This window comes from Podarcis melisellensis, assembly GCF_964234715.1.
Source record: "Podarcis melisellensis genome assembly, chromosome: 1".
In the NCBI taxonomy this organism is placed as follows: domain Eukaryota; kingdom Metazoa; phylum Chordata; class Lepidosauria; order Squamata; family Lacertidae; genus Podarcis; species Podarcis melisellensis.
Genome location: NC_138528.1, coordinates 118,487,222 through 118,631,400, shown reverse-complemented (window position 1 = coordinate 118,631,400; position 144,179 = coordinate 118,487,222). Strand labels below are relative to the sequence as shown.

Sequence of the window (144,179 nt, the reverse complement as noted above, 5' to 3'; positions counted from 1 at the left end):
GAGATCACAGCTCAGAGGCAGACGAGAGGAAAAGTTGGGAAATAATGGGAGAGGAGGAGGAAGAAGAAGAAGCACCAGGGGAGCGACAGCTGATGGGCACAGTGTCTTTGGAAAGCATTCCAGACCCCCACCCTCTCCCAGACCCCGGCGAGCCTTGAAAGTAGGAGAGCAAAGAACTCAAAGACAGAGGACTCTAAGCAGCACCCATAGAGGAGGTGATGATGACAATGAATGGGGAAGTAGGAGAGATGGGGTGGTGGTGGAAATTCCCTTGGGACAACGCCATTATCCAAGAGGCTGTGTTCCAAAGTCTCTCTCTCTCTGTAAATACTGAATGTAAAGTGGACGGTAAGACACTTTCCTTGTCTTTGTACATTCCCGGGCAAACGACCTTGGGAGTTGCTTGCAGCTGTCTCACTCTCGCTCACACACACACGCACACAAAGATCTTAAGATCTATCATATTCTTCTGATTGTAAATTGTTTCAACTGATACCTGAAAGATACCTGAAAGATATCAAACAACTGGTACCTGAAAGATAATAATGAAGATGCCAGGCAGAGGGAATTATATCATTTGGGGGTGCCACTACTGGAACAAAACCCTTTGTGTTACTTATGGCCCCCTAACTTCAGAAGCCAGGGATGTTGCTTAGAATGATGTGGGTGCTTTGTAGCATTGTTTGTTGTTGTTATTTATTATTTTTTATGTCTCAGGGCGGTTCACAGGATAAAATCATGATATAAAAACACAGAATACATAATCAAAACAAAAACACCCCCCCAAATACATTTTAATAGGGCTGTCAGTGATAGTAGTCAAGGGAATATAAGAGTCAGCCACAAGGCATCTTCTAGGACTTAATTTTGGCACCTGGACTACCCTGCCCAATAAGCTGGCCAGCCCTAGCCTCCCCATAAGCAGAGAGACAGTAGCAGTACTTGCTATGTAGAAATTTAGCCTTCCGCCTTTTGTTAATAAAGGAGGTGCTTTTTTATGGAGATACATTTTTTTTATTAATACTAAAGTCCCTGAGCAATTAATTAGCATTCAAAGTAGAACATTGACTTTTTAAACAGATAAGAATGGAGAACAGCCTCCTGGTTCTTACAGTGTATGTTCAGATAGAAGTTCCTTTCAAAATGAAGCTATTTCCATCACTTGAGAGAAGCATTCATCACATAAAAGGCCTTTAAAACACTGGGACTTTAAAACACTGTGTTGCTCAGGGCTATGATTCAGTTATGCCCTTTAGGCAACATATTGCAGCAAGTTTTATTCAGGAGGAAAGAACAAAGAACAAAACGGAAAAGCATTGCACCTGGATTCCTGTTGGTATTCATACGCTTTTGTGGCTCTCCAAAGAAATTGTGTACTCCTTTGTGTTACTGTTTTGAGGCTGCATTGAGAGAAAGATCCATAGAATCATAGAGTTGGAAGAGACCACAAGGGCCATCGAGTCCAACCCCCTGCCAGGCAGGAAACACCATCAGACCACTCCTGACATATGGTGGTCAAGCATCTGCTTAAAGACCTCCAAAGAAGGAGACTCCACCACACTCCTTGGCAGCAAATTCCACTGTCAAACAGCTCTTACTGTCAGGAAGTTCTTCCTAATGTTTAGGTGGAATCTTCTTTCTTGTAGTTTGGAACCATTGCTCCGTGTCCGCTTCTCTGGAGCAGCAGAAAACAACCTTTCTCCCTCCTCTATGTGACATCCTTTTATATATTTGAACATGGCTATCATATCACCCCTTAACCTCCTCTTCTCCAGGCTAAACATGCCCAGCTCCCTTAGCCGTTCCTCATAAGGCATCATTTCCAGGCCTTTGACCATTTTGGTTGCCCTCCTCTGGACACGTTCCAGTTTGTCAGTGCCCTTCTTGAACTGTGGTGCCCAGAACTGGACACAGTACTCCAGGTGAGGTCTGACCAGAGCAGAATACAGTGGCAGTATTACTTCCCTTGATCTAGATGCTATACTCCTATTGATGCAGCCCAGAATTGCATTGGCTTTTTTAGCTGCCGCGTCACACTGTTGGCTCATGTCAAGTTTGTGTTCAACCAAGACTCCTAGATCCTTTTCGCATGTACTGCTCTCAAGCCAGGTGTCACCCATCTTGTATTTGTGCCTCTTATTTTTTTTGCCCAAGTGCAATACTTTACATTTCTCCCTGTTAAAATTCATCTTGTTTGTTTTGGCCCAGTTCTCTAATCTGTCAAGGTCGTTTAGAAGTGTGATCCTGTCCTCAATTCATAACAAATCCACTTTCAGAACTACCATTACCATCTGAGACCAGATTCCTATTGGCAATGTGGGATGCCTTTTTAAGAGTCAGGCATGGCCCTACCATAAGGCAGAGTGAGGGAGCTGCCTCAGGTGGCAGATGCTGTGTGGTAAGGTGTTGGAGGACAGAACTGTGTGTACCACACGGTGCCTTCAAAGGAAACCTGTTGCCTTCAGCTGTGGCGGCGGACATTGTCTCATTGCCAACGCTGAAGTAAGATTCAAACTGCCACTCTAGTACTTTTATGTATGTGGAATTGAAAATGTTCTTTTGTTTTACCTCTGGGAGCAAAATGTTTCAGGCCAGCCTTGTTGACTTAGGGCCCCTCCAGAATATGACGTCATGCGCCCTGCGGCCTTGGAACGTAACTTTTGGTGTTTCTGGAAGCATTGGAAGTTGCATCGAAGGCTCTGTGGTGTGGGTGCTGAGCACCCACAACAAATTTTTTGTACCCAGGGCCCCTATAGTTAGCGTCCCTGCAACTTTCTTTGTTGTTCTGCAAGGCTTCCTTAATATGATTGCATAATTGCTGTCTGATAGCTCACTCTTGTGCTACAGCTTGATAAAAGTGGAACCCAGTTCCCTAACAGAACATTCGTAGCATAAAAAGTTGCAGGATTTCAGCAAGAAGTTATGGGACATGGACTAATTGGAAACAAAGCAGTATGCCTGCAGGCACAAACAGTATTAAAAGCAGCTTTGCATATAACTGCCCTGATACCATCATGTACACAATTCATAACAAATACAAAATAAAAAGGACTTCTGGGAAGACATTTGGCAGTAGAATCACCAACTGTTCCTGAATAAAAGGTGATGGCTTTTTGTCTTTTAGAAGTGGCTGTTCATAGAGTGTCTGTACCACTAACACTTTGCTTTTTGGTAATACAGTGGTACGTACCTCGGGTTAAGAACTTAATTCATTCTGGAGGTCCATTCTTAACCTGAAACTGTTCTTCACCTGAGGTACCACTTTAGCTAATGGGGCCTCCCACTGCTGCCACCGTGCAATTTCTGTTCTCATCCTGAAGCAATGTTCTTAACCTGAGGCACTATTTCTGAGTTAGCGGAGTCTGTAACCTGAAGCGTCTGTAACCCGAAGTATCTGTAACCCGAGGTACCACTGTAACCCTCAAAAGGTACTCACATATTGATCTGGCATTTAAAAGAGAAGTTTTGAAACCCAGGTTCAATGAAATGCCAGCCAGGCTTTACATATCCCAAGAGATGTGAAAAGATAGTACAGTGGTACTTCGGGTTACAGGCACTTTGGGTTACAGATGCTTCAGGTTACAGACTCTGCTAACCCAGAAATAGTACCTCAGGTTAAGAACTTTGCTTCAGGATGAGAACAGAAATCATGTGGCGGTGGCAGCGGGAGGCCCCATTAGCTAAAGTGGTACCTCAGGTTAAGAACAGTTTCAGGTTAAGAATGGACCTCCAGAACGAATTAAGTTCTTAACCTGAGGTACCACTGTATCCTAAAAATGTTCCTCGTTGGTTCATCGCCCCCCCCTCAAAAGAGCTTAAAAAACCCCCACAACTATTCAAATTTATTTATTTTTTGCTAAAATAAATTCCAAAATTCAATGTGCAGTAAGGGCGGGGGGGGGGGGACCCGCATCCTATGGGGACAATATTACAGAATATAAATAGTCAGATCCGACAAAAATCGTCTGAATACCCTGAATGCAGATCTAGGGTGGTACTGGTAAGCGGAACTTGTGCAATACACAGGAACTGCATTGCTTCTCTGTTTTGCATGCTGCTGGGCCTCAAATGCAACAAAGAGATGATAATTCCAACCCATCGCTTGCTGACTGGAGGTTTTGCACATGGCATGGAGTCCTAATCTACTCTGGGAACACCATTGTGCTGCGCTACGACTCAGCATATCTTGCTTGAGGTGTTTAGCGTGGAATGCTCCAGATAAGGCATTTATTGAATGACCATGTCGTGTTTACTCGCATCCGATGGGAGGGTTGAGATGGTGCGGCCGTCCTGTTTTCCTCCCACAGAAAACCTGACTTTTAAAAAAGAGAAAAGAATGTAACAGGTGTGGGCGTCCCTTGTGGCTATTTCCCCCTTCTTCTTTTTTCAAGGCTCTTCCTGCTGGTTTCCATCTATAATTAATTCCACATTCCACCACTGCTAACCTGATCTGCAGCAGAACAATAGAATCCCAGGGTGTTTCCAGGTTGTTACCATTTTCAGGTGGGATTTAAATGCAGGCTGTGCAATTAAGGCTGATTTGAAGTTCTTGTGAAACCATTGTTTGTGGTGGACCTGTAAAGTAGCCAAGGGATACTGGGAGATGATATACAATTACTGTATTTTTTGCTCTATAAGACTCACTTTTTCCCTCCTAAAAAGTAAGGGAAAATGTGTGTGTATCTTAGGGAGCGAATGCAGGCTGCGCAGCTATCCCAGAAGCCAGAACAGCAAGAGGGATTGCTGCTTTCACTTCGCAGCGATCCCTCTTGCTGTTCTGGCTTCTGAGATTCAATTTTTTTCCCCTTGTTTTCCTCCTCCAAAAACTAGGTGCGTCTTGTGGTCTGGTGCGTCTTATAGAGCGAAAAATACGGTATTTAAAATATATATACCGTACTTTTCCGTGTATAAGACAAGGGTATTTTTACTCTAAAATAAAGTTATAAATTAATATCTTTAATACGGTCAATGACCAGAAAGGCTAAAATAAAGCTAAAAAACTGGGGTCGTCTTATACACAGATAGTGCATGGGGGGGGGGACGGGTGATTGGTTGCATCTGTGAGCTGCAGCTTGTCAGTGGAGATTTGGTGGGTGATTGGTTGCTGCGGCAAGGGCTGATTAGGATTGGCTGCCGCTGCGGCAATTGGGCCAGCAATTGCCGGCTGCTGTTGGCGAGTGGGCAGGCGCTTGTTGGCTTCTGCAGCATAAACAATTGTCAGCATTTATCAGTTGGGTTAGTGATTTTCTGCATCCCCCCCCCCAAAAAAGCTCAAAAACTCTGGGCCATCTCCCTCCATTTTCTTAAATTTGAGTCCCCCAAAATAGGGGGCGTCTTATACAGAGGGGCGTGTTATACATGGGAAAATATGGTATTTAAGATATCTCCCCCCAAAAGATCAGAATCCTTTCTTTTAGGGATAACTGGATCAAATGTACCAAAAAACCCCAAAGGAATTTGTTTATGTATGCGACTACTGCAGCGAAAGTATTATATGCCCCAAAATGGTGTAAGGAGGCAATACCCATGAAAGAAAAGTGGCAGTTGAAATTGATGGAATATGCAGAATTAGAAAGTTTTAACTAGTAAAATCAGAGAACAAAATAAACAGTTTTCAAGGAGGAATGGGATGTCTTTGTAGATTACTGTAAAAATTATTGTAAACATGTTAGCACACTAGCAGGTTTGGATTAAGTTCAGCAGTGAAAGCTATTTTGAGAATAAAGCTGAGGGGGAAAAGGTATAGATTAGTTACAATATGCAGCAGCAAATCACGAGAAAACAATGGAAAGGTAGGAGGGAAGTTGGATTTAACCTGAAGCACTATTTCTGCTTCTTAACCTGAAGCACTATTTCTGGGTTAGCGGAGTCTGTAACCTGAAGCGTATGTAACTTGAAGCGTATGTAACCTGAGGTACCACTGTATTGCCCCCTTTGGGGAAACCCACACATTGGAAAAGGCTTTGTTCGTGCCCTTCCTTCCTTCCTTCCTTCCTTCCTTCCTTCCTTCCTTCCTTTCGTCTACCTATCTAAATATAGATATACATATTCATGCTGAAGACACGTGAGTTCCTTGTCTAGACCACAATACATAAATGGATTATGTTAAGTAAAAAGGGTGTGCAACCGCCATTGCTTTAGCGGACACAACAGCTTTATCTTTGTGTACGATATTAGCTTGGTCATAGATGGAGTGGACTGTTACAGAACAGCATCTAGGGCCCCTTGTGCCCTTGGCATGGAGCTGTATAGGCACCCCAACATGAGAAATCACTCTGCCGCAATAGCCACATTAGAAATGACACCTGACCCAGGTACTCGAATCGTTGGGTGTGAGGGCAAGGTGAGGAGGAAAGGCAAAACAACAACAGACACCTTTGTGCTGCGATGCAAAAAGGAAAGGAAGCCTCCCCCACATTTTGACCACACCACAGCAGTGGTGTTGCATCCCCGCACCAATGTACGTCATACACTCCATATTCTGATAGGTGATTTTTGTGTGTGCCCCTGGGCCTGCACACCAGTTTCACCAACCCCTAGTGTCTGGAATGAGCCAGCTCCTAATGGAACTTTACAGCCGGCTGCAGAACAGAGAGGTGTAGATCTGATGCAGGATGAGCAGAGGCCAGTGGTAACTCCCCATTGCCAAGGGAACAACTGAGAGCGGGCTGGAAGGAAGCTCTCAGGAAGCTCAAACAGGCGCGAACAGACACAGAGACAGTCTTTCGGAACAGGAGGAGGCTGGAGCTGATGCAATAAGTCCGAAGAGTCGGCGAATGGGAGGGCTGATAGACAGGAAGAAAAACAAGAGATGTAAGGGGCGACGGTTCAATATATTCTGTAGGAACCGGAAGGAGTCTTCAGAAGGGTCATTTTGAGTGATAATGCTGGTGGCTTGGTTAGAGCTTTCTGGAGCTATATGTGTCTCTTTTTTTTGCAATAAATCCTCCTTTTTAATTACCTACATTTACTGTGTTATCAAGCCAGGATCCTGGACTCCTGACACCTAGGTACGCCTCTGACCTGTTAAGGGTTACTAATGTGCCATCCAGATGGTGATGGACTCCAGCTCCCATTATCCTTGACCAATGACTGGGGCTGATGGGAGTTGGAGTCCAACAATGTGCAGAGGGCAGTAGGTTAGCTCCCACCTTCTACTAATCTAGAGATAAGTCCCATTGAACTCAACGGAGCTAACTTCTGAGGAGACGCTATTTGTCTTCACATGGACACTGTTAGATTTTTCTTCTTGTTTCTTTGACAGCCTTTTTTATAATAAATAAACAAATACCAGAATATATCAGAATATAAATAAATACCAGAATATATCACATGGGAGCGACACACGTGAGCATCCTTAGGGAGAAAGGATGTGGTTTTGCAACATGGAGTGCAGTTTAAGGGAGTGACCGAGTTGTGCTAAGCAAATTATGGACAGTAATGAAAACAAGATCCCTGATGATAAGCCAGGATATTAACATTCCTGTCCTGAAACCGAATCCTTGAGCAATAGATTGGGGGGAAAACAAACAACTAAGGATGAATAAAGCCCGAGGTCACGTGACTTCCAGAAAATCAGTCAATTTAAGCAGACAGCAGTTCAGCAGCAATTCCCATGTGTGCTTGCTGTGAACTTGCAACTTTAACAAATTCAGAGAACTGGAGGGGATTTGTTTTAAAGACCCAACCTTACCAGTGCAGGTGCAAGGATTAAAAAGGGATTCAGAAAGATTTTGCATGATATTAGGAACTCTGCTTTTCAGTGTGGTGTGCCAGCACTGGTGCTACAAAAACAAAGAATTTTATGGGCGTAAAAGACATGGAAACTTCCAAGTATTTAGTTAGCGTAAAGAGGCTTGCTTTTCTAGAGAGCTAAGCCATGCTCACAAAACATGCCAGTGCTTGATATTACGCGGTACACATGTTTTGTATCTATGTGTTTGTGTCATAAAACAAGTGCATATGGTTTAATCAGATTAAGGCTAGCTCTTTGAAAAAACAACACACCGAAATCTTGAATATTAAAGGCACTGCCTAAATAACAAAAACAAAACTGTGAATCTGAATGTTATGTGAGAATTAATGTAATGTGGTGACTTAAGTGTTACAGCTGAACCTGAGTTTGGAACATTTATTCAGTCGCAAAGCTTAAGGGACCCCCTTGGGCTAATCGTTCTCTCTCAGCCTAGATAAAATGGAGGGGAAACACCCATCTATGCCACCTCAAGTTTCTTGGAGAAAGGGGAGGATGCTAATGTAATAAATATCTAATATTAATTTATTTATTAAATGTACACACTTCCCTTCAGCTGAAGGTCTTATTGTGATCTTATATACCACCTCGGCCTGAAACCACATGACAACATTTACCTCCTAACATGTCAGTGTGTCAGAATTATTAATGTTATTTGCATTTGTATTTGCTAGGTGCTGTATGCAAAAAAAGAGAGAAATGTCTCAAAGCAACTAAGCAAAATACAAACAGATAAAATAAATTTTAAAGCCAATTTTTAAAAAGAAGATGATGTACACTATAGTTTTCTTTTATGGGAAGGCTGCCTTATGGGGCAGAGGGCCTTCTCGGTAGTGGTGCCCGCCCTGTGGAACGCCCTTCAATCAGATATCAATGAAATAAACAACTATCTGACTGCTAGAAGACATCTGAAGACAGCCCTGTTTAGGGAAGTTTTTAATGTTTGATGTTTTATTGTGTTTTTAGTATTCTGTTGGGAGCCACCCAGAGTGGCTGGGGAAACCCAGCCAGATGTGGGTGGGGTATAAATAATGAATTATTATTATTATTATTATTATTATTATTATTATTATTATGCTTTACCTAAGATCACCAAGTGTATGTCCTTGGTCAGAGTTAGCAATCTGTCTCCCAGGTCCACAACTACTTTCTTTAGTCGCATCCACACCATTATTTTAAAACACATTTAACACACATTTAAAGCCCATGGTTTCCTCCCAATAATCCTGGGAACTGTAATTTACTCCTCGCAGAATTATAATTCCCAGTACTCTTAACAAACTACAGCTCCCAAGTTTCTTTTTTCTTTTCTTTTCTTTTCTTTTCTTTCTTTCTTTTGAAGGGGATGTAACCTTGGTTAAACTTCCCTTCTTGGAAATGGTGCAAATTGTCTTCCCATGAACAAAAACAACAGCGCTCACATGACAGCAGTCCATAAATTAAAGTGTGTGGCTTTTTTGTTACTAATGTGTTATCCTGCACCCACAAACAAGGGATGGACCTTCCTTCCCAAGGAGGCTGGAATTCTCCTTTGGTTTCCTTTGAATTATTGAGGTTGATATAAATCGAAAGCCTTGCGGGTGTCTCATCCAAAGACCCACCCTGCTGCACTCACATGCCATTGCGGTGTACCAACGTTGTGCAAATAATGGTTGTCGCAAGATTCCTTACTGTACCTTGCCTGCGCTAAGCAAAACAGGAAGTTCACCTCGTCCAACTTCCAGCAATTGTCTCCTCCTTGGATGAAATCGAAATTGCAAATTGGAGGTTGCGAAGAGCGCATTGAACTCATGACCCAGCAGTGAGATGAGATAGGCATCTGTACGACTCTCGGTGGTTCGAAAGACAAGAAACATGCTCAAGTGCTGAGATGGCAGATCTGTGGGAGGACTGGATCTGTACTGACCTAACAAGAATGTTTGCTGGATTTGCTAGGCTTCATAATGTATGAAACGAAACTGAGATATATCTACTGGGATGGAAGCCTCCTTTCCTGTGAAAATAATATCAAGATACCAGTACTGAGTGATTATACCGTAATGTACTTCTGATGTGGGCACTGAGGCATGGGGACTAAAATGAATGATATAACCTTTCCTCACAGGGGAGATGCTTCAACCCCTTAATGATTTTTGTTTGCCCTTTTTTTATAATGATTATTTATTAATTTTCTTCTTTTTTATAACGAATTGACTTCAAATTCAAATTTAAACATATTATTTTTAACAAATGACCTTCCCAATTCACTACATCGTTACCTTATATATTAAATTCCAATCCTTCCTCCATGGTCTTTTTGTTCCCGTCCTTTTCTACTGCCTCATATATCAGACTGTTACCTGTCCAAAAATCCCTCTCATAACATTATTTTTTATTTACGTCCACTGTTGATAACCCAACTCCTGCTCACGATTTCCTTAAATTAAAATACTTTTGCAGATCATCCAGAAAAGGCCTGCTTGCCTTCTTCTGAACCTTTTCAAGCTCTATATAATATCCTTTCTGAGGTGAGCTGGCCAGAACGGTACACTGTATTCCAAGCGTGCTCACAATGACAATTAAATGGCAGCTTTAGAGTCCTCAAAATGGAAAGAAAGCTCATGAATGGGACAATGACTCCCAGCACAGGATGATGTGATTTAGGGTAGCATAATACGCAAGCCATTTGAATGTGTGAGTTGCCTTAATGTGCAGCTTGAGAATGTATAGCTCACACAGGAAGCAAACGCATTACGCCCCACAAAAATGCTGTGAGGAAAGTTTGACCCCATTCAGTCATCCCAAAACTTGGTTGTGGATTACAATGCAGCTCCAGATTGGATCAGACACTTCTCCAGATTTAGCAGGACATATTTTCCATCAAAATGTGTGTAAAATGCTTATTTTATGGAGGAAAGCACTGAGGAAAAAATGCACACAATAATGAGTATAACAAAGTGAATTTCTCGTACATTTTTTTTAAATGCACAAAATGGGGCTGAACAGACCAAAATGAAACAGGACTGACCTGTCTCTTTACAGTGGCACAAAATGTACATAACTTTTTGAAATTGTTAATATGATCCCAGTCCCAGAGAAAAGGGTTGCGAACATGTGTGTGTTTGCTTTATTTAAATATGATACTGAATTCACGTCACAATATTTAGCGTTGTTCAGTATCGATAGAGATGCTTTCCTACCAATGCTAAAGTTCTTTAGCAGGGAAGGTTCTTCTCATGGCAGATAACATTTGTGTGATTCATCAATACTAAATGTAGGCGCCAGCTTAATGGCAGAAATGTTTTAAACAAGAGCTTCCCTAAGCAGAGCAAATTAGTGGTCCATACGCTTTTGTAGCTGTGCCTCTAGCAATGACCTATAAACCTAATTTGGCAGAAGATGCCCTTCTACAAACGATGCCAGCTTAGCAATATCATGCTGGAGAAATACAATATAACACCTGCCCCTCCTTATTAAAAGTTACTTTGGCAGAACACTAAAAAGTGGAACTCGTTGGAATATGGCCCTGATCACATTGTGTTTACATGCTTTCAGTGTAGTACTGGAATTACCACCAGATTTCTAGAACCTTTTAATGAGGGTGAAAGAGGAGAGTGCAAAACATCAACATCAAAAAAACGAAGATCATGGCCACTGGTCTCATCACCTCCTAGCAAATAGAAGGGGAAGAACTGGAGACAGTGAGAGATTTTACTTTCTTGGGTTCCATGATCACTGCAGATGGTGACAGCAGTCACAAAATTAAAAGACGCCTGCTTCTTGGGAGAAAAGCAATGACAAACCTAGACAGCATCTTAAAAAGCAGAGACATCACCTTGCCGACAAAGGTTCGTATAGTTAAAGCTATGGTTTTCCCAGTAGTGATGTATGGAAGTGAGAGCTGGACCATAAAGAAGGCTGATCGCTGAAGAATTGATGCTTTTGAATTCTGGTGCTGGAGGAGACTCTTGAGAGTCCCATGGACTGCAAAAATATCAAACCTATCCATTCTTAAGGAAATCAGCCCTGAGTGCTCACTGGAAGGACAGATCCTGAAGCTGAGGCTCCAATACTTTGGCCACTTCATGAGAAGAGAAGTCTCCCTGGAAAAGACCCTGATGCTGGGAAAGATTGAGGGCACAAGGAGAAGGGGACGACGGAGGACGAGATGGTTGGACAGTGGTCTCGAAGCGAGCAACATGAGTTTGACCAAACTGCAGGAGGCAGTGGAAGACAGGAGAGCCTGGCGTGCTCTGGTCCACGAGGTCACGAAGAGTCGGACATGACTAAACGACTAAACAACAACAATTTTTCTAGAAAAAGAGGTGCCAGAACTCACTATGAACACTTCCCTTGTTCTCTTATAATGGCAACGGCGCCCACCTGAGAGGTGCCTGAGAGGTCCAGTGAGTTCCGGCTTTTTTAAAAAAGCCCTGCATCTAGTCTAATCTCTTGCTCCGGGAAGGAGGCAACTACAGGTTCCCTGACTGCTAGCCATCCAACCTCTGCTTGAATTACCTCTCAAGGCAGTCTGTGTCCCACTGTCAGGCAGCTTTTACTATTAGGAAGTACCTCCCAAAAAACTGCTTCCTTGCAGAGTGCACATGCTCCAAGTTTTGTGCTCTAGAGCAACTGACAACAAGTCTGCTCCATCTCCTGGAGGTCTTCGGACGTATGAAGACACCTTAATCATCTCTTGTTGAGCCTCAGTTTCCCCAGCTATTTCGATCATTCTTTATAGGTCATCTCTGACGCATGAAAAATGATGCCCCAATAAATGTCCTACACTATTAGGCGCCACCTCCAGATTATTTGCTATTTTGAAACATTGACATACAGTTTATGACCTTATTAAAAACTGTAGACTTCATTTTCTTTCATAAGTACCAGTTTCCCCTTATTTTATTCTCATGATGGATGCTAAAATTGTGACCTGCATGTTCAAACATGAATATACCACCATCCCAAGAACATTAACTTGGTACAAGAAGACACTGATTTCAGTGGTAGGTAAGGTAAAGGGACCCCTGACCATTAGGTCCAGTCGTGACCGACTCTGGGGTTGCGGCGCTCATCTCGCTTTATTGGCTGAAGGAGCAGGCGTACAGCTTCCGGGTCATGTGGCCAGCATGACTAAGCCGCTTCTGGCGAACCAGAGCAGTGCACGGAAATGCTGTTTACCTTCCCGCCGGAGTGGTACCTATTTATCTACTTGCACTTTGACGTGCTTTTGAACTGCTAGGTTGGCAGGAGCAGGGACCGAGCAGTGGGAGCTCACCCCGTTGCGGTGATTCGAACTGCCAACCTTCTGATCGGCAAGTCCTAGGCTCTCTCTGTGGGCTTCTCTAATGGGCCCATGCAGGATCTTCCTTGCTAGAATGGATTGACACATTTCAAGGTGTGGCATCCATGGAGAATCCATCACTTCCCATGACCAAAGTGAAAGTCTAGAACTCTGTTGCCAAACCAAAGAATCTGTGTGGTTTAAGATTGATGAATTACAAGAATCAGAAAGGTGCATGTGAGTGGCCTGATCAGAGATGGGACAATTCCAAGACCCAGGCCTGATCTGCATGCATCTTATCATTGGCAGGGCTCAAAAGGTCATCCAAGGAAACCAAAACTTAAGTAAAAATCATTTTGTGCATGCGTGTGCTTTGACTCTGCAGCTGACTTTTCTTTCTGTGCCTTGCTTCTTTTCTGTTATTCTATCTGTCTAGGGAAAGGGCTTTGCTAAGTCCTTTTTCTTGTGAGCATCTGTTGATGCACCCATTGCACCAGGACTAAATTTCAGAAGGGGGAAAGACAGCAGAGACGGCATTGCCTTAACTTTGTTCTTTCCCATTTTATTAAATTGAACTGTGTTGCACAAGAAATGATCTCTCATGAACTCTCAAACTGAGGTCAGAGGACAAGGATCCAGAGTTCATGCTAAGGGTGGCCAAATTCTGTGCGACTGCCGCAAAACCTAGGGAACAAGCTGTGCTACCATAATGACTAAGGCCTTAAATGACAATTTTAGGTTATATTTTAACCCTAATCCTGTTATACCTAATTGCAAATTCAAATGTATCCCTACTGAGTTTTATGACTTCCCTGATATTGTATGTGAGCTGGAACTGGTCAGTGACCGAAATTCATTCATTCTCAAAATGAGGAATTATACTGCATCTTGAGCAGCCAGAACTTCGGCCTGGGAAAGACTGTTGTTACCAATGCTTTTCTTATAGAAAAAGAAGTGGTACTCACCATGAAGTTGTTACAGTAAGTGCCACATTTTTAACCAGTGCTCTCCTTCTAGAAAAAACGAACAGGCGATGGTACTGCGTTCCCTTGAGTACCCCCCAGAAAAAAAGGCACTGGTTGTTAGTGATTACAGAAATCACATGCATTTTTCTATACTGTCTCTTCCCATTTTGCAGAACTAGGGTTATCTCTTGGGCATTTACTCTTTTGTGTGTGCCCATTATTTGGGGAAAACTAGGACCCCTTTCAACAGAATAGTCGCTCATCACAAAGTGCCACTGAACTGCTTAGAAAAGGCAGTTAGAAAATGGTCCTTGACGAGAAACATTTACACTGTGCACTTACTGTATTTTCCCATGAATAAGACAATATTTTTTCCTTAGAAATAATAGGCAAAAAATTCAGGTTGTCTTATACACAGGGGGGATGGGTGATTGGTGTCAGCAGCCAGCAGGAGATTGGCAGCGGCGATTGGGCATGTGATTGGTTGCTGTGGCAAGACCTGTTGACGATTGACCTGGGGCTGCAGCAATTGGGCGGGCTATTTACGGCAGCAGCGAGGCGTGTGTGCAATCGGCTGTGGTTGCATCTAGCATGCAGGTGGGCCTTTGGCAGCAAGCGTGCAGACGATTGTTGGCAGCGGTGATGCATGCGAGTTGCATTGTCGTGCAGGCTGTAGTTTGGCGGCAGTGACCCCCCCAAAAAAAAACAACCCTCAGCAACTTTGGGCAATTTCCCTCCACAATTTTTTTTGTTGTGGTCCAAAAAAAATAGGGGTTGTCTTATACATGGAGGCATGTTATACACGGGAAAATACAGTATTTATCTGTTTGTATCCACCAGTGCTTCTCAATCACAGGGATTCTCAAAATGGCTAGCACTGGGATATATATATATTATATATACATATACACACACATACACACACAGGGGACAGGAGCAACCAATCACTATAGCAGCATGCAGAAAGTTCCCTTTTCACATCCCAAAGGACAAACCAGAGCAAATTACATAAAACACAAGATACGAATTTAAAGAAATGGGTGGACCTGAACAGGGTGCATGCTAATGTGAGTGACAGAAGAACAAAAAACTTCAGGGTGCTTCCTATAAGCTGCTAGTGGCTTAAGCATCCTCTCCCACAGGCACATCAACATTCTGCATGTTTTAAACTGTTTTTAATATGGTATTTTAAATGGTTTCAACCCGCCCTGGGACTTAGAGTGAAGGGCAGGTAATAGGTTGTAATGGCGATGACAACTACATCCTGGAAGGCCACAAGTCATTTATCAGGCTTTGGTTTGTTTTTAATTTTTAATTTTTGCTTTAATTTACAAACTTACGGACTTCCGCTTACTTAGGAAGTCCCTCAAGTATATAGAAAACACTAGTTTATTTCTGAGTGCTTTTCAAGCCAACAGGACATTCAACCACCTGAGTTTGTTTCTATTGTATTCAAGTGGGTCCTGCAACAAAATGGTGTGGTGTATCCCAAGGAATGCCTGAGAGGACATTGATATTTAAAGTATTCAGGGGCACAGGGCCATATACAGATTCAAATAAAAATTGCATGTGGATGTGCATAGATGTCTCTGTGCAAAAACAGATGGTGGTTGGCTGGAATCTTACCTGCACTTTGCTGTGCAGTACAGCCAAGAACCCTATCAGCAAAAAAAATATTATTTTGTAGGGACGTGTGGTTTTTGTAGGGACGTGTAGTTTTTGTTTTTGTTTTAAATCTTTTAAATTTACAAAGTGATACGCCTCTTTATACCTACAATTTCTCTCACTTCTTAAATACCGTAGATTTTATTAGTGCTTATAGAAAAATACAAAGTTAGTATCAAATGTCTTTTCCCCTTTTTTTGTCCCAGCTAAGACTTCAATCTGAATACAATAAATAGAAAAGGGGAATAAAGAAAAAGAGGGAAACAAAGAAAAAGAAATAGAAAAGATGCTAAGAGAGCTTCTTTTAGATTTTTATATATACTTTCTGTTTTAACTCCTTTTAGTTTTTTAAAATGTTTTTTAGATTTTAAATGATTGTACCCCTCCGTCCTTATGATGGTCTACGACCGTAATAAAGATTTGTTGTTGATGATGATGTTAAGAGAGAGAGAGAGAGAGAGAGATAAATAAAACTCAGAAGGGACTTCCAATTCTTCGTCTGTCCATGATATACACACACAAACACAAACACACAAACACACACAATATTCACTTCATCCACTCCCATATAACACCCAACAAAGCCACTTTCTGTAAACAAACATTGTCTTCCGTCCTCAAATCCAATCTTTAACAAGGATGTCTCTTGAGCTTATAGAAAGCACTCAGTTTTAGTGTGTGTAAAGGACCGTATTTTGCTTCCAAATGCATTGGCACTCAACCACTATTAGAAGAGGAATGGTGATATCGGTATCCTTGGTGGCATGCAGGGTCCTGATCAGAAAAAAATTATGAAATGGCACATGGCAAAGGAGAGATGGCAGCCTTCCAGAAGGGAGAGCTGAACGTTGAAGTTTCCAGACCAGGAAAGAAGGGCATGAATGAAACCCAGAGGGGGACTTGAGTAAATTTTTGGGAAACCTGTCCCTACCAGAGAAGAATGGCAAATGAAACTATTGGATTATGTCGAAATAGCAAAACTGATCGGAAAGCTCAGGAACCAAGAAGACCAAAACTTTAACAAAGAATGGGGGGAAACTGATCTGTAAAAATGTAACTTGGGGGGAAAAAAAGAGAGAGATTGCTCGTACTTTTGTAAACCAAGAAAATCTTTAATTAAAACAAAACAAAACAAAGAATGGGGAAGAATTATAATTTATTTTGGAGACCACTGTAAGCAGATGAAAACATTAGCAGGACTGCAATAACAGTTGCAATGTAGCAAGTACTACGGAGAGAATGGAGTGATATAAAATGTGGATCACTGAAAAAGATGCCGTAGAAAAGGTTAATAATAGGACTCATGGAGGGGGAAGGTGGGAAGTCCAGAGATTCGGAAGAATCTTTAAATGTGGATGTGTATGGTTGTATTGTTATAATTTTATATTTATAAAAGCAAATAAAAATTATATTAAAAACAATTATGGGAAACCAGCAGGAATGATGGTACTTTTGAGCGAGAAAGACCTAAGGTGCCATCTTTTCAGTGGTGGCCGTTTGCTGTAGAGGAGTAGTTCCCAACCTTTGGGGGGGGGCATGCCCCACCTAAGCATCTCTAAAATTCAAAAAGTGAAGTCCTATTCACGTGGAGGAAGAAATGCAAAAAATAAAAAAATCACTGTTGATATCTCATTCTCGAATTGCCCCCCACCTTTAAAAAATCAAATTGCCCCACGTCGGAAACTATGGCTTTAGAGGGTCCCCGGATCCCCTCCCCTCCCTTAGGAAGCCGTTCCTAATGTGGTCCTTGAGTTTTGTTTTGAGGCGCAGCGCTGGAGGAGACTCAGGAGGATGCTATGCGTCGCAGGGTGTCATTTGCCGAGCCCTGCGGGGAGCAGATAATGTACCTCTTCCAGGGTGGAGATTCCGGCCAGCCTTCCTAGCCTTATAAAAGGCCCCCCCTCCTCTCAGTCCCGGCTTCCCCAAAAGAAGCACCAGCCCTCTCTCTCTCCTCTTTCTCTCTCTCTTCTTCCCAGCCATCCCTTCTTCCCTTGCAGAAGGCGCAGCTCGCACAGTCAGGACGGGCGGGAGGGGATATGCAGATCTGCCGGCCGCTGATAGGCGACTCCAGGGAACTCCTCCACCTTCGCGCGGCCCCTCGCTTCTATATAAAGGGTCGGCTCTCCACAGCGCCAGGACAGAGCCCAAGGGGTCAGCTCGGGCAGGAGGAGCCGCGGCCTGAGGAACTTGGTGGGCGCCTTGCGGGGTCCCCATTCCCAGCGGAGCGGTCGCGTCGCGGCCACCTGCCCATAAGGCCATTTCTTTCCAACTTCAGCTACAGTGATAGCTAAGTTTGGAAAGAGCAACACGGGGGTTAGGCCGTTTCGTCCGCTGCTGCTTCTTGGCGCTGCGCTCTGCCCCGCTCTCCTCTCCAGGGTACCCCCGAGCTCGCCGCTGCGCTCGTCGCGTGTGTGTGCGTGCGCGCGTGTCTGCCGGCCCGCCTCTGTCGCGCTCTCTCACGAGAGCAACAAGCCGCCGAGAGGAAAGGACCCCCCTCCCCTCGGGAGAGATTCTTAAAAACAACAACAACTCAAAGGTGCCAAGCTGATATATATAAGCCATGGCAGAACAGCAAAGCAAGCAAGGATGCTGTGGTGAGTCGCAGAGCGCGGAGAGGGACGCGGGCTCAGCGCACGGGCGCAGGTGGCGAGGCTGGCTCGGTCGCCCGCCCAGCGCAGGCTGCCTTGTTGACGCGGGGAAGCGGGTCATGGAGAGGTCTTGCGCGCACGGGGGAAGGAGGGAGTTTGCGCAAAGGCGCGCGCGCGCGAGCTGCGCTGGATTCTCTTTTGCGCGCACAGCGCCAGGCGCTTGCCCGCAGTGTCTCGTTGCCACTCAGGCAGAGAGGAGGCACCGGCCCCTATGGACCTTTGAGGGGGTCCTGCGACAAGGGATCGAAATAATACTGATTTGATCTTGAAGGAAAAATGGCAACCAATTTTTTGTTAGTTCGGTGTTACCCGCTCCAGAAACGAAGCTTTCTGTGAGTTGGTGTGTTGCCAGTTCATAAAACTTGCTGGGAGGTAATTGGTGATATTTCGACTGCCCAGGGGCCTCCATAGGATTTAATCCGGCACTGGGTGCCGAGTTTGGTAGTGGGTGCACATGCACCCAGCCCGCAACAAAAGTCGCTGCACTGATGGGTGCACTGTAAGCGCTCTTGCAAAGTACAGTCATACCTTGGTGGCCAAACATCTTGGAACTCACACGTTTTGGCTCCCAAACGATCGAAAACCGGAAGTGAGTGTTCTGGTTTTTGAACCATTTCCAGAAGCTGAACGTCTGCCGCGGCTTCCAGTTGGCTGCAGGATGCAGCCAATTGGAAGCCGCGAATGGTTTCAGGAATTGAACGGACTCTTGAAACGCATTCTGCTCGAGAACTAAGGTACGACTGTACCTTGCTTTTGCTGGACAGTTCAGCAGTTTGACGAAGGGCCCCCGTAGCCCATTGGTAGAGAGCGGCTGCCTTGCATGCAGAAGACCCCAACTTCAGTCCAGTTACGGCAGCAGGTGTCCTATGTCTGAAGACCTGGAGAATCGCTGTCCGTCAGGAAAGATGGTGCCGAACTAGATGGATCAGTGGTCTAAGGCAGCTTCCTATGTTTGGCAGCCAGCTCCTATTTAGGAGAAGGAATTCTTTAGCAGAAGAAATCCAAGATGCGTTGGAATCCTGGCTATGTCTGGGAGAAGAAGTGTTATGCTTTGTGGGGCTATATTCCCTTACATGGGAAGAGGGCACACAGGTAATGCTGGATTGCAACCATGAGGTATAAAATGAGGTTGCTGGAGAAGAGGAGAAACTTCGTGGTGTTTTTCGCACTGAAGAGAGAAACATCTGCATACTTCTGCTTTCGTTAGCTTGGCTGAAAGGGTCATATCCTTGTAACCTAGAAAAGTGCATGTGTGGCATTAGTTGTGATGGCTTGTATGTTGAAAAAAGGTAGGACCACTGCTGGAATTTAGTTCATAACTTTCTGCCATTGGAATTTCATAGCAGCGCTTCCGAGTAGCACATGAAATAATTCTGGCGGACGATGCATGGACGTTAAATTGGGACTAAGGCAGCAGGTCTCAAGATAGAGGGGAAAAATGTGGCAGACTAGATAGATGGAAAAACTAAGTGCCTCGTGACAGTTAATAAAACTTGGTGTTAACAGAGGTGGATATTTCTTTAAGCAAAGACTGAAACCTATGGGTAGTTGTCAAGCTGTCTTGGTGCTTTACTCAAATTTATTAAGCTAAATAACGATACTAAACAATGGCAGAGATGATGGTAGAAGCTTGGCCACTGTCTAGCTCATGGGTAGGGAAACTAAGGCCCCGGGGCTGGATCCTGCCCAATCACCTTCTAAATCCGGCCCGTGAATGGTCCAGGAATCAGTGTGTTTTTACATGAGTAGAATGTGTCCTTTTATTTAAAATGCATCTCTGGGTTATTTGTGGGGCCTGCCTGGTGTTTTTACATGAGTAGAACATGTGCTTTTATTTAAAATGCATAGGATTTTGTGGGGCAAAGGAATTTGTTCATTTTCTCTCTCCAAATTATAGTCTGCCCCCCCCCCACAAGGTTTGAGGGACAGGGGACTGGCCCCCTGCTGAAAAATTTGCCTACCCCTGGTCTAGCTGCACAAGAAAAGTAAATTTGCAGGACACACTTAAGTGACAACTCTTCTGTTTCCATCTTAGGATCCTGTGCCAGTTATTTCACCTCTGCAAAATTCCTACTGTACCTTGGCCATTCCCTGTCCACTTGGGTAAGTAATGTATAACCGTAGATAATATACATTTGGCTGGTCTGTATAGCAGGATGACTTGTGGACAACTGTTGCATATATCAACAAGAGGGGGTTGTGCTGTGTGATATCATGCCACAATTCAGGGGAAATGTGCAACATTACTGTCAGGGTTTCTGGGAGAGAGGAGGAGATGACAGAGGAGACGGAGAGCGAGTGGGAGGAGGGGCAGAAGGATGAGGAAGAAGATGACGGAATTCTGAGGGAATCCACGAGTCTGAGCAGCGAGTCAGAGGATTCTCAAAAGGGGGTTACCTTAATCAAGCAAAAGGGAGGAGAAGGGAGAAGCGGAGAGGAGCCCAGTGGAAGACAGACGCAGCAAGAGGCGTCTCAGCCGGAACGGAGTAAAGGGGGTGGAGTCGTCAGCCTCTCGGAGGGAGCAGGATTAGGAGAGAACAGAGAAAGGGGGTTGGAGCAAGGTGTTCAGCCGGAAAGGGTGGAGAGCAGAACAAGGGGTGGTGTAGCGGTCGAAAGAAAGGTCAGCAGCAACGTACGCGCGCCAAGTTCAAACGTAGAGGCGCGCGGAAGTGGAGAGAGCTCAGGGGAGGAGCCCGGCCCTAAAGCCAGAAGGAGGGGGGAAGAGGCGGCAGAGGATTCAGCCTCAGGCGAGTCACGGAGAGAGGGAACCCAGGGGGGCAGGAAGACCCTGCGGAAAAGAAAGGAGAGGAAGAGGTGGTCTAGAGCCAGGCTATTAAGTTGGTGTGGAAGAGGGGAGGAGTCAGAGGGGACTTCAGCGGTCTAACGTGACAGACGTACGGCCACGATGCTGAACTGTACGAGAAGCAGAAATCTTCAATAAACTTTTCCTGTAAATAAACTGCAACGGAGTGAGGTCTCTTGTGAGCTGGGACCCGTCCTGGGTGGCCGTGACAATTACATTTAATAAAATATGCTCTGACACATTGGTCCTGAATTCTTTAGCAAGCCCCATCACAGGTTTCAGCTCTGTTAGGACCAGAGCCTATGCTTTTCGATGAAGAATAATGTAGATTTCTGCTTTGTTAAAGAGCTTTGATATCAATATTCTGACTTATTTTCAGCAGTATCCAAAGGCCTGGTTGGCTAAAGTTTTTTTTTAAAAATGTTTGAATTTTTATTCTGTTTTTATATGTGTTGGAAGTCGCCCAGAGTGGCTGGGGAAGCACAGCTAGATGGGCGGGGTATAGATAATGATAATGATAATAATAATTGTTGTTGCTGGAATTTTTCTCCTTTCCTGTACCAAGAGATATTTATTTTGTTTGCATAGGGAACTCTAAATGTGTGTAGAATTGGGGCAAATGTGCTTAAAATATTGATAAAATTATCAGTCATTTATTAGGAAGAATGTTTGTTAGCAAAAGGAGATGGTTAAGACACAGCATTTCCAAGGAATAATAATAATAATAATAATAATAAAAACAACCCATACGTGCACTGAGAAGCTTCTGTCCTGATTCAAATAAAAGGCTAGCTTTTTTCTTTCTCTGTACAAGGCAAGTTACATTAATTTTTATATGCTGTTCCCAGTGACGGTCATGCAGGAACACAGAGCTTGTGGCAGAATATAGTACATCTGTATCACTGCACAGTGCCACCAAACATGGCATTAAACTGACACAGCAAAACCACTAAGGTTGATATTGCAAGAAGGTGAAAAGACACACATGATTAGGACTGGGGTTTCAGCAAAGCCTCTCTTTAGTTTGGCCATGGTTCGCTCAGGGCCAGCTCTGCCATTAGTCAGAGCAAGGCAGCAAATGCTGGGAATTGGGCAGGTACTGAGGAACAGAGCTGTGGGTACCACTCGGTCAGCCCCAAACCCTAAACCCAGGCTGCTGCCCTTGGGTGCAATGGAAGACACTGTCCACTAACCAGTGCTGAAGTAAGGTTGAACTTTTTATGTGGAATGGGGCGCCATCTTGTCCTTTGAAGCAGAAAAACCTATTGGGCCATTCCTGGTTGGAAGTGAGTATCTCCCTATTCAGTGCAATAAAGAATTTCCCTAAACTCACCATAAAAAACTTGGGGCACGATCTAGCTAGAGTTAAGTTTTGCAACTCCCGTGGATTTCAGGAGGTGCACTAAATGTGCATTTTTTATGTGTCAGGTTGAAATTGTAATTCTTGGGTGTCATATCATGGGCAAAGCACATGCATAAAGCACAAAGGTTATTTGACTGGCTCCACTGTAGCTGTTCACCTTGGAACCTGCTTTTTCCATTTAAAACGGGCTTTCTTGTTCAGCTGGGTGACCAGCTGTAATGAGCAGCTCTTTAAACCTCTGGCAGTGCACACCTTTCTTGCAGGTGGGAGAGGTTGAAATGTTCTGTTCAAGATGCGATAGAGAGATAGATTCCATAGTTCAGTTCAGAGTTGAGCGCACATAAGCCAGTTGGTTTTCCCAGGGAAAAAGACCTCCCCCTTCCCCCCTTTTTTTTGAGGAGAAAAATCAGTCATTGAAAGATGGTGGCAATTCAGGCATGTGTGGAGTGGTGCTATAGTACAGAAAGATCTTCTTGGCTGTTGTTGTGGAGGCAGCAGGTATGCTCTTTTGAGCCCTAAACGGCCTCGGTCCAGTATACCTGAAGGAGCGTCTCCACCCCCATTGTTCTGCCCGGACACTGAGATCCAGCTCCGAGGGTCTTCTGGTGTTTCCCTCCCTGCGAGAAGTGAGGTTACAGGGAACCAGGCAGAGGCCTTCTCGGTAGTGGTGCCCGCCCTGTGGATCGCCCTCCCACCAGATGTCAAAGAGAAAAATAACTACCAAATTTTTAGAAGACATCTGAAGGCAGCCCTGTTTGGGGAAGCTTTTAATGTTTAATAGGCTATTGTATTTTAGTGTTCTGTTGGAAGCCGCCCAGAGTGGCTGGGGAAACCCAGATAGATGGGCAGGGTATAAATAATAAATTATTATTATTATTATTACTACTACTACTATTTTCTGTGGTTATAACCGGAGGTGTCTTAGGTGCAAAACAGCAAAACGAAACATGTTCAGTTCAGTAAGTGTTTAACCTAACCATGCCCCAGTTTTGCTACATAGCACCCTAATGCCTCTGTCTAACAAAGGCAAGTTCTGAAGCACAACAGATTGTCCTGTATGTGTGTATGCAGAGGGTGGAATCCTTGTAGTTTCATTTGTTTTTACTGGGAATTGCTTCTGAGGCACGGGGTTTGTATGAAGGCATAAGAAGCTAATTAACTTCCCCAGTTTAATTTGCTAACAATTGGTTTGTGCCACCCATGACAGCCTTAGTGTCTGACTCACTGCTTTCCCCTCTTAATAAGAAAATAAACAGGCAAAGAAACACTTTCTTAAGTAGCTAACTTTGCAGAAGCAATGCACACACACAGACACACACTTTGTGGAACCAAGGCTTTAAATATTTGAATTAAAGGATGCTTAAATATTGCAGGCAATTGTATCCATGCTTGCTTTTGGTTGTTAGTTTTGAGGCAAGGAACTCCTCCTTTGTCTCCAAGAGAATGTTGTGCTCAGTCTGACAGCTGTCACAAGCAATAAGTAAGCATTTAATCTCAGGTTACACCTGTGGCTTCAGCTAGGACCTTTATGGAACAGCCAAAACCACTTACATTTTTAGAGACGAAAATTCTGCTTCTAGTAACTATATCAAGTTAGGGGAATTTCATATTTTCAATCCCAGGATGATCAGTAAGGGCACTTACGTCAAACGTGGCTCCTCAGTGAGTGTATTTACTCATACGCATTGCTTTATTACATTTACAACTTAAGAACAGCTTTACATGCACACCCAAAAATGCTTAGCTAAAGTCTTCCATAGGTCCTTTGGTTTAGTTGTTACCAGATTGTTGGTTTTCTTGCTCCCTTGGCTATTTTCAGGCATTAAACAACCATTCCCACTGTTTCCAGTGTTTTTAGAAATGAGTGTTGTTGCTTTTGTAGCCAAAAAAGGCACAACCCACACACAAGGAGGAGGCACCGGCATGTTCAGGGGAGTCTCAAGGTTTTCAGAAATACCAAAGAATATTTCTGGTGGAGGTGGTGGGGGCTTAGATAAAGGGACCACAAAACAACCCAGTGAAGACTGAGCATGCTTAGAGGCTACAGAATGTGGGCTGAATATTGGAGGTGGCCAAACTGGTTGGTAGGACCAATAAAATGGAGAATTGTGGAGGCTGGCTTGGCTAGAACACTGAAGAGAAGCACACATTCATTGCAACATTTCAATGCTGGCCGCACTTGTGCGTTCCATGTTTGTTATCGGCAATTGCCCCCTTTCTGCTGCTTATCAAAGTGAGAAACTTATCTGCTGAACACACATTTAGGACTTTTCAGAGGACAGTAGATTGCTGAAATGTGGACATCACAAAATAAATGAACGTCAGCGACACCCCTTAGCTAGCTTGTCTGACAGATGGCCTTTAAAGGGTCATTAGACGACATGACCCTTCCACTCAGATAATGAGGGTCACAGGCAATAATTGACTTACTGTGTAACAGTCCCATTGCCTGCAATGTAACCTGTCCAGTGCAAATTAAGGATTACTGTACAGCTATTGCTTTGTGACAGATGAGGAAACTACTGGGTTTCTGGTTTTTTCAACAGCAGATTTATTATGCCACCCAAGCTACTGTTCTGTATATTTATTTGAGGCATAGTAAAACAGTTACGGGCATTTCATCAGAGTTCATCTGCTATCGCAGTTGCTAGGATAATGGGGAAGTTTCCATTGCAGCGCTTGCAGGATTTATTGGGTTCTACATATATAGAAGTTGAAATCTAGTCAACTTCAAGCAGAGTTGGAACAGTTTCAAGGGCTCCAGCTTCCAAGAAACCAACATTGGAGTTAAAGTGCTGTGAAGGAGGAGGATGCTAGGTTATTACAGGGCTGAACAGTTCAGGTAACCAATGAGAAGGATGCAAGGAACTTCAGTGTGGGAGATAATAAAGGAGGGTAGTTGCCTGGTGCCTTCATTTATTCGTTTTGTGTTTAGGTTGTCTTTTTAGTCTCCTTGCCAGGGAAAGGGCAGTGGTGTTAACGGCAAGAAGGTGGACCCCTCAAGGAAGGAGGTTCACTGGGAGCGTCTTACCCAAGGGCTCTCCCAAAATATGGAGAAGGCGCTCTTGGTCGTAGATACTTTATAGACACCCTAAAGCAGAGCTTTCCAAAATGTGTGTCGCGACACATTAGTGTGTCGGCTACAGTGCGTAGGTGTGTCCCGTGAACGCTCCCTGCGCTCCTTCCAGGGCTGCAAAGGGAGCAGGTAGCTCACTGGCTTGCTAGTAAAACTGAATTAGTGTGTCGCGAAATGATGCATGTCTGAAAAGTGTGTCGCCAGCATGAAAGGTTTGGAAAGCTCTGCCCTAAATTGTTATGTGCAGCTCATGATTTAGAACTATTTAGTATTAAACTAAATCTCTCTTTTTCCCCCCCCTCTAGGGAGATCGTATGTGGCACTTTGCAGTGTCGGTCTTCCTGGTTGAACTGTATGGAAACAGTCTGCTCTTGACTGCTGTTTATGGGCTGGTTGTGGCAGGTTCAGTTCTTCTTCTGGGAGCCATTATTGGAGACTGGGTAGACAAGAACCCAAGGCTCAAAGGTTAGTCATGTTTTAGTGGTTTTGTTGAAGAATGTTGAGGGGACACAGGTGGCGCTGTGGGTTAAAGCCTCAGCGCCTAGGACTTGCTGATCGAAAGGTCGGCGGTTCGAATCCCTGCTGCGGGGTGCGCTCCCGCTGCTCGGTCCCAGCGCCTGCCAACCTAGCAGTTCGAAAGCACCTCCGGGTGCAAGTAGATAAATAGGGACCGCTTACCAGCGGGAAGGTAAACGGCGTTTCCGTGTGCAGCTCTGGCTCGCCAGAGCAGCGATGTCACACTGGCCATGTGACCCGGAAGTGTCTCCGGACAGCGCTGGCCCCTGGCCTCTTAAGTGAGATGGGTGCACAACCCCAGAGTCTGGCAAGACTGGCCCGTACGGGCAGGGGTACCTTTACCTTTACCTGAAGAATGTTGACATGTGTTAAGTGGGCCCCAAATCACAGAAAACAAGATGAAAGCTGTTACAGTGGCTTACACCAATGTTTACTTTCTAAATAGAATTATTGTTGTTGTTGTTGTTGTTATTATTATTATTATTATTATTATTATTATTATTATTATTATTTCAAGTTTTCAAGCTTTCCCCTCACCCACGTGGCACTGGGTTGTATCTCAACTTCAGAGTACAGCTGCTAAAAGCAATAGACACGACTAATGTATGCCTGTTGATTTCAGTAGGCCTGTTCTGAGTATGGCTTAGTTAATTTTATGCCAGTCTGAAAATTATGTGCTTTATCAAGGTGTAGAATATTTGAATAAAATGCTAGAGGCATTGAAAGTTTGATTAGTATCTCATTCGGAGCTGGTATAGAATAACTGTGCAAGCTTGCAGAGTTCTATCCAGGTTTACTCAGAAGCAAGTACCACTGTGTACAACAAGGCCTATCCTCTTTATAAAACCTGTGTGGCAGGGCTATAATGGTCACATATTCTCTGTAAAATTCATATGCCTTGTCTCTTGGACTAAGCATTTTGCAGACAGTATAATTATGTGACCTGCTTAAAGCTAATTTTAAATAATTACTGCCATTAGTAGGACATTTCAGCTACTCACGCTAGGTGTTTCCTCCTTGGCTGAGGCGTTAGCATTTTAAAAAATTATGCCTTTGTTTTGAAGGCAGGGCCCAATGGGTGAACAATTACTCCATGTTTGAACACTAAGCCCAAGGGGGGTTACCCAGTGAAGGCGTAGTTACTCTTGCTGGTGGAGCAAGCCAGACAGCTTCAACATAATTTTTACCAAATGTCTTCTTCATTTAGAGTGATATTTTAATTTCTTTAGACTTGCGGGTGTTATATCCTAGGGAGCAATCTCAACCAAGTGTTCGTCTTATACACCCACTCCCCCCTTTTTTGTCCCTCAAAGTGCTGGGAGAAATACCAGAAGCCAGGAGACTGAAAACACAAAAAACGTTTTGCTTTAAATATTGAAGAGAAACTTGCGTGAAAAGATGCAAGGTCTTCCAATGGTTGCATATTTCCTATTGTCATTGTTGGCATGACCCAAATTGCAATTTCCCCTCCTCTCCCTTTATCCTAAACAGTGGCCCAGACATCCTTAATTGTGCAGAATGCATCGGTCATCTTGTGTGGTATCCTTCTGATGATGGTCTTCCTGTTTAAGACTCAGCTTTTGGCTCTATATCATGGGTGGCTTCTGGTAAGTGCACAAAAAACCATTGATAAACATTGGATTATGATAGCACTGTTGCCTTTTCAGTCAGCCTGAAGCTTTGTGATGTCACAATACTTAATGGATTCAATCGAATATAGTTTGTTGTCAGTGCTTAAATGGATTTCCTATTGCTAGGCCAATAAGGTTGGTCCCATCCTAGATCAATAGTAAAGCAATCTTACACCTGCTTAAGGGACGCGGGTGGTGCTGTGGTCTAAACTACAGAGCCTAGGGCTTGCTGAACAGAAGGTCAGCGGTTCGAATACCCGTGACAGGGTGAGCTCCAGTTGCTCAGTCCCTGTTCCTGCCAACCTAGCAGTTCGAAAGCATGCCAGTGCAAGTAGATAAATAGGTACTGCTCTGGCGAGAAGGTAAATGGCGTTTCCGTGCGCTGCTCTGGTTCGCCAGAAGTGGCTTAGTCATGCTGGCCACATGACAAGGAAAAACTGTCTGCGGACAAACGCCGGCTCCCTCGGCCAGTAAAGCGAGATGAGCGCCGCAACCCCAGAGTCGTCCGCGACTGGACTTAACAGTCAGGGGTCCCTTTACCTTTACCTTTGTACATGCTTACCTTTGAGTAAACAGTGACATTTTCTCTTGAGTGGACATGCACAACAGGAGTGGGGAAGTTATGTCCCTTCAGGTGTTGGTAGACCACAACTCCTATCAACCCTCACAACAGGCCATTATGACTGGGGCTGTTGAGTCCAACAAGATATGGAGGGACTCAGGTTCCCCAGCCGTAATGTATAGGTTTGCACTGTTAAACATGAACTTCAGTACTCTGTGTGGTTACCAGTGGCGTCATTTTGGGGGGGGGCTCTCAAAATCTGGTCAGGCGGTCTCAGAGTTCCCTTTTCAGAAGAGGAAGGCATTTAAACCAGCAAACTATGATTAATCCTTGCCTACCAAGCCAGAACAAGAAACTCAAAGTCAAGTCACATTCATGATCTCACACATCATGGTTTGATGGATTATCTGAACTGAACGATGGTCCAGCATTCAAGGACACTCTTTTCTTTATACTAGGGGTGAGGAACTAGCCAGTTCCTTATCTCTCCCACCCCGCTATAGGCCAACTTGGGCAGGTGAACAACATGCCTGTCTATCACCTGATGTCATAATGTATTCAAGCCTTCTTTAAGGGGGGGGGAACACTGGTTTAAAATAAATAAATCTGTAGGCACTAGTGCAGCTTGGGCTGTGCTGGGATCTTTTAAATCATCTGGCGGTATTTGTAGAGAGCACTGCGCTTTGAAGCCCCAACAATCAGTTGATGGTCAGGACTTCAAAGCACCTCTAGAAGGCATTATCAATCAGCTGATCAGCAGTACCTGCAAATCCCTTTTTGGTCCAGCCATGACTTTACCTGTTGGGCAGGTGGGTGTGGCTTGGCCATAATGGCCTGGCTGGCCAAATGGGGATACCTGGTTTTGGATCACTCTAGTTTTATGTCCACACAGAGGGAAGAGAAGACAAATGGTGGTTTTTGAGGCAGTGGAAGATGCATCTGCTAGCAGACAACGGTTGTGGGCAAGAAGTAAACTTTCCTGCCATAAATCCTCTGAGCTGCCCTGAGACCTGCGGGTATAGGGCGGTATATAAATGCAATAAATAAATAAATAAAAATCACTGTTCGGTATTAATCCGCTGGCCTGGTTCAGCATAAAATAATTAGCATGTTAAATTGTAATTTAGCAGTTTGAGGGAGAGTGGTTGCTTTGTTTTCCTTATGCTTGAACGTCTCTTTCCATTCCCACAGACCCTTTGCTATATCCTAGTCATCACAATAGCAAACATTGCAAATCTAGCCAGCACTGCCACATCAATTACCATACAGAGAGACTGGGTCGTTGTTGTTGCGGGTGAAAACAGGAGCAAATTAGCAGGTGATGTATTATTGGGTTTTGGTTACCTTAAAAAGTATTTTACTCTCTATACTCTGAAGAACTTCCTGACAGTAAGAGCTGTTCGACAGTGGAATTTGCTGCCAAGGGGTGTGGTGGAGTCTCCTTCTTTGGAGGTCTTTAAGCAGAGGCTTGACAACCATATGTCAGGAGTGCTCTGATGGTGTTTCCTACTAGGCAGGGGGTTGGACTCGATGGCCCTTGTGGTCTCTTCCAACTCTATGATTCTATACTTGGCTTTAAACTAGCTGAAATCAGCACATTTTTTCTGTGTTACAGGAGTCATGAGTCAACATCAGGTTATAAAGGGCAGATTATATTTGTTTCACTTCCCTCCTCTTTCTTGCTCAGAGAGAGCAGGAGAGTAGCTAATTATAATAAGTGGATTATCAACTGGTCATGTAGACATGCTCTGTGGCCCTTGTTATAGTTCAGCTATTGCACTGTCAAGGTTGAACAAACACAGAACTTTTTACACAGCTGTGTTTAGAATCAATACTTTGTCACATTTTTACTACGAAAATATTTCTTGCAGTAGTACAAGGGTAAGCATCGATCTAATTTTACCAGGTGCGATGAGTTCTTGCCAATATCCTCTGTTGTAAGAGGGGTGAACTGTGTTGCCATATGGCAAGCCTTAAACCCCAGACCTAAGCCTGCGCAGATGGAGTCAGTAAGCTCCAGGATGTTTCAGCAATCTAGACCACATTCTGTTGATTTTAGTTGCTTGTACATGTTTGGACTTGAAGTGCCTTTATTTATTTAAAGATTAAAAAAAACAAACCTGTATACCACAACCTCATTTTTTAAAAAAAACACACCACTAATGTAGTTTGCAACAATTACATATGCGTAACAAAAACCATGCAAACAAATTCAAAAAGATCAGACAACTGTTGCAGAAAGTGTTCGTCTTAATTGTCTGCAGAAGCCTGGGAACAAAGAAAGCTTTTAAGCAATCGTCTGAAGGTCAAAATAGAAGACACCTGCTGCATATTTTGGAAGAACATTCCACAGGGCTGGGCTGGTGACACTAAACACTGTTTCTTGTCCATATCCAATGAGCCTCACCAACTCAGGGGACAAGCAACAACACCTCCTATAGATGATCTCAGAGATCAAACTGGGATGTAAAGGTTCAGGCAGGGCCCTTAGGTTGCCTGGACTTAAGCCATTCAGGGCTTTGTAAATTAATACAAGGAGCTTGAACCCGGCTTGGTAGCAGATGGGTAGCCAGTTCAGCCGTTTTCACGTGTTGTTGTCCAGGTTCAAGGTTGTTGTGTCAATTTACAGAGCCCTGAACAACTTAGGTCCAGGATATCTCAGGGATCGCCTGAACCCTTATATCCCAGCTTGATCACTGAGATCACCTGCAGGAGCATCTCTGCACAGTAATCCAACAGAAATGGTATGTTAAGACCATTGGAGATGGGGTGGTGGAGCCAAAAGACTGCGGCTGCTATCTTTACTGTACAGGTACATTTGGAGAGAGAGGAAATGTGAGAAGCTACATACTTTTTGCTGTAATTCAGTTGTGCTGCCAAGTCTTTGAGGAGCTTCTGGCTTGTTTGTACGTAAAAAATAACAATGATCTGTGTATGTATGATTATTTAAGAAGTTTCTGGGTCAGTATGAGGAGAAAAACTTAAGGATAGTATATAATATAGAAGGTCTGAGTGTTGGCTGAACCAAGGCGTACTTGTTTGCAGTAAATTTTATTGAAATCTGTAGGAGATCGTTGTGTGCAAGTAAATAGTATTGAATTTGGGGTTCCCAGCTTCTATATCGAATGCCAATTTTGCGTTTTCCAATGTTCCCTTACAGATATGAATGCTACAATACGAAGAATTGACCAGCTGACCAATATCTTGGCCCCCATGGCTGTTGGACAGATAATGACCTTTGGATCACCTGTGATTGGCTGCGGATTCATTTCTGGGTGGAACTTGATTTCCATGTGTGCAGAATATATGCTGCTGTGGAAAGTTTACCAGAAAACTCCTGCTTTGGCTCATAAATCCAGTTCAAAGGTTGAGGAGTCAGAACTGAAGCAGCTGAACATGCAGAAAGGTACCAGCATTTCCAAGGAGTGTATTTGGCCAAATAAAAATGACCTATAAGATACAAACCTACATACAGCTTCCCAAAAGCAAGCCCTATTGAGTTGAAGGAGACTTACTCTCTCAATGTGTGAAGAGTTGCAGCCCCAGTCCCTCTCTTTTCATAGAATGCTTCCAAAATGGATTGCTGGTCTTTTGAATTTGTCTATAAAAAGGTCTTTTGAATTTGTTTGGAAAAGTTAAACTTCCTTGTTTCCTACAGGTGGATTCCATACATATTGCTATCACTCCTGCTTCTGTTGGCGCCTAGTGATCACCTTCTAATTCCATCTGCCAAGTGCAGCTAATACCCTAGTCATAAATATATTCTTTCGAAAGCTGATCCTTTTAAAATCAATTAAATATATTCTTGAATATTGTTTTCTGTAATCATCATCATCATCATCATCATCATCATCATCATCATATACCACCTTTCATTAGGAAAATACCAAAGTGATGTCCATTTTTTTAAAAAACCCCCACAAAATCCATTAAAACAGACAAATGAAATGAAATGAAATGGCAAAACTAGCGCAGTGTGTCAAACACTGCTACTGTCCTAATGATCCACATTCTTTGGTTTAAGCCAGATACTTAAGACCTGGGTGCAGTTGAATCTGAGTGGCAGAAAGCATGTAGGCTCTGCTGAGTTCTCCTTGCTAACAGGACTTCTAGCTGTAGTTTGACGAACCACTGTAGAAATAAAGTAATGGCACAATACAATGTTTTTCCTTGGCAGTACTTAACTCTTGTCTTGGTCCACAGATGGCGAGTCAAAGCCCAACGAAGGAGTCCAGTTAATTGGCGAGAAAGACATGGCTGTCTTTGAGCCCAAACTGGAGGAAGAAGTTAGCTGTCTTTCTCGAATGGCCGAGCCTTTCAGTACGTTCCGGGACGGATGGGTGGCCTACTACAACCAGCCGGTGTTCCTTGCAGGAATGGCCCTTGCGTTCCTTTACATGACTGTCCTAGGCTTTGACTGCATTACTACTGGCTATGCGTATACTCAGGGACTGAGTGGTTCCACTCTAAGCCTCTTAATGGGGGGTTCTGCCATAACTGGAATCCTGGGTACTGTCGCCTTCACCTGGCTACGTCGCAGGTGTGGCCTGGTTCGTACGGGTATCATCTCTGGAGTGGCCCAGTTGGCTTCCCTCGTCTTGTGTGTGATTTCGGTGTTCATGCCTGGAAGTCCTTTGGATCTGACTGTTTCCCCGTTTGCTGACATCAGTGCTAGATTGTTTGAAAGTAACCCGTTGCCTACTATGGCGCCTCAAGGCGAGCTCCTGGAAATGCCCTTTACAACTGGAATGCCTTCCTTGTTCAATGAGTCAACTTCTGATCCAGGTTTAGCTCCCAACCCTGTGCCTATTGTCTCCGTAAGCCTTCTGTTTGCAGGAGTCATTGCTGCGAGAATTGGTAAGTTAATTCATAGAATCATAAAATTCTAGGGTGGGGAGAGTCATCTAGTCCCAACCCCTTGAGATGCAGGAATCTCAACTAAATCATCCTTGACAGGTGGACATCCAACCTCTGGTTAAACACCTCCAAGGAAGTAGAGTCCAGCTCCGGAGGGAGTCTGTTCCCCTGTCAAACAGCTCTTACATCAGAAAGTTCTTCCTGAGTCAGAATCTGCTTTCCTGTAACTTGAATCCATTGGTTTGGGTTATGCCCTTTGAAGCAGGAAAAACCAAGCTGCCTCCATCTTCCTTTTAGACATTTGAAGATGGCTGTTTCTGATGCTTTAAATAACAATTTGGACCTCTCCAGTAGTTGGAAGATCCTCTTGCTTAAATCAGATTTTAAGATAAAGGATTGGAGCCTAAATATGATGTAGAATTGCTTGTGCAGAAATTATAGGTTCACGTTCCTTGCATATATATGATCTTTGCATAACATGCAAGGCAGAAACTAGTTTCCAAGCAAATATACTATTCTGACATTCACCCTGAATAGTCTCACAACAAAGCAGAACTGTGCATTAGTACTGGAGTCTAGAAGGGTTGTTGAGAGAATAGTTAAAGAGTGATCCCATTGCATATATTTTTAGGTTTTGATAGTTCACATCTTAATTATCTAAGTTGCAATCCTAAATGCGCCTCTAGAAGGTAAGCCCCATCTGATGCTTTAGTACTGATTTCCAGATAAACACAAACACAGGTTTGTGTTCTCAGTTAACAAGCAATCTCTTTATTTTTCCAAGAGGTGAATAGGTTAGGCATTTTTACTTATATACGGATGAAGAAAAATTCACTTAGAGGCACAAATAGGCATGAATTTTATTTTGGTTCATTTCATTAAGGCATGGAAATGGTCTCTACGTTTGCAAATCAGCTGTAGAAAAGAAGGTCTTTTAACTTTTGGAGATACATGAGATCTCTTGTGTGGCTTTCCTTTTTTGCCCCCCAAGCAGGAACTGAACAAACTCCCTTTGTATTTGTCTTAACAGGACTGTGGTCTTTTGACCTGACCGTCACGCAGTTGCTGCAAGAAAACGTGATCGAATCAGAAAGAGGTATCATAAATGGCGTCCAAAACTCCATGAATTACCTTCTGGATCTCCTGCATTTTATCATGGTCATCCTAGCTCCTAACCCAGAAGCTTTCGGATTGCTGGTGCTTATTTCTGTTTCCTTCGTTGCAATGGGCCATCTCATGTACTTCCGGTTTGCCCATAAAACCCTGGGGAGGAATGTCTTTCTCTGCTGTACCCCTGTGCCAAAATCGGTGTCTGACGACCCACCAGCTTGTGATGCGTCCAGCGTCTAGAGAGAGTTTCACTTATTGCTGCCAGCGCTTGTTTTGCCTGTCCATGTACATATATATACATATGCTTTATTATGGGTCAGGGGTAGCTGGTACCTCTTAAAAGTGGTGCTCAACGCTCCACTTCAACGCCTCTCAAACTGTTTTGCCTTTGGGCACAGGATCACGTGTGGCTTTTCCCCAGTTAGAAGTGGCATAGCTTATTTATTTAAGGGGAGATCTCCTGAGTAGTGTTTTTTTTTTGTAAGAATGATAATTAAAAATAAAAATAAATAAAAGATAAATACGATAAATCAAAAGACAAATTGAATGAGAATGAATTTTGTTGTGATTCCACCTCCCCCCCAACCCACAAAAAAAATTAATTCATGCGGATTTGGAACAGAGAAATTAAAACCAGTTTTAAATAACTATTGCATCCTCTGTAATATGACCACTGATTCCCCCATGTAACATAGATGTACTATGTTTTGTCTCTTTAACGAAATTGCCAAGAAACATGACCAAAACGTTACACAAATGAGCAAAAGAGTTATGTGCTTTACTCAAGAGTAGACCTATTAAAATTAATGGACCTAACTTATCTGTGCTCATTAATTTCAATGGGTTTGCCACCTAAATCTGTATTTCTGTGATGGTTGTTCTTCTTGTTTAACTTGGAAGAAATGCCTTTATTGCTTTAAGTATGCTCTTTGGAATAAAGACTAGTGAATGATATTGTAGAATATATTTGCAGCACTTCTTAGGAACCGACAGTAGCAGGTACGAATATAGCATTGTATAGCCTAGGGCCTTACATCCTATTTACGAAACTTGATTCCATGGTGTTAAGGGGAAGATACATGAGCTGGCTTTGTGTGTTTGATATTAAAATTGTGAAAGCATTACACTGGCCCTTTAAAAACAAAAAAAAGAAGAAGTTCAAAATGCGTACGGATCCTTAAGCTGAAAATCTCAACCACTTATTTTTGTTTAGCCCACTAACGTCAGGAAAACAAAAAATCTATAAAGTTTGTAGCTAAGAAATTATTCACCCTATGGAAAAGGCCTTCTGAAATAAATGGGAATTTGCAGAGGAAACTCATTCCCATGGGGCTCAAATAAGAGGCATTCTGATTTGTGTGTATGTGTGCTTTAAAGTCATGCCTATGCTATATTTTTTGAGAAATCAGACCTATTGACCGTAACATGTTAGCAAGTGTTAAATAATCCATGCTGACTGAAATGTAAGAAACGCGTCCTTGATCAGATTCTCATATACCCAAGCAGGTTGCGCCATGCAGCTGCTTTCTCCATGCCAGGTGGTGTTGAGGCTGCCATGCCGTAGCATCACATGGCCAGAACATGGCGTGTTGGATGTAGCTTTGCATTCCTCACCTTTCAGCCAGCATGAATTGCACTCAGTAGGGTAATCTACCTGCAGATGCCCACTTCAGCTCACAGACTTGTTGGATTGTTGCACATAATGGACAACTTTAAATGTTTTATAGAGTTGATATTCTTATGCACTCGACTATATATATATATATAAAATCTCAAAGTATCTTTTACTGGGAAAGTGTACTTTTTTATTAAAAAAAAATACCTGTTTTTGTAAAAAGGCTTCTTACTGTATGATCTTGTAAAAACTGCTTTGATGATCGGTAGCGACTGACAATGCCATATGTGCTAACCTGCTTTCTGAGTCCTTTTTACAGTGTACAGGAAATGCTTTTTACATTAACCGTTTTATGCACTTTTGTGGAAATTGTATTAATGTTGCTCTGAGCACTTTGCTTTCCAGTAGAGTTGAATTCTCTTTACTGTATTCCTGGGAGTTTTTCTAAGAGATAGCAGTGTGATTTTAAATCTCTGTTAAATATTTGTAAAATATTTGTTTGCATAAAATACAAACCGTTTTTCACACTTTTTGGTTTTTTTGTCATTTTGGGGGGTATGCTTTCCACACACACACACACACACACACACACGAGTCAAGTTGTATAGAAATAGTCTGACCCTGAATTTAAAGGGACTGTACATCAAAGCTTCATTCTAATCTGGCCTGACCCCTAGGACTTTGAAACTGACACTAGACTTTGTTTTGAATGGAACGCAGACACAACTATTTCTGACATGATTGATGGCAGGGTCACAAAACGATTTGAGGAAATCAGTTCCTGCAACCACAGGATTTTCCTTCTACAGAATTTTCTTTTTAGCCATCTGAAACTATGAGTCACTCTTTTTTTTGGTTGATAGTACTTCAGCTGTACATTTCATGGACATTTTCTTATCCAACTTTTTATAAAAAAACAAAGATTACATTCTCTTTTTTAGGGATGGAGCTATAGCTCAGTAGTAGAGCATATTCACTTTCTTGCAGGAGGGCATGGGCTCAGCTAGCATTTTGAGTAAAACGGATCTGGGGGCAGGTGATGGGAAAGATTTCTGCATGAGATGGAGAATTGCAGCCAGTCAGAGTTGACTGTTCTGGGCTAAAACTGAATCACTCTTCTGCATTTATTTCCCTATAGGATCACAGGAGGCTGCCCTATACAGAGTCAAACCACTGGTCCATCTAGCACAGAATTGTCTGAAATGAGTGGAACCAGCTCTCCAGGATTTCAGATTTGATTCTCTCCCAACCCTGGGATCTGAATGCTAAGCAGATGTTCTTCCCAGCCTTTCTCAACTATGGTCCCCAGATGTTGTTGAGCTACAACTCTCATCATCCTTAGCTAGCAGGACCTGGGGGTCGGGGATGATGGCAGTAGTAGCCCAACAACATCTGGGGACCCAAGGTGGAGAAAGGCTGGCCTAAGCATTGAGCTACAGCCCTTTGTGTGAAAAATGTGCTAATGGGGAAGGGAAACTCCATGGGTGTGGAGCATGCATACATTCTGACAGAACTGGTGATGTATTCGGTAACCTTGACAGGTTGTTGTTTTTTTAATCAGCAGTTGGGGGTGGCAGTTCCTCCCCATTTCCCAATGTGTCTTCATTTGTTAAAGGAAGACAGGGAAAGAGAAAAGAATATATATGCAGTGTGGAGCTGCATGGAAGCATCCTTGCAAAAGGCCATTTGTGTTCTCTGGAATAGGCCAAATGCATATTCAATGAGTTCAAGCAGAAGCCGGTGTCTGAGAATTCTTGTTTGGGGAGCCATGATGGAGCAAGGTTTCTGGGTTTTCAGACATCTCTCCCTCCCTAGCACTTCCCTTAATAATAAACAGATCTTTCCCTCTCCCTGAAAACAGTGGAAAACCCTGGGCTGAATACTTTTTGCCCAGTGCTGGGTGACCATCAAGTTGGTACCCAGAAACCTGTCACCTGTGCCCTCTATGAAAAGTTCTGTAAAGTTTTGCTTCCCTGTCCCCTACCTTAAAAAAAAAGAGTGCTAATGTCACTTTAGACTTAGAATTCCAGTCCTCAGTCTGTTTTTACTAGACCTTTTTGCACAGACCTTTTTACACAGACCTTGCGGCACGTGAATAGGACTGAGGACATTTAATGTGTTTACTGAAAACCCAGCACAGTGTGGGACAAAGTGCATGCTGTAAGGTAGTGCTTTATCCTGTCCTAGCATAAGTCAATATTTCTTCCTAGTTAAACTTTTCCCTTATTGGATTTTGCAAGAGGAAAAGTACACAACAAAGTGCATAGAACAGTCCGACTCCAAATACACCCAATAAAATGGATATCCGTATCTCGGAGACACGTTGACACACGGAAAGAAGTTAAAGGTCCTTTGCTGTGATTGTTTCGATCTGCAACATCCTCCTAAAACATACATCCTTTGTCAGAGGAAGGGAACCTTTGCATCTGACCCAATGACACACTGTTGCGCAATAGAACCCCCAATAGAAATTAATCCAAAATTATTTAAGAAACAAGATGGAGAAGGTGTTTCAGTATGCATAGCTGAGACCTCTCACTCTCTTGGGAAGCCTCTGATTCCACTGCCAGGAGTTTGTAGCTGTGGCGCTGCCCTGCTGAATGTTGAAGTTCACTAAAACTCGTTTTGAGGATGGATGTTAAGGGAAATGCAAAAATTGATAAGGCGGGTGGTAGTGGAGGGAGCTGTTTCAGGGCATAATGGGAAAAGACTCAAGCCAGTAGTCTCTTAATAGTCTTGAAATGGAATAGATGACCTGTTCTGTTGTCGGACAGTCTGACATAAATCCCATTAGGATCAATGAGACTTACACTCAGGTAAATGTGTGACGCATTGCAGGCAGGCTTAATTGTATTATATTGTGCTGGTCACAAAGACGATTTGGTTGTATCAAAGGGGAAAGGGTCCAAGATGCAATGACTATGCTCCCTTTAGAAAATTATATTTCAAGTCAGTTATTCAAAACTGTCTTTCACACTAATTGGAATACTGTGGGGGCCCCTATATATGCCACAGGCAGATCTGATTGACTGCCGACTTACATAATTTCAATGGCAGATTATTACACCTTGCGAAAACACACACACCTTTCATTTGGAGTTGGTTTGTTCGCTTAACATCTAGTTGGGAGAAGCATTCCGATGTACTCAAAAACTTGGTCGCAACTCTGATTTTTTTTAGAAATACATTAAAAAGAGCTGGCCTTTACTTTGAAAAGGAAACCCTCCCTTAACTACTGACAGTTCATTTCTGGGAATGAAGCATGTTGACCATAGTCAAGTACATAGAAAGAGATGGGGGAATTTTTTTTTGCCACTTACTCCACCCAGCTGAGAAGAAGCAGTGGGACTGAAGCCAAAATGTCTGCAATGTTTGCTCAGCTGTTATCCTGACAGAACCCGCTCAGATATTGTTTGCAGCGTAAAAAGCCCTGAACTCCCATCACCTGCAAAGGTCTAAAAGCTACATCAAGGGACAAATGTCATGGTTTGGATACAGCTCTGACAAGACTAAACAGCAGAAGACATGTACTGTACACTGTTGGAATTTTTCACATTTCTTTCTTTTTTAAACTTAAAAAGGTAAAGGGACCTCTGACCATTAGGTCCAGCCGTGACCGACTCTGGGGTTGTGGCACTCATCTCACTTTATTAGCCGAGGGAGCTAGCGTACAGCTTCCGGGTCATGTGGCCAGCATGACTAAGCCGCTTCTGGCAAACCAGAGCAGCACACAGAAACGCCGTTTACCTTCCCGCCGAAGTGGTACCTATTTATCTACTTGCACTTTGACGTGCTTTCAAACTGCTAGGTTGGCAGGAGCAGGGACTGAGCAACGGGAGCTCACCCCGTCACGGGGATTTGAACCGCTGACCTTCTGATCGGCAAGTCCTAGGCTCTGTGGTTTAACCCACACCACCACCTGGGTCCCTTTTAAAACTTAGGGATGCCTTAGACCAGTAGTTTCCAAAGTGCATCCTAGGGAGTCCCTTGGAAGCTCTGTGTTTCCCAAGAAAAATATCACTAATGGCAGCAGATCTTGCCTGAAAGATGTATTGGTTTATCACCACTGTGCTAGGTGGGTTTTCTTGCTAGGCACAGATGTGGGAGAGGGGAGAACGGGGGGATCCCCAAATTTTCTGGACCAGGGAGCACATTTGACAGAAGTAACTGTCACAGGTGCCACAAAATACCCATTTCGCAGAAAGAAAAAATGTCAGTGCTCAGAACTGTTCCGTCCCCCCACAAAATACCAGGCAAAATACAACGTGCCTTGTCAGCTAAACAGAGACAAAAAAGCAGGGGAAAACAGGCAATCTTCTCCCAACCAAACGACCATTTAAAAATAACGTTTAAAAATTTGGTAGGGGCAGGGAGGCCTTGGCAGGCACCAAGGGGGTTGCGGCAGGTGATGTGGTGCCCATGGGTACCATGTTGGAAACTCTAGGGAAAGGGTACAGTCTCTTCTCTGTTTCTCCAGGGCCACAGTGGGACCTTACAAATAAGGATGTCCAGCTCTCTATGTGAACTGACTGTGTTCTACAACAAACAAAATTTCCTTAGCATACAAATAGATGCGGGAAGGAATTCCTGAAGATGGAAGGTCTGGAAGCCATGTTTGATATGTCAAGAAGATAAGCTGTTCCATTCTCACAATCACCATCTATCCCCTAAAAGCTCCAGTAAACTCTTTCTATGGTATTTTGGCCACTATTACAGAAGGGTTAAAAAGCAGAGACATCACCTTGCCAACAAAGGTCTGTATAGTTAAAGCTATGGTTTTCCCAGTAGTGATGTATGGAAGTGAGAGCTGGACCATAAAGAAGGCTGATTGCCGAAGAATTGGTGTTTTTGAATTCTGGTGCTGGAGGAGACTCGTGAGAGTCCCATGGACTGCAAGAAGATCAAACCGATCCATTCTGAAGGAAATCAGCCCTGAGTGCTCACTGGAAGGACAGATCCTGAAGCTGAGGCTCCAATACTTTGGCCACCTCATGAGAAGAGAAGACTCCCTGGAAAAGACCCTGATGTTGGGAAAGATGGAGGGCACAAGGAGAAGGGGACGACAGAGGACGAGATGGTTGGACAGTGTTCTTGAAGCTACCAGCATGAGTTTGACCAAACTGTGGGAGGCAGTGGAAGACAGGAGTGCCTGGCGTGCTCTGGTCCAGGGGGTCACAAAGAGTTGGACACGACTAAACAACAACAACAACACAGATGGGTTAAAGAGGGAATTAGATCTGTTTCACAATGATGACAAAGGCTGCAATCCTAAACCCACATTCCTAAATGTGATGGAAACTAGTTTGACTCCAAAGGTGCTCCATTTGAAGAATGAAAAGACGCCCCCCCCCCGGAATGTCACCCCAGTAGACAGCCAGTTATAGAAGTTCCCCCCGCATTTCAGACCTAAATATACCAAGATACTATTAAGTCTTGAGAGCCTGTTATTTATTGTTGTGATTTTAATTTTTTCTTATGTAAATCTTCAAATCAAGTGCAAATTAGGTTCAAGAGGTCAAAGAGAAAAGGGAAACCGAAGAAGCCAAACAAATGTCCATGAGAGATTCAGAGGGTGGCAACACGAGAGAACGGGGCTCCCTGTTTGCGGAATCCTCTCCCAAGAGAGGTTCGTCTGGCGCCTTCATTATATACCTTTAGGCACCAGGCAAAAGCATTCCTCTTCAAGCAGGCCTTTGGGCTGTTTAACATCCTATTTCCTTTTAACATGTGGCTGTAGAAGGGTATGGGGGGAAGGCTATTCATTTGTTTGGGTTTTGTTCTTGTTTTTATTTTGTATTTTGAGTTTTTATCCCGTGAACTGCCCTGAGATCTACTGATGAAGGGCGGTATACAAATTTAATTAACTGCTTAATTATAAATAAAAAATGAAAAGTGTTCAACTTCACAGCCTTTACTAACTAGGTGTCCTCAAGCTGTTTTGTCCTGCAACTTCCATCTGCCCTGTAAACTGGGGTGGGGGGGTGGGGGCACCAGGTTGACAAAGAGTAATCTGCAGCATGTGAATTATACTTCTCAACAACTTTTTACACCCTGCCTATTAATAATTAGATTAGGATGCTCTCTCTCTCTCTCTCTCTCTCTCTCTCTCTCTCTCTCTCTCTCTCTCTCTCTCTGCCAAATTCTTGCACAATTTAAAAAGTGACTCAGCAGTTCATGACTTGGCAGATTTCTAGTCAGCTAAAGCCAGAAAAGCTTGAGGGAGTAGCCTGGGGCTATCGTGATTTACTCGTGTATAATATTATGGACCCGGTTTGCCCTTCTTATCTATGCTCTTGCTGCTGAACTGTCAAATTTTGTGCCAGAAGTAAAACAGAAGCTTAAAGCATTTCACGGATACCACTTTAATAACTGCCCTATCCAATGCCAAACTGACGTCATTGTTTTTAATGTTATCCCAGGGGTACAGGAAGGAGTGGCGCTGTGCAAGCTTCTATTTTGCAATTTAAGAACCTGCTCTTAAAAAGCAGGGTGGCCATGTGTCCTAGTTCTATTTGGAAGTATCCCCCATAACTGAAGGGTTGTCTGGTCCAAGTGCAGTTTAATCACAAGGAACCCTTATAAAGGAGATCAGGAGGGACCTTGAAGCTTGCAGTCCACAGTTGGCACCATGAGCAGCAGACAGGGCACACACAGGGCACACTCCACCTTCTCACAGTCTTCTCCACTATGGTGAGATGCGTAACCTCCAACATGTCCAGGCCCAAAACTGGGCAGTGCATCTTCCGGGCATTTTTTTTCCAGGCTCCAGGTCACGGTGTGAAATCGATTTCAATAAACATTCACAAACTTTTTATAGATAATAATCAGCTAAATAGTTTGAGGATCTATACAACTGTGTAACATGCAGAAAATAGCATTTTTAGAGAAACCAAAGACTGGAACTGAGGGAAGTCGGGGGGTGGGGGTGGGGTTCTGGGGGGGAGGGAGGAAAAATGGGGTGAAAAATAAGGATGATATGTTTCTGGATAATATTTTTTTAAAATTTTGAATAAAAAAGTTATTTAAAAAAGAAAAGAAAAAAAGATTAGACACCTACATCCAATGATTCTGAGCAGCAGAGACTTGACTGGAGAAAACAGAGAGCGTGGGAAGAAATTTAGAGAGGGAGAGAGAGAGAGAGAGAGGGAGCACTCAATGTTTTTTTTTAATAACTTTTTCAAAAATTAACTTTTTCAAATTCTTTTGAGCAAGCATCCGAATAAATCTCTCATATCCGTTGAAAAAAAGAAGAAGGTCACAGTGTGAAATCGTGGTGCTCAAAATGGCTATCATACCGTCACACGAGAAAACGGGGTGCCCCAGTTTTCCCAGGACAGTTGACGGATATGGAAATGTACCATACGTCTGTTAAATTGCAGCAATTATTTCTACATGTGCATCTACACACACACACACAATTAGTGTTGGAGAGATTTTGTGCAAATATTTATCTCTCATTTATTTATCGCGGTGCTAAGTGGCCACTGTGAATGACGGTGTGATGAAACTTTGGCATAAGCTACCCCAGAAAGAGTCAGAGAAACCTTAAACTCTGAAGAACTTTGTCACCAGTTCAAGCATGTTCTCACATGTCAGCTCGACTTCCTGGTAAACAAGGGTTTTGGAGGGGCCTTAGGCAAAACCCCCACCGTGATCTCCCTGCTCCTTCAGAAGAGCTGGTCAATGCATGCCAATACTCTCATTCCCCTCACATAAGTATATAGTATTGCGTAAGTATATAGATTTGATCCCCCCCCCCCTTTCCAAATGAACACATGTTCTGAGAGGCACAAAAGCACTTCACATTTCTATTAGATCTCAGCTGCAATGTAGGGTAAAGTTCAGCTTCCTTGTCCCTCTTTCCTGTTTTCTTGGCAGGCATTTTAAGGCTTACACTTAACCACAAGCAAAATGTTGCCAAGCTCTGTTTCCTTTCTTCTACAGGATTTCGCTTTAGTCCTTGCAAAGCTGACGGGGAATTTTTTAATTTTAAATATGCATAGGCTTTGTAAGCATTCACCCTGCCTTTATCTAAGAAAGAACTTTATATGAGTTATCAAAGCACTGCATTTTTGCAGATGGCAGAAAGTGAGGAGGAATTAAAGAACCTTTTAATGAGGGTGAAAGAGGAGAGCGCAAAATATGGTTTGAAGCTCAACATAAAAAAACACACGAAGATTGTGGCCACTGGTCCCATCACCTCCTGGCAAATAGAAGGGGAAGAAATAGAGGCAGTGAGAGATTTTACTTTCTTGGGCTCCATGATCACTGCAGATGGTGACAGCAGCCACATAATTAAAAGACGCCTGCTTCTTGGGAGAAAAGCAATGACAAACCTAGACAGCATCTTTAAAAGCAGAGACATCACCTTGCCGACAAAGGTTCGTATAGTTAAAGCTATAGTTTTCCCAGTAGTGATGTATGGAAGTGAGAGCTGGACCATAAAGAAGGCTGATCGCCGAAGAATTGATGCTTTTGAATTATGGTGCTGGAGGAGACTCTTGAGAGTCCCATGGACTGCAAGAAGATCAAACCTCTCCATTCTGAAGGAAATCAGCCCTGAGTGCTCACTGGAAGGACAGATCCTGAAGCTGAGGCTCCAATACTTTGGCCACCTCATGAGAAGAGAAGACTCCCAGGAAAATGCCCTCATGTTGGGAAAGATTGAGGGCACAAGGAGAAGGGGACGACAGAGGACGAGATGGTTGGACAGTGTTCTCGAAGCTACAAACATGAGTCTGACCAAACTGCGTGAGGCGGTGGAAGACAGGAGTGCCTGGCGTGCTCTGGTCCATGGGGTCACAAAGAGTTGGACGCGACTAAACAACTAAACAACAACAACAACAACAAGTAACAGGCATATTAATTTCCCCTGTACCATAAAATATATGCTGTTAAAAAAAATGAGGGCGGATGTCCTATGGTGAAAGAATGGGGGAGTTCTAGGAGGTTACTTAACTTTCTCAACAGGAGCAGTCCTTGAAAGGAAAAGCTATTCTCCTTTTGCAAATCAGGTGAACCTGGCAACCCTCAGCTTGGCTTATAATGGCAGTGATAGTTGTATGTATTGGTGCGTGGTCCTCCAATGAAAATATTAAATAATAAAAAAACTAAGGGCCTGATCACACCGAATAGTAACAGCAGTCAAGGAATGGAACAATGTGAATCCTCTCATCCTTGGTCACGCGACAACAGGCCATACTAGTTAATAGGCAGGACATAGCAGATAACACCAGTTTCCCCCCTCAAAATTGGCTGCCCTCTCTGTGTTTTCCTTTGCAGTATGGCTGCTCTCCAATGGAGATGTGCCCCCTTCCCTCAGGGTAGGACAGTTGCTCCACAGCCCTGTGGTGACAAGTTGCAAGAAGGAGCAGCTGTAAGCTGAATTTGGGCAACTTCATGAATATTGGGCAAGTTCAAGTCTTTCTTTGGGGCAAGAATGTTCTGTAGAGAATGAAACACGGTCAGCAAGAAGAGAAGAAGAAGAGAAGAGTTTGGATTTGATATCCCGCTTTATCACTACCGTAGGGAGTCTCAAAGCGGCTAACATTCTCCTTTCCCTTCCTCCCCCACAACAAACACTCTGTGAGGTGAGTGCAGTGGCGTAGCATGGGTTGTCAGCACCCGGCGCAAGGCAAGTAATTTGACCCCCTAACCTGTGCATTTGTGCCCCCTAACCCGTGGATTTGCGCCCCCTAACCCTAACCCCCAGATGTTGTGCCCGGTGCGGCCGGGCCCCCCTGCACCCCCCACGCTATGCCACTGGGTGAGTGGGGCTGAGAGACTGCTGAGAAGTGTGACTGGCCCAGGGTCACCCAGCAGCTGCATGTGGAGGAGCGGAGACGCGAACCCGGTTCCCCAGATTGAGTCTATCGCTCTTAACCACTACACCACACTGGCTCTGATATGGAAGTATAGCCAAGAAACTGTTCCGGGTTCTTAGCTGTGAGGTTGTGTTTGGGATAAAGCATGTTCTCCTTCATGGAGAGCATGTGTTGTGGTGGGGTCTAACAGGACACCCCCTCTTGGTTACAGGGCGGGACCGTTTGGATGGCCATGACTGTGATTGGGCCAATTTGGGTTGTTGGGAAGATTTTGATGTTACCGTTTAGAGGGTTGGCCCGAAGGTTATATATTCTTGGCACGCCAAGACTTCAAGGTGTGATGTGTACGCAGCCTTAGAGTTAAGAAAATAGAGGCATGGAAAAGTCATATGGTTCAACCTTGTAGGCAACCGGATCGTCACAACAGAAAATATAATCGGGGGACCACAGCTGAGGACCTGCCAAACTGACATCTGTGAACAAGGTAAGCTATATGTACCAGTGGTGGGTGACAACAGCAACAACAACAACAACAATAATAATGCCACTCATCTCCTCTGGGCCTCCTACCTTCAGAATCCATTTGATCATCAGAGTGATGATAAACTGTCTCAAGTCTCTCACCGTCATCTGACAGGCATCCCTTTTGCAGGGCACTGTAAGGCTTGCTTGCAAAGCAGCACTTTGTGACATCAGCTGCCAAACAGGGGCCAGGCTGCTGGGTTGTCAGCCAGCTCAATTAATAGAAATAAAATCAAGGGGTGTGTGGGTGTGGGTGTCAAAGAGTGCTGGGATGATGCCACCGTGGGTCTTCTAGTCCAACCCACGGCAATGCCAGGATCCTGCCCACAGCCAGCCCTGGCTGGGCTCCAAACTCCAACCATCTTCTTCCCAGCCAGATGCACTGCCCCCTTGCAATTCTGCATGGGGTGGAGAAAGGGGAGAGAGAAATGTTTTGCTCTCTGTCTCTCAGGACATGGATATGAGAGCCACACCATGCAGCCCTGTCAATATCTCAAAGGAATCCCTTGGAAGACGGTAGACTCTCCTTCCTTGAAGGTTTTTCAGCAGAGGTTGGATGGCCGTCTGCCATGGATGCTTTAGCTGATATTCCTGCATTGCAGGGAGTTAGACTAGATGACCCTCAGGGTCCCTCCCAACTCTACAATTCTATGATCCTATGATTTAAATTGCATCTAATGAGCATTTAAAGCACATGATATTCCCAAAATGATCCTGGGCATTGTCGCTTCTAGGCTCTTACCTTGGGAAACTCAGTCATAGCGGAGACTGTACAGCAGTACAGCAGGGTCCTTTCAGGCTTTGAAAGCGAGTTTGAATGTTGCAGGGGAGGCAGTTGAGAGTTTGTTGAGAGTGGTGGGTTCTAGAAGTGGGGGGGGGTGCAAGGGGGCAGCTTCTGATTGGCTGCAGGAGCTTCCTGCACTCAGAAGCTGTGTTGGACGTTCAGCTTCCAAAGGACATTCGCAAGCGTGTTCTCCTTCATGGAGAACACATGTTGCAGTGGGGTCAAACAGGATACCCCCTCTTGGTTACAGGGCAGGACTGTTTGGATGGCCATGACTGTGATTGGGCCAATTTGGGTTTTCAGATCAGAGGAAATGACTTCAGGTCTGGTTTTCACTTCTGCTCCTTTCCTTTTTTTCTTGTTGAAAACAGCATCTTCAGGTATTCCAGTTGCTGATTGTGGTCCTACCCTATCCCTACACCCCCCTTATAACATATATTCTCAGCGGAGGAACCAGCTTCACGAGTCAGGGTTATAAGCCGATTTATTAGAAAACCGACTAAGAGTTTGTTTTTAAACAAAGATCTCTGCTTGGTATGTAGTGAGAAGCAGAGATGCTTTGAAAGTGAAACAAAACTCAGCCGTTCTCCCAGCACTGAGGCTCATCCACATGGAGACTAATCCTGTACACAAGATTTATGTTGCTTTTGTGATGTTCTATTACGTCATTGTTATTTATTGTTTGTAGGCCACTTTGCGATTCATGCAAATGAAAAGCAGCATAGAAATATAATTTCTTGTGCTACAAAACAAACAAATAAAGGGGGGGGTACATCTATCGCCTCCACTGCTTGAGTTACACTGCTTGAGTTATTGTGCTTGAGTTACACTGAGTTGCTGGGTCTGTTAATAGGCCTAGGATCCTGCCTAAGTCCCACCCTCTTTCAGGGCTTATGCCAGTTTCAGATCAGCCAAACTCATCTCAGTTGTCTGGGTTCTGGCTAAGCCAGGCTGAGGGAGATACCGTACACCAGATTCTCTCCTGCTGAGCTGAGGATAAGGGAGTTAAGCCTGTGTAGTCCAGCTTCTCCAGGAACCTCCTGGCTCAGCTAGAGATCCAGTGGATGCTAACCTGCTCATCCCAGGGGATCTTGCTATAGAAGAAGAAGATGAAGAGTTTGGACTTGATATCCCGCCTTTCATTCCCCTTAAGGAGTCTCAAAGCGGCTAACATTCTCCTTTCCCTTCCTCCCCCACAACAAACACTCTGTGAGGTGAGTGGGGCTGAGAGACTCCAGAAAAGTGTGACTGGCCCAAGGTCACCCAGTGGCTGCATGTGGAGGAGCGGAGATGCGAACCCGGTTCGCCAGATTCCGAGTCCACCGCTCTTAACCACTACACCACACTGGCTATAGGATTGCTCCTTTAGCAATAGAAATGCTTTTGGTATATGAAGGTAGCAATTGCGAGTCACAATAATAGGAAAAAGTACAAGTTGGCTTCAGTGGGGCATAACTAACCACCTAGAATGTATTTGGAAAATATATGTGAATAAGATGCCCCTCTGTTGCTGATTGCTCATGTGCCCTGGTGCCCATGCAGAGCATTAATAAGTAAACAGATCCTGGAACAGATTTTTCTTTACTTTCTTCCTGCTAAAGGTAAAGGTAAAGGGACCCCTGACCATTAGGTCCAGTCGTGGCTGACTCTAGGGTTGCGGTGCTCATCTCGCTTTATTGGCCAAGGGAGCCGGCGAACAGCTTCCGGGTCATGTGGCCAGCATGACTAAGCCGCTTCTGGCGAACCAGAGCAGTGCACGGAAACGCTTTAACTTCCCGCCGGAGTGGTACCTATTTATCTACTTGCACTTTGACGTGCTTTCGAACTGCTAGGTTGGCAGGAGCAGGGACCGAGCAACGGGAGCTCACCCCGTCACGGGGATTTGAACCGCCGACCTTCTGATCGGCAAGCCCTAGGCTCTGTGGTTTAGACCACAGCGCCACCCGCGTCCCTTTTCTTCCTGCTTCTGGTTGCCCAACCCTTAGAGTTCTAACTGAGTGATGGGAAGCAGTCTCTCTTCAGGGTGAGGCATTTATCCCTGCAGGATGCAACTTAGTGGGTCATCGCAGCCCCTCAGATACATGCCATTCACAGCATTTGTATTAGAATCAAAGAATTGTAGATTTGGAAGGGACACCGGGGGTCATCTAGTCCAACCCCCTGCATGACAACGTGGGGCTCGTGCATTGCAGGGGGTTGGACTAGATGGTCCTTGTGGTCCCTTCCAGCTCTACAGTTCTTTGATCCCTTCTATGCCCAGATGCTCTGAGACTAAAGGTTTAGTTGTACCTGGTTCTTTCCAGTCTGATTTTCCCCACGCGGTTCTGACCAGCTCTAGAGTGGACTCCCTTATTTCACTCCCAGACAATTTACAAAAGTTGTCCCACTAATTCTTTGATTTCTCTCTCCTTATTTGGATTTAATTTGGGAAGTTTTCTCACTCTAGGGACAGTCTTAGAGGCTGTGTGCCGATGAGCTGATCTCTCCCTCTTCTGCCATTGCTCATTTCCCAAATTGAGACAGCCTGAACTCTTCAGAACTTGGGTTGCCCCGGTGGGGAGCTTGGGTTTTTTGTTTACAGTGGTACCTCGGGTTACATATGCTTCAGGCTACATACGCTTCAGGTTACAGACTCCGCTAACCCAGAAATATTACCTCGGGTTAAGAACTTTGCTTCAGGATGAGAACAGAAATTGTGCTCTGGCGGCGCGGCAGCAGCTAAAGTGGTGCTTCAGGTTAAGAACAGTTTCAGGTTAAGTACGGACCTCCGGAACAGATTAAGTACTTAACCCGAGGTACCACTGTATTTGTTTTGTTTGTTGCTTTTATAGAAAATTTTACTCATTGTTTTTAAAAGATGGCATGTCAAGTCATCAAGCACAAGGAAAGAAAGATTAAACAGCAAATACTGGGTTATATATGGCAAAGAACATTCAATCTTAAATGTCCCCTTTCTATAGACTTTTTAATGTCTACAGTTCCACAGTTGCAGACATGAAACAGTAATTGCCCTGAATAGAGATATTTCCTGATTTTTCTAAAAAATACCCAGTTACAAGACATTTGTACTGACAGTAAACACAGAACAAAAGTAATATATTTAAGCATTTAATGTGCCTTGTTTTCATCAAGGTAGGTGAGAGATTGTGTGTATCAAAACAAGTGCTGTACAACTACTGTTTATACGATTTACTTGAACCCACAGGGACACAGGTAAGAAACATTTTCATGAACAGAAGGATGGAGTATGTGCACATTATAATAAACCAAGTTTGTGTTCAACCAAAAGATGAGGATCTCCCATTCCTTCACTCTGAATAGCCTCAAAACCAAGGCAGTCACAGTTGCCTTTCCAGATATCCAGGGACAAGTTAGAACTAGGAAGGAAGGGAAGACGCAGGACCTGCTTCACTGCTTAGAATTCCATTTGCAGCTTCAGAGGTGCATGCAGCCCCTGAATATTTCTCAGAGTAGAAAATTTCATCTTATCTTGATTTAACAACAACAAAATTATCTGTGTTAAGTTGTGGGTGAACATATCAGACGACACAGCGATTCTTCAAACAGCTTTTGTTTATTCACAAGCCAGAACATAACTGAGCTGAAGGGTTCAGCCAGCCTGCTTATATAGACCTCCACTACAACGCAACTGTAACTATTTTCTGTAACTATCCAATCACTGAACGTCACTTTCAATTCCTTATTTGCATATGTGGACCTGAGTGAAAACTATCTAAAGTATCCCCCTGCTGGCCCAGGGTGAGAACTTCAGTACATAACAATCCGGTATGACCAAAGGATGAACAGGGGAAAGTTCGCCCTACAGATTTGTAAAGCCTCTATTTGTCACATCACAGCTTTCAAATGCTTCAGCAGCTGAAAAATCAGAAACCGGAACACAGTCCTTCAGCTGAGATCCAAACGCTCTGGAATTCATCTTTGCACCGTCACCCAATGCCTCTTCCTTCCTCCAGCTGGCATCACTGGGGAATCCTCAAGCTGTGTTTTTTATAAAAAAGAAGGGGGGAAAGGACAGTGGTCAAGGACAATGGGAGTTGTAGTCAAGCAACCCCTGTAGGAAGGTCCCCAGTCCCCAAACCCACCTTATTCCAATCTGGTGGAACACTCTGTCACAAGAGACTAGGGCCCTGCGGGACTTGACATCTTTCCACAGGGCCTGCAAGACGGAGCTGTTCTGCCAGGCCTTTGGTTGGGCTTCAGTCTGACTCCCTCTCCCCTTTCATAAGAACTTGCATGAAAGTGGCCTCCCAATTTTTCTCACAGGCCCATATAAGTTCAGCACGAACAGTTGGGCCTGGTGAGCATTTAAGGTCTCCAACCCTAATCTGCGGGTTGCTATCCGATTGGATTTTATTCTGATCCTGATCTGAAGATGTATTTTAATTGATTGTCTGATTTTATGTTAATGTGTTATACGTTTGATGTTAGCCGCTCTGAGCCCGGCTTCGGCTGGGGAGGGCGGGATATAAATACAATTTTTAAAATTTATTATTATCATCATCATCATCATCATCATCAGTGTATGCCTTTTTTTCAGAAATGCACCCAGAGCATGAACACGTACGCTCAGCTTGTAGGGTGTCCTCCCTGCCCCATGCAAAGATTCCCTTCCTCTTATCTGGTCTTTTTGGGGGAGGCTTGGGCAGCAACCACAGTGGTTCAGACAGGAGATCCTGCAAGAAAGAAGGGATATTTGAAGTACAGAGAACTCAACGCTATGCACTGCTTCTTGGGCTCAAATCCTGTTTGCTGCTTTCACAGTGGCATCTGGGTGGCCCCTGGGAGAAGAGGAGGCTGGACCAGGTGATCCCTTGGCCTGATCCCGCAGGCCCTTCTGGTTTGTTTCCTAAGGCCCCCTCCTCCCCCCTGTCCCATTACCTCAGAGGCGAGAGGCCATAGTCTGGGCTCCAGTCCCTCCTGGAATGCGGCAGTTCTCCGGCTGAACTTTTCCCTCACTGCAAAGGAAACGGAGACATCAGCAGACGCCTGGCTCCCAGCCACGCTAGCCCCAGTCTGGGGCAGGAGGGTGGGAGACCTGGGAAGGGGCATTTCCTCCTACCTGATCTTATAAGTGCTCCCCACTTCTACTCCGTATGGGTGTCTCGGCTCTGTCCCAACCGGCCTAGCACAGAAGCAGCAGCCAAAGTCTCCTCCCTCTCAAAAATAACCCGAGAAGCTGTTTTAATGGGAGGAAACTTTGGCTGCTGCTTCTGTGCCAAACTGGGCCGGGAAGGAGCCATGCCCATTTGGAGAAGGGGCAGCGGGGAAGCATTGTGAGGGACGTCAGCCGGGAACCGCCGGGATGTTGTCCGGTTCTTCATCCAGGGGGCCGGAGCTGGAGCCTCATCCCTGGAGGTGTGGCCCTGTGGAGGAAGAAGGACATCATATGAGAATGGGTGCACATTCAGCTGTCTTAGCCACACCAAATATTGAAAGGCTTCTCTCTCCACTTTGACCGTCATGTACTGTTATGTACTGTTATGTACTTTGACTGTCGTGTACTGTTATGTACATACACGTTATGTACTAAGTTGAATAGGATCCAAAATGCAGCAGTCTGATTTGTCCTAGAACAATAGGATTCAGAATGCAGCAGTCTGATTGGTCCTAGAACAATAGGATCCAGAATGCAGCAGTCTGATTGGTCCACAAGAGCCACCCAATCCAACTCCAGGTGGAAGTGAATCCATAATCTGATTGGCCTATAGGAGAATCCCAGAATTAGCCAATCATGTGAGGCCCCTCTTGTAAATAATATAAAGTAGACATTCTGGGGGAACTTCCATTCCTCCTCACCACTATGAGCTGAATAAAGAGCATGAAATCCACTCTCGACTCTGAGAATATTTCACCTGGCAATCCTGTAGTGGAAGCCAAGGACAATCAGATGCCCCATGAGAGCATCTCGGATGAGGTAGCTTTCAAAGAGGGTGAGACAATTGCATGGTGCAGATGGTTGCATACTCCCGGTTGGAGAGAGTAATGCTTCTGAAAAGCACTTTCCGGAAGCCACAGGTGGGGAGAGTGTTTCTAGGACTCCCCAAACATGTTTCACAAGGACCTCTTCGTTCCCTCTGCCCAGTACCTGATGGTCACCACGTCTCTCCAGGGGTTTTGCCAGAACACAGTACACATTGGGGAAAGGCTCCCTCCCTGCAAAGAAAATGAAGGAATCAGCAAATCCCTGGCTCCCAGCCATGCTAGCAGCAGTCTGGCGCATGAGGGTGGGGGACATGGAAAGGAAGCATTCCTATAATATAGGGCATTCAATTGGCATTTCCACTTACGTGAGGTGGGAGCCCTTCCCCCTTTGTTCTGGCCTGCCTCTCTCCAAAGGAAGAAACAAGCTCAGTTAGTCTGATTGGTTGGAGGAGTTCCAGATAAATATATAGATATACAGTGGTACCTCGGGTTACATACGCTTCAGGTTACATACACTTCAGGTTTCAGACTCCGCTAACCCAGAAATAGTGCTTCAGGTTAAGAACTTTGCTTCAGGATGAGAACAGAAATTGTGCTCCGGCGGTGCAGCTGCAGCTGGAGGCCCCATTAGCTAAAGTGGAGCTTCAGGTTAAGAACAGTTTCAGGTTAAGAACAGACCTGCGGAACGAATTAAGTACTTAACCTGAGGTACCACTGTATATAGAAAGTGCATCTAATGAGCATTTATAGCACATGATGTCCCTAAAATGATCCTGGGAATTGTAGCTTCCAGGCTCTCACCTTGGGAAACTCAGTCACTGTTGTAGAAAGAGTACAGCAGTACAGCAGGGTCCTTTCAGGCTTTGAAAGCGAGTTTGAATGTTGGGGAGGAGGCAGTTGAGAGTTCGTTGAGAGTGGTGAGTTCTAGAAGGGCGGGCCAGGGTGCGGCTTCCGATTGGCTGCAGGAGCTTCCTGCACTTAGTTGGAAGCCGTGTCGGACGTTCGGCTTCCAAAGGACATTTACAACTGTGTTCTCCTTCATGGAGTGCATCTCAACTGCGTAAACAAACTTTTAATACCGTCGCTTGTGCCTATTGTTGCTTGTTTCCTGGACCAGGTGCAAAGAAGCACCTGTTGTATATACATTATTACTATATGCTTCATTCATTCATTCATTCATTCATTCATTCATTCATTCATTCATTCCAAATGTGGTACATAAATGCATTTATTTGATTTGAAGTGTGGTGCATCAAGTGCATTTGTTCTACATAAATAAATAAAACCTTAGTCCTACATTTAACTTATTTATTCATTGATCGTCTTTGACACATGTGTCTAAAGGCCAGGCCTCCCCCCCCCAAGCTGGAACTCGCTGGAACCGGCCCCCCTCAGATGGGCACCATTGCCGTTCTAAGAGAATGAATCCCAGCACCTCTTTTCCTAGAAAAATATATTGCACTTCTCAAGGCAAAATTGAATAAAAACAGCTTTAAAAATCGGTTTTAAAAACAGCACAGAAAGCAGATAAAAACAATAAAGTGGTACCTCTGATTACGTACTTAATTTGTTCCGCAGGTCCGTTCTTAACCTGAAACTGTTCTTAACCTGAAGCACCACTTTAGCTAATGGGGCCTCCCGCTGCTGCTGCGTGATTTCTGTTCTCATCCTGAAAGAAAGTTCTTTGCCTGAAGCACTATTTCTGGGCTAGCAGAGTCTGTAACCTGAAGCGTATGTAACCCGAGGTACCACTGTACAAGGTAGACACCCATGGGCAGAGACCTATATTCATCCAGAAATGTCTTCAGTTGTTTCTGGGAAATGCAGAAAGTGTTGTTTAACTTACCCGTCAGTATTTCATGAGGGAAAATAGAAACATTTGTATACTTCCAGCACTTATTTCTATGCCAGAGTTGGGGAACCTTTTTCAGTTCAAGGACTCTCAGTTCTTTCTGGGCAACTTGATAAGTCATAACAGGTAATAATAACAGGTAACAGAAGCTCAAAGACAGTAAACCTCTCAGCAGCCAAGAATTGGGGACAAAAAAAAAAAAAGTTTGTGCCTTGTAGACTTAAGATGAAGTCCAGCCTGGCAGGGTTCCTTATTTTAACATCAAACCAAGCAGTTACTATGCCAATGGTTCGTTAAATCAAGCAAAGAGTATTATTATGAAGCCAGTCTTGTAATTTTGTACTCAGCAAAAATCACTTCAGACGACCTACTTCTGGATAAGACAGAGCACACGCTCAAACTGCTTTTTAACAATAACCATCACCAATGCATAGTAAAAATAGATGAAGAAAAGTATCAGTTAAGAGGAGTTCCCGTGTATGGGCACTGCCCAGGTATCAATAAGTCACCATTCCCTGTGTTTTTAACGGAAGCCAGTGTGGTGAATTGTTTTGTGCAGTCGGTGTTAAGCCACACAACAAGGAGCGTTGTTATTATCCCTTTTGGACTCCTCAAATTACAAGCTAGGCTGGCTTAGCTAGAAGAGAAGATCACCGAGTCATTTGGCAGAGCCCCTCTCTGAGTCACAGCATTAAGAGCCAATAATTTAGTGGTCTGGAACATAATGGCGAGTCCTAATAACCAGGAAGTTCATCTAGCTTTAGCAAACAAGTGTTGCTGATACAGATTTTTGGGAAACGATCCGGAAGGAAGGAAGGAAGGTGCTGACTGTGTGGTGCTTGCCGAAGATGGTTTGCTGCCTGAAGCAACGCCCCAAAAGCATGTTTTATCCCTGCTGGGGACAACACTTAGACAAGTCTGGCTGCACAATTTGGGCACCGATTTCCATCCCAGTACATTTCCGAGCACAGTTCAAAGGGTTTTTGCTGACCTTTAAAGCCCTAAATGGCCTCGGTCCAGTATACCTGAAGGAGCGTCTCCACCCCCATCGTTCTGCCCGGACACTGAGTTCCAGCTCTGAGGGTCTTCTGGCGGTTCCCTCCCTGCGAGAAGCGAGGTTACAGGGAACCAGGCAGAGGGCATTCTTGGTAGTGGCGCCCGCCCTGTGGAACGCCCTCCCATCAGATGTCAAGGAAATAAACTACTATCTGACTTTTAGAAGACATCTGAAGGCAGCCCTGTTTAGGGAAGTTTTTGATGTTTTATTCTTGTTGTTTTTTAATATTCTGTTGGAAGCCGTCCAGAGTGGCTGGAGAGGCCTGGCCAGATGGGCGCGGTATAAGTAATAAGTAATAAGTAATAAGTAATAAGTAATAAGTAATACATAATAATAATAATAATAATAATAATAATAATAATAATAACCATCGTCGTCGTCATCATCTTTCTTTGTGATGTCAGGGCTACTCTGGACTGTGTGTGGATATGCCCTTCTCCACTGAACACAGGAACCAAGTTGGGGATGGGCTAAGTTGACTTATTTTACAGACCCTTCAAGAGTCCCTATTTTCTAGGGGCAATCCTGGATTTACAGACGCATCCTGGTTTCTGATTTGATCTCAGGATGTACCTATTTTCATCAAAGAAATGTTGGGAGGTGTTTAATTATGTGACCTTCCCCAAGCCAAGGAGATCAGTTTAAAAGGCAGCTGAAGGCAGCCCTGTATAGGGAAGTTTTTAAATGTTTAATGTTTTATTATGTTTTCATATATGTTGAAAGCCACCCAGATTGGCTGGGGCAACCCAGTCAGATGGGTGGAGTATAATAATAATAATAATAATAATAATAATAATAATAATAATAATGGGATGTACCTATTTCATCATGCTGGCCACATGACCCGGAAGCTGTACGCTGGCTCCCTCGGCCAATAAAGCGAGATGAGTGCCGCAACCCCAGAGTCAGTCACGTCTGGACCTAATGGTCAGGGGTCCCTTTACCGTTCCCTATTTTCATCTGAGAAAGGTGGGAGAGTATGCTTTTACACAAAAACACAAACACCTTCATCTTCCAGAGGCCAATACAGGAATGTGCAAGTACAAAGAACCACCGTATTTCCATTTAGTGAATAATAATAATAATAATAATAATAATAATAATAATAATAATAAATTAATTGCTTTGCCAACTAAAAAGACTCAAAGTGACTTACACAATGGCGAAACAGTATTAACAATAAAACCAATTACAACAAACAAACAAACAAACAAACAAACACCCCATACAAATAAAACCCAGGCCTTACAGAACTCACCCCACTAATAGTACTTAAAACCCTTCAGATTAAGAACCGAAAGGCCAGGTAAAAAGGAACTTTTTGCCTGGAGCCTAAAAAATAGATAAAGGTGGTGCTAGGTGAGCCTTCATGGGCAGAGCATTCCACAAACGGGGGCGGGGGGGGCTGTTCTTGTGTTGCCATTCTCTGGACTTCCCATGGAAGGGGGCACAAGAAGAAAATAATCACAGGGTCCAGCTCTGGGTCAGCAGACCTTCCCCTGCTCCTTGCTCAACTTCTTCTTTTCTTCTAAATGAGCTCTTTTCCAATCCCTAGATCTATATGCTTTTTTACGATGTGGGAAAAGAAGAACTGTGAATGGGAAGCAAAACTGCTGAACTGCTTTTCCCTCGCATGTTAACCTAAGGGCATTAACAGAGATTGCAGCATAAAATGAACAAGAAGAATATTATAATAATAATAAGAGCCCCAATCCAGATATATATTTATCCGCATGCAACAAGCGTTCAGCCTCGGACCAAGATGGCAGGTGTATATGGTCATCTGTAGAAATGCGTTCTCCCTTTAGCCCTTGTGAATGGCGGATGTATTGGAGCTGGTCTTATGCATATTGTTAAGAAAGACTCTCCTCCCTGGAAGAGAGGGGAGTGGTTGTGGGCGGGAGCCCAAGCTCCGCCCCTAGAAGGGGGGCGTTAGCCTCCTGCCTCCTCCTCTCACCTGGCTGGCGCCCACGCCCCTCGGCAGGCACCCAACCAGGTACCTCCAAGGGGGCGTTTACAGCAGCCTTTTGCTGCGGCGCCAGCTCCTCCTCGGCCTCATTCTTCTCTCCGTCGTCACGTCGCGAGTCACCCACCCTCCACCCCCTTTGAGCTCAGGGTCTTAGTTCATTGGCCTTGCTATGGACCTTAGGTTGGTCGCCCTGGTTGTCCAGGGGGCCTGGTAGGAATTTTTCCATTTGGCATTAGGCTTTTTGGTTTTTTCGCCTACCTCGTAGCAATCGTCACAACTTTTGTGGTATTGGTGGGTAGGTTAGCATTGGAATAATGTGTTGTGGTGTGTCAAAGGGCTAGGTGTGGCCATCGCCTATGCCTTCAATTTTTGGGTATTCCGTTAAAGGAATCTGGCGGTTGTGTATTCTGTCCGATGCCTGCTTGGCGGGAGGCCATGGCACGACCCTCGGTGACATCAGGGGTGAGCCTATAGTTGGATTAGCATCAACAGGCTCCACCTACTGGTGAATAAACCCACTTGTTTCAGAAAACCAATGCCTAAGCCAATACCTTTTCACTGCTGTAATCAATAAAGTTGTGGCCTTTTCTTGCCCATTAACCTTATATCACGTGTCCTTGCGTATTCATTTCACATTGCGGGGGTCGGGTCCTCGAACCACAAGCAACAGAACAACTCACAGGAGTCCCAGAAACAGTGCACAGAATGTGATATATCCACTGCTTTTTCTTGCATTTGCCGAACTTTTGGCTTCATTTTGTAATCCTTCCCAGACTTCTTAATTCTTATTGTGACCCAGAACCCTTTCTTGTTCATACGAGAACAGGAATAATTGTGGGAATGATCTCCCTCTGATCTAACAGAAGCTGAGATCATGGGGAAAAAGTCCCATCAGGATTTGTTGTACGTACTGGGTTTGTCAGCACCCGGGGCAAGGCAAGTAATTTGTGCCCCCTAACCCCTAACCTGCCCGCCACTGCCAGCTTCTTCTTGCTGCTGCCTGGTCTGGTCTGGTGTGGTTCTCTCCCGCACTCAGTGCTGCGCTGGGCGGCCGCTGCACTGTCCCTCCCCCAGATAGTCCCTCGCTCTCTCTCTGCACAGCACACCTGGCACCCACCCCCTCCACAGTGGGCGGCGACCCGGTGGCTCGGATCGGATTCGCACAGCCAGCACTGCAGTGAGAGAGAGTGACTGAGCCAGGTAGGGGCAGAGAGCTGCGAGTGTGAGCGCCCCCCCCAGATGTTGCGCCCGGTGCGGCCGGCCCCCCCTGCACCCCCCACGCTACGCCACTGAGAGTTCCTGACCTCACCTGACTCCCTGTCTTGGACCCAGCTTCAGCTTTGACAGACAGCCCCCATACCGCACCCTTGACCTCGGACTGGACTTGGACCTCGCCTCACGCTTAACCCTCGGGACCAGCACACGGGGCCTGCAGCGCGCCCAGACCACACGTCTCTCCTGGGAGTGATGCGGTGGCTTGGACACCTGCAGGCTCCGCGCTGCCCCAAACTGTCTGACCTCCGCCTTCCCCTCAGCTGTAGGGCAACTGAGTGGAAGATTGCAGGCAGACTCCTTGGAGGCCCCACGGGGTGTCCTGCCCCAGCTCACCCCGCCCCATGGGTGGTTGTCCCTGCCCCTGGGCGCAGGGCACACACGCCGCCCCAGGCCCCAGGCGCCAGATCAGCTTGCTCTGCCACTGCCAGGGACGTCCTTGATTTAGAAAAGCCGTCCCAGTTTCTGATTTTATCCCAGAATGTCCCACTTTCCCTTAGGATGTCCCTATTTTCACTGGAGAAATGTTGAAGGGTACAGAGCTATCTGACCCCTGAGCTGTCTGAAGGCAATCCTCTATAGGGAAGTTTTTTTAAAAAAAATGTTTACTGTTTTATTAATTTTATATATATATATTGGAATCTGCCTAGAGTGGCTGGGGCAACCCAGTAAGATGTAATAGTAAATTATAAATAGTAAAATTATCATTATGGAATGGGATGTACCTATTTTCATCAGAGAAATGTTGGAGGGTATGGGTGCCATGATACTACAAGTTGTTTTGAACTGTTTAAAATATTGTGTTGTAATGTTGTAACCCATCCTGGAACCTCAGGGTGAAGGGCAGGTAATAAATTAAACAATTCTTATTCTAATAAAATGTATACTGCGGTACCTTGGTTCTTAAACGCCTTGGTACTCAAACAACTTGGAACCCAAACACTGCGAACCCGGAAGTAAGTGTTCCGGTTTGCGAACTTTTTTTCGGAAGCTGAACGTGCTCCATTTTGAGTGTTATGCTTCCGTTTTGAGTGTTATGCTTCCATTTTGAGTGTTACGCTGCGGTCTGTCTGTTTATGCTATTTATTTTGTGTGTGTGTTTTTTTGCAGCTTTTTCGTTTTGTTTTTGTGACTGTGTGGAACCCAGTTCAGCTACTGATTGATTGTGTGACTGCAGTACATTGTTTATTGCTTTCATTTTATGGATCAATGGTCTCATTAGATAGTAAAATTCATGTTAAACTGCTGTTTTAGGGGTTGTTTTTAAAAGTCTGGAACGGATTAATCAATTTTGCATTACTTTCTATGGGAAAGCGCTCCTTGGTTTTGGAACGCTTTGATTTTGGAACGGACTTCTGGAACGGGTTAAGTTTGAGAATCAAGGTACCACTGTACCAGATAATCAGATTGTGTAGCTATTTGTTGGTTGGTTAAGTGCTTAAAAGAGCAGTATGCTTTGTACAAGAGTTGGGGGAAAATACAGATCTTTGCTGAAACAGGTCACAATCAATGAAGGATGATGCAAAAGGGCGAACAGTTGCACCATGATAATCCTTTTTACCTCATAGGGCAATCTGTGACAGACAAGGGAGGCCACTTATTTGAATTATTTTAACCACATACCTTTCTGTGCTTTGCCACTGGAGAAAAAGGTCACACCGCAAGAGGCTACAATTATTCCACAAGAGGCTACAATTATCATTGTGAAAATTACATACATAAAAACCATGGCCACTATTGCTTTGCATTATATTGCAAAAGGGTGTGAAGAGTCGTTTAATAGCACCAGAACAAATATTTTGGTGTAGGCCTATATTGCTGGCAAGGCATGTGCGTTCAACATGAGTCATTTTCATGCACCTCACATGCGTCTTCAAAGCACTCTAACAGCTTGGATTGGGAACAGTGTGGTTGTATGGCTGACTCCACAGTAACATGAAAAGGCAACCGAGATTTCCCTGGTTGTTGTTTTTTTAAAAAATGAATAGTTAAATGCTATTAAAAGTAATGTGGGCTGGAACAATTCATGATAGAACTTACATATGTAGGTTTTCATAATGCAAGAATTTGGAGCATCGGTTTCCTTGGCTGTCCTCAAATTTGTGTAAAGCTACCGGAACAAAGGAAGAGTTTTTTACAGATAGATAAAAAAACCAAAATGCAAAGCAACTTCCAAATGTCTAGTACAGGGGTGAGGAACTCCAAGTCCTCTTAACCCCAACCAGAAAGACCAGTGATCAGAGATGATGAGACTTGGTAGGCCAAACAACAACTTGAGGGACACACAGCTTCCTTCCCTCTGGTCTAGTGGGTGGATGACATGCCTGATCTGGTGCCAGACACTGAGTCTTTGGAGGATGATTCCAGAGAGACTCCACAGGTTAAGGACTTTGAGGAGCAGGCAAGGTCTCTTGGGACCAGTGCTGAGGGACCTTCTGGTGGGAGACCAGCTGAAGAACCCTTGGAGCTGTCAGAGGAAGAGGTGGAGGAGTCACCCTACAGTCCTTGAGAAGGCCTGCACCAAATGTTCTAGGCCCAGGCCAAAGAGCAACAACACAGCATGCGTCTTCGGAGCCAGAGTTGTCACATAGTCATGAGTAAGTGGTCTACTTGTGAGCAAGCAGTCACTGGAATTCCTTTACTAGCAGCAATATAGGAGGCCACAGTATATAAGTTCTTTAACAGCACTTGAGAGTTACACAGAACAAGGTATTAGATTGAGGTGTGGACTTCTGGACGCCATCTTTGTTATCTTTTTGATGGCAGGTGAAAAGCTTTTAATTTCCCATGGCCTCTTAGTAGTTTTACTGCCTCTGAAACTTGGTTTACACTGTTTCTAATGCAGCTTTTATACCTTATGTAGCTAGGTTGCCTAGAAATAAGTCCCACTTAAGTCAGTGGTTCACAAGTGAGTAGATATAAGTTCCGCACTGTACTGGATTGTAATATAAATGTATGGGTTGTATTTGATATTTGCAAACCACCCTGGGGAAAATCTTTTTGAATTATACGTTTTATGACAAATTAATATTAATAATGTTGATAGCCAACAATCCAGGAAGGCACTTAATCACGTTCTTGAGATCTACAAAACTGGGTAGTCCACTTAAAATTAAGCCGCTAAGCTTAATCTTGATGGATGCTCACACTTGGTTAATGATGAGCATGTGCTTCCTGCTTAAGGCTTGGTGCCATAATTGGCCATGCATTTGATGGGTGACTTGGCAAGTTTTCTCTCCTCGCAAATGAAAAACGAAGAGTTGTGCATTTCAAAACTAAAGATGCTAGGTCATAATGTAAACCAACCAACCAACCCAAACACATACATGTTTTGGGTCCTTTATAATTCACTTCTGTGAGCTGGGCAACTGGTGTAGTGGTTAAGAGCAGTAGACTCATAATCTGGTGAACCAGGTTCGCTTCCCCACTCCTCAACATGCAGCTGCTGGGTGACCTTGGGCTAGTCACACTTCTCTGAAGTCTCTCAGCCTCACTCACCTCACAGAGTGTTTGTTGTGGGGGAGGAAGGGAAAGGAGGTTGTTAGCCGCTTTGAGACTCCTTAAGGGGAGTGAAAGGCGGGATATCAAGTCCATCTTCTTCTATAGCAAGATCCACTGGGATGAGCAAGTTAGCATTCACTGGATCTCTAGCTGAGCCAGGAGGTTCCTGGAGCAGCTGGACTACACAGGCTTAACTCCCTTATCCTCAGTGCAGCAGGAGAGAATCTGGAGTATCTCCCTCAGCCTGGCTTAGCCAGAACCCAGACAGTTGAGCTGAGTTTGGCATAAGCCTTGAAACAGAATAGAATACAGTGGTATCTTGGGTTAAGGACGTAATTCGTTCTGGAGGTCCTTCTTAACCTGAAACTGTTCTTAACCTGAAGCACCACTTTAGCTAATGGGACCTCCTGCTGCCACTGCGCCACTGTTGCATGATTTCTGTTCTTCTGTTCTCATCCTGAAGCAAAGTTCTTAACCCGAGGTACCAGTTCTGGGTTAGTGGAGTCTGTAACCTGAAGCGTCTGTAACCTGAGGTACCACTGTAAACAAGGTAACACAGTATCATTTCATAAATCAGTGTACTGAAAGGTCAGTGGGATGGTCTTCAATGAAAATATTACAGGAGGTGTGGGTGTGTCACTGATGTGCACACACAGTTTATTATTGTTGACATGAATTAATGGAAACAGCTATTGTCTGGCAGAAGAGAGGGGGGAAATCAACAAAGCATTAAAAGTTCAGTAATTTATTATGCCTTGGAAACCAAATTATGAACACATTCAACACAAATGTCCTGGCATGGTATCCAAAATATTGTGCTTGGCAATCTGACCGGAGCCTGGGAACAGCTTTTGCCCATTAGCTGCTTCTTCCATTTCAGTGCTCTGTCTGCTGTGTGGGCACTTTAAGTCACCGCAGCAGGAACTTAAGTCATGAGTCTTGGCATCTGCATCAGCTCAACCACCTGAATTGCTAGAAAGGCGCATATTGAGGAACAGCTGCTCTTTTTTTCCTTCGTCAGCGGAATCGATGTGCTTATACAAATGTTGTAGCTCCGAAGTATTGTTCTTGTGTGCAGAATTTTCTTCTGTTAATGATAACTGCATAAACAAATACATGAAAAGGGAGACGGGGGTAACTTAATGCCAATGTATTTTTATATGGTGATATTCAACTGAATAGAGGGACGCGGGTGGCGCTGTGGGTTAAACCACAGAGCCTAGGACTTGCCGATCAGAAGGTCGGCGGTTCGAATCCCCGCGACAGGGTGAGCTCCCATTGCTCGGTCCCTGCTCCTGCCAACCTAGCAGTTTGAAAGCACGTCAAAGTGCAAGTAGATAAATAGGGACCACTCCAGTGGGAAGGTATACGCCGTTTCCGTGTGCTGCTCTGGTTTGCCAGAAGTGGCTTAGTCATGCTGGCCACATGACCTGGAAGCTGTCTGTGGACAAACGCCAGCTCCCTCGGCCTATAGAGCGAGATGACCACGTAACCCCAGAGTCGGTCACGACTGGACCTAATGGTCACGGGTCCCTTTACCTTTACCTTATTCAACTGAATAATTGCAATAGCACAAGGATTAGCACTAGTGCAATGGGACTTTCTCCCTCTCCTTGCACCACACTGTCCCCACATCTACTCTGGAGGGTTGGGGGAACCGCATGAATAGATTTAGGGGGGTTCATAGCAGAGGAAACATTCCATTGTGCAAGAAGAAATCCTTGGCATGATTTGATTAGCACTGTGGTGACTACAATCCATAGTGGGCTGGCCATATCTATGCTGCTGGGTTGGTGTTTTTTTTAAGTTAAATAAATATTCCCAAACTAAAGCCCTGTGGTGTAGACTATCTTTTTAAAAAAAGATAATACATGACAAAACTGACTAAAAAGTCACAAAGTTGCATGCAGAATGAGAGCTGCAGACAGGTTGATTTCACAGGCCATGTTCATTAGGTTCCCATGCTATGTGTGCATCCATATTCCACATGGTAAGCCACAGTATACTATTATTTTTATTAAAATAGGCTGCTTTTCTGGAAAAATGCTTTCTCAAAATGGCTTACAATAAAAGCAGTGCAAAACTGATAATTTTGAAAACTTAACACTACAGCTCAACCATACATGGCATTTTATATTTCGAACAGAACCAACATAACAGAGAAGGACCACCATTCATCTAATCAACATCATGCCTGAAGGCCAGTAAGGGGGCAAGAAAGCCTCTGGGGCCTTCTGAAAAAAGAGCAGTGTAGAGATTTTATGAAGGTCCGATGAGAGGAGGTTCCATAGGCAAGAAGACACCATAATAAAGGACCTTTCTCTTGAAGAAGAAGAAGAAGAAGAAGAGGAGGAGGAGGAGTTTGGATTTGATATCCCGCTTTATCACTACCTGAAGAAGTCTCAAAGCGGTTAACATTCTCCTTTCCCTTCCTCCCCCACAACAAACACTCTGTGAGGTGAGTGGGGCTGAGAGACTTCAGAGAAGTGTGACTGGCCCAAGGTCACCCAGCAGCTGCATGTGGAGGAGCGGAGACACGAACCCGATTCCCCAGATTACAAGTCCACCACACTGGCTCTCTTGTGGCAACCCGCCTTCCTGACCGAAGGGGTGGGAACACCAGGGCAGTCTTTGAAGCAAATCGTAAGGAGCAGGCAGGATGGGATGGGTGCAAGCAGTCAAATAAACCGTTTAGGGATTTAAAGGTTAAAAACAGCAAACTAGACCCCAAATTGCACTATTAACCAATAGAGCTGATATAATAAAAGGTGCTACATAGGCTGACTGCCTTGGCCCCAGAAGGACTCTAGCATCTCCATTCTGAACTAGTTGGAGTTTCTGAACTGTCTTCAAAGGCAGCCTCATGGTCAATGGTACTGAAAACCACTGAGAGATCTAGGAAGATTTATGGTGCATCCCTGTGTGGAGAGCCAGCGTGGTGTAGTGGTTAAGAGTGGTAGACTCGTAATCTGGTGAACCGGGTTTGCGTCCCTGCTCCTCCACATGCAGCTGCTGGGTGACCTTGGGCCAGTCACACTTCTCTGAAGTCTCTCAGCCCCACTCACCTCACAGAGTGTTTGTTGTGGGGGAGGAAGGGAAAGGAGAATGTTAGCCGCTTTGAGACTCCTTCGGGTAGTGATAAAGCGGGATATCAAATCCAAACTCCCCGCTGCTGTCCATTCTCCAATGTAAGTCCTCCACCAGATTGGCGAAAACTGTTTCCACCCCATAACCAGGTCTGAATTCAGACTGGAATGGATCCAAGTACAGTGATACCTCGGGTTACATATGCTTCAGGTTACAGACTCCGCTAACCCAGAAATAGTGCTTCAGGTTAAGAATTTTGCTTCAGGATAAGAATAAAAATCGTGCTCTGGCGGCGCGGCGGCAGCAGGAGGCCCCATTAGCTAAAGTGGTACTTCAGGTTAAGAATAGTTTCAGGTTAAGTACGGACCTCTGGAACGAATTAAGTACTTAACCCAAGGTACCACTGTAATCGATATCATCCAAAACTGCCTGAGGTTGAGAAGCCACCACTCATTCTATCACCTTGCAAATTAGAAACAGACCAGTAGTTGTCCATGACCAAATGATCTAAATCTGGCATTTTAGGAGCGGTGACACTTTCACCCCTTGAGGCAGATAGAAACCACTCCTTCTGTCAATGAGGCATTAACTACCTCTGGGGTCCAGTCACCCAGCCCTGATTTCACAACTACCAAAAGCCATGAATGGCAAGGGGTGAGTAAGCAAGTGTCGGGCAGCACAGAAACCAAACCTGGCAGCAGGTTGCCAGGAACGGACAAGACCAGGAAAAGTTCTTACCATCTGCTTTTATTCAATATTCACAGAGAGAGGCTTGGAAATGACATTGTCCTGAGTAAATCTCCACCCCACTGCTCTCATTCGTCAACAGCACACACACACACACACGGTTGCCGCTTAGGGCCATCTGTCTCCAAGCTCTTTGCTCTCCTACTTTCAATGTTTGCCGGGTTCTGGGAGATGGCGGGCCTAGAATGCTTTCTAGCGATAGTGTCAGCCAGCTGCTCTGGCTCTGCCTTCTCCTCCGCCTCTCCCATTATTTCCCAATTTCCCCTGTCATCTTCCTCTGAGCTGTGACCTTCCTCAAACCCCTGTTGTAATTCTGAACTGTCTCCTCCTTCTCTGGAAGAGTCAAGCTGGAAGAGGGGAGGCTGTCTCCACCATTCCTCCTCTGCCCAGTCCCTGACAGCAGGTCATAGGTCTTGCCGCTCCAAACAGTTTGTCTACCTCCTCAGGCAAAGCAACCTGAAAAGTATCTGTCCTAACAGTTCTAGATGGTATCTTGGTCCCATCCATAGCTCACTTAGTCACAACAACAGCATCACGGTCAGCCAGTTTATCTGTGAAGCGCAGAGCAAATTGGTCAAAGCAGCCCCTCAAAGATTATTGCTGCTGCCTAGCGCTCTGATTGATGATTCTGTCTCTGATAGTCTTGTGGCCACCTTATATTTGCCCACACACTCTTCTTGTACCAAGTCGGAACGGTCATTTTGCAATGCAGAGCTTTTCATGTAAAAAGCCTTCTTGATGCGCTTGGCTGAAACAAACAGTGCATTCATTTAAAACAGCAGATTGGAAAGTCAAACAAATGGGATAATTTTCTAAAGAAAGAAGCTTAAAACTCACAGTGCCGTAACGTTCAGCCCATAATTGACCCATGCCCAGCCTCGGAACTTCACTCGACAAATTTTATTTCATTGTGTAGCAACTCTGATAGTCACTATGTGGCAAGATTCTGTTAGAACAAATTCAATGAAGGATCGTGGGGAGGACTCTCTTACTGCCATGATTTGGCTAGATAAGCCATAAAGATCTTGCTTGTCGGGTAGAGAGTCCACTGTTGGGTTTGACTCTGTTGAAGAACTCAGTTTAATAAAGATCTCACCTATAAAGCGAATACAATATACAAAGGCATGGGAAAATGCCTTAGGGGTTGTAGAGCCTGTGGCCTTTCAGGTGTTGATGGACTCTAGCTCCCATCATTCCTGACCATTGCCCGTGTTGACTAGGAATGATGGGAGGTGGACTCAAGCAACATCTGGAGGACCACATCTGGAGGACCACCTGGCACAAAAAATAAGTCCTATTGAGTTGAATGGGACTTTCTCCCAAGCTGTGCATTAGAGCCTAAGGAATGATTTTGGGTGAAGGCATGCTTCATAAACCTTGCTCCACTGTTTGAAATCCTTATTTCAGCCAGAAAAACTAATGCATGATTCCTTTTAAACATTTAACATGGATGGAGAACTTTTTAAAAAGTTTGTGTGGCAACTTCACTGTGGGCAAACATTTTTTAAAAAATCGGCTGACAGAAAGACCTGGAAAGTTTAAAATTGTCATGTTTCCTATTAAACAAGGACTTTGATTCATAGTGTGGCAGGATGTACTCTGTTGACACAGAAAAATTAAGACCATCCCAGGAAAAATCTGCTTACCTAGCTGTATTTGGTCTAACCACAGACATCCAAGAATTTATTTTAAGTAGACCCAGGTGAGACACACCTGTTTCACTGGGTAGCACCTAGTATTTTAAAATATTGATTAATGTTAACATTTAGAACATGCTTACCAGTTAAATGAATACATTATTTGTAACATGCTGCCTAGTTGTTAAGACTGTCTTTATTGGGCATAGAGAAATTCTTGGTAGCCTACCAATGATTTTACATAGTCCTCTTCTACATTATGAATACAGGTTACCATCTTGTTCTGCACTAAATTGACACCAAGGTTTATTCAGTGTCAGCTGTGAAATGCAGATTTCTTTACAGTGGTACCTTGGTTCTTAAAAGCCTTGGTACTCAAACAACTTGGAACCCAAACACTGCAAACCCGGAAGTAAGTGTTCCGGTTTGTGGACTTTTTTTGGAAGCTGAACACGCTCTGTTTTGAGTGTTATGCTTCGGATTTGAGTGCCACACTTCTGTTTTGAGTGATATGTTGAGCTCTGTCTGTTTTTGCTATTTATTTTGCGTTTTTGTGGCTCTTTTTCTTTTTTGTGACTGTGTGCAACCCAATTCAGCTACTGATTGATTGATTGATTGTGTGACTGCGGTACATTGTTTACTGCTTTCATTTTATGCATCAATGGTCTCGTTAGATAGTAAAATTCATGTTAAATTGCTGTTTTATGGGTTGTTTTTAAAAGTCTGGAACGGATTAATCCATTTTTCTATGGGAAAGTGTGCCTTGGTTTTGGAAGGCTTTGGTTTTGGAACGGACTTCCGGAACGGATTAAGTTTGAGAACCAAGGAGAAATATACATGAGAGTTTTCAGATTCTTCCTCCATCCCCCCAAAAAAAGTTCGTTTCAAAATTGGCTACTGCAGTTTTCTCCAGTTTTATCACTGGCTTCTTTCGCCTCCTCTTCCATTTTCCTTCATTGTTGTATTTGCCAGTTGTTGCCCATCAGTCATAGCTTGAAGAACAAAGTATATATACACAATGTGCATTTTAAAACTCTCTCCTTTCTTTGTAATTTTATAGAGCTTGTGTCTGCAGTATTGTTTCAAAAGGAGCCACTAATGACAAGATTAAAAATTAGTCTTGAGCTTAGATACTGCCAAGTGATCGTTGGTGTTGTTCTTTTTTAAGTCATAATGTTTTGTTGCAACATTTCAAGTTGTCAGGTTTAAATTAAGCCACAAGGTTTCCTGTGACTCATCAATGGCAGCTGATTTGTGCTACAAGGCACCAAAAGATTATGTGACTGAAAAGAACGTCCTACAGTTGCTAGGCGATCCTGACATGCTTCCCTCCACAAAGTAGTCAGGTGTTTTGAATCTGAAATGGCGATAGCAAGTTAAAAGGGGAAAGTTAGTGCCAATATTCAGCCTCTGTCCAACAAACCAGACCACTGTGAGAAGGATTCAGTTAATATGGACTCTTTCATATTTTAACAAGGCTACTCGTATCAAGATTCTGTTCTTTTCTTGTATTTACTTACAAAGTTAGGAAACTTTATGATTATTATTATTATTTCTTAATAGCTCATCTACTTGCTGATTTAGAAGCAGACAGGCACCATAGTGTTATGTGTGGATAATATTTGTTGTTGTTGTTTAGTCGTATCCGACTCTTCGTGACCCCATGGACCAGAGCACGCCAGGCACTCCTGTTTTCCACTGCCTCCCGCAGTTTGGTCAAACTCATGTTGGTAGCTTTGAGAACACTGTCCAAGCATCTCATCCTCTGTCGTCCCCTTCTCCTTGTGCCCTCCATCTTTCCCAACATCAGGGTCTTTTCCAGGAAGGCTTCTCTTCTCATGAGGTGGCCAAAGTATTGGAGCCTCAGCTTCACGATCTGTCCTTCCAGTGAGCACTCAGGGCTGATTTCCTTCAGAATGGAGAAGTTTGATCCTCTTGCAGTCCATGGGACTCTCAAGAGTCTCGTCCAGCACTATAATTCAAAAGCATCAATTCTTCGGCAATCAGCCTTCTTTATGGTCCAGCTTTCACTTCCATACATCACTACTGGGAAAACCATAGCTTTTACTATACGGACCTTATGATGATGATGATGATTTCTTAATAGCTGATCTACTTGCTGATTTAGAAGCAGACAGGCACCATAGTGTTATGCGTGGATAATATCGGGAAAGGCAGTTGCAGCCACTGAACTTGACAACTTTTACCAGTTCGTGCTGTTGCGGCTAACACCCTGGCATAACTTCTAAAGCAGTAACATCATGGCTTACTTGGAATTCCGTAATCCTCCTGGTGTTTATGTTGAGACGGTGTTCTGTGGAAAGGTTTTGCCCCTCAGTCGAAAATCCAGGAAAAACATTGCCTTCTCTGAATTTCAACAAGGGGGGCATTTTTTGAAATGTGCAGAAGCGTAGCCCTGAGATGTTATTCATCTTTGAGATGAGGGTAAATTGACCACATGCAAAGGAAGTTAAGTCTTCTCCTGTACTTTTAATAATTGGGTAGGAGAGAGAGAGAGTTCTGGCAAGTGTGGCTTGTCTATCAGGAGTTATAAAAACTGTAAATGCTGGATTTCTTTCTTCTGTAGCATTATTAGAGATACAGATGTCTTGCACTCCTCAAATAAAGGGCAAAATGTTCAGAGCCTAAGAGGGGTCCTTGAGAGTTTTGTAAAAGGAATTTGTTAGGCAGAACTTATCCCCATTGTATTGGAAAAGACACACTTGGAGCAATTCTCTTTTTTCTGTACAACTCTTAAAGGTGCAGGTACTTTCTTAAGGATCTAGACCTGTTCATGCTGTGTCGGGGAGATGGAATCGAAAAATTGCATTTGGGGAAAACGTACTAGAGCAGGGGTACGAAGCTTACTGAAAACGGTGCCAAGTACAGTGGTACCTCAGGTTAAGTACTTAATTCGTTCCGGAGGTCCGTACTTAACCTGAAACTGTTCTTAGCCTGAAGCACCACTTTAGCTAATGGGGCCTCTTGCTGCTGCCGCGCCGCCGGAGCACAATTTCTGTTCTCATCCTGAAGCAAAGTTCTTCACCTGAAGAACTATTTCTGGGTTAGTCCAGTCTGTAACCTGAAGTGTATGTAACCTGAAGCGTATGTAGCCCGATGTACCACTGTATTATAACATGCTAAGAGTTGAGTTTTCTTGTTTGCCTAAATCAAGTCTTAATGGTTGACACTAAGAAGCTATTTTAAACATCCCCTGGAATGGAAGAGAGGTCTGCTTTGAGACATCAGATTAAAGAAATCAAATAATTTAATATAGCTGAGATTGGATACAAATGTGTCCCATTCAGTAAAAATAAGTGAAAATTGGATTCCCAAATTGTATGAATGAAAGCGCTTTCCAGTAATGCAAAGTCAACATCAATTACAGCCTGCAATTTCTATATTCTCATCCATTTATTGTCATATGTGTATGGTTTGCTCTTTCCTCAGCAGTTAATTCTGCCAGCTTTCTGCTAGTCATATCAAGCTTCAGCATGGGGCCGTTTTTATAAAGTTATTTGTGTCAATTCGTACAGTATTTTCATCGTAGCCCTCTGGAAAAGCTCTGAACACAACCTCCTGCAATGCAGCTGGGTTATTATTACCTCTTTTAGCCCCGACTCCATTAACATGTGATGGATGGAAAAATAAATTTCGTAGCCCATGCTGTCAGCAAAATTTGGCACTCACACTCTTAAGACAAATATGAAGAAGGAAAAACTAACCTCTAGAAGGAAACAGCAGATGACCGGAATTAAAATGACAGGCTCTTAACATACTGTCTTTGTTGAGACTCTAGATATGCACAAATGGGCACAAAATTCTCCCCTATTTGTTGACAGAGAGATCTAGAGACCATTTTACTGAAAATAATAATAATAATAATAATAATAATAATAATAATAATAATAAAAATAAATTTTATTTATACCCCGCCCTCCCTCCCCAGCCAAGACCAGGCTCAGGGTATAAAAACACCAGGTATAAAAACAATTGATTAAAATACAAATTAAAAACAAGATTAAAATACAACATTAAAATGCAGCCTCATTTCAGTAGAAACGCAAATCAAAAACTTTTTGGGGATGAAAACGTCGAATCTTCACCTAGGCCAACTATCCAGACTGGGCTATATATGAAATGGGAGCCACAGAAAACTATTGTGTGAGGTAAATAAATTCACCAGAAAACTTAAAAAAAATACAGGACCCATGCTGCATGAGTAGTTACTTGAGGAACAGTAAACGGCATTTTTTGGAACCTGTTGACACATCAATGGCAATTTCCCTTGCTATAACAAGTAGAAATCAAATCATACTTTTGAAATTCACCCGCATTGTTGTGTGTGTACTTATTAATGTATAGAATATATCTCAGTATTTGCAGTACTTATAAGGTGGTGGAAGTCTGTTTCATACCTCATGCATTCCATAAGGCAGATGAAGGAGAAAGATCCAAGAATGAGGAACACTATTAAGCATCTTTTTTTTTCTTGCTGGCTATATCATATACAGAGTTTCATTGATAATATGGCAAATTGCTGCATTCAAGACCAATCCAAAGATCATTAGATTTCTAACGAGCGCTTCATGAAAATACTCTCATGCACTGCTAGCGACTGAAGCAAAGGAACATACCAGAAAAACAAGTAGATAATGACAGACAGCCTGCAATTAGCTCAACACAACAGACACCACCCTTACAATTTCAATCGTGAGACTTGTGAGACGTTGCCAAATCTGTTAGCATCATGCTATTTTCTTAATTGCAGTTGTTTCAGTAAGCCCAGCAGAAGTTTGACTAGACCTTTGGATTTTTGGAGCACATCAAAACAGATGAAGTAACCTCATGTACCCAACTTGTCTTATTGGTTTCTTCCTTCGCTTGTGAGTGTGAACCAATTAATAACACATCTGTTTTAAAAAGAGAGGGAGACGTTCAGGAGAGCCACCCTGCCTCCTTCTCCATTAGCATGGAAATTGTATTTGAGCTGACGGTTCCTTTGAATTAAGAGACTGGACATCACACACACACACAAAACTTTAGCCAGGGGCACAGAGAACGATTTAGGCGTAGAGATTGAGCCAGGACTACTGGTGAATTCAAATGCCAAAATGCCATGCAACAATACGCAGCTACAGTGACGCGGGTGGCGCTGTGGGTTAAACCACAGAGCCTAGGACTTACCGATCAGAAGGTCGGCGGTTCAAATCCCTGCAACGGGGTGAGCTCCTGTTGCTTGGCCCTGCTCCTGCCAACCTAGCACATCAAAGTGCAAGTAGATAAATAGGTACCACTCCGGCGGGAAGATAAATGGTGTTTCTGTGCACTGCTTTGGTTCACCAGAAGCGGCTTAGTCATGCTGGCCACATGACCTGGAAGCTGTACACCGGCTCCCTCGGCCAATAAAGCAAGATGAGCGCTTAATAAGTTGGCCATGACTGGACCTAATGCAGCATGAGTTGGCCATGACTGGACCTAATGCAGCATTTCCCAACCTTGGGCCTCCAGCTGTTTTTGGACTACAACTCCCATAATCCTCAGCTAGCAAGACCAGTGGTCAGGGATGATGGGAATTGTAGTTCGAAAACAGCTGGAGGCCCAAGGTTGGGAAACACCGACCTAATGGTCAGGGGTCCCTTTACCTAGCAACAGGAAAAAGTGGTTTGAAGCGGAGCAGAGAAAAGTGGTGTTAAACTTTATATGTCACTTCCCCTCCCCACTTGCCCACAACTATTCCCATAAGTGAGGTTCTAGACCTGTCAGGTGTTTTGTGCTACCATTTCCACCAGGCTCAGCAGTTAGGGTCGATGTATTGAAACAGACAAGACATACTAATGCATTATCTTTTTCTCCTTTTGCATGTCGGGGCAAAATGCTATCTACTTCAGTGCATACCGTTTCTTTCCTGCTTTGACAAGAAGATCTTCGCACGAAAAGAGCAGAGAGACCTAAAAATACTACTTTCCACAGAAAAGTCACTGTCAGGAGACCAGAATTATGAGGGTCACCCAGACTGCAATCTGAATGAGAGGAGGTCTGTAAGGGGCACAAGTTTTGACAAGTTGGAAACAAACCTAACAGGAATGTTCTCCAGCTTCAGCCATCAGTTAAAGCAACTGTTTAAAGGAATGGGGAACCTTAGGCCCAGGCGGCAAATGCCAGTTTTTCTGGGACTTGGCACTCTGCCCAGGCCACCACCCTTGTTGCCCCTACTATCACCCATTTTGCCTAACTAGAATGCCCTTGCTCTGATGTTTGCCTGGATAGAGGTGTTTGTCAAAGTTTGTTTCACCCCAGCTCTGCAGAGAATGCTAGTTTCTTGGGTTTTGCTTCCAAGTCTAGAGCCAACCCAGTCTCTCTATACCAGAGGCAGAGGCTCCTGGGATGTAAAATTGGACTCCCATCAGCTCTAGTAAGCATGGCCAATGGTCACAGGTGGAAGTCGTAGTCCTAAAGCTGGAGAGACACAGGTTAGCACCCCAGCTCTGAACATCTCTGACTTAAAAGTGTTGAGGAAGCAAGTTATATCCATGTATTTTATCACCAGGCGTTCCACCTGGCCAGCCATGAGGTAAAGTGCTGGTCTAGATGCAGTTTGCCCTATTATACAGAATTGTCCATACTGAAATTATTTTCCTCAGAAACACTTACTTCCATAGCAGCTCTGGTCAAATGAATAAGTATGAGCCAATTTGGTTGCTACTCATGGCTTCCTCCTCAACAACATTTCATCGGTTTTAATATTGAGCTGTTGTACTCTGTTAGTACAGTACAGTGGTATCTCGGGTTACAAACACTTTGGGTTACAGACTCCACTAACCCGGAAGTAGTACCTCGGGTTAAGAACTTTACCTCAGGATGAGAACAGAAATCGTGCGGCGGCAAGCCCTATTAGCTAAAGTGATACCTCAGGTTAAGAATGGTTTCAGGTTAAGAATGGACCTCCGGAACGAATTAAGTTCGTAACCAGAGGTACCACGTATTCCTTTGCTTGTTGTGTAACAGTTGTACTTAAGATAGATGCTTCTTCAGAGTTCAACAGCACTAACATGCATACCTATAGACACATGCACAGACACGCACTGGATTTAGAGTTGTTTGGGCTTACAGAAGGGTCTTATACTATCATAGTGGAACTGTTGACATCGCAGTTTATCATGGGAGGCAGTGTTGTTTGAAATGGTCCCTGGGGTCCACAGTATTAATTTCATTATTCTTTCATCTTGGTGAGCATGCATATAATTTCTCCCTCCTAATGCTTTCTACTATAAGGTTTTGAGCAGGCTATTTTGAGAGTTCAGAAGTGACTTATTACCCAGTGACCTATTTAGCTCCCGCTGTCTGCACTGAAAAAAAGTGGATTTGTTTTGCGTCTTGCATTTCAAATTCTGCCTTAAGCGCTCCTGGACGTCTTAGGAATGTAGATTAATAAATACTTCCATTTCGTTCAGCAAGTTTGCCGTCCCTCCTGAAGGACGGGTGCCTCGTGCTATGATTGTTCACTGTGCTTTCAGAAAACAATAATGGCAAATCTTCCCATTTCCAGAGCAACTCCCATTTCAAAACCTCAACACTTTGTAAAACCAGTTGGACCTTGGATAAAACCTAGAGGTAGAAGCATGCAGTTGTTTTGAATTGTTTCCCCTACAAAACCACATTTTCTGTAAATAAACCATAGAAATGCTTGCTTCAAAGACTTCACTGCGGGAGACACTTGTTGCAATTTATTCCATGAAGTGAAGAAGCATCCTGGAAAATCGCAATCCTTTATTTGAAAGAATGACATCTTGTGGAGTTATTGGTAAGAAATATAAATACATATAGTCCACAATACTATGTGTCTAGAGAACAGATGCCCAGCTGTAGTCCATTTTTCTTAACTGGCGCATTTTTTTTTCTTCTTCTTTTGACAATTTAGGTGGAATGTTGTCCTCCAAACAATCTGTCGCCTGTGGTGCTTCTGAGTCCATTTTAGCAACTTCCGTGTCCTCCTCCTCCGATTCATTCTCGCTGTTGTCGCTTTCCATTTCCACTTCATTGGCAACTTCACTAGTGCTATAAAAATACAAATGGAAGGATCAATAGAAATGTGCATTTGAGACCACTGAGACATTTATAACAAGTCTCAGAGCTAGAATATTTGCTGGGTTGTAGATACTTTTCTCAAGATTCTCATGAATATGATAAGCTTTAGTATGACGGGGGACGTGGACTTCTTAAAAGTGGAAAAAAGTTTCCACACAAGTCACCAATAAGAGAATGGGAATTATAAGGGTTGCAGAATAATCTGAAGCAGTGGGAGATTGGCAGGAAACACAAATTAGGAGGGAATTAAGCTTTTCAATGCATCCTGACACAAAGAAAATACTCCGTAAACAGGCACGGCAGGGAAAGGCCCAGAAATGTTCCTGAAGTGTATAGGCAGTGGAGGTGCCTTTAAATCTAGCCTTTGCTAGGATTCAGTTTTACACACAACCTCTCATACTAATACACACTAAACCTTTCAGTATTTTATAAAATATTCTACTGAACATGCTGGGCCTAGCCACACAGGTCACAGGCTGTGTTGAGACAGCACTTAATTCCATTTTCACAATGTTTCCTTTAGAGTCCTATCTTGGAAGTCAAACAGAATCCGTTCCGGATGTCCATTCGACTTCCAAAACGTTTGGAAACCAAAGCGTGGTTTCTGGTTGGCTGCAGGAGCTTCCTGCAGCCAACCAGAAGCTGTGGAAGCCCCGTCGGACCTTCGGCTTCCAAAAATAGTTTGCAAACTGGAATAGTCACTTCCGGGTTTGCGGCGTTCGGGAGCCAAAACATTCGAGAACTAAGCTGTTTGAAAACCAAGGTATGACTGTATTTACATATCTTATGTGATCTTTCGCATGACGTAAAAGCCACTTTTGGAAAACTAGTGGAATCTAGCCAAAGTTTAGTGCTGAATTCTGTGTTACCTGTTTTCAGAAAAAAATACGTTTGCAGCCGCAGTGACCCAGAAAACTGCAGTTTTGCATTGTAATTCCATGATGAAATTTTAGGCAAAGTTCTGGCACACTGTCCTTTCCAAACATTTAAAATTTAGTGTGACATGGCAGTATACTGATCAAAAAGGCAGTGTTCTCTAATGGAAGAAAGTTATGCTGTGTCAAAGGAATGTAAGAATTGACACATTACTGTTAATCATCGGGAAATGATGAAATAACGCCCCGTGTCTGAATACAACCTCAGACATGAGGTTCTCTAGCCCACCAAATATGTGTCATCATGCCAGGTTCCCAAATAGGAGAATTACCATATTTTTCGCTCCATAAGATGCACCTTTTCCCTCCTAAAAAGGGGAAATGTTTGTGCATCTTATGGAGCGAATGCAGGCGGGAGGCTCTGCTCAGCGCTCTCTTTAAAGAGCCATGTGGAGCGTGTGTGTGGCTCTTGGGGGCTTTTCCCCAAGGAGGGAGAAGGGCAGTCTCTTCTCCCTCCTAGGGGAAAAGCCTGCAAGTGCCGCACACACGCTCCATGCGGCTCGTGAAAGGGAGCGCTGAGCAGGGCCTGGGATGCATAAAGGCTCTGCTCAGCGCTCCCTTTAAAGAATATTTTTTTACTTGCATTCCCCCTCTAAAAACTAGGGGCGTATTATGGTCAGGTGTGTATATGGTATGTTTTAACACCTTCTCTTCTCACTCATATCTTTTGTGAATGTGGCTGTGCCTCCTATAGGGCAAGAGTCATTTTCAAAGGACACCTCGGTGTAAATGCTTCCGTTTCTATGACAATGATAACGGTGTAAATGCTTCCGTTTCTATGACAATGATAACGGTAATGTTAATGCCCTCTTAACTCAGCTTTGTGAAGAACCACCACCTCACAATGTAAGCGGAGAGGGGGAAATGTTGTCCGTGACCTTCTTTTGTTCTGTAAAGTTCAGTTTTATTGTCGGCTCCCTTCGAAAACAAACGTTTAAAAAACTGAGGGCTTCTTACCTTTTATTGGCTTTGGATATCAGCAGTGAGTTGATAAAAATGGGGCACAGGAAAGAGGCAGATGGTAAGACATGAGCTGGAGTGTGAAGAAGCTGGGGAGGAAAGAAAAAAAAAAGGACACAATAAGAAGGAAAGCTTGTTAAATGGTAGCCAATATTTGCATGTTCCTGAACAGGCATCGTGTTTATTCTTACTTCTTTGACGGCAGGCGATTCTTGTGCAAAGTTCTTCTGAACAGGGAGTCTCCCAGTTTCTGTAGCCCCTTTGTTCTGTTGCTGGTGCTTTCCCAGTAGCAGGTAAAAAGGAGTCATGGGGAAGCTCTCTTCAACTGCCAACTAAAAAGTGGTGATGGAGAAAACAGACCCGAGTTAAAGAACAGAATAGGGTACTTAATCCCTACCTCCCTCCCACCCACCATGGTGTCCAAAGTTATTAAATTAAAGGAGGGGGGAAGTGCAACTGGAGAAAGTTAAGCAAACCCCTAGAATCCCCAACCTTTTGCTTGGGGCTAATGGGAACTGGAGTCCAACAATTTCTGGAGGGGCACAGGATTCCCAGGTTTGTCCCCAATGGCTTCCTTACATGACTGGCTCCTTTTCTTTTGGATATATAAAGAACCATTAGAAGTTCTTGAGGGCAAAGCTGTAATGAGAATCCCTCTGAATTCAATGACAGCACACTTTAACAGCAAGCAAGCAGGCTAAGAGAAAAACCCAACACCTTCTTTTGAGAGACTCCCCCCACTCCCCGCAATTACTAGTGGTTGGATCCAGCCATATGTTATTCAAAAGTTAGTTATGCTCCTTGTTATTGGCATCCGTCTGTCTCCAAAGACAGTGGAGTGCGCCTCCGGGGGTGAAGTCAAATTGGGTGGCCTCCTGAACATTGTTGGGGCCAAATGTCCCATTGGCAGCCTGAGATCTGCCACCATTTATTTCCTGGCCCACTGTATGGCTCTAGATGGCTGTTATAAGGCTTTATGCTGGGCTAGTTGTACCTTTTTATGTATACTGGGGGGCAATTACAAAAATATTTTCTTTTTGCAATTGTAAAAATTAGAAAGGCAGGTATCTTTTTTCCAGCTCACTTCTTATTTATGAGTAAAGCATAAACAGAATTAAGTGCTCACTTCATCCTTGCCTAGGCAGACATAATTTAAATTTGGGCAAATGCCAAAAGCTTAGCTTTTCATGCATTTCTTTATTGATAAAGCAGTTTAAGATAGAACTCCCCCCCCCCCAAAGTCCAAGTGTGATGCAGATTTATTTTTTTTAAAAGGTAGGTAAAAACTGTAAAGGACTCCTGGACGGGTAAGTCCAGTCAAAGGCAACTATGGGGTTGTGGCGCTCAAGGATCTATTCCAAAGTAGATCCTCTACCTCTGCAGTCCCACCATGATGCACTGCACACCACCCAGAAGGGGATCTTTGGATCCGGAACTTAATAGAAGTCAAACTGATTTTTAATACAGGGCAGTTCAATCAAATCACACAGAATGGAATGTAGACTCTTAGAATTCCTGTTCATTTCTTTTAAAAAACAATTACCTGTCTGCTGGAAGGTGTAAGTCTCTCTTCTGGGGTCTTTGTGCTAAATGTCATCAATTCCTAAACATTAGGAAGGAAGAAACACTGTTACGAAAAACAATCTTTCGGTAGGATTTTGGTGAGTCTTAAAATATGGCACACAATCCAGATGATTTTTGTAGCATGTGCACTTAAGAAATGTAAACATTTACTCATTAAAAACAAAATCCAGGAGAGATATCACATGAAGCACGAAAAGTTCAATGCCGTTTGAAACGATTTCTCTTTTCTCTTCAAGGGACACTGGGGATATTCATTAATATTTAACAGTATTGTTTGGGACCAAATAAAACTACGTGATTTAACAGACTACAGGTAAAAATGACAATATTATCGGTCTATATCCCTATCACCTGACAATATTTTAGCTGAAGTACGGATAAAATTGTGGAAGAAAGGCACCCCTGTAGTCAAGGCATTTCCCTTTCTTATTTTAGGAAGGAATCAAAAAGAAACAATGTATGCCAGCTTTGTCAAGATGATTGATTTTACCCTTATGAAACTAAAACTCACATGATTAGCTAACATTTAGACTAGAACAGAACAGAAACATATGAGTTGGAAGGGACCCCAATGGTCATCTAGTCCAATGTACTGGTTAAGAGCAGTGGACTCGTAAACTGGTGAATCAGGTTCGATTCCCTGCTCCTCCACATGCAGCTGAGGGGTGACCTTGGGCCAGTCACACTTCTCTGAAGTCTCTCAGCCCTACTCACCTCACAGAGTGTTTGTTGTGAGGCAGGAAGGGAAAGGAGATTGTTGGCCGCTTTGAGACTCCTTAGGGTAGTGATAAAGCGGGATATCAAATCCAAAATCCAAATCCAAACCCAGAACGCGGGAATCTGTAGCCCAATGTGGGACTTGAATCAGCGACTCTGAGATTTAGAGTCTCTTGCCCTGCCTACTGAACTATCACCCATCTCCCCTAATGAAAGGAAGCAGAAGATTTCTGAGTTAAAGCAGTGTTGTCCAGAAAACTTATACCAAGAAAGGGAGCAATTCATATGTACCGAAATCAGGCACAACATTGATTTCCAAAGTGAGGGATTCAGGTTTAGCTCTCAACTGACTCGAAGTCCCCCTGTGAGCTTTGCGGCTAAATGATGACCTCTCGTCCTGTCTCACCATGTTAATGGTAGGTAAGGGTAGCAGAGCTGAAAAAGGCTACAGAAATGACTAGCACAACAACTTGGCTTTCTGAGCACTTAACAACTCATTGCAATATTGTCCCGGATGCGCATTTAAACACTTACAAGTGTTTCAGTCAAGAAGTAAAACTGAGATTGGCTGAGCCACTGATATTTTTCTGAATGAACGGACTCGGGTAGATCTCTTGGAACAAAGACAGCACACCGGACTTGGCCCCTGCAGACCTTTCTGTGGATACACAAAGGCTGCGGCTCACAGGGTTTGAATACAAATACTGAGGGGAAGAAAAAGAAGAAAAAGAGAATTTTAGTCTTTAAGAACCGCTTTCCGCGTTGCTTTTCTGAGGTCTGAAGTCAGTGCATGATCACAAAATGATAAAAAACCCCATACATTCAGTATAGCTCCTGGTACTTATATGGGAACCTATCAACGAAGTCTAAATAAACCAGTCCACTGTCTACAGAGTTCCACCAATAAAGATTAGTATGGACCAAGATACAGCATGACAGGCCTAGTTCTCAGTCAGTTGGTAAACCTGTCACTGGACTGTACCACCTCAGTGAGAAATAGGCTATAGAGCAGGGATGGGGAACTCCCATCAGCCCTAGGCAGTGTGGCTAAATGCAGGGCATGATGGGAATTGTAGTCAGGCAACATCTGCAGGACCATGGGCTGCCCAACCCAGCTGTAGAGTATCACACATTGCAGGATAAAGAACAGTTAAAAGGAACTCCTGAAATGGAAATAGGCTTTTCCCCCACCATAGACTTTAAACTTTTTGACAACAACCACCCCACGTGCAGAAAACAAGGAATGTGAACAAGATATTATTGCTCACCTGATCTAGCCCAGTAGGGGGTGGAAGTTATTAAAAGGCTCTGTGGTGCCAAGACTGTCAGGTGGCCTTTTTCATTAAAATAGCTTTCTTATAATGAGAATCTACAACCCAGAAAACAGATCTCAGGGCAAGGCTCTAAGCGACATGGTATCCCAAAGGTCTGCTAGACAGATTGCCCTACTTTGGTAATGGTAAGAGCACCTTGCTCTAGATCAGACACCCCCAAACTCAGCCCTCCAGCTGTTTTGGGACTACAACTCCCATCACCCCTAGCTAACAGCACCAGTGGTCAGGGATGATGGGAATTGTAGTCCCAAAACAGCTGGAGGGCAGAGTTTGGGGATGCATGCCCTAGATAAAAGGGGTTTGGGCGCCAAGACACAAGGAAGTTCGGGCCAACCAATTCTGGAGCACTTGTCCTCTCACCCAGCAATCCCACCATGCTCCAGCCTGGTTCAGAAGGACCAGCGATCTTATAGATGGGCATTTTGGGGATGCAGTTGTGGGGGGAAAGAACAGTCCACTTGGTCCAGGATTCTGTTCTCACAGAGGAAAACCAGAGGCTTATGGGGAAGTCTGAAAGCTAGGTTTGAGTACAAGGGGAGTGAGAAACATTCCGTCAGCAAACTTTCTTGTCTTAAGATCCAAACCATGATATAGTTTCCATGTAGACAAGAGCGGCCTATTTTAAAGAGTTATTTTAAGTGGCTTTCAAGTCCAAGGAAGTAAAATATTTTCCTGGGCAGTATGGGTCTGCAGTTTTGGCCAGTGATCCTTAACAAAAATGAAAGAGGTCTTTATGCTCACCATCTGAGTATTCCGAGTGGGATGAAACCGCGACGATGTTCTCAGACAGACAATCTGGCTGCAGAACAATGACATTTAATTGGGCACTCCATTCCACTGAAAATCAAAATAACCAGATTATGAAGGAGAACCACAGACTCCCAAGGATATGCTTTGCAATGGAGGACGGAACTAGAATTAATTCAAACCATAAATGCAGCTAGGAGAACTTTCAAAGGGAGGATCTGAACAGGGGAGAGGAGGTCGTTTGGGGATTCAGCAACAATACCTGCCGTATAATTTTATGTGATACGGTTCCAACGACTGGATAAATAAAAACTAAAAATATTTGGCATTAAGCTGAAATATAAAGCAATTTGTCTCCTTGGGTTCTCTCAGAATGACCAATTTTTAATCAAAGGAAGGAAGGAAGGAAGGAAGGAAGGAAGGAAGGAAGGAAGGAAGGAAGGAAGGAAGGAAGGAAAGGTGATAAAATGTTCTTACATGTACAGCTCAGCAAGTTCCAACAGCACAAAAATCCAGTGTTGGTGGTGCCAAGAAGGTATTTTGAACAACTCTGCCTCCCAAAACACAGGTTTCTGGAAGAATAAATAACAAAGATAATGTTAATTAGTCGTGTCCATGAGATATTTCGCCGTAGGGTCACTATATAATCTAAGACAGGCATAGGCAAACTTGGCCCACCAGATTTTTTTGGGACTACAATTCCCATCATCCCTGACCACTAGTCCTGTTAGCTAGGGATGATGGAAGTTGTAGTCCCAAAATATCTGGAGGGCCAAGTTTGCCCATGCCTGATCTAAGACAACCCTAGCTCACTTCAGGCAGCTACTTCTGCTATTTCCATGGTTGAAATGGGTACAGGCGGGAGGCCAGCCATGTCTGCCTTAGGTGCCATGCTTCGTTTTCCCCAATCCTTGCTCAAGAGCTCATACCTCACAGACTGGTAAAAGATGGGAATCTACCTTCTGCATGCTTTAGTATAAGGTTTAAGTAAGTAATTTTAAGTGAAAGACTATATGTGTGCTCAAAAGAAAGCAGTTTATTAGTTTTGGAGACCTGCCACACATTAAAAAGTGGGTTACAATGGGCACCGCTGATGCCTAGGCGAATCAGGGATTCAAGAGTCAGGACTGGTTGAAGTCTTTCCATTAAACCACCACACAACCTTTCTCTTTCTTCTCGATCTCAAGAGCAATTTTGTTTGCGCTCAGACTCTTATTTTATGACCCTCTAATTCCAACAAGGGAGATTCCCTCCCCCCCTCCTTGCAACCAGGTAAATGTTTACTCTAAATAAACAGAGAGGCATTTCTCAGGCTAATTGTAGAGCTTACAGCTTCTTAGCAAACCCGTTCTGTTGTAATCCCCCGTAAGATAATACCGGTGTGGGCAGGTGCTAAAAAAGCAGGGCAAGATTTCTTTAGGAAACTTTTGCAATAAATAAACTAGACAGGGGAAGCAAGCAGCATGGAAGATGTAATTCCAAAAGCGGAAGGTATTTCTGCAGTCTTGTTGAAATCAAACTATAGGCAACACCCAATGTCACATGACAGAACTTCCACTTCCTACTCATGCCCCAAACTTCCATGAGCCCAATAATCTGCTCCAGAGGATTGAGGACCATCTGGAGCAAAATTTGAGGGAAGGTTGGTGGCTGCAGGAGGGAAGATGGGCGTTTGTTTCCCACCCAATGCAATTTCTAGTTCTGCACAGATTATTTTGGACACATGTAAAAAATAAGCTGATTTTGTTGCAGAGCTTTGTTGGTATTTAAAGATCTTTCCCTCAAAACCAACGATTCTTGTGAAAGCTCAGAAGGGCCCAATAAAGAAGTTTCTGAAAGGAAAATAATAAGGATTGTTGCTTTAAAAACTTTGGGGAAATATTAGATTAGTTTCATTACATGCTTCAATGAACCTTTTTTTTAAAAAAACTGATTTAAATTAAAGGAGCACATGGTTACTTACCGTATAGTCCCAGGAAGATGGCAGAAAGTACATTTCAGATCCCACAGTTCCGAGTCCCACACAGTGACTATTTTGTCAAAGCTGACTGCAAGCAAAGAGCCATCTTCGGAGAAACAGCAATTTGTAGCTTGATAGTTGTGATAGCTTCCTACGAAGTCGCAGGCCCAAGTTATGCTTTGATCTGTTAAAGAGAAAGAAATCCCACACGTTTATAACAGGACATATGTGTTAAAACTGAGTAACATGATAAATAGTATGAAAGAATATTAAGGCAAGGGTCCACAATTTCCATTTGGCTTTGGTACCCAAGCCAAGAACTATGATCACTTGTCTCACCCCTTGAAAGTTTGGATGCATCATGTGGCAAGGCGACCCAGACCTTCGGTGGAAAAGGGAAGTTTCCTGGTCTCTCTTTGGCTGCAGAAGACCAAGAATCCTTCATTGCCTTTTCCATAAGGGGAGGCGGGGCTTACACATTGGGCCCTGCATTGGAACAGCAGCCTTCCACCATGCCCTCCTTCTTAGGGCAGGAAGTGGAGTGGCGGGGGAATGCTTGACTGTTTGGACATGTGGCCACAGCACTCCCTACCTTCTTCCTAACCCTGAAACTGGGAAGAGGGTAAGGCAGGCATCCCCAAACTTGGCCATACAGATGTTTTGGGACTACAACTCCCATCATCCCTAGCTAACAGGACCAGTGGTCAGGGATGATGGGAGTTGTAGGCCCAAAAAACATCTGGAGGGCCGCGTTTGCCTATGCCTGGGGTATGGGGATTGTTGTGCAATTGCTGAGATGACCCCTGCCCATAGCTGAAGCTTTTGAGGCTGGGATTTGCCATGGTCACCAGACAAAAGTGCCACACTTCCTGTGGGCAAGCAGAAATCCTGGAATCAGGTGAGGGCACTTAGTTAATACCTAACTGTGTGCGCTCCTTGAGCATTCAATCAAACGTTAAATAAGCCATTACCTTATTTAAATTGCATATTTCTGCTGACATCAACTTCAACAGCAATTCTGGGATAGTGATCACAAGCGTGTAGGCTTTTCCTGGCACAAACATGACTCACTGTTTTGATTAGAAGGAAGTACTTAAATCTTGAAAAAGGATAGTTGAGGTGTGTGACCACCTCAGCTGTTTTTCCTGGGAGGTGTCCAAGGCCAATTTCAGACTTGTGTTGTAGGAGTCGTCAGCACCACATTAAAGAGGCACTATATTCTTATACCACATTAAATGAGTACTATATGTCTTTTGCTGAATGCCAGGCATAGGGACATATGCCTTTTTGTTTGAAAACAACCCCAGACTTGGCTTCCGGTTCCACTCTGCCTTAATAGATTGCAGGCAGGGGATTGTAGGTGAAGGACAAAGGGTGATTGAGGGTAAATTATCCTTGCAAATTCCACCCCCAGGGATAGGAGGAATGGGCTTCACTTGCAGTTTGTCTCGGTACCTGGCTCTCGCTCTGGCATGGAATACGGGGGGCAGAGGCACTGAGTGCAAAAGCACTTTGCCTGGTGAAAACCCTCCAATGCCGCCATTAAGAAGCAGAGGTTCTTCTGTTAATTAGAGCTTAATTGGACGAAAGTACAGGTGTGTGGTAGAAGAGATGAGAGCACAAACTGTGGAACAAACCAACTGCAAGGACTTTAAGGTTTACATTTGTGATAAGACTTCATTTGATGCAAAAGATTGGGAGGGAGGGGAGAGAGCCTATGGTTTCTTTATTTAAAGATTTCTTCTCTACATTTATGATTCGGCAACCCTCCTCTGAAAGTTAGTTCAATTTATACTTCCAACATGAATCTGATTCCGCCTTATTAATTCTTACCCAACCTACTCAGACTTAAATACCATCTATGAATCATTTCCAAGTAGTTCTTTCTCAATGAATAACATGCAGCAAATTTCAGGTCGCATCTATGTTGTGTCATATATCTATTGCCTAGTATGTCACTGAAGCTTTAACAAGCTCGTCTTTTGTTTCCCATTCTAATTAAAAATTATACATTTTAAACCGAAGTTTACCCTTATGTTGTAAGAATTTTTAAAAAAATTGTGAGCTTTGGTCCAAAAATAAATTCTTTCTATCTAATTTGTGTATCTGGTGATATTGCAACCTATCCATAAGTTGCCTCCTCAAGTTTTCCATTGATTTCAGTTTGGGTCCCCCCCCCCCCCGTAAAACCCAGCAATTCCCTGTAAATTGGTTTTGTTATAATGCGGCTATTACTGGACTGTAATTGAAAACTAATAAATACAATTTACAGTGGTACCTCGGGTTAAGTACTTAATTCGTTCCGGAGGTCCGTTCTTAAGCTGAAACTGTTCTTAACCTGAAGCACCACTTTAGCTAATGGGGCCTCCTGCTGCTGCCGCACCGCCAGAACCCGATTTCTGTTCTCATCCTAAAGCAAAGTTCTTAACCTGAAGCACTATTTCTGGATTAGCGGAGTCTATAACCTGAAGCGTATGTAACCTGAAGCGTATGTAACCCGAGGTACCACTGTATTAACCAAAACGAAAAAAGAAAACAATCCCAGACTTGCCCTGTGTTTTCTGTGGGAAGCTCTTGTTTCTGACCTGAGGATGAAACAAACACAATCTAAAGGCATCAGAAGCACACTATGTGAATCTACGGAAGGATAAAAGTGTTGCTCTGCCTTGTTTCAAGTCCCCTGCCCTTATCAGTAAACAGAGAGAAGAGGATTTCCCCCCTCTCTATGGTGAATAAAAGCACAATGTAGTATTTTACAGGTACACCACCATCCTTTTACTCACTTTCACCATCATTGTCAACCAGTAGCATCCAGACTTTGAAGTGCCCATCGTTGCCAGCTGTTACCAAAGTCGGGGTTATATTTTCAGATGCGTCTGTGCAACGGAAACACATAGCTGTGACACAATCCTCATGCGGCATGTTTATTCTTGTGTTCAGAGTAAAGCTGCAAGAAAGGAGGAGAGAGATTCCTTGAAGCCACGGTGCTTAAGGGCACCTAACTCTATGTTGGATTGCGATCACCGTAAGCATTATACTTTGACATTATAACCACCCACCCACCCTACGAAAATAAGATAGATAAAATAAAAAGGATGGAGATTTTTTATATTTTTTTTTCATTTTCATTTCATCTGACTGGATTCAATTTGCTATCTTGATTATTTAATTTCTATACCGCTTAATGCTAATAAAAGGATCTGTAAGCAGTGTACAAAAAAATGAACAAGTAACTTAAAATATTGTAGTTACAGGTAGGTAGCCGTGTTGGTCTGCCGTAGTCAAAACAAAATAAAAAAATTCCTTCCAGTAGCATCTTAGAGACCAACTAAGTTTGTCATTGGTATGAGCTTTCATGTGCATGCACACTTATCTGAAGTGGTATCTGAAGACGTGTGCATGCACACGAAAGCTCATACCAATAAAAAACTTAGTCGGTCTCTAAGGTGCTATTTGAAGGATTTTTTAAAATTTTGTTTAGAATATTGTGACAGTAGAGAGTTACATATAAAATGGTAATTAATTCAAAGTTACATATATACAGTCGTACCTTGGAAGTTGAGCGGAATCCGTTCCGCAAGTCAGTTCAACCTTCAAAACATCCGGAAACCAAAGCGCGGCTTCCCATTGGCTGCAGGAAGCTCCTGCAGCCAATTGGAAGCCGCAGAAGCCCCGTCAGACTTCCAAAAATAGTTTGCAAACCGGAACAGTCACTTCCAGGTTTGCAGCGTTTGGGAGCCAAAATGTTCAACTTGCAAGGTGTTGAGATCCAAGGTATGAATGAATGCGTGTGTGTGTGAGAGAGACACACCCACCCTGAGCCTCTGGGTTCTCACTTGGTGTTCAAACAAACTCTCAGCTTACCCCCAAAAGCCTCGCAACAAGAAGAGTTCTTGGAAACAGCAGAGATCACCCTAGTCTCTTACTTCAGACTTGTTTTTTTATGGGCAGGCCCACTTCCTCAGGCTGCCCACAGATGTGTCCCATTCAGCTGCAGGAGCTTCTGTTTCCATAGTAAGAGGCACATATCTGCCTTGGTGGATACTGTTACATAGGTTCCGACCAACATGACAGCGGCCACAGAACAGGAGCAGCCATGCCACTAGGACACATGTCAGGGGGATCTGTGTGCGCACATGTGCATGGATAAAGTAATGTCGTGCAACAACTGCACATGCATGCTCCCCTTTTATACTCATACCTGAAGACCCATCTTGTCACAGGTTTAATGGGGGCAGCAAGTGTGGGCAATGAAAACATTTGAGACTGACAAATCTACATTATCTGAAACAATCGGCTTTCTGCCAACTTGCTAGACAATGCAAGAATGAGTACCTTTGCTTTTGCTCGTCATAAGCCCAGAGTTTCATGTACATTTCAAGATCGCTGCTGCTTCCTTGCCGCTGTTCTACAGTAGCCAGCCAGTTGCCTTCGGAATCAAACGCAGCCTTCACTAACTCAATCTGGTTCAGCCCGTGTTCATGAATATACTCCTGCTGCACAATATCCAACTGCAATTTTTTGAAAGAAGAGATGAAGTAGGTTTATGGGCTCATGCACATTTGGAAGGTCAGTCAGTCAATGAATAATAATAATAATAATAATAATAATAATAATAATAATAATAATAAAATTAATTAATTAATTAATTACTTATACCCCGCCCATCTGGCCGGTCCTCCCCAGCCACTCTGGGTGACTTCCAAAAGAATATTAAAAGCACAATAAAAGATCAAACATTAAAAACTTCTGTAAACAGGGCTGCCTTCAGATGTCTTGTAAAAGTCAGATAGTTGTTTATTTCCTTGACATCTGATGGGAGGGCATTCCACAGGGCGGGCGCCACTGCTGAGAAGGCCCTCTGCCTGGTTCCCTGTAACCTCACTTCTTGTAGGGAGGGAACCGCCAGAAGGCCCTTGGTGCTGGACCTCAGTGTCTGGGCAGAATGATGGGGGTGGAGATGCTCCTTCAGGTATACTGGGCCAAGGCCGTTTAGGGCTTTAAAGGTCAGCACCAACACTTTGAAGCCAGCTACTGGTGAAGAAACACATATGCACTTTGCACCTCTTTATTTGCATCACCCACTCTCATCCCAATGCCATCTGATATGCTTCTTCCTGCCCCCGAGTTGTGCTGCTTTCCCCACTACCTCCAGCAAAGCCTTTCTTGCAATACTTTAGCCTCATCCTACCTACAGCAACACTGCCACCCCGCACCTTGTGTTCACTACTTGTTCTCCAGCCATCTAGGCCAGGGTTGTATTTAGGGCTGCGTGATATATCAATACATCTCGTATATGTGTATGCAAGCTATGCAAAAATCACGATGTGGGAAAACCCCTGAAGCCAGCCAATGTCTCTACATATCTCCATCCTTATTACAGACACCATGATATACAGTGATACCTTGGTTCTCAAACACCTTGGTACTCAAACAACTTGGAACCCAAACACTGCAAACCTGGAAGTAAGTGTTCCAGTTTGTGAACTTTTTTTGGAAGTTGAACGTGCTCGTTTTGAGTGTTATGCTTCCGATTTGAGTGCCACACTTCTGTTTTGAGTGTTACGCTGGGGTCTGTTTTTGCTATTTATTTTGCGTTTTTGTTTAGGCAGCTCTTTTTGTTTTGTTTTTGTGACTGTGTGGGACCCAGTTCAGCTACTAATTGATTGCATGTGTGACTGCAGTACATTGTTTACTGCTTTCATTTTATGTCCTTAGATAGTAAAATTCATGTTGAATTGCTGTTTTAGGGGTTGTTTTTAAAAGTCTGGAACAGATCAATCCGTTTTGCATTACTTTCTATGGGAAAGTGCGCCTTGGTTTTGGAATGCTTTGGTTTTGGAATGGACTTCTGGAACGGATTAAGTTTGAGAACCACGGTACCACTGTATCATGATGTTGAAAACCAGATACCGCCCAGCCTTAGTAGTATTTTGTTTCTGTGCAGAAATTATATGTCCAGTTAATGTTAAAAAAGAAACCAACAACCCCAAACAGCAGCCACAAATAGCATTGCTAGCCCTCATCCTTATTTACCACTGTGACGAGAGCACAGCTAAGACATACCAAGTGAGTCCTGAGCTACCATTAGATCACCACTGGCCTAACTTACATTGTAAAGCTGCTTGTCATTTTGCAGCGAATAGAACTGCAGGTGGCCTGGTTTGCCGTTCAGAACCAAAGCTTTAGTTCGAGGGTCAACCATCAAGCCAGCCTTGACATCACTGCCTGAAAGGAAACAGATGGTTTGAGCTGGAATGCAGTTTCTTTGGAGAAAAGGAGATACGCAGGTATATAAATAAGCTCTCTGAAGCAAACATACCTCTGCTCAATCCTTGAATGACTGTGGAGACCTTCAGGTTGCTGTGTATGATGGTTATTTCTACATGAATTTTAAAAGAAAGTTAATAAGGTTAAGAATGAAAGCTGGCAGAGCATTAAAAGGCCTATTGTTTACCAAATGATGATTCAGAATCTGCATCAGCCCATAGAACAGGAGTGGGAAACTTGTCATGCAACAGCATCTAGAGGGCTTCAGATGGCCTTCTCTGGGCATAAAACATTTTATTCAGAAAAAAATGGTGCACTTCAAATGGCCAGTTATGGCTTGCAGCTCAGGAATGTTATTGGATGCAGAACTCCACTTGGTATGGCCAAGACTGATGTGGTGGTCAACAGCACATATGGTCAGCCTTAGTTAGATTTGCCGGTTGATATTCCTTCCTTAAAAAGCAAAGACATCACCTTGCCGACAAAGGTCCATATAGTTAAAGCTATGGCTTTCCCAGTAGTGATGTATGGAAGTGAGAGCTGGACCATAAAGAAGGCTGATCGCCGAAGAATTGATGCTTTTGAATTATGGTGCTGGAGAAGACTCTTGAGAGTCCCATGGACTGCAAGAAGATCAAACCTATCCATTCTGAAGGAAATCAGCCCTGAGTGCTCACTGGAAGGACAGATTGTGAAGCTGAGGCTCCAATACTTTGGCCACCTCATGAGAAGAGAAGACTCCCTGGAAAATGCCCTGATGTTGGGAAAGATGGAGGGCACAAGGAGAAGGGGATGAGAGAGGACAAGATGGTTGGACAGTGTTCTCAAAGCTACCAACATGAGCTTGACCAAACTGTGGGAGGCAGTGGAAGACAGGAGTGCCTGGCGTGCTCTGGTCCATGGGGTCATGAAGAGTCGGACATGGCTAAACAACAACATCCCTTCCTTGAAAGGAGGGACTTTAAAATGTTTGAACATGCCCTAGTAACTAATGGGCAAGGGGCTGAGGCAGATTGGAAATCACAGTTACTTCAGAATGAGCCTGCTATGAGATACAAGGAGCATGCCACACCCATCCTAGATTTGCTTCTCTGGCTGCTGTGCTAAATCAAAAGTTCTGGTGCTTATCTTGTAAGCCTGTTAATCAGTTTCACTAGGGAACAGAGAACTCTTTCTCCCATGAGTACTTCCCCAATCTTTTCAGACTGGCTGAAAAGGCCCCATTAACTATTAGGGCTGGGAGTCATTCTTGAACAAGCTTCTTCAGTAGTGGCCCCCACTTTCCAGTTGGGAGAGCACCACAGCCTCACCGTTATAAACATTGTTCATTCATATGTACAGCTGCTTAAGGGTCTTTTAAACCAGTACAACCTCAGGCATACAACTGGCACTGAAAGAAAGCCAGTTCATCGTTGGGTTTGGGCTTAATTGAGGCAGGAAGATCCTCATGGAGCGACAGGGGATAAAAATATAAATCCAGAGAAAGCAACCCTCCCCACAAGCCCTATAGAATAAACAGAGAGATGCCAATCACAAAGCAGGGAGGGAAAGGGCCGGGGTGGTGCTGGTGGTGGCTTCAGATGCTGTTGAACTACAACTCCCATCATCCCTGACCTCTGGGGCTGATGGGAGTTGGTAGTCCTACAGTACCTAGAGGGCTACTGTTGGTTTCCAATCCATGGCTCAGGCGCTCATGGAAATTTGAAGCTGGAGCTGCTTGGATATAAATGACTGATTTAAGGAGGTTATCACCTTTCAAAACCCAAACAGCCACGGTTGTTTGACATTATAAAGAGGTAGGTTTCTCTCCCCCATTTGGACTTACTGTTATCTGCATGCGAGGTACAAACGAAGGCTCCATCTGGAGAGACGGAGATGTGCTCTATTGTGGATCCCAACCGGGGCAAGAATTCCTTCTTCGCATCTGACCCATCTCGCCACTGCACCAGGACAGACTCGATTCCGCCACTCAGGAGGCTAGTTCCTATCAAACCGAACAAAATTTGTGTGCCTTAGAAATGTAGCACTTTACACACACACACACACACACACACACACACACACACACAGCATACTGCTCAGTGCAACTGGAGCAATGTGACTTGCCACAGATCTGGTTACTCTCCATGGATATTACAGTCTCGGAGGGCATCATTACCTGTTGCCATATACATTAATCTAGGACAGGGGTGCACAATCTTCAGCCCTCCAGATGTTTCTGGACTACAACTCCCATCAGCCCCAGACAGCATAGCCAGTGATCGAGGATGGTGGGAGGTGTAGTCCAACAACATTTGGAAGGTCACAGGTTGTGCAACCCTGATCTAGGTTTAGATGCTGAAAAGGACCAAGGCTGCAGTCCTATACACGTATACCTGGGATTAAGGCTCAGTGAACCCAATGGGATTTACTTCCCAGTAGATAGGCATGCACTGAGTTTGATGCACAATTGCCATATGGACACAAATGCAAGTGTAATAAATAATATACAAACATGTGGACACAGACTGCGTGGGCTCTTGTGTGCCTGACTATAAGAACTGAAAAAACCCAGCAACAAGAAGATCAGGAGCAACTGGATTGTGTTTATGAAGCAAATAGTTATGTTGCAACACAACAAAATCCCCCCACTTGCCAGGTCAAACTGCTTCCTGTTTCGGAGGGAAGCCAAGAATAAAATAAACACTGCGGTGGGTCACTTCAAGTTCCCGCTGAGGTCAACAAGATTTTATCTTCACAGCTTTCAACATAGAAAAACAATTTTTATTTAGTTCCATTTTGCGAGAGGATTAAATTCCTACTTCCTCTGCTTGTTGAAGAACCGAAACAGTTTACTTCTGCCTGTCAACCCAAAGAGAGTGGCACGAAGCACTTTTATGCAGGGGTAGCCAACCTTGTGCTCACAATATGACTACAACTCTAATCATCCCCCTAAATTGGCCATGGTGGCTAGAGCTGAAGGCACCAGATTAGCTATCTCTGTCTTTATGCAACACACAGACAACTCTGTTGCTTTTGCCACAGTCCCATCTCTAAACTTCCACACTTATGCAAGATGTATTGAGGAGATCTAACTCTTTTGCTTTGACACTGCTGTACATTTATATAGCGTATTTCAAATCAAGAGCAGTTCACAAGTGTTTTCTGAAGAGAATGTTGGGAATCTGTTGAGAAATTCTCTTAACTGCTTCATCTTCAAAAGGATCTCAAAGCCACATACAGAAAACAGAAATCAAATTCAAGAGAGTAGAATTTCAGAACTATCATATTGCAGATGGGTGAATCTGCACGGGGAGAGATTGCTAGAAAAGTGACTTGCTCAAGGCCACTGGTGAGGTGATGGAAGAGGTGAGAGAATTGAAACAGGAAATGTTCCTAGCTTGGGTAACGTTACCTTCAACAGTGAAAGCGAGATCCATAACTTCACCGTGGTGCCAGTGCATTGTGGAGTACGTGTACTCTTTCTTGTGATTAAAATTTCTCCTAGAGCGGGGGGAAAAACCATTCAATTTAGGGCAAACTTTCCAAGTTAGGGATCTTGAGGAGGAGGACTGGTGCACCAAGAGATACTTGAAGCACCTTGGGAAATTCTCGGGTTCTAATTATATTCTCCTGTGCTTTGCATACAGAATAAAAACATGGCACTGTGATTCAGCTAAAGAGCTCTGTTGGCATCAATAGACTTTCACATGGGGACTGCTCACCAGACAGGAAACTGCAGGCCTAAAGGTGATGTCGCATTCAAAGCCCAAATAAAATGTGGTCCACCTGCATTGCAGTCCTTTCTAGTGGGATGTAGATCCCAAGGTGTATTCCAATACACATGGTGCATCCATCCTCTCCCTCGGTTACTTGCCCACTGACAACTAAAACTGGATTAAGGCCAGAAGCCTCAATACCAGGTCTTTTACCAATAACCATGAGAATGGTCTGTAGGCAGATGGAGCAGTCCTGCTACTGCAACTAAGCAGGTTTGGTCAGGTCAGGAGCCCTGGGAACCACATGTAAGCTGGTGGAACGCTCCGTCACAAGAGACTAGGGCCCTGTGGGACTTGACATCTTTATGCAGGGCCTGCAAGACAGAGCTGTTCCACCAGGCCTTTGGCCACGGCATAGCCTGACTCCCTCCTTTGGCAATCTTCACAAAACTCTAGCCCAATGGTTGCCATCAATTTGATTTGAATTAATTTTATAATGAAATGATTTTAGAATGTTGTATTATTTTATTGTTGTTAGCCACCCTGAGCCCGGCTTCGGCTGGGGAGGGCGGGATATAAATAAAATTTATTATTATTATTATTATTATTATTATTATTATTATTATTGAGTTCTTTGGAAGAAGACCTGACTATATATGTAACAGATAAACAGCCCTTGCTCACTTACAGATATGCACTCTTGCCACTATTCAAGTATGAAGATTTAGAGTAGATATTTCCAACAACTATTAAATTGTTCAGCAGGCCTCTTCTCCTTTGCCTCCAGCTGCCCCAAGTACAGTGGTGCCTCGCAAGACGAAATTAATTCGTTCCGCAAGTCTTTTCGTCTTGCGAGTTTTTCGTCTTGCGAAGCACGGTTTCCCATAGGAATGCATTAAAAATCAATTAATGCGTTTCTATGGAAACCGCCTTCAGACCAGGTCCGGGGACAGTCTGTCCCCCGACCTCTTCTGAAGGCTGGCGGGGGGGCGAAAGTCTTTGCTCCCCCCCCCGCCTGCCTTCCCGGGACAGCGGAGACTTCTCCGCTGTCCCGGGGCAATCTTAAAATGCTGGCGGGCGGCAGCGAAAGCTTCGCTGCCGTCCCCCAGCATTTTAAAAGCCCCCAGGACAGCGGAGACGTCTCCGCTGTCCCGGGGCGATTTGAAAATGCTGGCGGGCAGCAGCGAAGCCTTTGCTGCCGCCCGCCAGCATTTTAAAAACCCCGGGACAGCGGAGGACTACTCCGCTGTCCCGGGGCGATTTAAAAGCCCCCAGGAAGGCAGGCAGGGGGGACAAAGACTTTTGCCGCCCGCCCGCCTTCAGAAGAGGTCCAGGACCTCTTCTGAAGGCGGGCGGGTGGCAAAAGTCTTTGCTCCCCCCCGCCTGCCTTCAAAAGCCATCCGGGGGCTTTTACATCGCCCTGGGACAGTCCCGGGGCGATTTAAAAACCCCCGGGAAGGCAGGCAGGGGGGACAAAGACTTTTGCCCCCCGCCAGCCTTCAGAGGAGGTCCTGGACCTCTTCTGAAGGCGGGCGGGGGGCAAAAGTCTTTGCTTCCCCCCCGCCTGCCTTCAAAAGCCGTCCGGGGGCTTTTAAATCGCCCCGGGACAGCCCCGGGGCGATTTAAAAGCCCCCGGGAAGGCAGGCAGGGGGGACAAAGACTTTTGCCCCCCGTCTGTCTTCAAAAGCCCTCCGGGATAGCGAGAAGCGCTTCCCTGCTATCCCGGACTGCTTTTAAAATGCTGGCGGTGGGGAGCAAAGCCTTTCGGCCCCCGCCGGCCTTCCTGGACTTCTTCTGAAGGCCGGAGGGGGGGGGGAAAGGCTTTGCTCCCCACCGCTAGCATTTAAAAGAGGTCCCCGGAGATTTCCCTATGGGCTTTCTTCTTGCGAAGCAAGCCCATAGGGAAATTCGTTTTGCGAAGCGCCTCCAAAACGGAAAACCCTTTCGTCTAGCGGGTTTTTCGTCTTGCGAGGCGTTCGTCTTGCGGGGCACCACTGTATATCTTTACCACTCCATAATCAACACCTTCTAAGACAGAAACTTTCTCTGCTGGAATCAGAGGCGCATTTTATCGCAAGCTTTGGCAGGGAGAAGAGGCCGAAACTGTGCCTTTGTACTGCAGACTTGCACTGCAAGATTACAGCAAGGAAGGATATGCATGCTTATCAGAAAACCACTGGCAATAACAGCAAACGTTTGTCTCACCACAGCCGGATTTTGCCATCGCTGTGTCCGCTTGCTATGCAATCTTCCTTTGGGTGGCAGGCTACGCAGGTGAAGAAATCGCTTATTCTGGATTTCCCATCTACAGAAAAGCTTCAAAAACAGGAGTCATGGCTTTAAGTTAGTTTGGCTGGACTGAGCTGAAAGAAATGTCAACTAATCCCTGGCTGCTCAACAGTGCAAGGAAGGTGGATGGGGAATACCTTTCCATTTCTGGGATGTACTAGCAACCATCGCATAAATCTCCCCCCCCCCCGAAGCATTTCTGATGCAGTAGTATCTGCCACTAGGAACATGCAAGAAGAGCACATGCTCTTTCTGTATAACTTCAGCAGTTTTCCTTTCCATTGTGCTCACTCTGACAAAGTAAAGGTAAAGGACCCCTGGACAGTCAAAGGAAACTATGAGGTTGCGGTGCTCATCTCACTTTTCAGGCTGAGGGAGCCAGTGTTTTCCACAGACAGCTTTCCGGGTCATGGAGCCAGCAGGACTAAACTGCTTCTGGCACAACAGGACACCGTGACGGAAGCCAGAGCACATGGAAACGCCGTTCACCTTCCCGCCGCAGCAGTACCTATTTATCTACTTGCATGGGCGTGCTTTCAAACTGCTAGGTTGATGATCTCTGGCAGGCTAGGGACAAAGGTGAGAGCTGTTTCCTGGTTCTGTTGGATCTCTCAGCAGCTTTTGTTACAATAGACCATAACATCCTTCTGGACTGTCTATAGGAGCTGGCAGCACTGTTATACAGTGGTTCCGCTCCTTCCTCTTGGGCTGTGTCCAGAAAGTGGTGGGGGGGATGAGTGTTCAGATCCCTGGGCCCTCACCTGTGGGGTGCCTCAGGGTTCTGTCCTCTCCCCCATGCTTTTTAACATCTAGATGAAGCCGCTGGGAGAGATCATCAGGGGGTTTGGACTGGGTGTTCATCAATATGTGGATGATACCCAGCTCTACCTCTCTTTTAAATCAGAACCAGTGAAGGTCTTGTGTGAGTGCCTGGAGGCAGTTGGAGAATGGATGGCGGCTAATGGATTGAGGGTGAATCCTGACAAGACAGAAATACTGTTCTTGGGGGACAGGGGGCAGGCTGGTGTGGAGGACTCCCGGGTCCTGAATGGGGTAACTGTGCCCCTGAAGGACCAGGTGTGGAGCCTGGGAGTCATTTTGGACTCATAGCTGTCCATGGAAGTGCAGGTCAATTCTGTATCCAGGGCAGCTGTCTACCAGCTCCATCTGTTACGCAGGCTGAGACCCGACCTGCCCGCAGACTGTCTAACCACAGTTTTGCATGCTCTAGTTATCTCCTGCTTGGACTACTGCAATGCCCTCTACGTGGGGCTACCTTTGAAGGTGACCTAGAAACTACAACTAATCCAGAATGCGGCAGCTAGACTGGTGACGGCCACCGAGACCATATAACACTGGTTCTGAAAGACCGACATTGGCTCCCAGTATGTTTCCAAGCACAATTCAGAGTGTTGGTGTTGACCTTTAAAGCCCTAAACAGCCTTGGCCCAGTATACCTGAAGGAGCGTCTCCTCCTCCATCGTTCAGCTGAACACTGAGGTCCAGTGCCGAGGGCCTTCTGGTGGTTCCCTCACTGCGAGAAGCAAAGCTACAGGGAACCAGACAGAGGGCCTTCTCAGTAGTGGCACCCGCCCTGTGGAATGCCCTCCCACCAGATGTCAAAGAGATAAACAACTACCTGACATTTAGAATACATCTGAAGGCAGCCTTGTTTAGGGAAGTTTTTAATGTGTGACATTTTAATGTATTTTTAAACTTTGTTGGAAGCCACCCAGAGTGGCTGGGGAAACCCAGCCAGATGGATGGGGTACAAATAATAAATTGTTATTATTACTAGGTTGGCAGGAGCTGGGACAGAGCAACAGGAGCTCACTCCATCATGGGGATTCGAACCGATGACCTTTTGATCAGCAAGCCCAAGAGGCTCAGTGGTTTAGACAACAGCTAAACCTGCGTCCCTACAAGGTACAGGCAGGACAGCACATACTCTGTATGCAGAAAGTTCCAAGACCTCCAGCTATGGCTGGGAGAGAATCCGGTCTGGACGTATGAAATGATTATATAGAAGGCAGCTTCTATTGCTCCTCCAAGCCTTATCCTATGGGATTTACAGTACTATCACTGGTTCATTTTGTTGTTGTTGGCATTCATTTGTCTCAAGAGACAATGGAATGCGCTGGGTGTGTGTGTGTGTGTGAAGTCAAACCTGGATAGTGTGTATGGAGATCCTGGACTGCCCAGACGACAAGACCCACCCCCCCAGCCTCGCTGTGGTCCAAAGGAAAGCAGAGCATTATGTTTGGAACCAGTTTGGCTGCAGGAGATGCCAGAAGGAGGCACAAAGGCACCATCCACTTAGGAAATTCCACTCCAGATTTGTATAGGGTTTACTCCTTAGTAGATAAAAGGAGCGGGGGCACTGTTGTCTAAACCACTGAACCTCTTGGGCTTGCCGATCAGAAAGTTGGTAGTTTGGGTCTGCACGACGGGGTGAGCTCCCGTTGCTTTGCCAGCCTAGCAGTTCGAAAGCATACCAGTGCAAGTAGATAAATAGGTACCACTGCGGCGGGAAGATAATTGGCGTTTCCTTGCACTCTGACGCTCATCCCGCTGTCCTGTTGCACCAGAAGCGGTTTACTTTCACCTTTTCCTCTTTAGCCTTTCCTTCTCCAAAGATATTAATAGCTGGGAGATATCCAGCTAAGTCATATTCAGAATAAATCCCCTAAAGTCAATAGAATTAAACACATTGATTTCAACTGGTCAACTCCAACTACAGTTTGGATATCACCATGTGGGTTTTTCTTTTCTTTTCTTCATTAATAAGCATTAGTGTTATCAGGGCTACGGACACTTCTGTAAGAAACAGCAAATTCCTGGCCAGTTCAGAAGCAACAGATGCATATTCAAAGCAGCAAAGCAATTACTAGCTGGAGTTGTCTGCCCTCACCTGTAAAGCTTCTTCTTCCTGAAGAAACAGACGACGAGGTGACCGCCGCAAGCAGATACCACATATTCACCCTGTTATAAACAAAATATAGTTTAGTACATACCAGAGTCCAAGTGGATTAAAATGTATGATTAAAAAAAATTTAGAACATGTGATGGGCAAACTGCAAGAGACAGAAAACTGCTATGCAAGTCAGCTAAAGCAGCACAATGGTATATTTGCAACCAGTGCTTTTTCCCTTCTAAATCAAATTCAGACATTTCCTCCATGGCTTTTACCCAGAGTGATCTCAAGAGAAATGATGGCTAATTCAGGTGCCCTGAGATCTGGATCGAAAGCGGAGTTTAAAGAAACCTAGCAAAGATGCTGAACACGGGCGTAGTCAGCCTAGCTGCTGGCAGCAAACCACAAGGTTGAAGCTCCTTTGGCTCCACAGAACTGGCCATGTGGTTCTTGGTATCCTAAGACATAGGAATGTACCCAAAGGAGTTTGGGGCTTGCGTTTTACAAAAACATGCCATACACCCCACTGCCTTTTGTTAACCTGTTTTTGGAACAGGAAGTGTTTTCAAAACAGCCTGAAAAGCAGACCTCATATAAAAGTGATAACTTCCTTTGAGAACACAACAGGTAACAGATAAAAAGGTAGCTCTTTGGATACCCCCTTAAGGCAGAGAAATACAGGTATTTTGTGTCCAGGGTCAGAAACAGGGAAATTTAGAGAGGGATTTCTTCAAAACTATGCAGAATATGATAGTTACAGCAGAACACCTATGTTATAATGCGGTAAAGGATTTTATGGTAGTTAGAAAGCCGCCTTGGCAGTGACTGACTATTCTGTCCACATTTCATGGAAAAGCAGAGAAAGTGGAAGGGCCTCTGCATTGGATTGGCTAAATTTCTGAGATTTTACAGTGGGAAGCCAAGGCAAAGAGGCTAGGAATGCAACGAGTAAGGCTGTGGTTGGAGAACAGGCTAAGAAGAGGGTGCATGCTCTAAGAGCTGAGGAAGAAAAGAAGGATGATTTGACATCAAGTTTGTGCATGCAGACCTCTAATATGATATACCGAAAGAAAGAAAGAAAGAAAGAAAGAAAGAAAGAAAGAAAGAAAGAAAGAAAGAAAGAAAAGGTATATACTTCTCTTCCAAGCGCTGTACATTTGGGTGACTGGCTTACACCATCCAAAATCAATTCCAGATCATTGGCTTCTACTTCCTGATCTGGTGTTTTGGGGATTTTCAGTGAAGCTAGCTGAAATGGACCTGGTGGAAACAAAATTTATTTCAGTTTTAAAGCAATTATTCTCATATAGATGAAATAATATTTTTTTTATCACATCTAACTTTTATCTCATTCATTAGCGTGAGTACAATTAGGCTACAGTGGACGCTCGGGCTGCAAACGTGATCTGTGCGGGAGGCACATTTGCAACCCGCAGCGCCGTGTCTGCGCACGCGCGGGTTGCGATTTAGCGTTTCTGCGCCGAAACCCAGAAGTAACCCGTTCCGGTACTTCTGGGTTCGGCAACCCAAAGCCTCTGTAACCCGAGGTATGACTGTATTTTGTTGTATGGCCTTTATTTATCAAATTTGCACCAGGTTGTCGTTCCCAGAACTCAAAGCGACATCAACAATGCTGCCTCATTTTATTCTCCTAACAAGCCTACACAAAGACTAAGTGTACTGTGAATTATAGCAGCATTTGTGGTTCAGTGGCATAATTCTTGCCTGCCACGTGGGAGGCCTAGATTTGATTCCTTTTTTTTTTTAATAATATTTATTAAAGTTTCAAAAAAGTTACAAAAATAGAAAGAAGAAAAGAGAAGAAAAAACAACAACACAAAAAATACAAAATACAGAAAAATAAAAAACAATTAAAAACAAATCAGTCTTTCCATGTCTTTCATTTGCTTGTTTCCCTGACCTCCTCACACCTCCCTTTTTTGTATTCTAGTTCAGTAGTTGTTTCAGCAAGTCCTTACCCTTTTTGCTTTTATCTTAATATATTATAACTTTACATTTTCACCTGTTAACAATCCATTTTTACATACCCCTTTATAACATTATTGCTAAAACCACATAACTTCATTCCAGCATCCCTCTAGCATTCCTTAATTTTACAGTGTTTCTGTAAATAGTCTTTAAATTTCTTCCAATCTTCTTCCACCGACTCTTCTCCCTGGTCTCGGATTCTGCCAGTCATTTCCGCCAGTTCCATGTAGTCCATCAACTTCATCTGCCATTCCTCCCGGGTGGGTAGATCTTATGTCTTCCAATACTTTGTGATGAGTATTCTTGCTGCTGTCGTTGCATACATAAAGAAAGTTCTATCCTTCTTTGGCACCAATTGGCCGACCATGCCCAGGAGAAAGGCCTCTGGTTTCTTCAGGAAGGTATATTTAAATACCTTTTTCATTTCATTATAGATCATCTCCCAGAAAGCCTTAATCCTTGGGCACGTCCACCAAAGGTGAAAGAATGTACCTTCATTTTCTTTACATTTCCAACACTTATTATCGGGCAAATGATATATTTTTGCAAGCTTGACTGGTGTCATGTACCACCTGTATTTCATTTTCATAATGTTCTCTCTTAAGGCATTACTTGCCGTGAATTTCATACCTGTGGTCCATAACTGTTCCCAGTCAGCGAACATAATGTTATGTCCAACATCTTGTGCCCATTTTATCATAGCAGATTTAACCGTTTCATCCTGAGTATTCCATTTCAACAGCAAGTTATACATTCTTGATAATATCTTAGTTTTGGGATCTAACAGTTCTGTTTCCAATTTTGATTTTTCCACCTGGAAGCCAATTTTCTGGCCTAGATTTGATTCCTAGCCAATGCAGCAACATGCCTTATGAAACTCTGGGATAGCTCGGTCGGTAGATCATGAGACTCTGAATCTCAGGGTAGTGGGTTCAAACTCCACATTGGGCAAAAGATTCCTGCATTGCAGGGGGTTGGACAAGATGACCCTAGTTCCTTCCAACTCTACAATTCTATGGTTCAATAGTATTTCCCCCCCACAATGCTTGGCAGAAATTAACACGCACTGTGCAAACTTTTATAGTTACAGACAAAATTATGGCAATGTATATCTCCCCACCATGATGCCCTCCAGCAGCTTGGCAAAAGCTGATGGGCACAGTGTTTCATTTTAAGCATGACTGCCACACTAAGATGAGGAGCATTAAATGCATTGGGGCTAGCCATTCCTACCTTTAGTTCTTTTAACCGGTGGTTCATCGATCCTCTAAATAAAATACCTGTTTGTGATACAGCAGCTTATACTAAAACACCTAAAGCATTCTTCCCGTGCTAGGCAGTGAACTGGAATAAATCTGTAATCCCACTAATTCGGGGGGTGGGATTTGCACTCACGGTAACAGTGCACCTTGTCCCCTGTTCGCAAAGCTGTTGAATGCAGTTATGTTAACAGACTCTGGGCTGTTTAGTCTCAGCCCACCTATTCTGCACTGATTAGGCTTTCCTGTGTCAGCATACCACAGATAGTGCTGATATAGCAGTCACTGGATATCACCCTAACCATAAATGCTTACCAGCCAGAACAAGCAGTTCACGGGACTGGGCTTCAAGTTCTGAGCAGCATAATGACAGCTATGCCTCCACGCCCCATAAATGTCCAAATCCAAGACAATATAGTGTTTTAAGAAGTCTGTTTAGCATCTTTTTCACAAATTAATAAACCTATTTCTACTCCTCTGCTGTCCTACAGCACAGGGCAGTCCAACTTTTCATACCCAGTGGGCTGCAGGAGTGCTGCCACACACTGAACTAAATTTCTATATTGTAAATTGAAGTGCTCACAATACATTTAATATTTAATATACACGATATATGTAATTAAATATATTTAATTAATATACGTAATTAAATACACTTAATTAAACACACAATTAATAGATCTAATTACTACACAAATTTAATACGCAAACAGATGCGTGTGCTTTCGTTAGCAAAATATGACACACTTTTTAAAAAAGGTTTTAAGATGTTATCTCTTGATTGTTGCTGATGACTGCCATTAAAGGCGGACCACCCTGCTATAGCAGGAACATTCAAAACAAACAGGAGACCGGATTCAGCATTCTCTGCCAGCCTAAGGGGTGTTGTGCTAGTGTAAGGGCGAGAATTATGGTTGCACAATATAAAATACAGCGCAACCATTGTGCTAGCGGAAGCCTGCTGTGCAACAGGTATTGGAGCTGCAACCAGGCATTAGAACCATGCTGGTTTCCTATGCCTTCTCTTGCACAAACCTTTCCACTACCGCAGCTGGTATACTATTAGAGGACTTAAACTTAAGTGATACATAAATTTCCTCTCTGGGAATTTATTCCTTATAGGGATTCTACCCCAACCCCCATCACATACAAAATTCTATTTTAGGTATACTTTTATGTTGAGCATTGAACTCACGTATGTGGAGTTTGTTTGTATTTTATTTTGTTCACTTTTGATATGGTCTATACTAATAGTCTATAATAAATAACCAATCCCTAAGATGTGACGAAGCTCCTATGTACCCCACCTTTTCCCCCCAAGGGCAAGTAAAAACAGCAACAAAAGGGGAAAACAATTTCTTTATCCTGCCTTTCTAACTTAACAATAAAACCCGCAAAAATGCTCACAGTCTTCATGTTAACAACAATCATGAAAAACAAGATGTACAAAATTAAAAGAACAGCAATTATGACATACCTGATCTTTCATCATTATCTTTTGAGATGATAACAAACACCGAATTCTCAGATCCCGCAAGTGCATAGAATGCAAAGAGTTTGAACCCAACCACCAATGTCTGTAAGAGAAAACACACACGCACAAAATCAATCTCTTTAGTCTCATCTAAAAACTAAGCTGAAAACCCATGCAAGTTTATACAACCCTGCTAGTTAGAAGGTGTGGAATGGGTTTTTAATCAGGTACAATTATCAATAAAGTTGTGCATACAGTTCAGGGATGGAGAACCTGTGGCACGCCACATGTTTTTGGACCACAACTCCCATCAGTCCCTGTCAGCATGGGATGGTAGTTCAACATCATCCTGATGACCAAAGGTTCCCCATCTCTTATGTAGCTCATCTCAGTCATGAATCATCAACAGAAAACACTGTCCATTCTAAGCCTTCGTGGATAAGAAGATAAGAGATCCTGCTTATTAGTCTTTGAAGCTAGATACTTGTATGCTGAAAAGAGCCCATTGGCTCCCCTACTCCATTGCAATGCATTTACATTGCAATCCTATACACACTTGGCTAGGAATAAGTCCTGCTCAACTTAACAGTCTTAGTTTTGAGTAGCTATATTGAGGATTCCACTGTAGATGCAGTTAGTGATGACTCGTATCAACCAAGATGCCACAGTGCAGTTTGCATAGCAGTGGCAAAGCATGTCCAGGTCTGCAAACAGAGCATTTACTCACGAATCACAGAGATTTGTTTTATTCACTCCAATACATACCATTTCATTAATCTAATGAGAAGCCCATGGGCTGCTATGGAGGAAGAAGAGATGCAAAGAAAACATAACGAACCTTGATGAGAATGCCATCCATAAAATCCCAGAGTTTAATAGTGCCATCTAGAGACCAGGAATAGAGCTGGTGGAGGAAAAATGACATATTAAAATGATTTGTAAGGTCCTATTCTGGTTTAGCTACAAAGCATTTTGATTCTTAGCAGTGCTGATTACTCCCTGTGTATGACAAAAAATGCTAACAAAATGTGAAGTGGTTCTAACAACTCTGAAAAAAGCTGTTACTACTTATTAAAACTGCACATACCATGTTCTCTGCTGAAGATATACCGTATTTTTCGCCCCATAAGACGCACTTTTTCCCCTCCAAAAATGAAGGGGAAATCTGGGTGCGTCCTATGGGGCGAATGCAGGCTTTCGCTGAAGCTTGGAGAGCGAGGGGGTGGGTGCGCACCAACCCCTCTCGCTCTCCAGGCTTCAGGAAGACATCCGCAGCCTGGGCAGCCCTGCAGGAGGTCCGGCAGGGATGTCTAGGCTGCGGATAGCAGCCTGCTTCCCGGAGCGTCAGGCGCCCTGAAAGCAGAGCGCCCGGCGCTTCGGGAGCACATCCGCAGCCTGGGCAGCCCTGCAGGAGGTCCAGCAGGGCTGTCTAGGCTGCGGATAGCAGCCTGCTTCCCGGAGCATCGGGCGCCCTGAAAGTAGAGCGCCCAGCGCTTCGGGAGCGCATCCGCAGCCTGGGCAGCCCTGTGGGAGTTCTCCGCAGGGCTCTCCACGCTGCGGATAGCAGCCTGCTGCCGGGCGGGCGGAGCACCCTGAAGCAGAGCGCCCCGTGCGCCGGGCAGACATCCGCAGCGTGGGGAGCCCTGCAGGGGTTCCCCGCAGGGCTCCCCACGCTGCGGATAGCAGCCTGCCGCCGGGCGGGGCGCCCTGAAGCAGAGCGCCCCGTGCGCCGGGCAGACATCCGCAGCGTGGGGAGCGCTGCAGGAGTTCTCCGCAGGGCTCCCCACGCTGCGGATAGCAGCCTGCCACCCGGCGGGCGGGGCGCCCTGAAGCAGAGCGCCCTGTGCGCCGGGCAGACATCCGCAGTGTGGGGAGTCTGCAGGGGTTCCCCGCAGGGCTCCCCACGCTGCGGATAGCAGCCTGCCGCCGGGCGGGCGGAGCACCCTGAAGCAGAGCGCCCTGCGCGCCGGACAGAGATCCGCAGCGTGGGGAGCCCTGCAGGAGTTCCCCGCAGGGCTCCCCACGCTGCGGATAGCAGCCTGCCGCCTGAGGCAGACATCGGCCAGCCCCACAAGCTCAGGGAGGTGCAGCGCCCTTCCTCGACCTGGTTTGGTTTCCCTGACCTGCTTTTGGGGGGGAAATAAAGGGAATTTTTCCCCCTTTATTTCCCCCCCAAAAAACTAGGTGCGTCCTATGGGACGGAGCGTCCTATGGGACGAAAAATACGGTAACACACAAGCACATTTACGAGAAAAACAGCCCAGAGATGGGATGATAATCAAAATCAGCTATGATGCAGACAAAACGATTGCGACTTAAGTCCAAATAAGTATATCCTAGCGCCGACCGCTCTTAAAAGGGAATAAATGTATTCTATGAGAAACCAGAATACCAGCAGAGGTGTAGTATTCATCACGGAGCAGACTGTTCCACTAGTTGTGTCTGTCACATAAGGAAGATGCAGCTTTGAGTCCTTTCAAATTCTTATGTCCATAAAGGACAAGATATGAAGCAGCATCTCCATTATAGATCTGCACATGAGGATGAGAGAAAATGTTATCTAAGCTATGCAGACCTCAGCCCAGGCAGGGTTTTATAGGTTTTCCACCAGCATTTTCAACTGGGCCAGGAAGTGATAAGAAACTATTGCAGAATAGGTATAATTTGCTCCATTTGAGCTATACTCATACCTGGCCATAATCATGGATTTGGCCTGGGATTACAACAATAACAACATATTACAACAATAGCAACAGCAACAATATATCAAATTTCTATGCTGCCATTCATTCAAAGATTATAGGGCAGGTCACCAGCAAAATTACCTAGGATATTTATCCCAGTTTCCCCTTGCGTGCCAATTTTCTTTCATAAATGTGAGTGTTGGTGCCCTGATGTTGATTAGGACCCTGGTATATGTGGGGAGGGAACTTAAATCCTTTGCCCTCTGCTATGGTCCCTATGTGGTTCTGAAATTTTGCAGTGAAAAAATTGTAGTGGGAGCCTCCTTGCCCTCTTGTAAATTGCTCTCTCAGGCCCTCTAATCCAAATTGCCCCTCTCCAAGCAAGTTGGGGGCGGGGGGGGGAGTTTGCACTTAATGACAATTATGTTACATATGCTGCTTGTAGTTTGGCTCTAAGATAGGACTAGCATTGCCAAAATTTTAACAACCTGTAGATGGTTTTGGGGATTCAACTGGACTCCTGTCACTATGTTGCTGTGACCTTGGAGAACATGCAGACATTCTTCTGTAGCTGTACTGTAGACTTTCACATAGTCACCAGAAGCACACAAAAGGTACCTATAAACAATGAAATCAAAGCCAGAAATCAATTAAAAGGCATTTATAGTACTTGACAGAAACAACATAGGCTAACTTGGAAAATTCTAGAAGCATATTAGATAATATTTATCCATCTTCACATCCAGCATTACATGTAAAAGACCAATTCCCAACTGCCAAAGGTACAGGAAAACCAGACTATTTTTCAGTATGGTCCAGTTCATATCTAATGCATACAACACCAAACCATGAATGTGTGGATATGCAAGTACTCTCAGTAAAAATTGTAACTGTTTTACTCCTCTTCCAGTTCTCCTACTGCCATGCTATCTGGAGCTAATTTTGCTTGGGAGTTAGCAACTTAAGTCATGGGCCCATAGCTTGTCACCTCCAGACAAACCGTACATAGTAAGCAGAACAAACCTTGGCTATACCAAACCAAAGCTGAGTTTGGTGCAGAGAAGGACAACTGGGGGAAAGGAGCAATGTGGCCGTGATTCCTGCAAGCGCATTTTAACCATTGGTTTATCTTAATGATACATGGGAACCAGGTCATGTAGTATTTAAATGCCACATGTAATGGCATTTAAATACTATATTAAACACAAGCTGCCATGCGCGCCTAATATGGAGACAGAAAAGTGAAATATAACTGTTAAAAAATTAAATAAATATTCTTGTATTTTGTTTCTCCAAATGATAGCAATAGGCCAGAATAAGCTTTTTAAATATATTGGCATTAATATACACAGTGCTTAGAGTAGCATAAAAAGAGTGTACAGCTCAATTTTTTTTTGTGGGGGGGACAGGGATGAAACATGTTGACAAGAGGAGGGAATGGAAGCAAAAGATAACTGGAGAATGAACTGTGTTGCATTTATTACCATGTGGTTTAAACACATTTTTGTCATAGTACCAGGAAGTTTAAGGTCTATTAAAAATACCAGTTTATCAGAAGCCTCTTTTACTCTGGATTGTTTGTACCACATAATATATACACTTTTCAAAACTCTAAGGGGAAAAGGTATAGGCTCAGTGGTAGAGCAGAAGGCCCGGGTATAAGACAATTTCTTATGCTGATCTAGTGTAATACTCCTCTCTTTTTGCATTGCTTTCTTTTTTTAAAAAAATAATAATATTTATTAACAGTTTAAACACTACAAAAGAAAGAGAATTAAAACTAAACAATACCATACAAAAACAAAAACACTACATAACACTAACACTAAGACATTAAATTAACAAAACAAAACAAAAACAATTTAAAACACATCCAATAATTTAAATATCTTATCTTTCATTCACTTGTTTCAACGACCTCCTCACACCTCCCTTTTTGTATTCCACTTCAATTAACTGTTTCAGCAATTCCTTTCCTTCTTCCTCTGTTTTCTGTTCTGTAATTTATCTTAACATATTCTAACCTTATTTTTCCCCTTTAATACATTAGTAATCTATTTGTACTTAGTTCCTTGTAACATTTCTACTAAAGCCATATAACTTCATTCCAACATTTTTCTAACATTCACTGATTTTACAGTATTTCTGTAAATAATCTTTAAACTTTTTCCAATCTTCTTCCACCGACTCTTCTCCCTAGTCTCGGATTCTGCCAGTCATTTCCGCCATCCTCTTGCATTGCTTTCACTGTTATAAAGATCTTAAAAGCTTACTGATACTGGGGCACAAATCCCCATGAAGAAAAATTCAGTTTTAACAGAACATACCTCCTATCCCTACATTTAATTGGCAGAATCAGCACCACCACAGTTGCCACACAATGCCCGTTCCGCATTTGCAATTATATTTTGATGGTTTAGTGTAGCAGCACCTGCGCTTTGAAACTCCCTGCCTGCTGAGAGCAAACAGGGGCCTTTGCTGTACTCATTCCGGTCCCCACTAAAAATATTCTTGTTCAGGTTGACAGCTGGGGTCATCTTAAACCTACTTTTAGTGTCTTAACTTTTGCGTATCTTAGAACAGGGCAGTAAATTTTGCTGGGCATCCTTTTCTTTTTTTAATTGTGGTAGTTGTTGTTGTTGTTTGAAACCATAATTTTTAGGAAATTAAAAAGGGAAAAGGATGGAACAAAACCAACCTAAACCGTGCACCTCAGACTGTGTGTGATCCTACAGCCCACTCAGCCTTATGTAGAAAAACCCACAAAACACGACAGGTGTGTGTTATTGGGTTGTTTTTATTTTTGTTATGTATTTTGTGTTTCTATGTTGGTGATTTTATGTTGTAACCGCTCTGTGACTTTCTGGAACATGGCGGTATACTATTAATTATAGCAATTATATCATAGCAATTATTATTTAAGGGACCCCTGACCATTAGGTCCAGTCGTGACCGACTCTGGGGTTGCGGCGCTCATCTCGCTTTATTGGCCGAGGGATCCGGCGTACAGCTTCCGGGTCATGTGGCCAGTATGACTAAGCCGCTTCTGGCGAACCAGAGCAGCGCACGGAAACGCCATTTACCTTCCCGCCAGAGCGGTACCTATTTATCTACTTGCACTTTGACGTGCTTTTGAACTGCTAGGTGGGCAGGAGCAGGGACCGAGCAGTGGGAGCTCACCCCGTCGCAGGGATTTGAACCGCCGACCTTCTGATCAGCAAGTCCTAGGCTCTGTGGTGGTTTAACCCACAGTGCCACCCGCATCTCAATAGTAATTATTATTACAACAACAAAGATAATGAGTCTCATCGTGCGTCTTATAAATAATAATAATAAAGTGTCTCAGCGTGTGTCTTAATAATGAATAATAATAGTCTTGGAGTGTGTCTTAATAATAATAATAATAAAAATAATAGTCTCAGAGCATGTCTTAAATAATAATAATTGTCTCAGCGCGCGTCTTAATCAATAATAATAATAATATGGAGTGTGAGCGCGTGTCTTAATAATACTAATAATGTGGCGTCTAGACGCGTGTCTTACTCGGGAGTAAATTCAGCCGCGTTCAACGGGGCTGACGCCGCCGCCCCCCCCGCGGCTTAAGCGGCTGGCATTCCTGAAAAGCCCCCACTGATCCCCTCAGCGCCACTCACTTCGAATCAGCCGAAAAGACCGCGCGGCTCCCGCTCAGCCAACTGCCGCCGCAGCGAACCACGCGGAGCTGCTCATGCGCCACCATCTTTCCTCGGCGACCTCTGACCTCCCCCGACCCGCCTCGCTCCTCCGGAAGAAAGAGCAAAAGCTCCGTTGCCGCTCTAGCCCAAACCTTCCCTTAGAACTCAGTAGCACCGCCCTCCTCCTCTTTCCGCTCTCCTGTCACGACGTACCAAGGGGTTAGACCCGTACTTCCGGTTTTCTTACGATTGAAGCCGATAAGGGGGGGGGGAGGGACCATAGAGATGGAAAGGAATGGGATAGAAAGAGCTTTCAAAACAGAAACCGGAAGAGCGACGCTCCTCATTTTCTAGGCTCTATGGACTGAAAGTTCGCGTCAGGGTCTGGCAATCGGCTCCCGGCCAGGATGAACGGGGCATAGAGCTAGAAATTCAAGAGTCGCGCAATCCTTATTTTGCATGAGGCCGAGTTGGGTCTCCATCTCGCTTCCAATGCTATGTGTACAGTACAGGGTTTTCATCATAGATACATCAGTCGTGGGAAACAACGCAATATAAAGAGTTCACAGTTAAAGGCGACTTTCCTTTAAATACAAAACGTTGAGTTTCATTCATTTTTTTAAGGGAGGCGGGGCGGCAGCCTCGTGGCATTGCGCGTTTATTCCGCTTGAGTATAAACGGTGTGGTGGCCATTGCGTGGCTTTTGTTTGACTTGGCGCAGGGGGTGTTATGGACAGGTCAAAGCAGGGTATAAAAGGTAAAGATAACCCGTTGATGGAGGCCGTTCTGAGGATTAATTGTAATGATAAATGAAGGATAATAATTTTGTTATTTGTAGCCCCACTCGTCTGCCTGAGATTAGAATTGGAGGCACTCCTTTAGCTAAAACAAAATCATGGGTGGGTGACTTTTAACACTTATAATCTTCTACACCAGCGCTTCCCAAGCTAATGTGTTGTGACACGTTAGTGTGTTGGCTGCATCACACAAATGCTCCCTGCGCTCCTCCTGGGGCTGGAAAGGGGCTAGCTTAACCTCTGGTTTGCTATTAAAACTGAATTACTGTGTCACAACATGATGCAAAACTGAATTACTGTGTCGCCAAATGATGCATGTCTAAAAAGTGTGTCCCCAACATGAAAAGTTTGGAAAGCTCTCCTCTACACAAACGTACGTGTGTGTAAACACACACACACACACACACACACACACACACACAGAGAGAGAGAATATTTACTCGAATCTACTGCTCACCTTTTTTGGCCAAATAATGTTGCGAAAATTAAGGTGCACATTAGATTCGACGGCACATTTACATCGCCAGCAAATACTTTTTTTTGTTTCAAGGTTCTGAAAATTGAAGTGCACATTAGACTCGAGTAAATATGATAGATAGTCTCCATCGTTTGAAGGCAGTATCAGTTTCCTGCTCACGAGCCTGCTTTGCACCGTGCTGAGAGACCTGACTCTCAAGCTTACCAGTATTTTAAAAACAAAATGCAGAGCTGTAAGCTTAAATATCATCAGTATGCTTATCTCTGCAGACGTTTGCCAACTGAATACCCAGCTGCGGTTGAGCCTGGGGTGAGTTGTATGCACTGGAAAGAGCTTTCCCAGCTCTCCTTGATTAAATAGGAAGAATGATAGAGAATGTGCTCCAAAATGGATTAATTTATTTAAAGGGTACAAAAGGAAAAGTGATCTGCTGGGAGTAAACTGGAGAAAAGAGATAACAGGGAGTTTTCTAACTCTAGATTTCGACACTGACTGTTCATGAAAAATGAATTAAAATATCAAAAGTAGGGCCATGTTGTACTTATTGCATAATTCTTAGAAGCTTTTTTGCTTGGGTAAGTTGCGTGTCGAGGACCCCCGAGACACCCCTGAATAAAAACACGTTCACAAATCATTTTTGTTTTGGATTTTGGCCACAACTTTATTGAATTACAGTAAGTGAGTGGTTGCTTAGCATTGGTTAGCGACTATCTGTTCCCACTTGGAGGCAGGACAACTACACCCATGCGGAAGTCAGTAAGGATAAGCAATTCTGGGGAGAGAAAAAGCTGAGTGCCAGGCTCACACCTCTCCCCAAATGCTCCCTGGGGCTCTTGCATGGCCCTAGCCCTTTGTCAGGGATACGAACAAAAGCATGGCGAGCCCCTGGATTCCTTTAACGGAATACCCTTGTAGCAGCAGCATTGAAGGGGCAGGCACAGCCAACCGCATCCCCTCCACCAACCAAAAAATTAGCCAGTGCCTAACCACAGTGATGCTGTGGGTTAAACCACAGAGCATAGGACTTGCTGATCAGAAGGTCGGCGGTTCAAATCCCCGCGACGGGGTGAGCTCCCGTTGTTCGGTCCCTGCTCCTGCCAACCTAGCAGTTCGAAAGCACGTCAAAGTGCAAGTGGATAAATAGGTACCGCTCCGGCAGGAAGGTAAATGGCATTTCTGTGCACTGCTCTGGTTCGCCAGAAGTGGCTTAGTCATACTGGCCACATGACCCAGAAGCTGTACGCCGGCTCCATCGGCCAATAAAGCAAGATGAGCGCCGCAACCCCAGAGTCGGTCACGACTAGACCTAATGGTCAGGGGTCCCTTTACCTTACAAGTTGTGACGATTTGCTACGCAGTAGGCAAAACCCAAATGGCACCAGCCAATCAGCCAAATGGTAAAATTCCTACCAGGCCCCTGCTCCAAAGCAAACGACCCCATGACAGGCATAGCAAGGTCAGTGCAAACAAATCCTAAATAAAGGGAGGGTGGGTAATCCGATGTACGCAGCGAAAAGAAGAAGCTTAACGCTGCGCACAGGGACCTATATAGCACCTCCATCAATCAAATAAAATTGCAACAATCAATTTCCCCCAGTGACATTGGAAGTGCCCAATCAAATCCGTGGCCATCCAAACTAATCTGCCCAGCAACAGGGAATGTCATGGTTGCTCCCACCGCAACACGTGCTCTCCATGAAGGAGAACCCGCTCTGTCTTGTAATGCTACCTTTGTTTGATTTTATACCCAATTCCCTCTCAAGGGACATAGGCTCTTCTAAGGCCCACTCTTGGTCAGAGAAATAAAACAGAAGATAACCAGGTAAAAGAAAGCAAGGCGGGCTCCATTATAATAATAATAATAATAATAATAATAATAATAATAATAATAATAATTTATTATTTGTACCCCGCCCATCTGGCTGGGTTTCCCCAGCCACTCTGGGCGGCTTCCAACAAAGATGAAAGATACACTAAAATGTCACATATTAAAAACTTCGCTGAACAGGGCTGCCTTCAGATGTCTTCTGAATGTCAGGTAGATGTTTATCTCTTTGACATCTGATGGGAGGGCGTTCCACAGGGCGGGTGCCACTACCGAGAAGGCCCTCTGCCTGGTTCCCTGTAACTTGGCCTCTCGCAGTGAGGGAACCGCCAGAAGGCCCTTGGAGCCGGACCTCAGTGTCTGGGCAAAACGATGGGGGAGGAGACGCTCCTTCAGATATACTGGACCGAGGCTGTTTAGGGCTTTAAAGGTCAGCACCAACACTTTGAATTGTGCTCGGAAACGTACTGGGAGCCAATGTAGGTCTTTCAAAACCAGTGTTATATGGTCTCGGCAGCCACTCCCAGTCACCAGTCTAGCCGCCGCATTCTGGATTAGTTGTAGTTTCCGGGTCACCTTCAAAGGTAGCCCCACGTAGAGCGCATTGCAGTAGTCCAAGCGGGAGATAACCAGAGCATGCACCACTCTGGCGAGACAGTCTGCAGGCAGATAGGGTCTCAGCCTACGTACCAGATGGAGCTGGTAAACAGCTGCCCTGGTTACAGATTTGACCTGTGCCTCCATGGACAGCTGTGAGTCCAAAATGACTCCCAGGCTACGCACCTGGTTCTTCAGGGGCACAGCTACCCCATTCAGGACCAGGGAATCATGTGTAACGTGTGAAAAAGGGGTCTTCTGAATGTGTATGAAAGTATCCCCATAGAGAAACACGATTCCTCCATATGCTGTCTTGAGCAATCCCTATTTTAAAATATGGATGCAAATTTGGATCGACTGCTCTTGCATGCCAAAACTGGGAAAGCCATTGGGTGTCACTAGAGCTTCATCTCAGTGCTAAAACTTTTGGAAGAAATGGATGCATAAAATGAGGGATTATTAGAGCCACTGCGAGTGTTGACATAATGGAATAAAAAAAGCGATCTCTTTTCTTCCTAGGGAATTTTTTTTAATGCTTCCATGCAGTAGACATATGACTCATATTTTTTTTATTTTGCAAATGTTCCTATCTACCTCCTCTTTCCCCCTCTTAGCAACTCCTTAAGGATTTGTGGTAGCCCGATTTTCTCTGCATTGTAAATTGGATTATTCAGATTCTGATTTAACAACTAGCAGGCTAAATTGATTTTAAATCAAGTTTCCCATTGGTACTACTTATTCCTTAAACTATGATGCAAATCTGACCACTAAACTGTGTTAGTATACAAGTAATTGAGTATTCATATGTCTGTGTTTCAGTCTTCAATCTTACACGTAGCATGTGTTTGTTGCATTGTACAGTGGTACCTCGGGTTAAGTACTTAATTCGTTCTAGAGGTCTGTTCTTAACCTGAAACTGTTCTTAACCTGAAGCACCACTTTAGCTAATGAGGCCTCCTACTGCCGCCGCGCCGCTGGAGCACAATTTCTGTTCTCATCCTGAAGCAAAGTTCTTAACCTGAGGTACTATTTCTGGGTTAGTGGAGTGCGTAACCTGAAGCGTCTGCAACCTGAAGCGTATGTAACCCGAGGTACCACTGTAGCTAAAAAAATCAATTTTTATCAGAGATCCAGATATGCATAAGAAGGACCATAGTGGATCCTTTTGGCTTTGAAACCATTTTCATATTTTTTTTCTTTCAAGGAAATAAGCATTGTTTTGTACATTATGAAAACTTGGTTTATACCCAAGTCAGACAAATTCTTTGGCACATATTCCGCCCCCCCCCTTGTGCAGGAAAAGTGATCATGAAGAAAACCTGAGGCTGCTTTGTTTTTCTTACATCACGATGTCTACCGTTCACTTTTAAAAAATTGTCTTCCCTTTTCCTTCCATGCTCGGAGGTCACGCACTTACAATGCCAGGGCTGATTAAATGGTTAAGGAAAAATGAAGAAGGAATGGAATGACCCTCTTGAGCATATTTATACCATTAATCACACACATCTGTTTAAATCTGTAGAGACTCCTGAACACTACTTTTTTTCTCAACGTATAATGGTGAACGCCCATATTTGCTAACTAGGAGAAGGTTGAGTTCTTTCAAAAGTTAAAGCAATGGATTTTTTTGCATTGTGAAACTGGAAAAATTCTGTGTTCATTGATATTAAATTTAAGAGCTGTATGCTCATGTTTGACAATCTTCTCATTTTTTTGTACGTTTGATTCAAACCCACAGAAGCCATGAACTGCATTTCTCAGCCAATTTTGTGTTCTAAACCTGAAGCAGACTGACTTTCAGCTTTACAGTTCTTCCTGAAATCAATTTCATAGGATGGCATCCACTTACATTCCCCTTCTAGTAGAACTTAGTTCTGCTCATGGAACAGGGTCCCCCTTCCCTTCTCCCCTCTGTGCCCCACTCTGTTCTGGAGTAGTTGATGACCCCCTGCAGCAGAGCTTTCCAAACTTGTGTGCCGTGACACAGTGTGTTGACTGCAGTGTTTAGGTGTGTCACACAACTGCTCCCTGCCGGGGCTGGAAAAGGGTTAGTTAAACCTCTGGTTTGCTAGTGGAACTGAATTACTGTGTCACAAAATCATGCATGTCTAAAAAGTGTGTCACCAATATGAAAAGTTTGGAAAGCTCTGCCCTAGAGCACAGCTGTCAACTTACAGATTTGAAAATAAGGGACCAGCAACCTCGAAAATAAGGGATCAGCAGCCAAAATAAGGGATTTTAGTCAACCAACAGCCAAATGAAGCCTCAAGCGGTGGTTCCCACGGCGCAGCAACCTGGCAAAGGGGATGCAGCAAGGAAAACCACTGTCACCTCTCCGCTGGGAAGCACTGAGCAAAGGCGAGTCCCCAGGCAACACTGCCGATTTGATCGGCACAAAGCATTCAAGCTCCACCTCCCAGTCGTTCTTAGACTCCTTATTGGGTAAGCACCGCAGCCAAGCAACACATTGGCCAGCAGGGAGGGAGGGAGAGGAGCTGCTTCCTTTGAAACCCCGGAAATTTAAGGGACATCATCAATAAGGGACAGCAGCGGGACACAGCGCTGGGATAAGGGACTTTCCCGCCAAATAAGGGACAGTTGACAGCTATGCATCCTACACCAACCTGTCCTTCTTCATCCTCAGTGTGTCCTGGTTCCAATTACACCCATCATCAGAATCCTCTTCCCTGTAGTCCTGCCAGCTATGCCCTAGAGCATCTTTTGGGAGCAGAGGGGGCTGCAGGAGGAGAAGAGAGGAGAGGAGTGGAGAGGGAAGAACTATTATCTGTTCATTTGCAGGACATTGGATACCACCCATCATGGTTTTCTTATTCTTCCCTTGTCCTTACTCATCTTCCAGAAAAGTCAGTAACTGCCTGAGAAGTAGCAATTGCGCAAGCAGGGAGAAATCAATGAAGCTTGTGGCTCTTAGTTAGCTCCAGGTTGTTGCTTCTTGCTTCTTCCCTACAGCTCAGTACAGTTTTCCAGCCTGCGATTACTTTTTCCGTGGTGTGTTGTCTGAATACCAGAAAAGAAAGGTGACATCTTGAGGCCTATTCTGAAAAGGAAATTGACATTTCTGTTTATAATACTGTGGTCGATTCAACTGCAAAATGGTCTTTGGTATTCATAACAGTAGAAAATGTATTTTCTCATTTTCCTAACAGGAAAGGACAATGTACTTTTGTCTCCGTCTTAAACCAGCTGTAAGCTGCCTATTCTATAGTGCATATGCATTTTGGAGTTACTTAACGTCAAATACCTTGTCTCATGTTCCTTGTTTTTTGAACAAAATGCTTTGGGGTTTCTGAGTGTACACAAGTAATTATATAATGGCATTTCCATTTGATTTAAAAAAAAAATTTAAACAGCGAATCAATTCCTGTCACCCATCTGTAAAGATAAGATTTCAAAATCTGGCTGCAGCAGTTTTTTCCAGCAACAGCTGAAGGGGGTGAAATCTGAGCAGCTGTATTGGCACTATTTCATATTGGGAAAACAATCATATTGCCAAGAGTTTGTCATTGGTCTTGCAGCATTATTATTTTTTTAAAAAAGGAGGGGGAAGGGAAGTGCTTGCTGCTGCAGCTGTGTGCATAGAGAGGTTGATGCAGGCGCGCCACTTCTGGCCACCAGAGAAACAAGCAGAGCCACCACAGCTGCACCAGTTCTCCCTGCAACTGATGCATATAGATGAGACCCCAAACCTGGCAGTTAACAAAGTGCAACCTCCCTCAGGATCTACAACTCCATCAGCCCCGGAAGGAGGTGGTTGTTCTGGCTCCTTGCCTGAGATGGGGTACTCTTCTGGAGGGAAAAAAGCATGTGTGTTCTTGTCAGTGAACAACTTTCAAGAAAAGCCCTGGGGAGAGGCCAGGCTGGTGAAGCCCCCTAGACTTATAGGCCTGAGTTGCCCAGCCCTCGCATGAAATCTTGGGTTTGCAATTTTGGGAGAGAGGAGACTGCCCGCTGGGGAGTGGGTGGGCTGGCGAGGCACCCTAGATTTAGAGACCCTAGACTTCAGCCTACTTAGCCTATACATAAATCTGGCACTGATAACTCGCCCCCATTTATAAGACGACTCCTATTTTTGGGGAGGGGACTACAAATTAAGGAAATGGGGGGGGGGAATTGCCCAGAGTTGTTTAGCTTTTTTGGGGGGGGGGAAGAGTTTTTCAGCTTTTTTGGGGGGACTGCCGACAATCGCTCATCCATCTGACTGCTGCTGCCAATCACACGCCTCGCCGAACCGACCAATCGTCTGTCCACTTACCGCAAATCGTCCGCCCAGTTGTCAATTACCAGCACGCTTTGCCACAGCCACCCGCCCAATCACCGCTGACAATCACCTGCTTGCAGATGCCACCAATTGCCCATCCCGCATCTACACTATCCGTGTATTCGATGACCCCTTATTTTTATCATTTCCTTATAATGAAAAAACATCACCTTATACATGGAAAACTACGGTAGTTTCCACTCAAGTCCCTTCGAAAGACTCTTTGTGAAGTGTATTGGAAGGAGTTACAGAAGTGAACTTTGGAACAATAGGTAGCCTTAGTCAAATGTAAAGTGTGGCATACAGGAAATAAAAATTGTTGGAAATGTGGGGTGAAGGAAGGCAGTTTCTTCCACATGTGGTGGACTTGTGGCATAGTGAAAACCTATTGGGAAAATATATATAACGAATTAAAGAAGATTTTTAGGTATACATTTTTGAAAAAACCAGAGTCATTCCTGTTGGGAATGGTGGGACATTGACAAGAATGACCAGAAACTGTTCTTATACACAACAACGGCAGCGAGGTTACTGCTGGCTCAGGTATGGAAACAGCAAAAATTGCCTACAATAGAAGAATGGCAGTACAAGGTTATGGAGCATGCAGAAATAGCCAAATTAACAGCAAAAATTCGACATCAGGGGGATGAAACATATCAAAAAGAATGGGGAAACTTTATGTTATATAGAGAGAAGATGATGTGAAATAGGGAAACCAGTAGAATTAAAATAATATCTCATAACGGGAAAATACAAGAAATTTACTGGATAATAATATCAAAATGAATTAAAAATGTATATTAGGATTATTATTGAACAATATTTGTAAATGAATATAGATAGACAGCAAGAATTTGTATATACAGAAAGATTTATTTGTTTACAGACATTTAATGGAAAAAATGAAGAACAATCTTGTGAAAAATGGACAAAGACAATGCGAAAAGTCAAAGAGGACACAAAAAAGCTAGAAGAAGGAAGGAGGGAAGTCAGCTTGGGAGAGCAAGAACAAATGTGAAATATAATGTATGTGTATGTACAGTATGTAACTAAAAATTCAATAAAGATCATCTGAAAAAAAAGTAAAGTGTGGCATAGTGGTTAGAGCCTCAAATTAGGACCTGGGGACACAGGTTCAAATCCTCACTCAGCCATGCAGTCCATCTGGGCCAGTCACTTATCTCGCAGTAAAACCTATCTGATGGTTGGTTGTGGGGACAAAATGAAGAGGGGCAGCTCGCATGTGTGGCAGCTTGAGCTACTAGTAGTAATAATGACTAAAATGGCTCCAAGAAGCTCGTGGGAGTAATTTTGGGACAGAAATGAACACAGGAAAACTTAATGTCTGAATTCCGGGAGGAAAATTCCTTACTGTGAGATCATTCAGACTGCCAGTTTCCTTAAGGGGAATGGAAAGAAAAACCAACCCTATTATTTGAGTCATTTTAAAACTAGACTGAAAATAAAAAAAAAAATATTGAAGAGACCCAAAGGCTGCTTTGGTCTGGGATGAGTGAAACAGAGAATGTTACGCTGTTTCTTCCATCTCTGCTTTCTAGTGTTGTATTTGGAATTGGACAGGGAAGCTTTGAAAGAAGGTATCTACGCCAACCTTAAATAGCCACTGATACTGGCAATCTTCATGAGGAAACTTACATGAGGAGTGTCTTAGTTACAAATGGACAGGGCCCTTTCCAAGGCAGTTTATTTAACCATATGCTAATAGAGGCTGAGTAGGGACGTGGGTGGCGCTGTGGGTTAAACCACAGAGCCTAGGTTTAGAAGGTCAGATCAGAAGATCGGCGGTTCGAATCCCTGCGACAGGGTGAGCTCCCGTTGCTCAGTCCCTGCTCCTGCCAACCTAGCAGTTTGAAAGCACATCAAAATACAAGTAGATAAATAGGTACCACTCCGGTGGGAAGGTAAACGGCATTTCCGTGCGCTGCTTTGGTTCCCCAGAAGCGGCTTAGTCATGCTGGCCACATGACCTGGAAAGTGTACGCTGGCTCCCTTGGCCAATAAAGCGAGATGAGCACCGCAACCCCAGAGTCAGTCACGACTGGACCTAATGGTCAGGGGTCCCTTTACCCTTTACCTTAATAGAGACTGAACTGACTCCAATCCTCCTTGGTCCAGGCACCAGGTGATGCTGGGAAGTTTGTTACCAGAAAGGAGTTTGCTGCAAAATCTTCGCAAGCATATTTTTTTTTTGACACATTAGGTTGTGGGTCAGGGCTCATTCACACCGAGTTTACTGTCTGTTTTCAGATTTTTGTGTTTCCATTTAATTGACATGGTGCATATGATGCTTCACTCAAAATAACACCAATATCAATGCTTTAGCCCTGCAAATCTGGGTTTACCCAATTCATTCACAATGGATAGACTTAGATCATTAATGTTATTCCTAAAATGTTTGGAAAGGAAGAAAGCAATATACCTCCATATTGATTTGGTGAAATAGCTTATAGATTCCTCCCCCCCACGCCTTTAAAGGTAAAACTGACTTCTAAAGTTTGAAATGTGCTAATAGGTGTACTTCAGCTACACAAATGGAAGAGGAATAGAGAGGAAAAGAGCTATTGTAATGTCAAAATGCCACTTACCAGAACATAGTTTATGTAAAATTTGAAGAAATTGTGGGCTGTTCACTGCCTTCATTTAGGCCTTTTGTTGAAGAGAAATTACTTCTAGTTTCTATTTCTTCAAGCTGCAGAAGATGTGTTTCAGGTTACCATTCCTGAGTTTAAGGTTAGATTTCTAAATGTTTTATGGGGATACAAGATGAGGTTTGTATTTCTCTGGCTTGGAAATACTGTGTGTGTGTGTGTGTGTGTGTGTGTGTGTGTTTGCATGACTTTCTCGCTTGCTTCAAATGCAAGATGAGGATTTTGGCCTCAAAGGTTCTCCAATTTGCATTTTAATCCAAGATGGAAGAGAAGCCAAGTCTACCCTAAAGGACACCTGACCATTAGGTCCAGTTGTGACTGACTCTGGGGTTGCGGTGCTCATCTCGCTTTATTGGCTGAAGGATCTGGTGTACAGCTTCCGAGTCATGTGGCAAACCAGAGCAGCGCACGGAAATGCCGTTTGACTTCCTGCCAGAGCGGTACCTATTTATCTACTTGCACTTTTATGTGCTTTCGAACTGCTAGGTTGGCAGGAGCAGGGACCGAGCAACAGGAGCTCACCCCATCGCAGGGATTTGAACTGCCGACCTTCTGATCGGCAAGTCCTAGGCTTTGTGGTTTAACCCACAGCGCCACCCGCGTCCCATTCAAGTCTACCCTCCTTTCCTCCAAAGCAATTTCAGAGGTGGGGGTCTAGTGCTGCCGGCTAACTTGTAGGTTTGTTGCAGAACATGCAGGAAATTCCAGCAGTGTGGAACAGCTGAGAGTGCCTCTTTCTGTGCGCTCATTCTATGGACGTGCTGCATGTCTGGTGCGCTCCAGAGTGTGTTCGCAATTGAACTCATTAAGTGTACAGGGATCAAGCAAATAGTTATATATGACCAAGCTGTTCCAAGTTCTCTAGGTTGCAACCTAAACGTTACTAATCATCCCGAAAGCTGTGGGCAAAATTGCGACGAGAAATATTAGTTGTTGTTATTTTTGCAACGCCAAGCCAAATGCAGAGAAAGCTTTACACTGCACAGCTGCTGTGGAAGATCCCAATGAAATAATGCTGTTCTTCTCCTGTCCCACTGTTTATACTCTGTTATAGCTATGTAGATAGAAGCAGACCAACAATTTGTCTGAAAACACACACACATACAAGAAAGTTTCCTGGCAGTGGTGATGTAGCTGGAACATTTAGCAACTAGACAACTACTTGCAATCCAGCTGTGCTTGCCTGTTATAGCTCATAGATTCAGCTCATAATGTAAGGAAGAAAATACACCACTTAATTTATTAGCTTCGGGCTTAAAAAAAATCAGGAAAACATCCGATGAAAAATAAACTGGAAAGGCTGCTTTGTGCCTAGACTTTGCATGAATAATGCCATGGAATGTAGCACAGTTAGGGTTGCTGGGTTAGCCTGTTTTAACAAAAAAAAAACACCACCCAAGGGTTACTGTTTATATTTATTTTGACTAAAGCAACAATGGAACACAGTTGTTACATAACCTTAAGTTTTTGTTGATCTAACAGGTACAGTGGTACCTTGGCTCACAATCTTAATCCGTTCCGGAAGTCTGTTCCAAAACCAAAGCGTTCCAAAACCAAGGTGCGCTTTCCCATAGAAAGTAATGCCAAATGAATTAATCCGTTCCAGACTTTTAAAAACAACCCCTAAAGCAGCAATTTAACATGAATTTTACTATCTAATGAGACCATTGATCCATAAAATGAAAGCAATAACGATGTACAATAAACAATATAAAATGTACAATAAACAATCTATAAAATAAATAAGACAGTATCGTAGATGATAAAAATTATTATTTTTTCTTTCTTACTGATGATAGTCGTTTGGATGGGGGGGTTTTATCCATTTCTGCACTCACACAATCAATCAATCAATCAATCAATCAATCAATCAATATCTGAACTGGGTTCCACACAGTCACAAAAAAAAAAAATTAACCAAAAAGGCCTCAAAACACAAAATAAATACCTTTACCTATGCTTTAATTGCTGTGAATGAATGAAAACCCAACCAAAAGACACCGCCACTCTTTCCAGTAGCAGTAGAAAAGCCCAGTTACTCATCTGTAGCCTGCATCAAAAAGCAGAAGATGTCTGCATTGCAAAATTCCATTTTAAGTTATTCGCTTGAGAGTTTCTTCAAATTTTCCTTCCTTATAAGAGCTTTGCTAGGCTTGAGACATCAAAAAAAGGTCATAACGGAATGGACTCGTCATTGTTTTCAGGGAAGGTAAGTGTGAAGGTTTCTCCCACGAGGACTTTAAGGTTGGAAAACCAGATGACAAGAGTAACGTCATTTTTGGTCAAGTAAGTTGCTAAAGTAAGGAGCACCTCAATGTTTCCTTCTTACAAAATGAGTTCACAATGGGAGTTTCCTCACAAAATCTAGGACTTTATGGCGAGCATTGAGCACAAAGACAGCCCAAATGGAGACAAGAAATACTGGAAAAAATATTTGCAAGATAAGCTAATGTAGCCAATTACAGTTCAGCCGTGAACCAAGCATCACACTGCTGTCTGGCCATTCAACGACATCAAAAATTATTGACGCCATGCAAAACAGTCTAGTGACCATGTGAGAAGTCATTCTACTCCACTGCTGCATTTGTCACAGATTCACCATTAGCAACAAAGATTTATTTAAAATTTTGTGTATGGTGCTGCCTAGGTGGCAACAACAGATGGACATTGTGGGTGGCCCAGCCATGATTTTGATTCCCCCACAATGCCGTGGTTGTAGCGTAATTCCTGGGGGAAATGGTGCCCGAAAACTTCTAATGAATGTTTAGCATTGAATTTTATATGAACTTTTCAAAGAAAATGTATTACAGATTGTTGTTGTTTAGTCGTTTAGTTGTGTCCAACTCTTCGTGACCCCATGGACCAGAGCACGCAAGGCACTCCTGTCTTCCACTGCCTCCCACACTTTGGTCAAACTCATGCTGGTAGCTTCGACAACGCAGATATTGTGAAGAATGGGGAAAATTCATAACTTACTTGGGAGACCACTGCAAACAAATAAAACCATTAGCTGGACTTTAAAAATAACTTGTAAAGAAATGGACAATTTAGAGAAATGAAAACTGTGGAGAATGTAATGATACATAGTTTTAGAAAAATTATTTAAGGACCCATGAAGGGGATGCGGGGAAGTCACGAGATTCAGAGAATCTCATGTATATGTTAAAAGTTTTTCTCTTTTTCACTATTTTATTTGTTTATTCTAAAAAATTGATTTTTGAGAAGTTTTTATTATTAAAATAATTCAGCATTAATACACACATATTGCGAATATACAAGCATACAAACATACACTATTTTAAATTCGTTTTTGTCAAAACCAACAAAAAATATGGGCTTGCAGTCATGCATACACACACACACACACACACACACACACACACGTATATGTTGTTGTTGTTTAGTCGTTTAGTCATGTCCAACTCTTCGTGACCCAATGGACCAGAGCATGCCAGGCACTCCTGTCTTCCACTGCCTCCCGCAGTTTGGTCAAACTCATGCTGATAGCTTCGAGAACACTGTCCAGCCATCTCGTCCTCTGTCATCCCCTTCTCCTTGTGCCCTCCATCTTTCCCAACATCAGGATCTTTTCCAGGGTGCCTTCTCTTCTCATGAGGTGGCCAAAGTATTGGCGCCTCAGCTTCAGGATCTGTCCTTCCAGTTACAGATACTTCATTTTAACTGGTTTCGTTCAACACACACCATTGAAACCAGTGGAATTTAAAGTTTCTTAATTTGGGGAGCATTATGCTCATCCTCTATTCCACATCACACAATGGGCTGTTACCTTTGGTGTGTTTATGTGATTATTTCATCACTGAGTCTCTCTCCTAGAAGAAGTTGTCTTAATTCCAAATGTCAGCCTACAGAGAAATGTCACGCCTGAAAGATAATGATTTATAATGGAAAGACTGAGAGGCTGGGAACTGTTACTGTGTTAGTAATCAGAACTCTAATACAATAAACATCCCCCAAGAGTAATTTGCAACGGAGACTTTCCTATCAGAGCAGAATGTCATGGTTAGTCTCACCTCTTCTGTCTGGCTTAAACTGGAATAGAAATTCCAGTAGAATCAAAGCTAACTGGGAATATCGCTGCTTGAAGGCATTATATTGCGAGCTAATTTTATGCAAAATGTGTCATGTTCAATGAGCTTCCTATGAATGAGGTGTTAGGATTTTTTTTTTATGAATCTCATAGAACGAAAAATAGATGTACATTAGTGATTGATAAAGTTCTTCCAAATGAAGGTATGTCCAGAATTTATGTGAAACGTGTATGTATGTATGTAGGTAAAGGTAAAGGACCCCTGGATGGTTAAGTCCAGTCAAAGGTGACTATGGGGTTGCGGTGTTCATCTCAGCTTTCAGGCCGAGGGAGCCGGTGTTTGTTCACAGACAGCTTTCCGGGTCATGTGGCCAGCTTGACTAAACTGCTACTGGTACATGGAGGACTTTGATAAGTGTCAGAGCACATGGAAATGCTGTTTACCTTCTCACTGCAGCGGCACCTATTTATCTACTTGCGTTGGTATGCTTTTGAACTGCTCGGTTGGCAGGAGCTGGGACAGAGCAACGGGAGCTCACCCCGTTGCACAGATTCGAACCACCAATCTTCTGACTGGCAAGCCCAAGAGGTTCAGTGGTTTAGAGCACAGTGCCACCTGTGTGTGTGTGTTGTGAGAGCAACCTCTTTCTCCCCCCCCCCCCACATCAGGTCCCTGTCTGATACAACATCATCACCTAGCATACTTGGTGTGCTGGGCCCGGGGGTAAACCCGAGCAACGCGGTCCAGGTCTGGTCCCAAATCCAAGGATTCTGCAAGGAGTCAGTCCGACAGGGTCATGGCAGGACACCAGGCTAGGTCAGGCACAGGGTCACAGGCAGGTTCTAGCAAACAGCAATGTTTCTCCTGCAACCTGGGGCAAAGTCCGACAGCCTTTTATCTCTGTTGGGGTAACGACTGGTCCTGATCCCCCGGTGACTCACCTCCCTGTCTCGCCCGAAGGCGAGCACTCCTCCTGCGAGTACTCAGCTCTCTTCTTCTCTCAGACCTCAGTCTCTGCAGCTTGGGAGATGTTGGTGGGCTACTAGACCCAGAAGCCGCCTCAGCCCCTCCTGACCCAACTGGTAGTGGAGCAGCTGTAAGTGATTGCCCAGCTGAAGGCAACAAGGTAATCCCCGCATCTGGAGCCAGGGCAGGATCAGGCCCCAGACTCGGTTCAGATGCTGCCTGAAGCAGAGGATCCGGTGCAGACTGAGACTCCTCTGGTTCTGAGTCCAAGTCCGAATCCCAGGCCATCACACTTGGAGATATTAGAAGCTCAGTTTCAAAAAGTGTGGCAGCTAAGCACACAACTGTCATGAGCTGGCAGGACTACAGGGAAGAGGATTCTGACGATGGGTGTAATTGGAACCGGGACACACTGAGGATGAAGAAGGAGAGGTTGGTGTAGGATGCATAGCTGTCAACCGTCCCTTATTTGGCGGGAAAGTCCCTTATCCCAGCGCCGTATCCCGCTGCTGTCTCTTATTGATGATGTCCCTTAAATTTCCCGGGTTTCAAAGGAAGCAGCTCCTCTCCCTCCCTCCCTGCTGGCCAGGGAGGAGGGAGGCTCCAACTGTGTTGCTTGGCTGCATTGCTCATCCAATAAGGAGTCTAAGAATGACGGGGGGGGGATAGAGCTTGCATGCTTTGTGCCGATCAAATTGGCCGTGTTGCCTGGGGACTCGCCTTTGCTCAGCGCTTCCCAGCGGAGAGGTGACAGTGGTTTTCCTTGCTGCATCCCCTTTGCCGGGTTGCTGCGCTGTGGGAACCACTGCTTGAGGCTTCGTTTGGCTGCTGGTTGACTAAAATCGCTTATTTTGGCTGCTGATCCCTTATTTTTGAGGCTGCTGGTCCCTTATTTTCAAATCTGTAAGTTGACAGCTATGGTAGGATGTACTCACGGGGTGACAGCAGATGACAAGGGGATGGGGATCAGTGCGCAGGAACCAGAGCAACAGGACCCATCACCAAAGCCAGAGGGCCTCCTGTCTCCATGAACATGGTGGGCTGCTCTGAGGTAGAGGGAACAGCGGGCAGGGTGCTCCTGGATGCTGAGGCAGGCAAGGACCCACACCTAGCTCCCTAGCTGGCTAGATAGGGCTTGCTAGCTCTGGGAGGAGGTGTGTGATTCCTCAAGAAGGGTAGGCTTGGAACAGGTGAGGGTCACCTGCCTCATCAAGCCCAGATGCCCAGAATACAAAAAGGGCAGTAGAGCTGAAGGGCTGGGTCTACTCAATTGGTCATTCTGATGGCTCTCTGTAGGACTGTGCTTCAGTTTGGACTCTGGACATGTTTACTGACCCTGGACTGGGAACTTGTCATACTGCCTTGCTGCCAGGTAGGCCAGGGGTTCAGGACAACAACATGGCTTTTTGAACTTGAAAAAACCCCTCTAACTACCTCACAAGTAACTGCAACACACCCACCCTCAAGCTTTTGGTTTTGTTTGAGGGAGGATTTTGGCCACCACAAACCTAGGAATGGGCAAATCTGTCCGTTTCAGAATCTCATTTTTCCCTTCTTAAATTCTGTTGTCCACATTTCCACATCAGTTTGTGATTTGTTTTTTAAAAGTCCTCAGGAAACTTTATTTTTTATTATTATTAGGAAAAACTTTATCATTTTAATCGCAATTTCTAAAAATGTACAAATTTATACAAAGCCATTTCCTCAAAACGTATGTTAGTCTCATTGATATATGTATTTCCATGGACATGCTACCCTAGTATATACATTTTTGTCATGTTACTTGTTTGGAGAACTGCATTGTAATATTCAGAAAATTGTATATTTTGAAGCAAGGCTGTGTTTTGGTTTGCATGCCTTGGAAAATGAGAATTGGGTCGATTTGCCTTTAAAGGCGAATGAAACTGAATTCCCCCACCTCTATTTAAAATCGCTAATAATTCAGCTGGGATGAATATCAGGACCAACCCTAATCTATTGCTGCGTGTGTGTCCAAGTGCAGAATTATTATGTATACCGCAGATAGAATCAACAGCTAAACCGGGGCAGTAAGGTTTCCCTTAATCTAATTGCCATGGGGCAGATTTGATCAAATAATTCTGATTTGTTCTGAGATGTTTTTCCTTCTGCTTATGTGCTTGTAGTCAAAGAGACCCCTTGTCTGGAATTCTAAGCTGTGAACTAACAAAATGCAAATCCCCACCCCATTTTCAGAAGCACATATTGTTGACTCAAAGTCCGGTTCTCCGAAGAAATGAAACCTATAACACATGCATGTTTTTTAGGTTAGCTGTTAAGAATTGTGGTTTGAAACTGCAGAGTAATGGGTCTTTGGGATTCCTCTTACAATAGCTCAACATCTGGCTCACCCATTTTATATACTTCAGTGGTTAGCCATTTTTAATGGCTGTTAAAATGGCAAAAGATTCGTAAGGAAGGTTACAGCTGAGGAAAAGCACAGCTAAGTTGAATTCCAGAGGTGAAATATAAAGCAATAATGGGAAGATAGTCATAGCTTTGACTTGGTTTTTGTTTAATCTGAGCCAGGTTCTTGATGAAAGAGGTTATTTCTGGGAAGTTATTTTTTTATGTGGAGTAGATCGTGGTCAGAAAGTTCATTTGGACTGCTTGATTCATAGAGTGAATTGCAAGGAAAACCAGAGCAGGCTTTTTTATTTTATTTTTAAGTGAAGTGGTTATTCTCTATTAAATAAGCAATATTGCCTTAAACATGTGCCTCCATGCTGTGTCTGAAACTGAAACAAACATGAAGAGTGCTTAAAATTTTGTTTTTTTCTGGGCAAAGGATTTAGGACATAATATACAAATAGCAGACTGGGAGAGGCTATGGAGAACGGATTTGAAATTCACAGCATGTTGTACGCTGAAAGAAAATTACATGAAAATGATGTATCGGTGGTATCTGACTCCTACTAAGTTATCTAAAATGTATAGAACAAGCTGAAATATTTGCTGGACGTGTAAAGAAAAAGAGGGCACCTTTCATCATATGTGGTGGTCATGTAAGAGCACAAAGTCATTTTGGGAGTTGATATATAATGAACTGAAAAAAAATGTTTAAAATGACATTTGTCAAAAAACCAGAAGCTTTTCTATTAGGAATTAAAGGTACCGACATTCCAAAAGAGCAGAAAAGACTGTTTATGTACGCGACAACAGCTGCAAGGATGCTAGTAGCCCAAAGATGGAAGGAAGCAAAAGTCCTGACTAGGGAAGAATGGCAAGCCAAACTGCTGGACTATGCTGAAATGGCAAAACTGACTGGGAGACTCAGGAATCAAGAAGACAAAGACTTTAAAAAAGAATGGGGAAAATTCATAACTTACTTGGGAGACCACTGCAAACTAGCTGGACTTTAAAAATAACTTGTAAAGAAACAAAAGACATGGACAATTCAGAGAAATGAAAACTGTGGAGAATGTAATGATACATAGTTTTAGAAAAATGATTTAAGGACCCATGTAGAGGACGCAGGGAAGTCACGAGATTCAGAGAATCTCATGTATGGATATGTTAAAAGTTTTTCTCTTTTTCACTATTTTAAATTTGTTTTTGTCAAAACAAACAAAAAATATGGGCTTGCAGTCACACACACACACACGTATATGTTGTTGTTGTTGTTTAGTCGTTTGGTTGTGTCCGACTCTTCGTGACCCAATGGACCAGAGCACACACCAGGCTCTCCTGTCTTCCACTGCCGCCTGCAGTTTGGTCAAACTCATGTTCGTACCTTCGAGAACTCTGTCCAACCATCTCGTCCTCTGTCATCTCCTTCTCCTTGTCTTTTCCAGGGAGTCTTCTCATGATGTGGCCAAACTATTGGAGCCTCAGCTTCAGGATCTGTCCTTCCAGTGAGCACTCAGGGCTGATTTCTTTAAGAATGGATAGGTTTGGGACTCTCAAGAGTTTCCTCCAGCACCAGAATTCAAAAGCATCAATTCTTCGGCGATCAGCTTTCTTTATGGTCCAGCTCTCACTTCCATACATCACTACTGGGAAAATCATAGCTTTAACTATACAGGCCTTTGTTGGCAAGGTGATGTCTCTGCTTTTTAAGATGCTCTCTAGGTTTTTCATCGCTTTTCTCCCAAGAAGCAGGCGTCTTTTAATTTTGTGACTGCTGTTGTGTGTGTGTGTGTGTTTTCAAGGCTTTTCGTAATTCTTATGTCAGGGATTTTCTGTTTGCCTCCCCACTTTCCCCGGGAAAACGTTAGGACTGAATCGGAGCAAACTTAAATTGGTGGAAAACCCGATTGATGTTCGCTCTGATCAGGTGGTGAGGATTGGGCTTTCTGGGGTGACATGGCAGGATAAGCAGAAGTCTCAAGGAATGCCAAGTTATGACCTGATCATTAGTCTAGGGAAGGCCCAATGGAGTAAGTTTACATTGGAATTTGCAAAGTTCAGATTCTTCAAATATCCCTGAAACACAGAGATACGATTATATCTCTGGGAATAGTCAACATCCAATACAAAAGAGGAAGTATGTGTGTGTTTTAGAGGATGAACCCCACCTCCTCTGCTGGTTTTCAGTGAATTCCTTCACAAGCTGTTCAGTTTTTATTAGGAGTGCAGTGATTTTAAAAATAATTTCTGGTGGCATTGCCAGTGGCAGAGACCTGGTGGAAAAAACATCTAATGCGTGAAAAATGATCAGGTTATAAATGTGCTGAACTTACAAAAGTTAACTGGAAAAGGACAGTCCTCCAGCTCTTTTGTTTATGGAATCTTGGGGCCTTTCTTTTCCTGGTATATAAAATAGTAGCATAAGCTTAAAGGAAACATCAGTTACATTTTAGGGGAAAGTTTTGAATGCTTGTTTTCTTTCTAAATACAAGGGATTAGCGTGTTGAAGAGTCAACGTTACTCAATGCCCTGTAAGTGAAAAAATAAGTTGCTTATTGAATAATGGTCTCTGTTAGCGAACATTAAAAGATCCCTATAAAAATTATTTTGTAAGGTGAGGGTAGCAACTGGTAGCACCTAGGCTGAGGAGAAACTGCCAGGCACCTAGTTGCTAAATTTCCAGTTTTTTCCTTCCAGTATCCTTTGTACTTACTTTAGTGTCAAGGAATGAAACTCCCTAGACCTTTTGTTTAGGAGCTCCTAATACTTCATTCAGTACTTCCTTCAGTCTTGGGGAACAAGCTTGCCTTCAACTTCTCCCTTCCTTCATTTTGCCTCTTTAGAGAAGGAGGGAGGAAGAGAGCAGTGGATGGACTTGATGTTAACACCACTGGCTGTTTTTTTTTTTTTAAAAAATGTATACTATCTTTCAGCAGAGTTTATATATGAATATAGTGTTCAATTGTATTTTAATGATAGATTTTTCTATGTTTTTGGTGGTGGTTCTTTTTTCCTGTAAGCCACCTTGAGTCGAATCTGGGGGGAAAGTGGGGTATAAATATATAATGATGATGATGATGATGATAATTCTGAGCATTTATTTCACATTCACGTTTGGGTGTTGTGAGACTTTGCCTACTAGATTGCATAGTACACAGGGCCGTCTTACCCATAGATGCTAGGGGTGCGGGGCACCCGGGCGCCCACCTCTGAGGGGCACGAGGCTAAGAGTCCGGGGCCCGAGAGTTGAGTCCGGGAAAGAGCCTGTATGTTGGCGGGAGCGCCGCGGCGGGGTCTTCTGCTGCGGGCATCTCTGCGCCACGAGTTCGGGGGCGACTGAGCCAGCAAGACACTGAGGTGGCCAGCTGGCCCCACCCTCCTACGTGCCTGGGACTGGGCAACTGGGGGGGGGGGCGCCAGGCGGGTCTTTGCACCTGGCGCCACATATGTTTAAGACAGCCCTGATATTACAGCTTGAATGAGAAATGCTATACAGTGGTACCTCAGGTTAAGTACTTAATTTGTTCCGGAGGTCCGTTCTTAACCTGAAGCTGTTCTTAACCTGAAGCACCACTTTAGCTAATGGGGCCTCCTGCTGCTGCCACGCCGCCGGAGCACAATTTCTGTTCTCATCCTGAAGTAAAGTTCTTAACCTGAGGTACTACTTCTGGGTTAGTGGAGTCTGTAACCTGAAGCGTTTGTAACCTGAAGCGTATGTAACCCGAGGTACCACTGTAAATGTAAAATGTACTGAATTTGGTAATGGTGGTGTTAAATCATATAAATCTCCTAGAAGGCATATTTTTTTGCTTGTCTGACTCATAAGTGCTGTATATAAAGACTAGTCATAGAAATGGAAGGAAGGTGAGCCCTTTGATATTAGTGTAAAAGGAAACAAATCCCCAGCATTCTTTCAACCTACATGACTTAAGTAAGGTTAAGTCCAGTCAAAGGCAACTATGAGGTTGTGGTGCTCATCTCGCTTTCAGGCCAAGGGAGCCGGCGTTTGTCCACAGACAGCTTTCCGGGTCATGTGGCCAGCAGGACTAAATCACTCCTGGTGCAGCAGGGCACTGTGACAGAGGCCAGAGCGCACGGAAATGCTATTTACCTTCCCGCCACAGCTGTACCTATTTATCTACTTGCACTGGTGTGTTTTTGAACTGATAGGTTGGCAGGAGCTGGGACGGAGCAATGGGAGCTCACCCCGTTGTGCGGACTTGAACTGACGACCTTCTGATTGGCAAGCCCAAGAGGCTCAGTTGCTTAGACCACAGCGCCACCTGCGTCCCAATGACTTAAGCACCATGGTTTGCTTGCTCACGTTTATTTTCTTTGGCATCTGTGACCAAAAGGCCACCAAAATCAATTTTAGTGGCATGGAGAATACAAAAGACGTTGAAGGAAGTGGCATCTTCCAAGTTCCAAAGTGGGAAAACTCAGCTGTTTTTATAGGTGGGTATGAAATAACAGTCTTGTTTCCCAGCAATGGAAAAACGCTGTAAATTTCAAGGTCCCAGTTTTGTGGTTCATGCAAATTTTATGTGAGTGTTTAGCACTGCATTATCCTATCCCACAACATGTCTGATCCTGTCTACCCTTTCCCCCTTATAAATCTGTTAGGAGAATGAGAGAACTGGAACTTGAGCATGCCATAGAGAAAGATATTATTTTCTTTCCATATGTTGATGGAGGGCAAGGGAAAAACCAACTTCAAGTGGTCTTCTGGATAAAGCGGAATATTTTCTTTTGGAAAGAAATCTATCAAAAGGAAGGAAATATATGAGTTGGACCCTGTAGCCATATAATGGAACCATAAAAGCGTGGAAGATGTGTAAGGAATCACTTGTCTACTACTTCCTTTTAAAAGCCAATGTCTCACTCTCTGCAGGCATTCAATATATTCCACATTTTGGTAAGTGGAGCGATTGCAGAACCACCAGGAGGCACTGGAGTATCATTTGGTTTAGCTGCCAAAGTAGCATTTTTATTTCTGTTTTCAGGGAAAGCCTGAAATATTTATCCGAGATTTTGCCAAAGTTCTATAGAGTGGATAGACAAGGTTGTCTAGTTCTCTCTCCTGCTTGTCCCTCACGTCTGGCAGTTGTGTCATACTAATAGAGTGCTAGCTGTCGACCATGCAGTATTCTCCATAAAGATTCCTGCCAAACTGCTTGGCCAAAGTGCAGCAACCCATCCATTTCATTCCTTGGCTGAGGATTACGTTTGGACAAGGGAAGGTCACAGTTCAGATTACACGCCCTCCAAGTGTCCCGATTTTCCAGGGACAGCCCCAGATTTACGGAAGCCATCCTGGTTTCTGATTTGATCCCAGAATGTCCTGCTTTTCCTTAAGGAGCCAGGGTGGTAAAGTGGTTAAGAGCGGTAGTCTTGTAATCTGGTGAACTGGGTTCGCATCTCCGCTCCTCCACATGCAACTGCTGGGTGACCTTGGGCTAAGTCACATTTCTCTGAAGTCTCTCAGCCCCACTCACCTCACAGAGTGTTTGTTGTGGGGGAGGAAGGGAAAGGAGATTGTTAGCCGCTTTGAGACTCCTTAGGGTAGTGATAAAGTGGGATATCAAATCCAAACTCCTCCTCCTCCTCCTCCTCCTCCTCTTCTTCTGGCATCCCTATTTTCATCAGAGATATGTTGGAGAGTATGGATTTATGTGCCCCCTGAACCAAGGAGAAAAGTATCTATACAACTTTTAGAAGACATCAGAAGGCAGCCCTGTATAATTTTATTATGTTTTTATGTATGTTGGAAGCCACCCAGAGTGGCAACCCAGTCAGATGGGTGGGGTATAAATAAAAAAATTATTATGAATGCTATTATGGAATAGGGCTGGGATACAGGTGGCACTGTGGTCTTAACCACTGAGCCTCTTGGTCTTGCCAATCGGAAGGTCGGTGGTTCAAATCTCCCTTTGCTCTGTCCCAGCTCCTGCCAACCTAGCAGTTCAAAAGCATGCCAGTGCAAGTAGATAAATAGGTACTGCTGCACCGGGAAGGTAAACAGCATTGCCCTGCGCTCTGGCTTCCATCATGGTGTCCCGTTGCTCCAGAAGCGGTTTAGTCCTGCTGGCCACATGACCAGGAAAGCTGTCTGTGGACAAACGCCGTCTCTCTGGGCTTGAAAGCGAGATGAGTGCCACAACCCCATAGTCGCCTTGGACTAGACTTAACCGTCCAGGGGTCCTTTACACTTTTTACTTTTATGGAATAGGATGTCCTATTTTCATCCGAGAAATGTTGGAGAGTATGAGATTATTATTTATTGAATTTCTACCTTGCCTCTTTGCATACAACAACAAGAAGAGGAGTTTGGATTTGATATCCCACTTTATCACTACCCGAAGGAGTCTCAAAGCGGCTAACATTCTCCTTTCTCTTCCTCCCACACAACAAACACTCTGTGAGGTGAGTGGGGCTGAGAGACTTCAAAGAAGTGTGACTGGCCCAAGGTCACCCAGCAGCTGCATGTGGAGGAGCGGAGACGCGAACCCGGTTCACCAGATTACGAGTCCACTGCTCTTAACCACTACACCACACTGGCTCAATGCAGTTCCAAGCACATTTAGAGAATAAGAATGGAAACACAAGAATACATACTGCGAAACAATATCATACATATACATAGCTGCCAATTAGAAACAATATACTGGAATTTATTTTACTTACTTATTCATTGCATTTAGATACCGCCTTTCAGCCAAGGTACCCAAGGTGGTTTACAGTTTTAAAGTACGTATGAAGAAAAATGATACAACGTGTAAGATAGTAGTGGTGAGGGGGGAAACAGCCTGACTGGAGCAGGCCTTGCTGTCAGTGGCGTAGCGTGGGGGGTGCAGGGGGGCCCGGCCACATCGGGCGCAACATCTGGGCGGGGGGGGGTGCACTCGCCGCCTCTGGAGTCGCCGAAGAGCCTCGGGCGCAGGCTGTAGCAGAGAGCCCCATGTCTCGCGGAACCGACGAGCTGTGCGCGCGTCCGGGCTGAAGGCGTCCAGCAGGCAGCCGCTCTCAGTGCTTGCCGCGGTCCCCGCGCGCCAGGGCCGTGGAGGGCGCGCCAGGCAGCCCCTCCTCACAGCCCCGCTGCCGCCGCTGCAGCTGCTGGGCCATGTTGCATTTTCCTCGCCTCTCTGCCCTCCTCCTCCTCCGGGCAAGCGGCGTCGTTTGGGCGGCAGCACCAGCGGCAACTCGCCTCAGATCACCTGACACGGACCCGCTGCCGCCACCGTGGCTACCTTACCGTAAATACCCCAGCCCAGGCAGCAGCAAGAAGAAGCTGGCAGCGGCGGCAGGTTAGGGGTTAGGGGGCGCAAATTACTTGCCTTGCCCCGGGTTAGGGGGCGCAAATTACTTGCCTTGCCCCGGGTGCTGACAACCCACGCTACGCCGCTGCTTGCTGTCTGTTCCTCCGTACCTCATGCTCTTTTTTCCTCTCACAGGGCAGACGGTACTCGTTAATTAAATCGCCTTTTGCAGTGTTATTTTTCTAGAGAAAGAGGTGCTGGAACTCACCATGAACGTCTCCCTTGTTCTCCTACAATGGCAATGGTGCCCACCTGAGAGGTGCCGGAACTGAGTTCCGGCTGGAAAAACAAGCCCTGGCTGTAAACCACCTTGATGTTTTTGCCCCTCAGTATTAGTCTATAATGTATATGAAATTAAAAAATGAAATAAGTATCCAAAGAGGGTGTCATAGTCTTAACAGTTTGCTGGAACATCACTCCTTGCTGCCAAGCCATTATGATTTGCCCGATGCTTTTCTCTCACCCTATAGATTATTGGGTTCTTAGGACAGCAACCCACAGGGTGGTTAGGATACAGTGAGTGAAACGAGAATGGCAGTCAATTTTACAGCCTGGAAAAGTACAATAGAAAATGTGAACTGGGATAACTTCTGGGAGTGTAGCTGCCACAAAATTACAACAAAGAGCAAGGTGCAATTTTCCTGTGAACGCTCTGTTTTGGATTAGACTGTTGCAGGGATCAGCGGTATGGGAGGAGGTAGGTGTTCTGTGAATGCTAATAGCAGCATAATAGTAAATGTAGCGTTTGGTTTACGCAACAGCAGAATGTGGGACTCAGCTACACAGCTGCAAATGAAACGTTTTAAATGAGTTGTAAAGTGCAATACACAAATGTGACACTAGATGGATGCGGTGAGCTATGCAAACTTCAATGTTTTTTTAAAACTTTTTTTAAAAAAGCATTTTCACAGCGTTTTTTATATGTGTGTAGGTTCCACCTTGGTCTCATTAATATTCATAAACTGTAAACTAAACAAAGCACTGTAGAATTGCCTCCTTGCGTAATTAAGTGAGCTTCTGTCCCTTTAAAGAGAGAGCAAGAGAGAAGATCTGGGGTCTGGAACCCTTACGAGAATACTTGCTTACGCCCACACTACAGAAATAATTTATAATGGAAAAATAGCTTCTTAGACCAGTCAGGAAAATATGGCTTCGCTGTCTGGAAATATTATTTCTCTGTGTGTGGGGAGGGGAGAGGGGTTCCAAACTTTTGGAATTAGCTTTTGGTTGGGGAATTTCTTGTCAATTCCATTGGCTGGAAATAGCTTCTGACTCGTGTCCTTCATGTTGTCTCCAACTCCGAATGTGAACAATTGAATATTTGACATGCTCATGATTTATCTAGGACAGGGATGTCCAACTCTCAAGAGACTGCGATCTACTCACAGAATTTTTTTTTGGCAGTGATCTACCCCCTTTTTTAGCAGGTCAAAGTTGAGCTTTTTTGGGGGAGGATAGTCAAAGCAGTTAACTTTAAAAGTAAAGGGACCCCTGACCATTAGGTCCAGTTGTGGCCGACTCTGGGGTTGCGGTGCTCATCTCGCTTTATTGGCTGAGGGAGCCTGCGTACAGCTTCCAGGTCATGGGGCCAGCATGACTAAGCCACTTCTGGTGAACCAAAGCAGCACACGGAAACGCCGTTTACCTTCCCGCCAGAGCGGTACCTATTTATCTACTTGCACTTTGACATGCTTTCGAACTGCTAGGTTGACAGGAGCAGGGACCGAGCAACGGGAGCTCACCCCATCGTAGGGATTCGAACCTTAAGCAGGTCTAAAATGCTAGGGGGGAAAGGGAAAAGTCGCTCACTGAAAGATCAGTCAGGAAACAAACAGCCTCACAGCAAACACTCCGTCTTCTGTTCTAGTGATCATGCACGAATGGAGGAAGGTGGAAGCGGCAAGTGGGCAGGGCCGGATACTATTTTTCCACCACAAAGGAAAAAGAGCCCGCGATCGACCGTGATCGACTCAAACCTCCTGGGGATGGCAGTCGACCAGTTGGATATCCCTGATCTAGGGTGCCAATGAACTACAGTAAATGAAAATAATTGCAGAATATGTGGTGCTCTGTTAAAGCAGAGGAGCAGAGAAAGAAAGCCCTTTTGCTTTATTAAGCTCATTAAAAGACACATAGACAATGCCCACGGCAGCAAATTTCTTTTGAAGGTTCCTCAGGACGGAGGTGGGGTAGCCCAGGTAAATTGACGACTGCCTGATGGCAAACAAAGTCTCTTTCCTCTCTCAGTTCTTCCTCTGCGAACAGCTCCCTTATGAAGGCTCCTAGGGCTGGAGGGGTAAGGCAACGCAGGTGGGAAAAGCCATTACTTCCTGGACAACAGTCTCCCTCCTCTCACAGTTCTCTCTCTGAAAACATTTAAAGAAGGTGTGTGTATGTGGCGAAACTGGCCCACTTCTGCTTCGGGTCCTGCCTACCCCGGGTTGCCCAAAAAGGAATGATGCCCTGAGGCTGAAACATGTTCTTTGGCAATCACTCGTAGCTGAGTAAGATTGTCTTCCATAAACACGGTTTTAACAATGGGTCCGTAAGTGACCGTGGAGGCCAATCTGGATCCACATGTCCTTCCACAGTGGGGACATTGGTTTCTGGGCGGGAGTTGATCACGGTGTGGATTTGCCAAGCGTGCCTTCCTCTTCGCACGTTTCTCCCTTGCATCCTGAGTTCGAGTGTCTTCAAAGCCCATGACACCTTTGGTAAAGGCTGTTCTCCAACTGGAGCGCTCGCAGGCCAGTGTTTCCCAATTGTTGGTGTTTATACTACATTTTAAAAGATTTGCCTTAAGACAGTCTTTAAACCTCTTTTGTTGACCACCAGCATTACGCTTTCCATTTTTAAGTTTGGAATAGAGTAGTTGCTTTGGAAGACGATAATCAGGCATCCGCACAACATGACCAGTCCAACGAAGTTGATGTTGAAGAATCATTGCTTTGGCACTGGTGATCTTTGCTTCTTCTACTACACTGGTATTAGTTCGCATGTTACACTCCCCTCAACTACTCTGAGGCCACTAGTTGCATGCTTTTCTGGAGGTTAAGGATATAACCATGGTCTTCCATGTTCCAATAAATGCACTGAAATTCAAATTATGGGAGATACTTGGTGGAAGTGTGTTGGGCTCGATGGGTTTAGATTCCTCAGAACTCCCCCATTTCTGTAAAGATTGACACTTTATCACACTATTTTAGACAGATCATAGTTATGAAACCTTGAAGGTGTCTCATAGTGATCATTATGGTGTGTGTGTGCACGCGCAATGTGCTCTATATAACAGATGCTTGAAACCCTTGTTGACCCCTTCTCCTCCCTAGGGAAATGAGAAGCAATTTCATATTTATGTCAGGACCTATCAGTTTGCACAGACCGTTGGTGATTCCCAACATCACATCTTATTAAGAATTAAACTGATGATTATTTACCTTCCCTAGGAACTGCCTGCATTGTTGAGTATGAAAAAAAACCCAAACTTTAAAGTATGTTGCCCTCAGGGAAGGATTAATACGTTAATATGTGATTAAACTTTGAAGTTCTCCTGAAATCTACCACGCCTATTTTTATATGCCCCCAAACTTGCATTTAAAAGCAAAGCTGATTTTTCTCCCTAAATACCAAACATATACAGGCTTTCGATAGCATCATATCAGAAATAGTTGGGATGGAGAAGAATTTTATTTGATCCACATTTTTCACAGAACTGGCCTAATTTGTTCCCCTGGGACTACTACAAAGAACAGAATGTTCATATCCCTTGGATTTCATACATCTCCAAATTTTGCGATAGTTTTCAGCTCAAAAAAATATGAAATATGTATTTAAAAGTATATATTTTAGGATAAAATACATAGTTATATACCTATTTGGTGATAATTAATTTTGAGGTGTTTTTTTTTTAAAGAATTCACATATTAAAACAAATGGAGTAGAATGGATTTATGAATTAAAGTCTGGGTTACTGCTTACATGGCAAAGAAGGTAGACGGAAATAAGTAGTAATATGCATAAAAGTAAATAAAACTTGATTATTGTACTATTTCACAATCTAAACAAAATACAAAGATAAGCATGCCAAACACGTTTAAACATGAGTTAGAATTATGTATCAACTATTTATCAGTATCTGTTATGTAAAATAGTAAAAGAAAAGAAAAATGTATGTAAAATGTCAGTTACTAAGATGTGGTATTTTGGTAGGTGAATTATATTTTGGGAATTGCAGTTAAAGACATAAAAAGGATCGGGAGGGGGGCGAGACGAAAGAAAGGGTGCGGTTGGAGTGTTTGGAAGAGGACAGAGTTTAGTTCAATTTCAATTCTGAGTTGAGTTCAACGAAACAATTTTAGCTGCTATTCCCAATTAGGTCCCGTGCCGTTTCCTTTCACGGAAGCCACGGATACCCACCAGACCTAGCCGAGAAACACTGAATGAAATGGCTAAACTAAAATTGTCCTGGCAAGTGTAACAGTATTTAAATAACAGGAGCAAGCAGTGACTTTGGGAATTTCAGTTCTTATCTCGTTCCTGTGCTTGCACACAATCTCCCAAATAATTTGGAAAACTTCCTCCAAAGTGAAGAAATTATGCCACCTTCCTAATGAAAGTACTCACACCTGAAGGTTGAATTACCTTTATCAGTAGGCTGGGAGAATCTTTGATAAAGTCATACGTTGTCATTGCCTCTCCTCCAAAATGAGATAGTTTTGTCCTTTTATCGTGTTTTCACTTCCGCCAAGGATTCCTTTATGTTTTGTGGCTGTAATTATAAAGTTGGTAAGTTCTATCATCGACACAAGGGGAGCTCTCCTCTCATGTGTCTACTCTGGTGGAATGAAGGAGCTTTAAGCATTTGTCTCTGGAATTTTGGGTGTGTTGCCATAGACCAGTGTGTTAGAGTGGTTGGAGTATAGGACTAGGATCTCATACCCTCCAACATTCCTCAGATGGAAATAGGGACATTTCTCACTCCCCCCGCCAAATGACCCTCCTTGACCACTCATTTTTGTCCCCCTCAGACTATTTCCTGTCAGAAAAATGGTGAGTGCCAGCACCACAACACCAACGAGACACAACACACACACTCTTCACCATCCTGAGAAAGCGCCTTAGTCCTGATTTTATTTTGTTCTTTGGTAGATTTACAAAAAGAAAAGCATATTATTATTATTATTATTATTATTATTGTTGTTGTTGTTGTTATTATTGTTATTATTATTTATTATTATTATTATTATTATTATTATTATTATTATTATTATTATTATTATTATTATTTCTACCCCGCCCATCTGGCTGGGTTTCCCCAGCCACTCTGGGCGACTTCCACAAAAGATTAAAAATACATTAAAACATCAGTCATTAAAAACTTCCCTAAACACGGCTGCCTTCAGATGTCACAAAACAATAAATAAAGTTTACAAAGGGTCAAGATTAGACGTGAATGCACAAATCATTTCCTCCCTTCAAATCAAGACTCCTTGTGCTCTTCTTCCCTGCCTGCCCAGGGCAGCCCTGGCCATCTGCCTGCCCCACAGAGCCAGTGCATCTTGTGGGGATGGGCCTCGATGGTGATGGCTCCTCCTCACCTGCTGTCCAGTAGCTACTACAAGCTGCCCAAGGGAGGAGGCTGGCAACAGCGGTCTTGGAGAGGCAATGGGATGCTCTCTCACCACCACTGCTTGGGACAAGCGCCGGTTCATCCTCCTCCCCGAGCTTGGCAGTGGCAGCAGTGGCGGGAGAAATAGTGACTGTCGGAACTCCGTTTGACCGAGCTGGCGGCTCATCTACGGAATCGCCTCCTGATGTGTTTAACGACCTTGAGCCTTTGATGAGGCTCCAAGGCATGTCCTCCCAGCAGAGTTCCCAGCACAGGGAAGGATGAGACAGTATGAACTACATTGCAAAGAGTTTTAATTCTAAACTACGCAGAACAGAAAAGACACCCTCTCTCTATGAAAGCAGAGAGCAACGGGACAAAGGAACAAAGGAAACAGGAAACCACTAACATCCCATCCCGTCTCTTTTCCCTTGAGACTCCAATAGTATGGAATCCCAGGAATGTAAACAGAGTCCTGTGACTCCACGCAGCTGCACAGTGATAAGAACAGAAACTAACAGGGACATACCAGGATCAAATCAGAAGCTGGGATGGTTTTTGTAATTCTGGGACTGTCTCTGGAAAATCGGGACACTTGGAAGGTATGGGACCTGGGAGATCAGGGTTCACATCTCTGCTCAGCCATCAGATGCACTTGACGTCCTTGGACCAGTCACTCACTCGCAGCCTAACTTACCTCACAAAGTTGTGTGGATAAAATGAGGAGGGGGGAAATCATGTACTCTACCTTGAGCTCCTTGAAGGGTGGGATATAATTGCAATAAATGAAAATGAACATTCATAACTTTCTGTATATTCTGCTCATTTGAAAGATCCTCTGAGTAGTTAAATATGTCCAGCTCTGGCTGGGTAATACTGCCATTTTTAAGCCTTACACCATGTTTTTGGCATGGATTAGTAGCTTTCAATCCCACAACTGCCTGTAATTTGATATCCTACCAAGGAAATCTGGTATTTTGTAGTGGCTGTTTCTCCCCCCACAGCTATTTACATGCGATGGAGGATGAAAAAGAAACAGATGTTAGACGAAAAATATGTATTTTGAGGTGCTGAAAAAGGGACATTGGGAAGAAGCATTGGGAAGGAAGGCCTTTCTAAGAAAAGAAAGAAAAGAAACTTTTAAAAACCCTAAGCATTGCTATCAACTCATGTTTCTTAATGGATAATGACAGGTGTGAACAGCAATAAATCACACTGAGATGGAGTTAACTCTTTATTAACCAAAGAGGATCTACACACGCAGTGCTTTTTTTCCTAAAAAAATGTTTAGGGGTACTCTCATTTTTGAGGTACTCATATTGAAATACTGCCCCCCAATGAGGCCAAACTTAGATTCACAAAATGTTTAGGGGTATGCGTCCCCCTGCATCCGCCCAGAAAAAAATCACTGTACAAAGGAGTGTCAGGCCTAAATAACATAGTAATTAATCTCTGTCAGGTCTTGCCCCCATGAAGCAGTTGCTAATACTAAAGGTTCCTGCCTCCTCATAGTCACCTATGTATCTTCTCAGGGTTCCCCCCCCCCCAGCAACCGGAGATTGCACCTGCATGCCTGCCTTTGCTCATCCCCCTTCATGCCTCTTCTGGTTCTGGGCGACCAGGGGGAAGGGAAGCTTGTCACAGCAGAAGGGGGGAGACACCTGTGCCTCTTCACAAGCCTGATCTATCTCTGCCTCTTGGCCTCCCTCCTCTTCTGCTTCAGCTTCCCAATCCGATTCTGGACTTCTCTCTGTCACAGACTCTCCCTGCTCACAAAGCCCTGTTACCCTTTCACTGCATTTATGTGGGAGAGGGTTAATAAAAGCCTATGAAACTCAACACTGCACACACAACCCCTTTGGCATACCTGAATGATGGACTGTGTTGCAGCTGTTTGTTTTCTGTACTGTACAGCTTTGACTATAATCATAACATTCAAGTTAAAATCTGGGGCAAAAGGCATTTACTGGCCCATCATAGCTATAATTACTGACCTGCTATTTACTGTGTGTATGTCCATGTCCAACTGTTACTGTATAATTGTGAGAATTGAGAATGGTTATTAGCAGCAGCTAAACTGAAGCACAGCTGGGGGGCAGGGAGGAGACTGACTCATTCGCCCCATCTCTGGAGTTAGAAGATTGTCCAGAAAGAAGACTCAAGTGGTGTGATAGTTTAGTCCCAAGTAAATACAGTGGTACCTCGGGTTAAGAACTTAATTCGTTCTGGAGGTCTGTTCTTAACCTGAAACTATTCTTAACCTGAGGTACCACTTTAGCTAATGGGGACTCCTGCTGCCGCCGCTGCACAATTTCTGTTCTCATTCTGAAGCAAAGTTCTTAACTCGAGGTACTATTTCTGGGTTAGCGGAGTCTGTAACCTGAAGCGCCTGTAACCTGAGGTACCACTGTAATGGGATTGGGGAGTTTCAGCTTTAGAGTTACAAAGTGCCCTGCACACACCCAGCCAAGGAGGACAAACACTTGCCGCACTCCTAAGAGGCAGGCACACACACACACACACACACACACACACACACACACACACACACATACACAGGCTTCTAGCAGCTACAATAGCATATTTATTTTATTTTATTAAAAACACACACATTTCACTGAAATTTTTCA

At 44.1% G+C, this 144,179-nt stretch overlaps 2 protein-coding genes, 1 long non-coding RNA gene and 1 pseudogene across 5 annotated transcripts; 1 reads left to right on the top strand and 3 right to left on the bottom strand.

Moving 5' to 3' along the window:
- The first annotated feature begins 18,096 nt into the window (after positions 1–18,096).
- On the top strand, positions 18,097–36,354 carry SLC40A1 (solute carrier family 40 member 1). The gene is made up of 8 exons (XM_081926165.1): positions 18,097–18,240; positions 20,330–20,397; positions 25,842–26,001; positions 27,544–27,659; positions 29,437–29,563; positions 31,406–31,651; positions 32,449–33,102; positions 34,133–36,354. Exons 1-8 carry the CDS (start codon positions 18,207–18,209, stop codon positions 34,450–34,452), a joined length of 1,725 nt encoding a protein of 574 aa, XP_081782291.1. The 5' UTR covers positions 18,097–18,206; the 3' UTR covers positions 34,453–36,354.
- Positions 36,355–49,903: 13,549 nt separating this feature from the next.
- On the bottom strand, positions 49,904–52,453 carry LOC309363357 (proteasome maturation protein-like; annotated as a pseudogene). The gene is made up of 4 exons (XR_014173401.1): positions 51,857–52,453; positions 51,543–51,651; positions 50,733–50,956; positions 49,904–50,462 (listed from the first exon to the last, which is right to left on the bottom strand). The product of XR_014173401.1 is annotated as a proteasome maturation protein-like (transcript).
- Positions 52,454–75,777: 23,324 nt separating this feature from the next.
- Positions 75,778–110,721, bottom strand: WDR75 (WD repeat domain 75). Of its 2 annotated transcripts, none has more exons than XM_081916867.1 (21): positions 110,578–110,721; positions 107,413–107,542; positions 105,079–105,144; positions 104,244–104,343; positions 100,654–100,778; positions 99,516–99,586; positions 96,521–96,631; positions 94,012–94,100; positions 92,443–92,601; positions 90,670–90,729; positions 90,460–90,575; positions 88,683–88,858; positions 87,131–87,294; positions 84,351–84,531; positions 82,865–82,959; positions 82,382–82,477; positions 80,841–81,010; positions 79,549–79,608; positions 78,197–78,337; positions 78,003–78,094; positions 75,778–76,080 (listed from the first exon to the last, which is right to left on the bottom strand). In XM_081916867.1, exons 1-21 carry the CDS (start codon positions 110,661–110,663, stop codon positions 75,867–75,869), a joined length of 2,502 nt encoding a protein of 833 aa, XP_081772993.1. In that variant the 5' UTR covers positions 110,664–110,721; the 3' UTR covers positions 75,778–75,866. The 2 variants fall into 2 exon arrangements, with proteins under 2 accessions (XP_081772993.1, XP_081772994.1); XM_081916868.1 differs by having other exon boundaries at positions 110,468–110,578.
- Positions 110,722–139,614: 28,893 nt separating this feature from the next.
- Positions 139,615–143,525, bottom strand: LOC309363519. Its single transcript, XR_014165374.1, has 3 exons — positions 143,417–143,525; positions 140,583–140,709; positions 139,615–139,747 (listed from the first exon to the last, which is right to left on the bottom strand). It is a non-coding gene; the product is annotated as an uncharacterized lncRNA (long non-coding RNA).
- Positions 143,526–144,179: the final 654 nt, after the last annotated feature.

Excerpts from the sequence above, each read along its gene's own strand:
- WDR75 (XM_081916867.1), bottom strand. The coding sequence starts at position 110,663 with ATGGTGGCGCATGAGCAGCTCCGCGTGGTTCGCTGCGGCGGCAGTTGG. Across the intron at positions 96,632-99,515 it reads AGGAAGAAGAAGCTTTACAG|CTTTTCTGTAGATGGGAAAT; the intron begins GTGAGGGCAGAC and ends CTGTTTTTGAAG. Across the intron at positions 79,609-80,840 it reads ACTTCTTGACTGAAACACTT|GAATTGATGACATTTAGCAC; the intron begins GTAAGTGTTTAA and ends CCTAATGTTTAG.
- SLC40A1 (XM_081926165.1), top strand. The coding sequence starts at position 18,207 with ATGGCAGAACAGCAAAGCAAGCAAGGATGCTGTG. Across the intron at positions 29,564-31,405 it reads AAACAGGAGCAAATTAGCAG|ATATGAATGCTACAATACGA; the intron begins GTGATGTATTAT and ends GTTCCCTTACAG. Across the intron at positions 31,652-32,448 it reads GCAGCTGAACATGCAGAAAG|ATGGCGAGTCAAAGCCCAAC; the intron begins GTACCAGCATTT and ends CTTGGTCCACAG.